At 36.2% G+C, this 114,257-nt stretch overlaps 3 protein-coding genes and 1 long non-coding RNA gene across 12 annotated transcripts; 2 read left to right on the top strand and 2 right to left on the bottom strand.

The window, feature by feature from the left end:
* Positions 1 to 3,138: 3,138 nt before the first annotated feature.
* On the bottom strand, positions 3,139 to 31,311 carry NUP37 (nucleoporin 37). Of its 3 annotated transcripts, none has more exons than XM_062616365.1 (10): positions 31,195 to 31,311; positions 29,780 to 29,906; positions 27,867 to 27,991; positions 26,904 to 26,976; positions 19,501 to 19,595; positions 7,251 to 7,341; positions 5,308 to 5,489; positions 4,732 to 4,782; positions 4,299 to 4,392; positions 3,139 to 3,489 (listed from the first exon to the last, which is right to left on the bottom strand). In XM_062616365.1, the coding sequence occupies exons 2-10, from the start codon at positions 29,840 to 29,842 to the stop codon at positions 3,376 to 3,378; spliced, it is 888 nt and encodes a 295-aa protein (XP_062472349.1). In that variant the 5' UTR covers positions 29,843 to 29,906; positions 31,195 to 31,311; the 3' UTR covers positions 3,139 to 3,375. The 3 variants fall into 3 exon arrangements, with proteins under 3 accessions (XP_062472349.1, XP_062472347.1, XP_062472348.1); XM_062616363.1 differs by having other exon boundaries at positions 29,687 to 29,906; positions 31,195 to 31,309; XM_062616364.1 differs by having other exon boundaries at positions 29,687 to 29,906; positions 31,153 to 31,276.
* LOC134162500 (uncharacterized) lies at positions 5,427 to 10,627 on the top strand. 2 transcript variants are annotated; one of them, XR_009964345.1, is made up of 3 exons: positions 5,427 to 5,579; positions 8,847 to 8,923; positions 10,563 to 10,627. It is a non-coding gene; the product is annotated as an uncharacterized LOC134162500 (long non-coding RNA). The 2 variants fall into 2 exon arrangements; XR_009964346.1 differs by having other exon boundaries at positions 10,490 to 10,578.
* On the top strand, positions 31,293 to 84,468 carry PARPBP (PARP1 binding protein). Of its 6 annotated transcripts, none has more exons than XM_062616360.1 (11): positions 31,293 to 31,380; positions 32,715 to 32,867; positions 37,166 to 37,396; positions 39,186 to 39,296; positions 40,678 to 40,848; positions 44,285 to 44,439; positions 59,280 to 59,463; positions 64,639 to 64,817; positions 68,802 to 68,883; positions 78,720 to 78,870; positions 79,512 to 84,468. In XM_062616360.1, exons 2-11 carry the CDS (start codon positions 32,718 to 32,720, stop codon positions 79,844 to 79,846), a joined length of 1,749 nt encoding a protein of 582 aa, XP_062472344.1. In that variant the 5' UTR covers positions 31,293 to 31,380; positions 32,715 to 32,717; the 3' UTR covers positions 79,847 to 84,468. The 6 variants fall into 6 exon arrangements, with proteins under 6 accessions (XP_062472344.1, XP_062472346.1, XP_062472345.1 ...); XM_062616359.1 differs by lacking the exon at positions 31,293 to 31,380 and adding an exon at positions 32,130 to 32,194 and having other exon boundaries at positions 79,515 to 84,468; XM_062616357.1 differs by lacking the exon at positions 31,293 to 31,380 and adding an exon at positions 32,135 to 32,194.
* On the bottom strand, positions 79,990 to 81,443 carry PMCH (pro-melanin concentrating hormone). Its single transcript, XM_062616371.1, has 3 exons — positions 81,198 to 81,443; positions 80,490 to 80,691; positions 79,990 to 80,257 (listed from the first exon to the last, which is right to left on the bottom strand). Exons 1-3 carry the CDS (start codon positions 81,441 to 81,443, stop codon positions 80,208 to 80,210), a joined length of 498 nt encoding a protein of 165 aa, XP_062472355.1. The 3' UTR covers positions 79,990 to 80,207.
* Positions 84,469 to 114,257: the final 29,789 nt, after the last annotated feature.

Here is a 114,257-nt window from a genome sequence, read left to right as displayed (position 1 = left end):
CACAATGTATTTATTACTAACCTGCTGTCATATGCACAACATTATTACTCTCTTGCTGAAATACTATAGCCAGGTCTTTTGCTTATACTGTTTGAATTACTGAACAACCTGTGTTTCATACTGTTTTGGAACAATAACATGTAGTTGGCCGTTTCTCACATCTCTCAAAAGATGGACAGGGGTTAGTCTACCCCTAGTTCAGTAGGTTTAACCTATCTTCTAGTAGTTGTACAAATTTTTGTTGGGCAAAGGGGGTGTTTGTTTAAATTATTTAAGTGATTTATATTGCCACCTTAATTACCTCTAAACTTCCTTCCCTAAGTTATATCCGAGAAGAATTCATCCTATTTACTGTAAAATGTCCATAATACAAGTTTTCCAGGCAACACCACAGAAATTTAATGATGTAAAGGCTTAGTCAAATCTTATCTGAATCTAGTGGTCTGTAAAGCTGGACAAGAAATCTCACAAGAGTATGCTCTTCTGTGAACTTTCTGGTACATTCTGCTTTTAATTTGGCCAAAAATACTGCATAGAAAGATGCAACACAGCACTTTTTCTCCCAGCTGGAATTAGGAAATCCAGGGCATGACAAGTGAAAAACAGAGGAAAATGATCTAAATATTTCCAAAACCCTTAAAAATGTTTTAATTGAACTGGTTAAACTAGAACTATTAATGACTTATACCCCAATGAAAGGATTTATAAAAAAAAATTATTGAGTGGTAATATCCAGATTTAGTGTGTATCATTTGAAGAAGTATTTTGTACCAGTATCCTGTATACACGTACGGGATGATAAATGTCAAAGTAAGGACATAAATACTGCAGTATGTAACTGCTGGCTGTTCAGTTGAACACTAGTATTTTGAAAATGTTAACCTTTCAGGATGCTGAGGCTAACTTGGAGTGCAAAAGCTAACTGTATTCCAGAAAACTGATCAAAGCTTTGTCTTCATCATTAGTAAGAAATATTTTGTCTTGTGATTAGTGTACACTAAAAAGTAAACCAACAGCCCAGGTTTCAAAGCACTGCAAGTGATCTACTACATATATTTTTATATTGCACAAAATCAGAGCCTCTAGTCAACTGCAAAAGAAAACTGCACAAGCCGAAATAAACCTGGCAAGTGCTACTGTAGCTTACAATGTCTGTATGCATTTTGCATGCTTATATACTGTTACAGGTCCCAAGACATAGTATTCTGTTAGAATCAGTACAGAACTCAAATAGCTATACAACTGAGAGGCAAGTTAAACAGAAACAAGAAGCTGATCCAAAAAATTTCCAGACATGGTGTCACCTGATCCTCCATAGGGGCAACAGTTGTTTTTACTAAGGTGGTCCAATGAACAGCTGAAAAGGTCAGAATGTGGATTAACATTTTTTTTGATTTCCCATGGAGTCTTCTAAATCCATGCTTGCAAAGGGTATTCTAGTAAAGCTTTCTATATGAAACTGATACTGCCTCAATGATTCTTCCCTCAACTGAATTAAAAAGTCTATCTCAGTAATCTAAGTATGTCAGAATATGTACAAATTTAGCAAACAGAAGGTTCAGAGAATTACAGTCCTTGACAGTTAAATAGACTGAGCAATAGAAATGTCAGGTGTTATGCGGGTTCTTTTAAAAAATAAAACTGAAATTAAATGATAAATGATTTGCAGTTCTCTGTAAATGGCTCTTCAAGTTTCAGTTTTCCAGGTGCTATGCTAAAGCAACATCAGAGGATTTTGTGCTGCATGGAAGGCCATGGGGAACATGCTAAAAACATCATTTTATGTTTTCTGCATTTGTTTTGTTTTGGTTTTTTTTTCCTCCTTAATACCCATTTTATATTGGAAAGAAGTAATACAAAGAACCTCGAACTTGGCAAGATCATTCCATTCTTGGTAAATAAAGTAGTCTTTAAAAACAAGAGTATTAAAAATAAGCATTCTGGCTTCTGAATTAACTACAGAACAAATGAGTTTCTGCCCTCTGCCCCCTTGGTTTTAAGCAATTCTAAATAAAAAGTCTTAGTCAGAATGTGCCTGCACGTACATAACACATACTGCCCTTGTCCATATGGGTGCTGAGTATACTATATGATATTTTGCATAGCTAGGGACTATGTACAGCTTTGCTCTGAGTGTGGACATTAAAAAATAAGTATGTTTCAGTTTCACTACACATTCAGAAGAATAGCAGTGCTCCAGTCCTTCCTGTCGGACACACAAAGATTTTTAGCTGTGTCTGTGAGCCAATTAAACTTACCATTAAAGCTGTACTATGGTCAAAATATGGACATGAGATGAACAAAGTGCTGCATCTTGAAGCATCCTCCAGTAAGTACACACCAGTCAAGACTGCAACCTATGAGGCACTTTATTCTTCTTTAAGGTAAATTTTGTGGCAGTTGGAAAGGAAAATTTCTCTAGGATATGAAATGATGAGAAATAAAATATGTCTTACTTTTTAAAAGGTGACTGTAATCTCACTTTTTGCTGTCCTAATTCTTAATTGGTCCAGCATAAATAGGGAATATTTTGAGATCTATGTACTGCTAGCTAATATCGATGGTGACAGCGGTGTAAGGAGCTGTTACACTAGCTGAACATCTCTGTATCATTTCCCTTGCAGAAGCAAGTAAAAAGGATACTGGAGACAGAAGCTGTACGTCTTTTACTCTTTCCTCTTTTACTTCATTTCTGGGTCTCGTATAGAAGGGATAAGAAAAACATGCCTCTAGAAAGCAGAATGTCTTTGATTTTCTAGTAGAAGGCTGGAAGTAAAAGACTGTAAACAGAAAAAAACCTACACACCGTTTGGGATACTTAAAAGTAAATCACTTTGTCATCTTAAGAAAAATAATACTTCTTAAAATTATCATTCTGATTATACCATTAGTTTCTTCACTAATGGTACCACGATTATTTAGCAAATACATTCACAGACAGTACATTATAGCATTTCTTTCTTATATGATAGTCATCGTTGGGCAGTTTGATACAGAGACAGGTGTTCTTCCTGTAGGTACTGTGGACAATTTAAAAGAGGTTGAGCTGTGTTACCCGATCAAAACTGCAGACTGAGATTGCTGGATACAAAATCTCTTGAAGCAAAATAGTTTTAAAAAAGTCATTTCACACCAAAAACCATGTTAAAAAAGTGTACATTTTATTTTAAGGGAAATATCAGATGTATGATAACCGATTTTACAAAAGCTCTTGTATTTGCAAGCTAAAAATCAAACACAAATGTTTCATATTTTACTTGCTCCTTTCTTGTATTCTCCAGGTGGATAAATACCAGTACAAACCGTAAATTCATTTGTTTCAGTCGAAAAGAGACATGATGCTATAAAGCTTCATACTCAAGGTAAATACTTATTTTACATTTCAGATACCCAGAACAAAATTTTGTGATCTCCTCCGACTGCACATAATGGAAGAGTTCTATGCCATGTCAAACCAGATCCTACAGCTGCAGTGCCAGTAAGAATAGGCTTTAAAAAAGAAGAAAGAGAGAAATATCAATACAGGTTACCATATAAATGATTTCTGTAGTATATAACAAGTTGCACAGACATATACAAACACCACAGATTTAGTACTCCTTAACAAATACAGTTAAAATACAGCAGAAATATAGCTGAAAAATCTGATTATTCACTAATTACTTCCATTAGCTCTTTATTTAAATAACATGCAATAAAATATTACTTGGTAAGACATTGTTTCAATTATTTCCATTAACATTATTATTATTTTAAATGCATACTTTCAAACTTAGAAATATTTTTTAGTGTAATTGCTTACTGTTATTTAAGTGTACTCACAGCTAGTATGTTTGGAGGTAATATTTTAACTGTAAGCATTACCAATGTATACTAACACCAGCAAAACCAAACTATTTCCTATGCTTTGTGTTGATTGTCTCTGGATATATTGTTATTAATGATTTGAAGTACTATTAGTTTAAAGCTGTAAAATACATAACCAGCTGGTTTCAGCCTGTTTATAATTGGCAATACAGAAAAATTTATTAAATAACAGGTTAAATCTGGTTTCCTTCCCCTCAGCACTGATGAAGCAAAGCAAAATAGAACTTACAGATCTAGCAGCTTTTAAAATAGCAGGTTAATTGTGGTATGATCTTAAACCATCCTTGGCATGGATGATAAACCAAAATGAAATAGGTAGAGAATTTCTGGATGGTTTGGGCTAGTTTTCAATTGTAGCTTTTAACAATTTATGAGCCTGTTTTGAAGAGAACAGATGCAATTCTAGTCAAAAGCTGAACTCAGAAATTTACCTGGGGATGTCCTAAATGATGAATAAGCAGTTGAGTATTTGTCTTTCCTGGATATCCAGTGGTTGCAAAGAGATTTTCATTAACTCGGGACCACCTATGAAATGAATAGACTTTTCAGATACCCTCATGGGACTATGGAAAGTGCATACAAACTGGAGTTCTCTCCCTTGTGGTTATCTGTGCGAAGCTGTCAGAAACTCCACTGACAGCAGAGAAATTCAGAGAAATGGCTTGTAAATGGTTCAGCACCCGCAGGCCTGAATGCATGTCACTGTAAAACATATACACGTTCACAAATTTCACAAAGTTTATAAACCAGGTCAGACTAAAAGTTACTTAAATGAAACACAACCTGGTTCGTAAACTCACAACTGCTTTGCGCATACATACATTTATATAGACACAAAACAGAGAGTAGAGGCAACACTTATACCTGAATAATCTGGCTCGGTCAACATGGATGGGTCTCTTATCCTGTGGATAACTAAAACAAACATTCAGGGTAAAAAACTGTTCTACAAACAACTACAGCTCATACGGTAAGTATCAAAAGCATGTATCATTTAAACAGTGAAGGAGACATTGTCTACTCTCCCTGAAGAAGCTGAGGGAAAACCAGAACATTCCTGCAGCTTATATCTCAGTTTGAAGTAGGAAAACTGAAGTAGTTATCCAGTTCATTCTGGTTCAGTAAGTATATATTTATGATTTAGATTTTAACAAACACATAAAACTTACTTTGAAAGGTAAACAGTATTGAGATGCTGTCTCAAATGGACAAAGACATACAATGGTATTTTTAACAAATAAATACTGATAGATAAAGATGAAACAAAGAAAACCAGTCAATAATCTGTACTGATTTTATAATTCCTAATGAATGCTCATTTATTTACTTAAGAGGTGATACAATACATAGTGTATTTAAGTAATGTATTAGCGAAGTAGCCACATCTCTTCATGTACTGCTTCAAAAGGAAATAAAGAAACCTCTCGTGTAGAAAAATACCTGGAGCGAGTGACATCCCAGATCAGCCAATCACTTCCAGCAACTGCTCCAATTTTAAGATTATTTTTTAAACACCAGTCTGCTGACATTAGTGGCTTTTGTTCACATTCTAGGGAGAGAATGGCCTGCTGTGTAACTAGATCATAGAATCGGATTGTTCCGTTCTTCTCTGCTACCATCAGCTGTAAAGAGAAATTAATACCACGTTGTAAACTTCGTATGTAATGAATCTTAATCTTTTCTACTCTATAGCAAACCTAGCATACTTTAAAGTAAGTACTAATAATATTAAAACAGGTACAATTTTTCACTTTGTACCAGAAAACATTCTGAACAGTCTTCCACCAATAAATAAAACCCACTTTGATCTACATGACTGTCACACTGTTATACATAATGATTACACTATTTTATCTATCTTTATATATATATATATATAATTTTGGTGCTTAGAAGCACCAGGTCTTAATAACCAATGCACTGCGCTTTCAGAATTATAAAGCAAAGTTATTCTTCTAAAAAGTTCCCAAGTACAAAGAACTGACAGACAGTGCTGTAACAAGGGAACAACTGTATTTAATCAGTGGAACTGTGGAATCTGGATTCACACTGACTGATTTCATATAACATCTCTTACTTCATCCTATAACAATCTGCAACCGATTTTAGCTAAACTTTTTTCATTAAAATAATAAGCAATTGTTTACTAAGTATTATAGAAAGAGCTTCCTGATTAAATGATGAAAGAGATTTTCTCTATGAGATGACGACAGTTCTCAGATAGTCATGAACAATAATTAAGGAAGGCAAAGAACCAGTAAAAACAACACTCTGGTAACATCAAAATTTGTTTGGAAAAAGAGAGCTGTCACCAAAACATGCTCTTCTGCAAGATAAAGGACATGGTGCAGCAAGCATTTTGAAGTGAAATAAGCTTTTCAGCGATCATCAAGTCTGTCAAGTTTTACTAGCTTTTTGAAGTTTTTTCTCTTCAAAACATCCCCCTTCCAAACCCTAGTGCCTACTCTTTGATAAAGGCCACAGAAAAGACAAGCTAATATGTAAGATCGGTGTAATTCTGCAATATTTTGAGTCAAATCTCGTAATTCTGTTGTGCTAACAAAGTTGCCCAGTAGCAAACTGTAGCAATCACATTCAACAGTCATACCAGCCAAATCAACAGTTCTCCTAGTTCTTAATAAGGACCGGGTGTTAATATTGGTGAAGTGTGATGAGAATAGAGAACTTTCTTCCCTATTGCTATATAAGTATTTTGAAACCTTATTTGACCATTTTCCTCTGGTTTAAGTGTGTGTTTTTGTGGTAATCTGAACAACTATTTCTAGCTGTTTAAGGAAGTTACCGATTGGCACAACAGGAATAATCAATCCAAGACTGCAAGGACTACACTCTTAATGAGTATTTTGGCATATATCAGCTGATTAATCCTCCCCAGTAAAATAAATAGGTAACTATAAAATCACATTTTATTGATTTGATTTTTCAGCATATACTTCATATATTCCAAGCAAGAACAACAACAAAAAAAATCCCTTGCTAACTTAAAACAGATAATTTTCAAAACTTGGCATGCTTTTTAAGATTCTGTGTTACTGATGTTACCATGACTGAGAAAAGCTTGATCTTTACTCTAGTAACTGTAAATTAATATGCAATCAGCAGAATAGTTATCTATGATTGGTGTAGGTAATCAAGGAGTATTTCTGATGGGAGGAGGAGGGACTGAGGGTAAAATGACAAGAATGGGAATAAGAATTCATTTACAGTGACTTCACATAAGCAGATCCAACCAATATCCAGTTACAATGTACAATAGCTCCCCAAACTTCAATCTTACTACAGCATCAGAGATTCATAGTTTAGGTAAGTCCACCCTCCCGTTATTTTAAAGGTGGTGAGGGTGAAAAGCTGGAAAACACAACCTTAAAAGGCTCCTCAGGATGCCAGCAAACACTCATTCCAGGAGAACGTAAAACAAAATGGGCCTTCTCATTTCCTTCCAAATCCCAGACCCTAAAGCAAAAAAAAAAAATTATTGCCATTTGTCTGCAAATACATTAACTTTCAGTGCCTCAATACATCCAAAAAGGAGGTGACCAAATGAAACAGTTTGTGTGTTACTACTTCAAGAATTCAGCAAAAGTGCTGAAGACAATATATTGTAACACTGATGAACTAAGCAGAGCCTCTGTTTAAAAGTGCAATATCCAAATAATTTGACAAGTTTAGTTGTCTAGACATGAAATCTAGATGAGACATTCCTGCTTTATTCATAAGCCCAAACTACAGCCTTTGTATAGGAAGGTCAGTGTTGGTCTAGCTGACAAGAGACCTCAAGTGAAGTACCGAACAACTGCAGTCATCCACATTACCAGGTAAAGGCTAAGACCATGCACTAACTATTTTGCTCATCTATATACAAATTTCAGGTTTTTTTTTTTTCCTGGCAAGACAAGATTGATTAATAGAAATGCAAGAAACTAAAAATGAATCTAAGGCAAACAAAAGAATCTACGACAGAGGCAACACAAACTCACAAAGGGTCTTGGCAAGCTTTCAACAAATAAATCCTATGTGCCAGTTTAATATTTTCCTTTAGAAGCACCTACAGTACACATCAAGCAGTTAAGAAAAATAAAAAAAATCAAAATATTTAGTTAATATGGATTGACAGGGAAGTGTATGTTGAAACACCAAAACTAGGTCAGGTGATGAGTGACTTTTCTTTGAATGCGTTTGATATAGAATCATAGAATGGTTAGGGTTGGAAAGGACCTTAAGGTCATGTAGTTCCAACCCCAGAGAGCCAGGAAGCTACTTCATTTACAAAATGCCACAAAACCAAAACCGAGACTATTTGACCTCACAGGCACTGCTCAACTGCCTCTTTACCTACAAAATCAGTAGCTCAGTTGTAAAACAAAGACATCACAGTTGTGAACACCAGTCTGAACCACAAGGCTGCATACTATTTGTGTGCATTTGCACACCAAAACATACACATATATCCTTCCTCCCTGAGACACAAAACCTTAGAAACAGCCAATTTTTTAAGTAGTGTTCTGCCCAGTCTTTTGAGTTAGATGAGTAGCTACGTACTATTATTGTTTATTCTAGAGGATTTTTGCTGACTTCCTCCAGACTTTTTCAGTTTATATCTCACCAGGGTGCTTAGAGCCTTATATTTAAGAGATTTCAAAAACCTCTTAAATAATACATCATAAGTCTAGACAAAATATATGGGAATAAAGGAAATGAACGATGTTGTTTTCTTATGCTAAACCACAACAGATCAAATATTTGTTTTCCCTGTAGAAAACACAGGGTCGCTAATCTTGAAGAATCAGTGGCCTTATTAAAAAAAGTCAAAACAAAAACCTGACAACTGTTTAAAAAATGAAATATCTACTTGATTAAGTAATTTAGAAACATACAATACTTTCTTCTACTGCCAAAAAATTTGCCTTGTAGATTTGTCCAAGTCAAATCAACACTTTCCATGTGTATTTACTGTGCAGGGAGAAAATTATGATACAACACAAGTCAGTGAATCGTTCTGGCCAAAGGAGCATGCCATCATGTTTCCTTCCCTGAAGTAAGTGAGGTTATTAGGTCTTGAGATAGAAATTTATGCTTTCTACCTCCCTAACTTTGTTATTTATAAAATGCCTAACTGGTATCTCTTATTTTGTAAGAATGGCAAGTTTATTAGTATCAAGCAGTATGGTGGAGTGGGGGTGGATCACAAGTCCTACTCTTATATTTTCCTTTCTCTTTATCAATAACAAAGATGGTATAATTTAGTTCTGGGGAAAAAAACAAACCCAAGCAACAAAACAGACCAGGCAATACATATCAAAATAGATCCTTGTCTGAATGCATCTAGTGCATGCTGGTATGGAAGTTTACAATTACATATGTTTTCAGTTAACTCTTTTCAATATTTGTGACTAAACCAAGTAAAAAAGATGTACAAAGACATAAAATTTAGCCAAACTGAATTTCAGTTAATTACTCCATAATCATAACCAAACCAGCTACAGATGCTGAAAGAAAACCCTCTAGTTTTGTCAACATTCCTATCATGAAAATCAATCTAAAAAGACTGAGCATTTCGTCTCCCATTCAAAGTACTTGAAACTTTACTAATATTATCATGATTTTATACCAAAGCAAACTAATATCTAGTTGTCTCCAAACATTCTTATTTTTTGTAACTCTGCAACATGTCACCATCTTACTTCTCCTCTCCTCTCCACCAACCACTGTTGCATAGACTTGTTATTTGGCTTGTGGTATTTTTCTTATATTTTTAAAAAAAGCTTCCGCAATATATTTAAAGGAGAAAAGTTTGAATAACCCCAGCTGAAACAAGGCTCAAAGTCTGAATAATGGAAAGCCTCAAAAATAATACATAATCTGCTCAGTAAATTAATTATTTTTATATAATTATTAATGAATTTAATTAATACTGCAGAGCTCTCAATTTAAACACAAAATACAGTTGCAAATGCTGCTCAAGAAAATTCTTGAGATATTAGTACATTTCTCATCACTCATATCCTGTGATTAAACAAACAAATGACAACTGTAGTTACCTGAAAGTACAAAGATATTCAAACTATGTTGAAACAACTATACTGTATGTCATATGCATAAATATGGATAATGACATGCTGCATATGTGCCGTAATTTTATCACACAATGGAATTCTATTAAAGTTGGCAAAGTATTAATCAGAACATCTGAAAACCTGTCTTGTGGTAATGGAGATTATCCTTATGTTATACCCTAACTTTATGAATAATTTTAACTAGACAGCAAAACCAAACCTTAACTGAATAAAATTGTTATTTGCAGTAGTGAAAGAACAAAACCATATTGCAGCCTTCAGGCATTTCTCAAATCCCCAGAAGACAGAAGTTAAAGGAAATTCTTTCAACATTAAGATTTCCAACAGTTTCAGTGACTGGGGTGGGGACTAGAACAAACCTTGAAATCTGATACCATTCTCAGCCACAAAGCACGAACAACTATACTTGAACGATTACTCACAAACTACTGATCTACTCTTAAAAATGCCCAACATGTTTTTTGTTTGCTTGTTAATAATATCTAGCTTAAACCCCCTTTGCTGATGGTTCTTTATACCTCCATCAGACATATTCCATGTGTGAGGAAAATCCTATCATCTCTAAAAAGCCTAAAGGACTATGGAGAATTCCTGTTATAGAGCTCAGACAACAAAGGTAAAGAGTGAAGCTGTTTCTCGCTGAGCCCAAGAAGTGAAGAAAGAAAGATCTCAGGAAAATGGAAGTGCAGAGAATAGTTAACACTGTGGAGAATACAACCACACTCGTGTTGTCTCATGTCTTCTGCCGACTGCATATGGAAGTGGTTATGAAATATCTGAGGAGGATACTAGGCAGGACATGAAAGAACAGAAAGCTGAAATGGAACTATAGAAATCTTCTCTACCTGTTCAGAAGAAAAAAAACATACTATTCAAGATAATTTCTATTAATTTATTTTATTTTTCTGAGAAAATAAAGAATTAAAGTTTTTATAAATCAGGCCATGCACTACCCATCTAAAAGTTCACTGCTACGGCATCTGTAGTGGTACTAGGCAGAACTCCCTATTCAGCCACAGAAGTGGTTACATTGGGAGAAAAGAGTAAATCTATTTGTGCTGCCCAGCACCAGTCCACCAGGCACAGCCATCTTCAACTATCTCCTGACTCAGCATACAGGTTTCTAAATTTGTACCTGTACAGCATTTTTTTCAGTTATTTCGGCTCAGATGCCTCTATACAAATGCCCGTAGCATGGGGAACAAACAAGAGGAATTAGAGATGTGTGCACGTCTATGTGGGTATGATATAATAGGCATCACAGAAACATGGTGGGATGGCTCCTATGACTGGAGTGTTGGAATGGAAGGTTACAGGCTCTTCAGGAAAGACAGGTCCAGCAGGCAGGGAGGGGGAGTTGCCCTTTATGTTAGGGATAGGCTGGAGAGTATGGAACTCTGTCTGGGGACAGGTGAGCAGTCCACAGAGAGTTTGTGGGTGAGGGTTAAAGGGAAATCAGCTATGGGAGACATTACTGTGGGGATCTGTTACAGACTGTCTGATCAAGGAGAACCTGAGGATGAAGCACTCCACAGACAGATAGGAACAGCCTCACGCTCGCAGGCCCTTGTTCTCATGGGGGGCTTCAACCACCCTGACATCTGTTGGAGCGACGGTACAGCCCAGCACAAGCAATCCAGGAGGTTCCTCAATTGTGTGGAAGAAAACTTCCTTCTGCAAGTAACAGAGGAGCCGATAAGGAGAGGTGCCATGCTTGACCTCGTGCTCACCAACAGGGAAGGGCTCGTTGGAAATGTGACGCTCCAGGGCAGCCTTGGATGCAGCGACCACGAGATGCTCGAATTCGAGACCCTCAGGACAGTGAGAAGAGCGTGCAGCAAGCTCACTGCCCTGGACTTCAAAAGAGCAGACTTTGGCCTCTTCAGGAACCTGCTTAGTAAGGTTCCATGGGATATAGCCCTAAGAGGGCAGGGGTCCCCAAGTCTCTTGGTTGATATTCAAGGATCACCTGCTACAAGCTCAGGAGTGTTGTGTCCTGACCAGAAGGAAGTGCAGCAGGAGGGCCAGGAGACCTCCTTGGATGGATAAGGAGCTGCTGAGGAAAATTCAGATGAAAAAAGAGGCTTATAAAAAGTGGAAGCAAGGACAGGCGGCCTGGGAAGAATACAGGGATGTTGTCTGGGAAGCTAGGGACCAGGTTAGGAAAGCCCAGTTAGAATTAAACTTGGCTAGGGGTATTAAGGATAACAGGAAGGGATTCTACAAGTACATAGCAAATAAAAAACAGACTAGGGAGAATGGAGGCCCCCTCAGGAAGCTCTCGGGAGAACTGGCTACTCAGGATTTGGAGAAAGCTGAGGTTCTGAATGACTTCTTTGCCTCAGTCTTCACTGCCAAAGGCTCTGACCGCACCACCCAAGTCCTGGAAGGCAGATGCAGGGACTGTGAGAATAAAGACCTTAAGCCCACTGTAGGAGAGGAACTGGTTCGAGACCATCTTAAAAATCTGAACGTGCACAAGTCCATGGGTCCTGATGAGATCCATCCGCGGGTCCTGAAGGAGCTGGCAGATGAAGTTGTGAAGCCGCTGGCCATCATATTTGAGAAATCATGGCAGTCAGGTGAAGTTCCCGACGACTGGGAAAAGGGAAATATAACCCCCATTTTCAAGAAGGGGAAAATGGATGACCCGGGGAATTAGAGTCAGTCTCACCTCTGTGCCTGGCAAAATCTTGGAGCAGATTCTCCTGGAAGGCAGGCTAAGGCACATGAAAATCAACAAGGTGCTTGGTGACAGCCAGCATGGCTTCACTAAGGGGAAATCCTGCCTGACCAACCTGGTGGCCTTCTATGATGGGGCTACAGAACTGATGGACAGGGGTAGAACAGTTGATGTCATCTACCTGGACTTGTGCAAAGCATTCGACACTGTCCCACATGGCATCCTTGTCTCTAAATTGGAGCGACATCAATTTGATGGATGGACCACTCGGTGGATAAAGAACTGGCTGGAGAGTTGTGGTCAATGGCTCAGTGTCCGGCTGGAGACCAGTAACGAGCGGTGTCCCTCAGGAATCGGTGTTGGGACCGGTCTTGTTTAACATCTTCGTCGCTGACATGGACAGTGGGATTGAGTGCGCCCTCAGCAAGTTTGCCGATGACACCAAGCTGTGTGGTTCGGTTGATACCCTGGAGGGAAGGAATGCCATCCAGAGGGACCTTGACACGCTTGTGAGGTGGGCTGATGCCAACCTCATGAAGTTTAACCATGTTAAGTGCAAGGTCCTACACCTGGGTCGGAGCAATCCCAGGCACAGCTACAGGACGGGCAGAGAAGAAATTCAGAGCAGCCCTGTGGAGAAGGACTTGGGGGTGCTGGTTGATGAGAAAATGAACATGGGCCGGCAGTGTGCGCTTGCAGCCCAGAAAGCCAACCGTATCCTGGGCTGCATCAAAAGGAGCGTGACCAGCAGGTCGAAGGAGGTGATCCTGCTCCTCTACTCTGCTCTTGTGAGACCTCACCTGGAGTATTGTGTGCAGTTCTGGTGTCCTCAACATAAAAAGGACATGGAACTGTTGGAACAAGTCCAGAGAAGGGCCACGAGGATGAGCAGGGGACTGGAGCACCTCCTGTATGAAGATAGGCTGAGGAAGTTGGGGCTGTTCAGCCTGGAGAAGAGAAGACTAAGTGGAGACCTCATAGCAGCCTTCCAGTATCTGAAGGGGGCCTATAGGGATGCTGGAGAGAGACTTTTCATTAGAGACTGTAGTGATAGGACAAGGGGTAATGGGTTCAAACTTAAACAAGGGAAGTTTAGATTGGATATAAGGAGGAAGTTCTTTCCTGTGAGGGTGGTGAGGCACTGGAATGGGTTGCCCAGGGAGGTTGTGAATGCTCCATCCCTGGTGGTGTTCAAGACCAGGTTGGACAAGGCCTTGGGTGATATGTTTTAGTGTAAGGTGTCCCTGCCCACGGCAGGGGGGTTGGAACTAGATGATCTTAAGGTCCTTTCCAACCCTAACTATTCTATGATTCTGATCCATGAAATAGCCTTTTCATACAGGAAATGTGCAAATACTTTTTTAGAAAGTTGACCCACATTCACCATTTTATTTAGGTGGTCAAAGGAAATGCCAATGTTATTAAAAAATTAGTACTGAGAATCATTCAGATTTTGGCATTAAAATCCATTTTATCCATTGCTTCTTGTAGTATCTACTTGGATATGCAAACATCGATCTTTCACTGGTAACTGTGACATGTAATACTTATTATCTCCTGCAATGTTGGTAGAAGTCAGAGAGGCAGGGGAATTGCACATCAGCAAGCACTTCCACTGAGGTTCTTCACTAATACACATTTCAGAACATGCACACTTAGAAATAAATCGAAAAAACGCACACTACTAGTACTACTACTACTGAAATTCCTTTAAAGTTATCTACAGCAAAGCTAGAGACTAAGCAGTACTTGGGGGGGAGGGAGGAAGGTGCTAGGGGGGAAGCTTCAGTTCTCTCCTTTCAGCCAAAGAAAAATTAGCTGTTAAAGAGTTATCAGCTTATTGTTTCCAACGTAGACATAAAAAATGCTTCTGTGGTACAACTGAGAAATTCAACTACAAATCTGCCAATGACTTTCAAAAATACAAGGTAACTGATAAATAGAAATCATTGCATTAGGTTTGTTTAAAACAATTTACAGGCTAGACTATATTCTAGGATTGCGTGACCCTAAATGTAAGACATAATGCTTCCCATGCGAAATTGTTACTGTTTCATCCATGCATTTTGAAGACTTCCTAACTAAAGGCTTAGTCATCCACACTTAAGACTAGACTGATAATACTGTTCCAGCCACTTGACTCAGAAAACATTTACTTTTTGTTTATTTTAAGCTGACTGGATACTCCAACAGGAGACCAGTCAGTACACTTGCACAGTGATTGTGAAGTACAGCAGAAGTTGTTGGTTAATACTTGCATAGTGGCTGTCAAGTGTTAACTGAAATTTTTTGAGACTACATTTCGGGGACACACAGGGATGCATACAAAAAATGTGCAAAGTCAAAGACTAGACTTAAAAATAATCCAAAACTCTGTGATCTTCATCAATTATAATGTATAACTAGCTTGATAATTATAACCATCATACCCCAGAAAGGACAAATATTTTGGTATGACATTTCTTATATGAAGAAACACAGGGGAATTCTATCAAACAGATTAATTTAGAACAACATGAAATACGATTTTTTTTTTTTTTACAGTTTTGGTAAAAAAATTGTAATTGCATGCACTAGGAATGGGAAGACACAAATAAAATATAATTCTGGAGGCAGGAATAATGAGAATGGCAACTTTTCAATGTAGGCGAAGACTGAAGTATTTATTGAATTAACAAGGTAAGACTCAAGTGCAACAAGTGCTGGCAACACATTAAAGAATGTAAGGAAAAAAAACCCAAACAGTAGTTACCATTTACTTTCCTTTGTATTGTCTAGAGAAAGACCTACACAAAATAACTAATACATAAGAGTACCATGGTAAATAAATACACTACAGATTAAAAAATCCTTAAAAACTGATTAAACAATACAATAAATTCTGAGACTCTTACAGTTAATTTAGTTTCCAGTAATATCAAACCTTTCCCCTGAATGTTTATCCAGCCTTCTGATGGACAGGCATTTGTGGTCCAGAAAGAAGGCAACGGAGAAAGCTGAATTCAACAGCGACTCATAAATAAATTCAGACCCTTTATGAAGCAACATGAGGCATGGCCTAACTGAACAGAACTTAGGGTAAAGAGCAAGTACCTTCACAGATACAGTGGAAGATAAATCAACCATACATTCTTTTCTGTTACACACAAAAACAAAGGAAGATGATGTAGTTGAAGCAATAATGATAATAAAAAGAGAGAGGAAGGGAGAGAGGGATGGATAAGTTCAACTTTTAAAATACAAGTCAATTCAGCGCTTGATGACCATAAGAAATTGCTGTGCTGCCATTAAGGGCCTGACACTGTCTGTGATTTTTCAGTTCAGTATGAGGATGGAGTATAAGGTGGTTATCTATCATACTAAATTGACCTTTTAACAGTCAGAGGTTAATTCTTAGCATGAGACTAGTGAGTTTTACCAGGATGGTATTTTGCCTGAAATAATTCAAGAAACATCAGACAGTCTCACCAACAGCAGAGGAGTGTCTATTAAGCTCATGCTGTTTTCCAAACATTTCCTGTGTTCTTTCTGCAGTCTTCATTAACTATCTGAACAAACCGATCTGTACGTCTCTCATACTGTCTTTGCAATTAATTAAGAAAAAGCCAGCAATAAATCTTGTTGCTTAGCTTTTGTTGTTGGGGTACTTTTGTTTGTTTGGTTGTTGTTAGGTTTTTTTGTTGCTGCTGTTGTTTATTTTAAAGAGTGGTGCCCAGGGAGTTGCATGCATACAGTTCTTGTTTAAGGAATTAAATGAAATCTTCCTTAAAGCTGTCATAAAACATTTTTTTTTTATTCATTAAGCATGCTCTTAGGATACCAAGAAATGGCAAGATTACTTTAATTACATGTAAATATCATATAGAATTTTGAAACTGACATATGAAAGGTAGGTCATGAAGGAAAGAAAAACCCTAGATTTGAAGGAAAACACTTAAATTAAATCCAAGAGGTAATTTACTTTTCTGCCATGACCAAGTTTTGCTTTCAGCAGAAATGCATAAAAATCCTAAATTTGATTTTTTAAATGTATGTACAAAATACTTTTATTTATTTTTAGTTCAATTGGACTCAATGTTAACACATATGACCTAAAAATAAAACTGAGTCTTTATTTAATATAACAGTAGTTATTTTAACTATTTCTTCTGCCAGTCTTTTACAACTCTTTAGCTTTTTCAAATTTTAAAAATATTGTTATTTTTCTAAAATTGAAAAAAAAAATTTAAACCAATTATGAAATATGTAAAAAAGTGAAATACAGCAAAATTTTAAAATTACAATATTCTGTGAAAGATATAAATTAACTATATGCTTCTGAACAGCTTCATCCATCTTGGAATATAGCCATCTTTGGGACAGAATGAAGCAAACAGTACACCATATTTAGGACCCAGGATTTGAATTTTTCCATCAACTTTGCACATGTAATTTTCAGCTACAGGAATTTTGATCTTTAATATACATAATGCAACTACAACACAGTGGGCTTTAAGAGTCTTCCAAGGTGTCTTTCAGAAAAGCAATTCTTTTTAAGGCTATATTAGTTTTGAAATTCTCAGTAGAGGGAAATGTGAGATTATTATTTACATACTTTTTTTTTACACATAACACAGATGGCTACTGGGATTACTTTTATAAATAATTCAGTTCTGCTTCACAGCTGGAAAAAAAGAAGTCTTGTGTTGTGAGACCAACAAAGAGTACGTGCACGAAGTAAGAATTCCTGAATGACATAACAGCAATTTAAATGTAAGAACTTCAAATATATCCAGTATCTGAGGGTTTTTTTTTGCTGTTCTGTATTCCAACCAAAATGACTGAACCAGCTCTGTCACTGCTGCAGCAGCTTGTGGCTAGATTGTTTAGTGCATGAAAACTGAAAATCTGAGTTCATTAGAGATCTCTACTGAGTGAAAAGCAGGGATGATCTTAACATGTTTGTATATATTCTTACATACCAAGACATTGCATTAAAACTATTAAGACTTAAAAGTGGAGCTCTAGCAGAACAATACTCAAACACTCAAAAACTCATGTTCTTGTACTAATTGTTCTAGAACTTTATTCTGAAAGTATTAACAGATGATGTATCCTGAGAACAATTTCAGGATAGAAACTCAGCACAGATAGAAGAATTATCCCTCTTCTGACATTACTGCTGAAGCAAATTACACAGTAAGTAAGGAATGATTTTGGTAAGTCCCAAGGAATGCATTTTCCATTAGTTTTTAAAGTGTAACCTTTAAATTCAATAAAAAAAGTCTTCATGCTCCACATGCATGAATGGAAAAAATAAGAAGTCAAGTAGCCAAAAAAAATCTTACTTATTTCCCATGGCTTTTAACCAAAGACTTTATGGTTTACTGCAAAATGTCTTTCAGAAGTACCAAGTTGAAATCTTGATAGTGTATATTAATTACATAATTTTGATTTCCTTTTATTTTCAATCAGTATCAATTAGACTGCTGGTTTTAAAACAGCTCTCTTTCATCTCAGGAACACTGAACATTTCATAATTTAAAAAAAGGCCACACATACAGACAGCTCTTTAAGCCCAATATTAGTTTAGATTTAATGAAGAAATCAAGAATAGGAAATAAATCAGAACAAGCTACAAATAAGTCATACATTTTTACTGTTCATTCCTAATGATTTTGTTGGGAATATGGACAGGGCGACAGGGTGTCTATGGAAAATCTGCTTGCCGGTCAAAATAGCACTTCTGAGTTCCCTAGGGGTGTTAAAACCACAGACTTTTTAGATTTTCTATTTATGTAGCAGAGTAGCTCAATCACTGAAACCGTGATTTATACTAGCGGATGATATAAACTTCACAAAATCTTATACACAGAATAATAATTTTAAGAGCTATTCTCTTTCTTAGCATGTAGAAGATGACTTATGTCAAAAATTACTTCCCCACCCCAAGTACTACCTGGTCATTTATATAGGAATTGATATGGTGGTAACTTTCAAAGAGCAAATATATAGTTTGTAGAATCAAAGAAAAAAATAAAACAGTTGCTTAATCAAGTTTTGAGTTATCACAGCTATTACAAGTAAAAGATGACACTTTCTCAAGTTTCTTGCTGCTACTGCAATGCTACTGCACTGACTTGCAAAGCCTGCACAGCTGCCCTTCTGATCTCTCCAACAGTGAGCTACACAGGAGGGATTAAGAATAGCAGCTTTAAAGATTCATGTGCACTACTAGAAAAGGAAGATGAGTGATCTGACAAGGAAAACCGCCTGTACTACAAAACCTTAAGTAGCATTTTTCAAAGTATTTAACCATGTTTCCCTTTTACTTCCAGTTACAAATAACTAATACATGGGTTTGAAGCAGCTATAATCATGGCACCATGAGCTGCCAGTACAACTGTATTAATATGGCACTGTCCTTAGGCTATAAAATACTACCTCCTAGCAAGGTTAAGAAATCAACAAGTTCACAAACATATGCTGTTTTTAAACTTGACTCATCTGATTACAGAATGGATAGACAGGGTCTGTAGAGTTCAGTGCTAAGCTGCGCATGTCTTCTCTCTTCTATTCTCATGCCTTTTATTCCTGTCCCAGCAGAGGAAATTATAACATGCATAATTTCAAGACAGAACAGTTTTCTTCACATTGTGTCTAGTTACTTCAAAATATTGCTTTGAAAAAAACCCACCAAAACCCCCAACAACCCACAAGTCACAATGAAAAGCCAGCCCGCAACCTTGTTAGTGAGCTATGAAGCTCCACTAAAAATAAACACATAAATGCTTATTTATTTAAGCAAGCATATAAAGAATACACAGAGAAAAAGCCGAACACAACTATTCCAATAATGCTTTGAAAATTGCATACCTGCAGGTGTGATCATCACTTACACTTGCAACTTCTTGACCATCTTTAGGAGCAAACACCAGATCATTTATGTAATCTGAGTGGCCATCAAATGTCTGTCAACCAGAAAAAATAAATACTTTTATCTTAGAGCAGAATGTTCCATCAGTCCACAATGTATTTAAGAAACCCACTAAAGGAAAGATGTATAAGTGTTAAGATAAAGCTACCATTTTACATAGAAGGTAAAATAAAGTACTTATCAGTAACCAGAGATCTTTAAAATACTTCATTCATGTGTAGATTCACAATGTAGGTGAAAAGAACCTCCACTAATCCTTGTAGTTACCACAGAGGTCAGCTTGGTGCTCTTGCTTGACAAAGATCAGTGAATTGCATAAGAACTTTTTATTCTCCATCACTGAATTTTGCAGGTAGAAGACAATAAATCTCAGACAGAAAAAAGAGAAAGAATGGGAAGTAAATGTATGCATGATCTACACAGAATGGTTAGGGCTGGAAAGGACCTTAAGATCACCTAGTTCCTATGCCCCTGCCATGGGCAGGGATGCCTCACACTAGACCACATCCAACCTGTCATTGAACACTGCCAGGGATGAAGCATCTACCACTTCTTTGGGCAACATGTTCCAGTGCCTCACAACCTTCACAGTAAAGCATTTTTTCCTTATGTCTAACCTTAATCTCCGCTGTTTCAGTTTAAACCCATTACCCCCTGTCCTATCACTACAGTCCCTTATGAAGAGTCCCTCTCTGGCAACCCTGTAGGCCCCCTTCAGATACTGGAAGGCTGCTATGAGGTGTCCACGCAGCCTTCTCTTCTCCAGGCTGAACAGCCCCAACTTTCTCAGCCTGTCTTCATAAGGGAGGTGCTCCAGCCCCCTGATCATCCTTGTGGCCCTCCTCTGGACTTGCTCCAACAGCTCCCTGCCCTTCTTATGTTGAGGGCACTAGAACTGCACACAGTACTCCAAGTGATGTCTCACGAGAGCAGAGGGGCAAGATCACCTCCCTTAACCTGCTGGTCACACTCATTTTGATGCAGCCCATCACAGAACTGGTTTTCTGGGCTGTGAGTGCACACTGCCGGCTCATGTTCAGTTTCTCATCAACCACATATCTTAAAAGAACTCTGATTACTGGTAAGTAACTCTCATCTCCTGAAGGAGCAATAAAGCAGCCACTTGTCCAAGCAGTCAGCACAAAATTGCATAAGAGGATAATTTCTACCTTTAGAAAAAAAACAAACAAAACAACCCAAAAAAGCAGTGAAAAAACTCTCAGTGAAAAAGATGAAACAGAAGACAATGCACACTTTGAAGAACAAAAAATGAGGAAAAATGTAAGAGCGAAACGAAGCAAGCCATACAACACCTTAGCAATTAAACATCATTTCTATTCAGCATTTGACAAGAACAGATACAGTGCCTTGTGCTCTTTGCATTATATGCTGTTGTCCTGAAGAGGAAAGAAAATGGGGTATAGTGCATATTCTTACTGTGAATTAACAGATCATCCATTTTCCAACAGCATATGAGCACTTACAGTGTGAATGTACATGTGAACTGTCACTCTAAGGGAAGCAAGCACAGTTCTATCAGAAAGTCACTCCAAATGGAACCTTGTAACTGTGTAACTGTTCTCACCTAGAGCTACTTATTCATGACATTTTTATTTCAAAGAACTGATAATAATGTGCAAGAAAAAACACTTTGCAGCATAGCTTTTCTGAATAAAAGCAAAATCCCCGTTTTAGCAGAAATTAGAAGCTGGATAATTTCTAAGTTTTTCAAAGGCTTTTCAGTTATCTTGGCCATAATAAAGACACCTTTCCTTCCCCTCTCCCCTCACAAATTTAGCTTTAAGCAAGCACGCAAAACTTTACATTTAGGGTGCAGTCAAAGTCTGAAGTACTGTCAAAGTCATTCACATAGGAGCTAGGTATGAATAAATCACCTCTGGTCTCATTAGAAAATCTGTACCTAATTAAAATCTCATTTTGCTCCATCTGAGGATTTACATGTATTTTCTGTCATTAACCACAGCTACTGTCTTTTTACAGAAATCTCACTTAAAATTTTAAGTCAGGCAAATGTCTACGTGTAGATATTGCATCTGTTACTGTTCCATCCTCTTCAGTCCCACTGATTAAGTCTTAAGACATAGCCACTCTTGTTTTGCTCAGCAAGGTATAAAAAGGAGACAGAAGTATCCTCTGGATAACAGCATGACATAGAGAGATTGCAAAGGAAAACAAGGTCGAATGGAAACAACCAGTTCCACACTCTTCTGAAAAGAAAACACACTCTCTCTTCTCTAAGTGTAGCTATTCTGAGGAACAAATGCAGAACTAATTAAAAAAAAACCTCTCAAGCACACTCAATAACTAAATCCCCCTCTCTAAAAATTTCATGAATGCCTCATCAATTCAATACAGAGACATTTTCAGCAGCCAACTTAGTTTTTTCCAATAGCTCATAATTTTATTAAAACCTAGTGGATTATACTAGAACTAATACATCCTAAGATGATGCTAAACTATTTAGACAGAAATGCCAAGTCTTTTGAAAATTTTCAGCATTCTGAATTCAAATATCCTGCCTCATTTTACTTCCACAGTCCTGATGAAATATGTTTTTTATTAAATAAAATTTGAAGGAGGAGAAGGAAGCCATGATTCATTTCCAAATGAAAACCTCAAAAGAAGAAAATGATTTCACGAAGATCCATCAGTCGTATTTTACCTTTTGTTTGTTGTTCTGGGCTTGATCCAAGCCATAAATTTTGGATTAGTCGTGTTGACAAAGTAATGGAAAACTCAGTATGCTTAAAGTTCCTTGTTGGTAATTACATCAAGACAGTTTTTGCACTGGGAAAACAGAGTATGATTACTCTGTCTATCCCTCCAGAAGCAACACATACTAATTGTTTACTATAAAATATGAAATGTTCAGCGATTACATTTTGACTGTGATCACATACTTCTTTCAGCTTTGTCTGCACATTCTGTACCCCTCCTGAAAATCCCATGTGTAAAGCATGAATCGTACAATGGATCAGAAGCTTTCATGTGTTCACAGTGAGCTCAAACACAGGTTTATGAAATAGGTTTTCTGAGGTATGAAATAACCGTTAGAAAGAAATCACTGTATCAGATTTTCTTGAAAGCCAGTTCAGCATAGCTCAACATCACAGATTTTGCAAATACTTTAAATCAGATTTAGGTGTTACTTTTTTCTTGACAAGTAGTATATAGAACTGTTTGTCCACGTATAAGAAATTACGATTACCCAGAGAAAACAATTTCCACACTTTTTGTCAAAAAACCCCCGAAACAACCAAAACCCAGAATATAGTCTCAAACACAACATTTTTACCAATATGAACACACTATTCCACATTCTTCCTTTTTACTGTTGAGTTCCCTACTATTAGGTAAAAATACGTATTTCTAGCTGTTTTCTGCTTATTTTTAACATAAACAAACCGAAAACTTTACTGTTGAATTCAAACCAACACTTCTCATTTGTATTGCATAAGCATTAAAGCATCTTCAGTCTTCAGTGGTGTCAAAAATGAAGAAGCACCCATGATATCTTCAGCTGAAAAAATAAAATCTTATGATCCTTCTACCTACATTTGACACTGGAGAAGCTTATTCATGTCAACTGGAGCTGAACAAATAAGATTGAAATTACTTGTTCCTTTTGGGGCAAAATAACTTGTATACTTCTCATACTTACAGCTGTGGCTGTTCAGCCTAAATAGCACATTCTGATGTCCAACACCTGTTGTATTAATGCTCTGTGGTCTCTATAATCACTACCTATCACAAGTAATTACTCTGATGTGTTATGCAATGAACATACTTCTGCAGTAGAAGTTTATAACTGCAAGTCAGGACATTTTGTGTAGAAAGAAGTCCTAAGGGTAGATGAATCACTTCTCCAATGAACCTTTTTGTATGAAAAATAATTGCTATGTTAATGGAAATGTAAATGTGGCATTTCAAAATTATTTCTAGGCATCCAGTCAAAGCTACTGTGTAATAAATTCCCCTAAATTAGAAGTGCATGTTTTTAAGTGCAATTTGTGTTGGCCAGATACCAGAAAAAAAAAAATCTTGTCAGAACTGGGAAAACAATAACCCATCACAGAAATTCTATTCTGAAAAAAACAGCATTTAGCAGACTGCTACCGAGTTGCCCCCTTTGTTTCCCTGCTTGTAATGTAGATGATAAATTGATAATAAGTTAGGAAAGAATGATCTCATTTTGTATATTCAAAATTGCTGTTATTTTGAAAGTGTGTTGTTTGTAATCTCATTCTAATCCAGTAATACACAGATTACCAGATTTTTTTCATTAGAATACACTTACTTGAACTTGTATGTTAAAAATTTAAGGTCAAAAAAAGTATCAAAGGTGTGTTTGTGTGAAGTTATACCCATTATTTCTCTGGAACCAATTAGTTTCTAATGAGCAAAATAGCAGATTCCAATGGTAATTCCTAGTGTTAAGTCTGGGAGGTATATTAATGGTATGACTTCCACTTAAATCAAGGGACTTCTAACTGATTTTAGCAGAGAGGCCATCAGGTCCTTTTTTAATCCAAAATGAGTTAAAAGCCTAGAATTTAGATGCTGAATTTAGCTGAACAGAGCCTGTAGTACCAGACTCATCTATATGTTTGATTATTTGCAATTGTTAACCATTCATCTACACTGTCATTAATGATGTCACCAATTCTCTTTCTTCTGTGTGCTCATGAAGTTCTGTAAAAATCTCAAACTGCAACAGACACACATAATTAATAACTTTACATTCTGTTAAAAAGTTAAAAGATTTAATTTACAACTTAACATTAAAGCCTACTGTCTGTAATATCTGGCAGATATTATGCAGATAACTTTAATTAGTGACAGACATGAACTCACAAGCAACGAGCAATAAGAACTTGTATAAATATTTTATCAGAAGTGCCACCCAAGTTGATTGTAACTATGTTAGTTATCCCCCTCTGCCTGGATGACAAAGCCATGTAAGATGACAAAACATGAAAGAAGGAAATTAATCATAGAATCATAGTCAGTTAGGTTGAAAAAGGCATTAAGATCATTAAATTCAACAGCTACACCAGGACTGCCACTAAAGCATGTCACTAAGGGCCTCATCAACAAATTTTCTGAACACTTCCAGGGACGGTGATTCCACCACTTCCCTGGGCAGCCTGTTCCAATGCCTGACTACACTTTCAGTGAAGAATTTTTCTCCTAATATCCCATCTAAACCTCCCCTAGCACATTTTGAAGCAGTTACCTCTTGTCCTATCACTTGCTACTTGGGAGAAGAGATCAGCTAGCCTCCCTGCTCCATGCTCTTTTCAGGTAGCTGTACAGAGCGGTAAGGTCCCCCTGAGCCTTCTCCAGGCTAAACACCCCCAGGTCCCTCAGGTGCTCCTCATAAGATGTGTGCTCCAGACATTTCACCAGCTTCACTGCCTTTCTCTGGACCCGGCTCCAGCAACTCAAGATCACTGTTGTAACAAGGGGCCCAGAACTGAACACAGTATTCGAGCTGCAGCCTCCCCAGTTACATGCACATATGAAGTAACATAAAAAGTACTTTCTTTAAAGAAAAGATGTTGTGTTTTATAGTAACATCCACCTTTACATCTTATGCTATGCCTTTATTCATTGCATTATCAGTATGGCCATGTTAAGTAACAGTCACTTAGTTTTTGTATGACAAATATTGTCTTACTAATACAAATTACCAAACCACAAATGAAAGTCTGTTATTTTCTCCTTTATACTCAATACACAAGTCTCACCAAAAGTGGCATTATCATATTTCATAGAATCATAGAATAGTTAGGGTTGGAAAGGACCTTAAGATCATCTAGTTCCAACCCCCCTGACATGGGCAGGGACGCCTCACACTGAACCATCTCACCCAAGGCTTCATCCAACCTGGCCTTGAACACTGCCAGGGACAGAGCATTCACAACCTCCCTGGACAACCCATTCCAGTGCCTCACCACCCTAACAGGAGAGAATTTCTTCCTTATATCCAATCTAAACTTCCCCTGTTCAAGTTTTAACCCATTACCCCTTGTCCTATCACTACAGTCCCTAACAAAGAGTCCCTCTCCAGCATCCCTATAGGCCCCCTTCAGATACTGGAAGGCTGCTATGAGGTCTCCATGCACCCTTCTCTTCTCCAGGCTGATCAGCCCCAATTTGTCAGCCTATCTTCATACAGGAGGTGCTCCAGTCCCCTGATCATCCTTGTGGTCCTCCTCTGGGCTTGTTCCAACAGTTGTATGTCCTTTTTATGTTGAGGACACCAGAACTGCACACAATACTCCAGGTGAGGTCTCACAAGAGCAGAGTAGAGGGGCAGGATCACCTCCTTCGACCTGCTGGTCACGCTCCTTTTGATGCAGCCCAGGATACAGTTGGCTTTCTGGGCTTTTTTTCCAAAGCACTAAAAAAGAAGGAACCCTCTCCCCTCAACTTTTTAGTATTAATTAACCTTGCTTATTCTTGGCTGAGACCTCAACAAAACAAACTCAAACCGGCTAGCACAAACATCTAATACTTGGACTGGGACACTGTTTTAAAGGTAGAATTTTGAAGAGTATGTACGCGTTCAAGTAACATAGGAATTGACATGTCTTGCAAACAAAAGAAGTCTCCAGAAAACCAATCTTCAAATTATAAAATGAGTCAGTATTTAGGCCTGGCTTCTTTTATATTACTAGTTTATGAACACTACCTTCTACACTCAAATAAGGGGAAGTGAAATTGTATCTGAAGTAGACATTTCCTCAGAAATAAACAAGTGACAGCCTATGGGCATGCTTAATGTACTTGTCTGCAGTAATGTACTAAATTCAGTATTCTTTCTTTAAATTTTCTGCTGTTTGAAAGACTTCAATTGAAACTTCCAGCTCCCCATGAAAGATAAATTACTAAATTTGCTTTTCTTATAGGTAAGTCCAATAACTAATGCGACATAAAATTTTATGGGTCTTTACATAAGGGAACCTTATCAAACACAGGACTTGCAATTCATGTGTAGAACGTTCTGTTTATGAGTGTATTTTAGATGATTCATAAGCCTCTACTTGCTTTGCTTTAATATGGTTACATTGTTACATAAATACTTTTAGATCAAGAGATCATACAGCTGTTCGTTAGTTATTTCCACTTTAAAGACAGAAAAGTATATTATACAATGATTTTTCCTAAAGACAAAGGATATAGGATCTGTCACAGTTTCATGCTCTATCTCATACAGTACATTAAGCAAAATGGGACAGAAGGGCAGGTAAAAGACTAGACTTCACTAAAGACTAAATATATTAAAAAAAAAAAAAATCAGTTTAGCTGCCCTTACCTTAAATTCATTCTTCTCCTGCAGGTCTGAAGTATATAGCCTTAACTTCCTATCGGAAGCCGCAGTACAAAACCTACACTCAACAGACAAAGAAAACCCCTTCGGTCAATTAATACTGCAATAATAGACTTTTGATCAGTTTCCCTTCAGTTTGCTTTGGCAACAAATAAGAGTTATAATTGCAACTTATCTATAAAAAATGTGTACAAAATGCCAGGAATACTTAAAACTTTCTACAATGTTAAAAACTTAAAACATTCTACAAAGCTAAATCTGAACCAACTATCAATTACCTGAAATATTTCTCATGACTCCCATTGAAGCTTCCCTTGGAAGATGTTAAGTGGCAGAGCACAAAAAAGTACCCTCATTATCAGTGTTTAATAGCAAAACATAAATTCATAAGCCCATTTCTAACATTTTAAACAAAAGACTGTATGAAAACCTAGCAGTAATAAACCATCAATTTTGAAGAGGCTTACAAGCTATTGAGAACATTTTAACTGCATATTTAATAGTCAACTACCTTTCTAGAGTTACACCTCAATGGGTCTCACAATAGCATCTGACCCATTCCTAAACACAGCCCTTATTATGCAGACCATTACAAACACCTTTGTAAAGCAGGCCATTACAATAGTCTCATGCTTAGAATTCCTTCTTGACAGATGTACACAGAAAGAGCTACCTACATTTTAGATCCAGTAAAATTATAAAGGAAGAAATTACTGCTAGCTTACTGGGGAGAGGGGCAAGGAACACAAGTAGAAGACTACGACCCTCCCACCCCCTCCATTAGTCAGAATTAAAACGTTGTTCTGATGAAGTAAGTATTAAGAGACTTCATCAGTGATTTCTATGGAGTTTGATTTCACCCATAAGCTTTAAACACACTCCAATACTAAGGAATTAGGGAAAATAGATTAGAGTCCTGGATTCATTGTACTCATTTATAATAAATACCTTATCCGGGGAGGTAAAGCATCAAGTCTGGTTTCTGGACTCCATGCTATGGCATCAACTCGGATTCCATGATGAAACGTTCTTAGCGTCTTATATTGCATACCTTCCACTTCTGCATCCTCCTCCTATAGAAATACTGTAATTAGCTAATCTGGAACAATATCTTGATGACTTCTAAAAATTCTGATTAATATGGAATTAAAACGCTTTAAAAAGTACATGTATCTGGGATCATTTTAGATTGTAACACTATCAAAGTGAAAACCTGGAACACAAAGTATTAACTTATGTAAGTACTCAGCAATACATTAAATGATTGCAGTCTCAAGCCACAGGCCAACACAGAACAGAAAAATCAGAACTGAGCTACAAAGATGCTGAGCATGCTTTTTGTGGAAGTAGTATCTTCACAGATGCAACTAATGCCACCTATAACAGCATGGTAAGAACTCTGAAATACTCAGTGACTCTATATGTGGAAGGGAAGGGAGGATATGAAAACTACAGCAAAATGATCTTGTACCACTGGCTATCAAAATGTTAGTTTATTTTCAAGGCCTACACCAGAAACAAGACAGAAGGCAATACCAGATGACAACAGGTTTTTGTGGTTAGCACTAAATGTTTTTCAGAAAATTTCCAACAGTAAGACTTTGGGGAATAAGAGCAGTTATACTGTTATTCATATTAGAAGTAGAAAACCAGTACTGTATAACTGAACAGTGAGTTGAAGAAAAAAAAAACCTTAAAAAAAGATTCCAAATCTAAGTTTTCTCCAGCATCTTTCGAGCATCTAGGCAAAAAAACCCCTAATTTAAAAAAATCCTAAACAGCATATACAGTGCACAGTATTTTACATTTTAAAATCTTTCAAATACGATTACTCTAAGTAAAAGGTCACAAAACATATTTGACTGTTTCTGACACTCTGTGAGGGAGATCCAATGAAAATCATTCAGAAATGAAAAAATATATTTCTAGAGTCCTTCTTTAAAAGAAGCATCTACCAAATTAACAGACGCTAGTTGTAAAGGTGAAAGTAGTTGCAACACTCACTATTTCAGAGGCTAGCTGAAAGCCTTAGAAGATAATTTAAATAGCAAATGTACATATAAGAAAATATAACTCTGCAAAGGAGCCAATTACCCTGTGATAATAAAGAAAATACCTACAGCAAATATTAAGTCAGTTATTTCCAAAGGTGCATGCTCAAGTTTTCAGACAGCAGTCACCGATATTAGCAAAAGAATATACTAAGATGGGACTATTCTGTCCGTAGAGTACTCCTTATTTCTTTGCAGTCTATTTAGGGAGTGCAGTGACAGGACAAGGGGTAATGGTTGTAAACTGAAAGAGGGTAGATTAATATCAGATATAGGGAAGAAATTCTCTACTGCGAGGGTGGTGATACACTGACACAGGCTGCCCGGAGAAGCTGGGGCTGTGCCATCCCTGAACTGTTCCAAGGCCAGGCTGGATGAGGCTTGGAGCAACCTGGTCTAGTGGAAGGTGTCCTTGACCATGGCAGGGGGTTGGAACTAGATGGTCTTTAAGGCCCAACATCCCTTCCAAACCAACCCATTCTATTCAAAAGCAACTTTATACCAGCAGTATGGTAATTCACACCAGTGGGTATTTTATATATATACTTATTTTTTTTTCAAGAACAAATATCCCAGACTTGTAATAAACAAGTAAAACCCTGCCCTGATTATGTATGGAGGAAACAGGAAACTGACCAGTGCTTTTGTGCAGTAAGAAGTGCTGGCAAAATAAGTTTCAGAAAGCAACTAATAAAATCAACAATAACACAAACTAACCTGAAATTTGCAAGTCCCAACAACTACATAATTATTGCCACCATATGCAATGAGGGAACATGCATCTCCACTCTCAAATGGACTGAATTTTACCACGTGCACATAATCTTCACAATCCACAGTGTAAGCACTGTTTCTAGTAGAATCTTGCTTCATTTTCAGTGGACTAAGTCAAGGTATCATGGAACTGATGGCTTGTCCAGGATGAAAATCCACATTCCTACAGACAAAGTTTTAAAAAGGATGCATTACTCATTTACATAAAGAAAACTTTAAGAAGTATTTGTAGCACAACAAATCAAAATATCCTGCTTAGGATATCATATTTATAAGCACTAAATCTGCACTTAAGCTCATTATTTTTAGATGTAGCATGTAGTTTCATCAATCCAAAGATTAACTATAGTAACATATATTCAAAACTGTCTGTATAGACTTTAGCAATAACTGCAGATTTTGTGCTACTGTTGGCAACCCAACACCAAGCCAAGAAATAACTGCATACCAGAAAAATCACATACAGAATTTTTAAAGTTTCAACCAAATGACAAGTGATAAATTACTACCTTCAAATTCTCTTTACTCTTGTTACCTCTTTAAAGACTCTAATTGAAAGCAGAGTAAATCAAGGCTGCGCAACTATAAATGAGAATAGTCATACATAATATTTAAACATGGCTTCATGACTTCAGCCACCCCAACTACTGACAGTGCACCTATACCTCTGGGTACCAAAGAACTTGTACTCTATTTAACCAGCTTTCAAAGATAATCAGGTTCCTATACTAGAACACAAAAGCCCGTGATACACAACTGATTTCAGAATCACTCCTTTTAGTCCCAGTACAGATTTGACACTAGTTTAAGCTTTTTGGGGAAATTCAACCTTTAATTACACACCACGTGGAAAAAAAAAAGCTTTAAATCTCAAGACCTTTGACAGATTTTGCTGTGTTTAACAATCTGAAACTCTCAACATCCAAGACTTCATATTTTTGTCAGCTACCCAGGTCTGATACAGGCATCACTAAGATGCAGAGACACTCCATAGCTGCAGTGTTTATTTTTAAACTAGCGTGATAGACCACGGCATTAACATAAATACTTTACCCACACAGCTACGTCCTAAGGCCAAATGCAAATTTCAACCCTATCCCTTAACGCTTTCCGTCAACACAGGCCACCAGACTAACTTTAAGTGAAAATACCAAGAATGCTATTAGCTTCAACTATTTAGGAAACGAAATTCAGGCAACTGAGCCGTGTGGGTGCCCCAGCCCCTTCCTCCTTTAACCTCCCAATCCCTCCTTCTCCTTCAGGTCTCAGTTCCCACTCCCAAGCGAGACCGCCAGACACTGTGGCAGTCCCCAGGCATGGCCGAGGGCGCGGGCTCTTCCGCACAGCGGCTGGGCCGGGCCAGCCCAGCTTCTAAATACAAGCAGCCGAAGCTCCGAGTTCCCCCTCACCCCGGGACGGACGAGACCTCGCTACCCCCACCTCACACGCACCTCTGCGGCCCCAAGCTAAACACTGGCGGCGACTCTGCCTCTCCCGCCAACGACCGGCAGCACCTCCCACCCCATGTGCATCAACACTGTGCTTCCGGGTCAACGGCTCCCAAACTCTAATTGGGCAGCTGCGGAGGGTTTAAATTTAAACCGCCAGGAGAGCGGCTCTGCTCTCCAGACGCGCAGGTAGCAGCGGCAGTAAAGCAGGAGTGTGTTGGTCGGATTGCGGGACTCTCGTAAGGGCTGTGTTCGTTATCTTCCTTCTCCCGGAGGGAGGGGTTGTGCCGCTGCTTCCCGTTGTGCTTTCAGTGGGGGAGCCGTGCAAGGCGAGACTGTGGTGAGGGAGGCACCCTGAGGCGGCCCCAGCCGGAGGAGAGGGACGGCGGTGGGGGTAATGGTGATGTTGGCTCCTCATGTTTAGGGTTTCGGGCTTGTTTCGTAGGGGTTTTGTCTTATTCGTGCTGTTTTTCTGTGAGTGACAGGTCGTGTTGTGTGGAAATCTCAGAGTAGAGGCAGAGAGCGAAACGCCTCAGGAGAGATTTTTACATTTCTGCCCATCTGTTTCATCCCCTTTGGCCTGCATGTTTCATTCATGTCAATATAGAATACTAAAGTAGATTGTGCCCTTCAAACATCTTGGAGAATAATTGCAGGTGCTGTTATGATCTTGCTTCATGTCTCCTGTTGTTCCTGCCTCTGTCACTTCATCATTTTTCTGGTTATACCAATCACCAAAATACCCTGGCTGTCGACTGTGCCTTAGCAAGGTGAAACGAGGAAAGGCAGGTTTTGTGCTCTGAGAGTAAAAGGTGTAGGTATTGTTCCTCTACTGTCGCTGCAGTGTTTGGGAACTCTTTCAGGAAAGAGCCAGTTTTAGAACTTTGCTTTCTTTAAGAAGCCTTGTGTGCGTGTGTCTTGACAAACGATAGGAAGTGAAAAAGACTAAAGCATGAAGAAGTCAAATTCAAAACTAATACGGAAACTCATTGCTAAAGGAAATGTCGGTGATAATGACTTACGGAATGAGAAAATAAAATAGACTATATAGGCAACAAAAGCATTTAGAAATGTCATTGTTGGTGGCTCTTAAAAATATTAAATGTCCTGCTTCTAGTTTTAAAGCTTACTGATAGATGCTACTTTTGATATGTAGTGAATAGGGAAAGTACAGCAGACATTTCACGGCATTCAGACTGGCTGCTTTCAGAGACAAGCTGCCATATTTGTGATAGTGTTTATTCGTTTATATTGGCATGATATTACAAGGAAAATAAGGAGTCTTCATGAAGAAATGTCACAGATAAGTACTTTTAACCTCTTTTCGTCATAGCTGCCCTGGCATAGTGGCGCTAGTCCCATTAGTCTTCTGGCGTGGTGGGTAGATTTTGTCCTGAGACTTTGATCTGCAAAAAGATGAAACAGGATTTGCACAGCTTATTGAAAGGTGAAGCTACACACAGGCCTCTTGCATAGTTAGATTTGGTTTTACTTCTCTTAATTATTTCTATCTTCTACTCTAGGCAATGATTACTTTCCAGCAAAAAATTTTAAACTTGATCAAGTGTTTCAGAAGACAATGGCATTTATTTTCAAACTCTGAAAGGACTACTGTATGTGGAGCAGACTGCATGATAATGGCACTACAACTGTCAATGGCTGAAGTCAATAAGCAGGTTAGTGTTCTTTCAGTATCTTCTTGGTACTTAGTACATCTTGAGCTTGGCTCACTTACTGGACTTTTTACTTAGGTGCCTACTTGAAATGGCCATTTCGGTCACTTTGCTGTTGTTTTAACTGAGGGTTACATGGAGGAAGGCACTAAAATTAAAACTAAAATATGGTTAAGCTCACTGTTGAATCAGGGCTTACAAAAAGAGCTGCAACACAGATGTGAGGATGGAAGTGTTTTAAGTGTACATTCAAGTCGTAAATTTTAATGTTAAATATTAGCATGTCAAATGTTTCTTCTGTGCTGTAGATCAGGGTGGGATAACTGGGGCATTTGGAATGCATCTTTTCCCTGAGTATTCTGAAAATGCTTGTGAGTTACATGAGAAGAATATAAAACTGATTTGGTATAAGCTACATGAGCTGTACTTACAGCAGTCCATTTTTGGCTGATGTTTTTCCTGAGGCTTATCAGATTAAGACCTATCATGTAACTTGTAGGTGTGCACCCACTACAGGTAGGAAATGTATGCCCTTCATTGCATGTGTACAAGAATAGTTTGTCAAATGATAAGTAAGAAATGTGACTCTTAATTGCTTATTTAATAGGCACTGTGGCTGTCACAGCTGGATGGCTGAGCATTAGCAATGACCTGGAACATACCAAAAACATATTGCAACTATATCTGTTGCAATATATAGTTAGGTCTTTGCGTGTCTCTCATCTAATAAGAACAATTCCAATAGTCATTTGGGTAATCTAAAGGTATCTTTCTTTTTACTTTTTTTTTTTAAGTCAGTAAGCCTGATTGATGAAAACAAATGGCTGTTGTTGGAAGACTTACCCAAATGTTGCATAGTAAATTAAACACATAGTATAAATCTTCAGTTAAAAAAGCCCAAAATGCAAATAAAACACAACCAAACACCGATAAACAACAACAAAAAACAAATAAACAGAAAACCTGTTTCCATTCCTACTCTCCCAGTTACAGTGTATTATTAAAATATTGCCATTTGTACTGGAAGAAGCTTATTTCTTTGTTGTGGTTTAAGCCCAGCCTGTCACTCAGAAACCACGCAGCTGTTTGCTCATTTCCCCCCCTTCCTCCCCCTGCTCCCGGAGGGATGGGGAGGAGAATCAAAAGAATGTAACTCCCATGGGTTGAGATAAGAACAGTCCAGTAACTAAGGTATAACACAAATCACTACTGCTACCATCAATAATAATAATGGTAAGGAAAATAACAAGGGAAGAGAATACAACCGCTCACCGCTTGCCTACTGATACCCAACCCGAGCAGTGATCTAGCCCTCCCAGGTAACTGCGCCCAGTTTATATAGTGGGCATGATATGCTGTGGTATGGAATAACTCTTTGGCTAGTTTGAGTCAGGTGTCCTGTCTCTGCTTTTTCCTGGCTTCCCCTCCTTCCTGGCAGAGCATGAGACTCAGTCCTTGGTTGAACTAAACATTGCTAAGCGGTGACTAAAAACGTTGGTGTTATCAGTGCTGTTCCCAGGCAGAAAGTCATAAATATAGCACTGCACCAGCTACTAAGAAGGAGAAAAAAAATGACTGCTGCTGCAGTCATAGCATACAAGTCATAGTACTGAATTATCATAACCTATGCACAAATTAGAAAGCAAAAAGTACTCTGAAAGTAACATGTGTGGGCACTGTTTCAGTTTCATATTCACTCCTAGTTCTTAGTCCAGGCAATATCAAAATAATTGATACCTTGATATTGGAATCATATATTTTAACCAGGTCTGCTGGGAAAGTTGTGCTATGTATGCTAGAACCTGAAGGAGGGATCTCTTGGGCTGGAACAACTCAATTGTTAGAACTGCTCCTGATCTTTTTTTGTATTTAGTTTTGTATTCAGTTGCTGATGGTGTTTGTAGGTAATTTTATCCAGAATAAAGTTGTTTAAAGTGAAAATGTAGTGAAATAACTCCTGTCTAGTTTAAAGGGTTTATCTGCCCTTACTGACATAGAAAAGCAAGGCCTGCTTAATCAGTTGCAGGGCATTTATATCATGTTACATAATGAACTGCATGACTGTAAAATATGGGGGGGGTGGTGCTGCCATGTTACTGGGGAAGGCTTTAGATACTGGTAGTATCAACTCTGTTTCTTTGGTGAAAACTGGAAAACTCGCTACAATTGCAAAATTACTTGTTGCATGTATTCTGATGTCTAACTGGGAAGGACCTCAGCTGAACAAGTTTAACAGCTTGAAGTGGGGACTAGATACTGATCAAAGAGCAGGGTGTGGACAAAAATGAGAAGCCTAGTTGTTAAAGAGAAGGTCACATCTTTCACATGAAAGAGGAAGTGATGACGGGAAGTTGGACTGGGAGGATGCAGAGTAAAGTAATATGGAGAGGTCTGCAATAAACATGGCTGTGAGAAAACAGACTGTGATGGACATTGGCTAAGAATGTCTGAAAATTTGGGAGCAAGGTGAAAATAGGCAGAGAACATAATAAGGTATGGGTGTGTAGGGAGATCAGCAACTTCTAGCTGGAATTTTGGAAAGCCAGAGAACGGTACAGAAGTCCAGGGTCAGTGGTCAAGAGATGATGAAAAACAGGTTAACAATTAGTGAATAATGAACCAAATTGTGAATTAGAGGCTAGAAATATGTATGTGAATCTGCAACTCAAACCCTGTGTTTAGTCTCTGTTACCATTAGTTCAGCCTAATTAGTAGCAGAATTCTCTGTATTTTCATTTCTATAAGTAGCATTTTAATGCAATTCCTTACTTGTATGCATAGCTTGGTTTACAGGGGTTGAAACTGATTTTCTGGCTTTCTCAGTGTTGCGGTCTTTAACCATTGTCAATACATTCGTTTCCTTTATTGGCAACCACAAGAAACAGGCTCAGATTTCTTGCAGTTCCTTATACCCCCACACTGAACTGGAACCTGAACTGGAAAACTTACTTAAAATGTCTGATGCTCAGTGAGCTAATCCACCCCCTGCTACCCCAGCTGTGAATTGCTTGGTTTAAAAAGCAATATTTTACTGAATATAAAAAAGACAATGTGAAGGATTAAACAAGTAGGATTATGTATTGTACTTAATTATTTATTTCTTAGAGTGCAGCAATAACTGCTTTCTCCTGTAGCTTCTTATTGACACAACTGGATAGTATCTACCTTGTGATCCTACTTCCTTCAGTAGCATATCACTTGGTTTGTGACTCAAATAATAAGGCTTTGTCAGTTATATGGCTTGTTTTTGAATTTCTGCAAATTTCAGCTCCGCTCTCTGTTCCTATCTGCTGTTACACTTTCACCTTTTTGTCTGTCATTTGTGCCCTGCTGCTTGCATGTGTGACCGACTATACTAGGTTTGCTGTTTTGTTTCTTTAGTTAATTCTGCTTCATAAATGAAATTACATGCAACATTATGGGTTACATAGAGTATCTGTCATTTTTAGTTTCCCATGTAGAGATAATCTTTAAAGAAAAGTTTATTTCTTTTTTTTTCTTTTAGTTTAGAACTGCACAACAAAACTACAGGCTTACTGTTTTACTATTAATTGTTTACATTTATAAGTGCGTAAGCATGATGACTTAATACACCCCTACATATGAATTCAGTAATAGCAGATGCCCCCATATTAATGTAAGTCCTTTGGAAAAAATATGTGAAACTAATATATAAATCAAACATGGTTTTAGTCATTCTTGTTGATGCATTTTCTGCTTCTGTTCACCAAAGGTCAACAGAGCGCTCCTCTCAAGGGTTAGGGGAGAAAGGGACTTCATAGAATCATATAATATTTAAGGTTGGAAAGGAACTTAAGATCATCTAGTTTGAGCCCCCTGACATGGGCAGGGGCACCTCACATTAAACCATGCCATCCAAGGCTCTGTCCAGCCTCGCCTTGAACACTGCCAGGGATGGAGCGTTCACAGCCTCCTTGGGCAACCCATTCCAGTGCCTCACCACCCTCACAGTAAGAACTTCCTCCTTATGTCCAACCTAAACTTCCCCCATTTAAGTTTTAACCTGTTACCTGTTGGCCTGTCACTACAGTCTCTAATGAGTAGTTCATCCCCAGCATCCCTGTAGCCCCCCCTTCAGATACTGGAAGGCTGCTATGAGGTCTCCATGCAGCCTTCTCTTCTCCAGGCTGAACGACTCCAACTTTCTCAGCCCATCTTCATACGGGAGGTACTCCAGTTCCCTGATCATCCTCGTTGTCCTCCTCTGGACTTGTTTCAACAGTTCCATTATTTTTAAAACTACACTGAATACAAAACATAATGTTTGCTTTTTCTATTAGCACCACGGAGATTTCACAGTCTCGCTTAGTGATTTACTGGAAACTTGGAAATACTTGTTATATGACAAACTGGGAATATCATATGAAAACATGAAAGAACCTGAAAATTATGCTGACATGAAAAAAGCTTATCATGCCTTCTTAGCAAGAAGCAGTATGCTAGATCTAATAGATATATATCAGAAGTGCTGTGGTCTTGGACTTGTATCTGAAGATGAAAACATAGCTCCTGTAAGTATTTTTGTTTATTTTATCTTATTTTTGCTGGTGTTTTTTGTTTGTTTTTGATATATTTTGATTCAAGTTATGGATTTATGACACTTTTAAATATACATAGGATCCCTGAATTATTCACAAGTTACTTTGCTCTTCTACTGCAGAAACAGATGAGTTTAAATTATCAACTCCTTTAAGGAGATCTTAAATTCACTCAAGATATTTTTCTGTTGTCCTGCTGGATAGGTGAGTCTCACAGCTCTTCTATGAGTGTATCCGCTCTTTGCCAGAAATGGAACTGAAAGATGAACTGTAGAGATTTGATAAGGCTGGACCAAAGCTTAGTGATTAACACGTCATGGAATTTTGATTGTATGTTGATAACCAATAAAAATATTTTTAATGGTTACCTTAAAATACCATGCTCTTTAAAAGCAAAAACTTCCTTATAGTACAAGTAGTTTCATGATGTATTTTTCCAGAAACCACTTCAGCCACTCAGTCAGCAGCTCTGTTGCAGGTCAGATGTTCTTATGACACTGTATGTGAGGCCATGCTAGAGAAGTTCTTGTGTGTGTTCCACTTTTATACTGTAAAAGTAGGAAAAAATAATATGATTAATCTTTTTTTTTTTGCTTCAAAATATATGTAAGTAGCAATTAATCTTGAAACACAACCATTCCACATGATTTTATTTGATTTTGTGCTCTCTAGACTTTGGAAAGGCCAAAAGACAATGAATGTTGGATTTAGATTCAGGTATTTCTAGCTTCTAATGCTAGAGAGGAGTTTCTTGTCTGCTTTTACTGTCCACTTGCAGTATTACAGACTTAACAAATTACTGTTTATTTAATCTTCTGAATTTGATGTATGTTTAATTAGATCATCATTTTTATATGAGGGAAGCTATAGCTATCAGTAAATGAATGTTAATTAAACTGAAGTAGGCTACAGACGTAACATACTACAGAATATGTAATAATATACCATGAATTACTACCTACAGCGTGATTAAAACTGTTCACTTTCTAGCCCTAGTAAGAATGAAAAGATTTCTCCATGTGGTCAAATATTGCAACAGGTTGCCCAGGGAGGATGTAGAATCTCACCTTTGGAGATATGAAAGTCTGGAATTAGTATTTCACTGAGCAACCTGATAAAACTGATCCTGCTTCAAGCATGGTTTGTGCAAGATGATCTCTATAGGACCCTTTTAACCTAAATTATTGTATGATTCTATGACAAGTATGCTTGTAACCAGCTTGTCTAGCTCCTTAAAGGTTCAGAGAACCTACACTCAAACACTGATGTGATCATCAGACACAAAAGGGATTATAAGCACAACTTCAGTAAAGGCATGGAAACTGATCTTCTTTGTTTTCGGGTTTTGCTTGTTTGTTTGCTTGGTGGTGGTGGTGAGGGGTTTTTTGTTTGTTTTTTTTTGTTGTTACTCCTATTTTCATGGGGAAATTGGAGAACTTTCATGGGTTAATGAGCTCTTCCTAAACAGGAAAAAATATAAGGAAAATAAATGCAAAACATAAGCAGTTGCTTTTAGGGCAAATGTATTGCGTAACTTAGAAAATATCTTAAACAGTTATTTTGAATCTTACATCTTTATTAAATGAATCTTATTTCTCTACTAAAACAGTTGTACTTTTTAAGACTAAACACAGAAGTACGTTCTAGGGGCTGTGTTAACTTCAAAATGACAGCAAATTGGTGGAAACATAGTTTTGCAAGGTTTTAATACTACTTTTACTTTTTAGTTATTTTCATATTTGTTCTAATTTCTTTATTAAAGGTACAACTGTTAGAATTCATTTCTGGCCTAGTGAATGTACAAGAAAACAGTGGTTCTGTTACTTTTACTCCTTCCACACCAGTCAACAGACATGGCCATGAGAATGTAAAGGTAAAAATTATTTGTGTCTCTTGTACTGTTCTGTATATATTAAAAAGACTGAAATATAACAGTTTTCTTTCTGGCATTAACGTGTATTAAAATTCTGTATTAATCGAGGATATTGTAGGTGTGTGCATGAGGCTAAGAGTGGAAATCTGTAGTTTGGAAGACAGGGTTTTTTTATGGCAGGCATTTGATGTGGATTTAATCTACCTTGAAACACAAAGGAATGAGTTCTTCTACAAGTACACCATCACTCAAACATTGTCTTGACTGAGTTAGATAATTTGCCCAATACTACAAGTTGAAGTGGTAGGTAAAGTAAACTTTTTCAATTTCATTTTATTAGTACCTACTCCCTTACATACAGAATAATTCTGAAGAGCCACTGCAGTGGTAACTATAGGAAAGCAAACATTTGTCTGTCCCACTAGGAGACTTGAGGACTTTCTGGGAATGCCAGATAATTGATTTTACCCTTTCGACCCCCAAAACTGCAATCTTTGAATACTGTTACATTGCTTTATTTACAGAAGCTTTTGTCATTTCCAAACATGCTTTCCTTGTGATGACAATTTCAATTCAATAATTAGGTACAACCCAAAATATTGCTGAACAAGAAAACATTTTCTGAACTAGGGTTCTCCCTTAGGTAGCACTTCTGCCACTTACATAATGGCTTTTTTGCTGCTCCCACTTGTATAGTAAAAATAGTCTTTTCAGACTATCACACACATTTGGTATTTTTAGTGCCTATGATTGTTGTACACATTCCATTGAATAAGAGGAAATTCCACAGTAAATATAGTTTTTTCTCATTATCTTTCCTTTTGTTAATGGCCTTTATTTGGTCTTTGCTTCCAAAAAACCAGAATTCTTCAGTCCTGGGACTGTTGTTCTTACAGGGTCCAGAATAGTGCTGCAATATAAGCAATTACAATGTTTTGGTTGTGTGGGTGGACCTGGGTCACAGTTTATGTCCAAATTCAATCAGTGGAATTTCTCTGAAATCCACTGGGAGCCAAGGGAAAAATTACTGAATTTGGTGCGGAGCTGGTAAGCTGTTTAAAATCTTAGTCTGTTGGAAGTTAATGACGAATCCTTATGTGGTTTAATAGTGCCAGTCTTTTGCCTTGGGATAGAGAAGGATTATATCTGAACAGGTTTCTAAGTAGAAATTGATAGCCAATTTTAATAGCTATAGTTTCAACCCTCAAATATTTCGTGAATATTCAAGTACAGTATAAATGATTTTAACATGTTAATCATGCTTGCTTTTCAATACTTCCAGAATCCCCATACATATCTAATTAACAAATATATATATTTATATATATGTACAAAAGGAATATAACTTAGAGACTAGTTTGTGTGTTGCTTTCTTATGCAGATGACAATCCTGGCAAAGAAGTGTGTTTGCTCATATTTAAGCCTGTTGGTGAATTCTAAGGATGATCTGGCATTGGCTCATATTCTAAATGTTCCTGACAGAGGACTTGATAGAGAAGCCTTCACTAACCTAAAACACGTCTCACAGGAGAAAAAAATGTCGATTTTCCTGGTATGTGTCATGAAACTTGCTGTAGATCAGAAGAAATTAAAAACATCTATGAATATAAATTCTTGCTTTAATCTCATGCAAGACTGATATTTGCAAGGCAAGTCAAATGCCACCATAAACATGATTTGTAGGTTCAAAAGATGCAGCAGAGATTCTATGTGAATAAATTGGGTGGTGCTTGCTTGGTCATAAGATGTAAAGATGCACAGAAGAATGATTGTGTGCATGTGTACCTCAAGCTCTAAAATGTGATATTGTGAAAATGGGCATCAAGACTTCATCGCAAGCAGTGACTGAAATCCTGAAATGTTTCCTGTCTTAAACATAAGGAATGCTTTATTATTGCTTTTAAATTTTTGAAATCTTGGTAAATAGTGTGAAGTGAGATCATGGCTACACATAACAAAGACGAAGAAAAGATGGCATTAGCCTAGATGTTGCTGCTTACCAATTAGCTATGAAAGCAGTTGTGGTGTACTAATGCTCCTCAGGTACATGTCAAAGCTATACTATCACTCCCCTCCTCAGCTGACAGGGGAAATTAAATAGAATGAAAGGCTTTTGAGTCAAGATAAGGACAGAAAGAGATCATTCAGCAATTAGTTGTGAGTAAAACAGTCTACTTGTGGAAAAGTTGATTTACCAATCAAATCACAACAGGGTAATAAGAAATAAGCCTCATTCTTAAACCACTATCCTCCTACCCCTCCCTTCTTCCCAGGCTTAACTTAACTCCAGATTTTTCTCTACCTCTTCCCTCCACAGCAGTGCAGGGTCATAGGAAAATAGGGGTTGTGGTCAGTACATCACATGTTATCACTTCCCCTCCTTGACTTCTCACACTTCCCCTGTTTCAGCATAGAGTCCCTTCCATGGGAAACAGTTCTCCTCAGACTTGAGTTGTATCCTCCCACAGGCTTCAGTTCTTCACAGGCTGCTCCAGTGTAGGTCCCTTCAGTGGAGTGCAGTCCTTCAGGAACACACTGCTCCAGCGTGGGATCCTGTGGAATCAAATCCTGCTAGCAAACTTGCTGCTCCAGTGTGGGCACCACTCTCCATGGGGCCACAGGTTCTGCCAGGAGCCTGCTCCAGTACAGACTTCCCATAGGGTCACAGCCTCCTTTACTCATCTGCCTGCTCTGGTGTGGGAACCTTCATGGGCTGCAGGTGGATATCTGCTCCATCTGGATCTCCATGGGCTGCAGGGGGACAGTCTGCCTCACTGTGGCTTGCACCACTGCCTGCAGGTGAATAGCTGCTCCAGCATCTGGAGCATCTCTTTCCCTCTTTCACTGACCTTGATGTCTGCAGAGCTGTTTCTCTTACATATTTTCCCTCCCCCTCCAGCTGCCACTGTACAGTTGTTTGGGTTTTTGTTGTGTTTTTTTTTTGTTGTTGTTGTGTTTTGTTTTTGTTTGTTTTTTCTTTTTTGTCCCCTTCTCAAATATGTTATTTCATAGGTGCTGCCACTGTCACTGATCAGCTTTGGCCAAGTGGCAGGTCCACCTTGGAGCCAGCTCATATTGGCTCTATCAGACACAGGGGAAGCTTCTACAGCTCCTTACAGAAGTCACAGCTACCAAAAGCTTTCCATGCAAACACAGTACAGCAATGAGGTTTACTAATTATTGCGAAGCAGTATTAACATTAACAAAACCAACCCACATATTACAATGCATTTCAGTTTTAAATTTCTGTAAGTATTTTGGTTATACTAGCACAGCATTTTCTGTGCATATGTTAAACTTGAGACATCTGGAGCCTAAAGTATTTCTGTGTGCAGACTGCTTTTCTTAGAGCAACCTTGTCATAAAACCCTGACTTTGACCTGGACACTAGAACAGAGGGCAAAATTTGAAAGGGCAGTGCAGTTTTTTCACCTTTGACTCAGAATTTGGAGAGGCTAATGCTTTCCAGTCATTGGTGAGTCTTGAAATACTCTTCAAGACATGATTGATATGGTGCACTCGTGATCTCAAAGGCACAGAATTGGAAAAAGCCCTCAAGACAGTGGTATACTCTTTCCTCAGCGCTCTTGTATAAGAATATAAAAAGCTACAGAATCAATGTGCAATGCTTACAGAGGCTTGTGAGGTGCATTTATATTTACATTTACAGTCTTCACAGAGCTCTCTCATAAATAGTTGGAATAAGATGAGTGAGAATTCTTTCTCCAAAGAACCACCATAGGCTCTCGTATTAAAAGTAATCGGATTTTGCATGCACAGTGGCCTCAGTGCAGACAACAGCAGACCAACGAAAAATGGTATGGGTATGTAGCAGTCACTGAAGCAGCTGCGTTCTCTGATTTTTGTGGTTGAATAAATATGGAATATTTGTGAAATCCCAGTTCCAGAATTCATTATTTTAGCTCTTAATGCTCTGTTAACATTGCATTAAAAAAAAAACAACTATGTCTTTGGACTGGATTTATTACCTCTTCCTCACAGTTGCCAGAGGGGAAACTTCTCTACCATGTAAAGAAGTCGTCTTTTCTGGCATCTGTGTATTGTAGAAATCTTGCAAAGCCAGAATATTTTCCATTGGGAAGGCAAGGTCCTATGAACTGTACTTGATCCACAGGAAATCTTTAACACAAAGGCAAGAATATTGGCAGGTTTACTTTCTTTGCTAGAGTAATTCCAGTTGTATTCTTTCCAGTCCAAAGAGCTTTATGATTTAGCTGTATAGTCTGAAATTAAAATTTATATGTAGAATTAATATTACTGCATCTGTGTCAAGCGTATTGGATTGTTATCTTTCCTTTCACCTTTCTGGAGAACTGTGAGACTTTTTATGCTGACTGTTGCCTTAAACTTTGAAGGATTATCATCTAAAGCATACTGTTTTGGGGACATTTCTTGTTTTACTGTCTTTCTAGCATATAAAAATATATAGAAAATTTCCGAACTGTGTACCTGTGATAACTCATAATTTTTCAGAAGCTTTGATTATATATTATTTCTATTTGCACCTTTGAAAATAGATGCACTACTGTGGTCACCTTTTGCGTGCATGTGTTAAAATTGTTCTTGGGTCATAGAGAGCTTTCTGAATAGGAGAATAGTTTATATGGGATCAGCATGAGCATTTCAACAGCAGCAGCAACAACAAAAAATATCTATACCATGTGTTAATAAAGTTTTTCCTAAGCTGTCAAGAAACCAATATAAATATCAGTTTAACTGGGTCATTTTTGCTTTGGCTTGTGGTTGTTTTTTTTAATACTGCTGCACTCTAAGTATTGATCTTGCAACTATTCATGGTGAGATATACAAAGCTTGCCAATAAGACATGTTCTATTAAATTCAGTTAAAATTCTTCTATCAACCAGCTGTTGTACACTATTTAAAAATCTGTAGAAGAGGCTTACTTCATCACACATACATTTTGCATATATCTACAGTTTCACATTTCTGAATATTTTTCCTAATAGATGGCAACATCTTTTATCCGAACTGTAGAAATTGGAGGAAGAGGCTATGCATCTTCGTTGTTTGATCCTTTAAAAGTCCATGTAAAGGGACTTTCTAACTTCATTAATTTTATTGATAAACTACAAGAAACTCTTGGTGAAATCTTAAATCCAAGGTAATAGAATTTTCTGTTATATTTTTGTCTTGTCAAGCACCCTTTTTTCTTGTGCACGTGTCTTGAGGAATGAAAGAAAATCTAATTGTTTACTTATTTAATAATTTAGAATAAATGTTTACAACTAGAACCTTAATAGCAAATAGAAATATTTGAAAAACAATTGTTAAGCTTATATATTTTGGAGGTTATTTGTATTACAATTTTATCAAATCAGTGTACATATGGCTATTTGGTTAGTTGCATAGTTGTTGATGAACTTCCAATGATTTCAGTCTAGTGGCTCTGGTTAAGTACATAGACTGACATGTGCTTTATTTCTTGCTAGTTACCGACTTCCTTTTTGTCATTTCATTGTATATACTGTTATATGAAGGAGTCTTTATTGCTGCTGACAAATTACTCCATTAGTTATTTATATTTAGCCATTTTTTTTTTTTTTTAGTTACGTAAGTGAAGTGCAACAATTATTTCTTGGGAAGCTTTTCGTGAAGTCACTGATTTTGAATGTTTTTAAGACCTGAAGTTAATCTTTTGGGCAGGCTTATAGCTGTGAGATTAATTAGAGAGAAGTGTAATTGTAGCACAGGAATTTGAATTGGTAAGTGCTGGCATTAGTACTTACTAGAGGGAAGAGCAATTTTCTTAAGTAATTTTTTTCATTTATCATCAGTAATTTTTCTATACAAAACTTTAGCAAATAAGCTGCTCTTGATACTTCATGATCTTAGTTTGAATCGAGTCTAATCCACACAGTTGAAAACAAACTGCTATAAGTGAGCCATAAACATTTTAATTACTGTTCAGATAGTACTGAAGCTGGAAGTGGGAAGTGTTTCTGAAGTTGTTTTGCAGGTTTTGTTTTATTTTTTGGTTCTACTTCTTTGTTCTTTTATTTCAACATCCTGGATTCCAGAGACGTGCCGTCTGTGCTGGTGATTAAAGAAAACTTTTGACTCAACATCTAATGTATGCTTTTTTTCTTTATTTAAATCTTACCTAGCACTGTACATTGATAAAAATGAGAAATAAAATAACATTTATTTGCATTAACTTTTTAGAGTGGAAAGACTGCTTTTCCAGGTATATACAGGTCAGGAAATTATAAATAAACATAATGTTACATCTTCTGCTTAAGGCATGTGAGACAGTGGGATAGTTGCTGGAAATTCAGTTTATAATTGGGATAGTTCTCTGGAGCTTGGAAATTGTTTTCAGTATTCAGGTATGTATTCTGCTGCTTTCTCTGCTGTGCTTCCTGTCCCATTTATTCTGGGATATAAATGTTGTTAATGTGAGATGCTAGCATGTTTATTAGGTTGTATACATACGTGTAGGTGGTGTCAGTTGTATCACTGACCAAGAATGGAAGCTAGCTGTATTGTGGCATTTCTAGTATCTCTTGTACTCCATATGGGCTTTATAACCTCACAATGTAGAGTACTAGTATTGTTTTTACATATGTATCTATATAGTAGCTCAGTGCTTACAGAAATATACCAGTTAGTTAGCTATCTTTGGAAGAATCTTCATGAGTATGCTGAAGTTCTCAAATGTTATAGGACTAGTATACAGCTTAGAAACTGTAAGGGTCCCAACCCTGATTAACAGAAAGGTATTAGCGTTCTTTAGGGTTTGGAAAGCTATATGAATGAGGACTGTCTATATGCCCTGCCTGTGATATGACAGTTACTATGAATTCCAGAAAATACAGTTCTACATTAGAAGGAGTTCTAAACTAGTTCTGCCACTACTGCAATCTGAAGTTTCAGTTGCTTAGTCTTTAGAAACCTGCTGAGAAATCTAAGAGCAAACTGCACAACCAGTCTGTGGTATTGCTGTTTCTCTGATGTAGAGATTAGCTGAACTGTAAAACCTAGGTCTCAGTATTTGCTATGCCACAAATGGCCAGTATTCTTGGGTTTTTACTTAATGATCAGAAGTCTTTTTTATTTCAGTTTCATTTTGTTACAGTGGGTATCTTATGAAAAATTCAGATAAGAACATGAACAGTAGATGAGATGAGGGATGGGAAGGTTGTCAGTGGGAAGTCAATTGAACTGTCATGACTTGGTTTAAATATGGCACAGATGTGGTAACAGGAGAAATGGAAAGATATGATGAACTTTGGTTTCAGTGTATTTACCAAGCAGAATAAACATTCTAATGAATCTCTGAAGTTTTGAAATAGTTCAGCTTTTCCTCTCCTCATTCTCTAAATGTCTGATTAGTTAAGAATTGGTAGCATGAACATTCCTTAAAGTTCGTGGTCTGTGAAACTTGTAACCCTAAAGCTATTTACACATTCTGTACGAGTAAGACTTGGACAATGTTTATGCAGTAAATAGCTTGAATATTCTACTTTTTGTGTCTTGTTTCTTTGACAAGAAACCTATCAATGTTGTATTTGTCAGTGAAGTGAATGATTATTATATACCTAAGGGTCTAGAAACTGTTTTCTGTTGGTATAAATGAAAAAGTGTAGCACTAATCAATCATCCTGGAAATCCTTCAATTTTAGGACAAACTATAAAACTTCCTGCATCTGGAAAAATCTTGCTTATTTCTAAAATTATTTTTTTTTCAAGTACGTAAAAGATGTGTGACTTAAAACTGAATGATGGAAAAGCAGTTTGCTTACTGCATGCTGCACTTGTTAGTCCATATAGATGTGTTTGTGTGTATACATATGTATACTTTGAAAGTCCCCACTGATTCTGTAGAGAAGAAACGGTAGATGTGTAGTAAATTCAGTTGGGCACTGACTTCGCTGTAATCACTGACCACTAGGTGACACTATTGCACAGCTCACATTAGTAGCTGTTTAAAGTTAACTATTATTTCATTCAACACATTTGAGCATGCATGATGCTTTGGAGTGGGTCTACATTTCAGGTCAGTGAGTAGTTTTCTACAGTCAGTTGTTGAAATTATACAGCTTGACTTGATCGTGTACTTGCATTAGTGCACTGAACTTTACCTTGACAGGGAAAATGCTATTTCTTAGGTGTTGCTGTGATTGCATCTGGAGGTGCAATAGTATTTTGGGAGAGAAAGCATATGCAACTTTATCTGGCTTTGTGCCAGATGTTTGAGTTAATTGAATAGTGTCCATGCAGCCCTGGAGTTGTGTTCTAGAGTTGCTGGAAAGTTGTGCAAACATGTGCAAAACATTGCCTTATATGGCTCCTTAAACATAGTTTCATGGGTTCAGATATATCAGTTACTTTTATCCTTCCTAGTAGCTGGTGGAGTGCTGTGTTTTGACTTTAGTCTAAGAACAGTGCAGATAACATACCAATGTTTTTAGTTGCAGCTAAGTAATGCTTACCCCAGTCAAGGACTTTTCAGTCTCATCCCCTGCCAGTGAGGAGGGGCACAGGAAGCCTGGAGGAAGCAGAGACAGGGCTAGCCAAAGGGGTATTCCATACCACAGCATGTCATGTCCAGGATATAAACTGGGGGGTGTCACCTGGAAGGGACAAATTGCTGCTCGGGCCAGACTGGGTATCGGTGGGTGGTGAGCAATTGTGCATCACTGCTGGTTATTGGTTTTGGGTGGTTTTTTTCTCCTTTTTAGTTTTATATTCTCTCCCCTTGTTATTTCCCTTATTATTAGTAGTAGTAGTTTTATATTATACTCCAGTTATTGGACTGTTATCTCTACCTGTGGAATTTGCATACTTTAGATTCTTTTCCCTATCCTGCCTGGAGGGAGGGGATAAGGGGTTGGGGCTGGGGGAGTGTGAGCAAATGGCTGCGTGATTCTGAGTTATCGGCTGGGCTTAAACCACGATGCTTAGGAGCACAGAGTAATTCAGGTTGGAAGGAACATAAGGATGTTTTTGGTCCAATATCCTGCTGAGAGCAGGCCCAGTTGCAGGGTCAGCTGAGGTTAATCAGGGCTTTATCCAGTCAAGCTTTGTGCAGTCTTCATCTTTGAGGTTTTCAGTCTCCCTCTTGGCAACCTGTTACACTGCTTGAGTGTCCTCATGATTAAAAGTTTTGGTGACCATGTCCATTGCTGTTGTCCCCTACCCTCTTCCCACATATTGAGTGGGACCTCTCAGTTTATGCCAGTTGTCTCTTTTCCTTTCATTAACTGCTAATGTGAGAAGCCTGGCTCCATCTTCTTGGTTACCTTTTCATAGATATTAGGAAGCTGTAAGTAGATCCCTCTGAAGTCTTCTCATCTCCAGGCTGAACAAGCTGTTCCCTTAGCTGTTTCTCACAGGGCATGACTCCCAGACCATCTTGGCAGCCTCTGCTGAGCTTGTTCCACTTTATCAGCGTCTTTTCTGGTCTGGGGGGCCCAAAACTGGATGAAGTATTTTAAGTTTGGTCCAACAAGTGCTGATTAGAGAGGGATAATCACATTCCTCAGACTACTGGCTACGCTACTGCTGAAACGGCCAAGGATACTGTTGGCTGCCTTTGTTGCCAAGGCACGCTCCTGGCTCACGGTTAGGTTGCTGAACATGCACCAGGACTCCCAGGTTCTTTTACATGGAGCTGGTCCCCAGCCTGTATCACTGCAGGGGGTTATACTTTTCCAAGACTTCATGTACCCTGCTGAATTTCATAGGGTTCCTGTCAGCCGATTACTCCTATCTCTTTAGGTAACTGTATGACAGCTCTGCCCTCAAGTATATTGACTGTTCCATCCAATTTGGTGTCATCTGCAAACTTGATGAGCATGTATTTTTATCACCACATCACTGCCAAAGATATTTAAAAGAAAAAAAAATCAGGTTTTAGGCTAGGTCCTGGTGGTACTCCCTTTGTTACTGGCCTCCAGATACAGTATAACATATTTATTATCTTCTGAGCTTGATCATCCAACCTGTTTCTACTCAGTTGTCCATCCATCCAGACTGTAATATCTAAACTTATACGTTGAGAGTATTTTCTGACAGTGTTGAAAGCCTTGCTACAATCAAGGTAAATTTTTCCCTGGTCTGCAAAACCACACTTTTTGTTATAGGAGGTAAACAGATTAGTTAGGCATAATTTACACTTAATACATTTATGCTTACACTTACCAGATGCTACCTAATCCTTCACATGCGCAGAAATGTTTTCTTACAGTGTTTTCTCAGGGAACAAAGTGAGGCAGCTGAACCTGTAGTTCCCCAAACTGTTATTTTGCATTTTGTTGTTTTGTTTTTTTCTTTTTTTTTCAAACAGTTGCTTTTCTCCATTTGTTTGGGAGCTCCCCTGATCACTATGACTTTTCAAAGATGGCATAGAGTGACCTTATGAGGACATCAGCCAATTCTGTTAGTGCTCTTGGGTGCAGGCAATTTGGTCCTATGGACTTACACTGGATCAGTTCTGTTGACTAAACTCTGACCTGATCCTTATTCGCTGCTGGCATGTCTCTGAAAACTTTCTCTAATCAGAGGCATGGATGAAGACTGAATCAAAAAAGGCATTGAGTTCCCTCAGTTTCATTTGTTCCACTGCTGCAAAATCTCCTAGCTTGCAACAAAGGTCCCTCTTTGTTCAGCCTCTTAATACAAAAGCAGCAGGTGAAGCTTCAACATTCTTTGCAAGTTTCAACTCCAGCTGAGCTTTGGCTTTCCTGACAGCATCCCTAAATCCCAGGAAATGTTTCTAGGTTATTCTTTTGTAACCTGTCCCTTCTCCATCTTGTGTAAGGGCTTTTTGCATTGAAGCTCACTTTAGTTTACTGCTTAGCCAAGCCAGTCTGCTGATATTTCTAAACGTTTTCCTGAGTATTGTGGTGGACTATTCCTCCTGTGCTTGTAATATGCTGTCTTTAACACATCAGCTTTCTTGAGCTCCTTTGCCTTTTAGGCCTTTCTCACAAGGGATTCCATGGACCTGTTCACTGAACAAGGTGAAATGTGCTCTCCTAAAGTCACAGTCTATAATCTGCTACTTGATTTCCTCACTGTCCTGGGAACTTGAACTCCATGATTGCTACAGCCAAGGCTGCTGTTGATGTTTTTTGTTTCCTTCACATCCCTGAGTAATTCTTCCTTAGTGATAGCAGACCTGGCTGTGTGTTGCCCATCCAGTATCTCTGTTACCCTCTGGAAATCTTGACTGTTTGTATCCCATTTTGATGCTCTTCCAGCAGACATTAGGGTGGTAGAATTCCCTTTAAGACCTAGAGTCTGTGATACAAGGCCTGCTGAGAGTCACTTTAAGAGTAGTTTGCCCATTTCCTCATGTGTGTTGGGCTGTCTAACAAATATTGATCCTGATTCACAAGCTCTCAACAAGCCTTTTGTCTGCTCAACAGAAGAGCTCCTCCATACCTCTGAGCTGCTTTTGCATACAGAGGGTACCCCCTGACATTGTGCCTCTTGCATTTGATTGTATTAATCCTTTGCAGTACTCCAGCTCCCAGGTTGTCCCACCATGTCTTGGTTATTCCTTCTAATTGTTTTATTGTTTTTTACTGGCTAAATCTCTTTACACTTTTTTAGAATATTTGCAGTGTACTGTTTCTCAGTAAAATACTGAGAACATAGACACACTAATCTTAGTTTCTCAAGTCATCATCACTGAAATGAAGAATATTGAACATCATTGAAGAATGTCTTGGTGCTAAATATTTACATAAATGTACTGATTATGTAGAGTGAGTCAAATTAAGACTATATTACTGTTTTACCATGTTAAATATTGTGCTTGTGTTTTAATTATAAATGTTCTTGCATTTTGAAGAAAATTAAAAGTATTGTAAAGGCTTATATAAGAAAGTAATTATAAGCGGAAAAAATAGGCTTAAACCAGACTCTTATATTTCCCTTGAAAAGGCTTGCCATTTCAAGGACTAACATGCTTTACAAAGTTTTGAAGTAAATTATCTGCTTTCCCCACACGTTCAACTTTATAATGGAAACACTGATATACCTTAATTTGATTGTCTTCATTTAAACTTCACGTTGAGACTGTTTAAAAGATATATTTAGAAATAGATAATTTTTAAAATAATTGTGGCTTAAATTGGATTTTCAGGAAAGTAATCTGGTAGAAAAAGCTGATCTTTTGAGGGTAAGTCTGACTTAAATCATCACCGTTGAAGTGTGGTATCTCAAGTGCTCCAATTGTGCAATACTGCATTTAATTAAATTGTGATTTTTGTAAGTTGCTGTCCCTTTCCTTAACTTTCTAATTTAGGTTTGTGCTGGAGAGCAGACTAACTATTGTGTCCTAAATATTCAAGTGTAGTCCCTTAATTAAAAAGACGATATGGAGGCTGGGGTTGTGTGACACTTATATCAGTGCTGGATTGAAAAATTTTACTGTTATGTGATCGTAACAGATATTGTTAGTTCTTCTGTTTCTAAGGACTCCCTTTAATCTAGATTTGAGAAGCAGTCTGGCAGCTCCCTGTCAATAATTCAAATCCTGACAATTTTCAGTAAATTGCAGGGAAGTGATTATGCCCAGAGGGAACTGTTAAATTGGAAATGTTATGGAGGAACAATGGAACTGTAGGATGGGAATGCACGTGGCTGCTCATCAAGAATCTTATTATGAGAAGTTTATTTAGTTTTATAGTAGCTACGTCACTGGACCTGAGGAGTTATTACTTGGCATGGAGAAAATCCAAAAGTAATCTTTGTGGGAGCAGACAGTGACAGAAAGCCAAATTTGTTATTTTTTGCAGTAATTTCTTGGGAAGATACCAGACCTTTTAGATGGTTGCACTTCCTGAGGAAGAGTCATTCTGCTTTCTTCCACCAAGGAAAAAATATAGACATTTTTTGGCAATAGAGCAAAAGCAGCAGCAGCAACATGGAAAAATAGCAACAGGATTCTTTTTTTGCTGCGCTTATTGTTGATTTAATAGACTGCAAAACTGTGAAGGGCCTAAAGTAGGGTCTTCACCTAATATTTAGTTCTGTATGGTTTAAAAAATTAGAGTAATAGTGCATATGTCCATTGTTTGAGGTGGAATTTTTGAGTAATAAGTGCTTTGATGTAGTTACTTTTTTATATTCAAAATTTAGATAACTTCACTGATACAATTTTGTTATAGAAAATCTGAAATTAATTAAATATGAACTATTTATTTATAAATTAAATTGCGATTCTCTTCATGTAGCTCTAAATTAAAATTATAAAGGGCAACTTTTTATCAACTTCTAAAACAACTTCCTAAGTACGTGACAAAGAAAAAGGCTGTGATCCCCTCTCACCCCATAACCACTAGGTGTGAGCAATCTGTGTCAAGACATTTGTTCCTGGTACCTAAGTAGCTAGCTATACATTTGTCATCTATTATTTTACCTCTGTTGGAAAAGTTGAAATAAGTAAAAATATTTACCTTATTATAATAGAATTTTCATATATTTTTTCTCTTCTTGGAATAGGCTTCATGAGTCTGTTCTGCTTTTTATCAGGTTTTGAACGTTGTCCATATCCTTAGCTTTTTTTTTTCTTCTGCATGTTACTTTAGTGTTTTCTACAGAAGATGTATTTCCAGAAAATACATAAAAGTACTTCTGCATCATATTAACTTTGCACACTAAGGGGCCCCAGTTCTGTAAGAAATGCTCTTGCCAATGTCATGTAGATTTTAGGTAGGCAGAGGAACTCATTTATGTGATAATCTGAATAAGAACAAAATAGGTGAGGAATTCAATCAGTTTATTATAAAGTAGTTGCCTCGACATAAGAAAAGAGGTTTGATAAGGAAAATGTGATAGAAATAGATGGGATTAGGACACAGATGATGTAAGGCAAAAAGGTTCAAATGGGCACAAGATCAGAGAATATTTTTAGTAGAAGCAACTAGTGACAGAAGATTTATACAATGCCTTGTTAACAGGTAGTTTTACACTGTGCTACTTTTTTTTTTTTTCTTAACTCCCTTTAGAAGCGCTGAAGCAAATAAGGAATTTTTAGCATATGATTCATTTTATCTTCATGTAGACATCTGTTTTTCTCTGGCTATGAGACAGGTGAGATAAATCCCACCTGAACTATCTACTCCTCTTGGTGCTGGTTCATACTGAAGATGGTAAGGCATTCCTTCTGTCAGTTGATGTAAAATGTTTGGGAACTTGTTAATTTAAAAAAAGAAAAAAATAAAATTAAATGTTAACTGAACATTGTCTGTAAAACTAAACACTTGGAGGATGCCAGTGAAGTCTTAGTTCAGTTGCCTGAGATGCATGTGTTAATGTAGTCTTTAATTGCGCCATCACATGCTTTCCCATCACCCACCCACTCTCCAGTCCTGGCTTTTGTGTATAGGAATTAAGAGTGTAAATTGAGACTGTGTAATGGTAGATGGTAATGTTTATTGGGCCCTTTCCAACTGCTGAAGCAAATGAATACTGCAGGCCATGAAAGAGAAAGGATGCTTGGTTCTAGGTCTCTTCTGCTGTGGACTTACTGTGGAATATTGGGCAGATATGCTGATGGTCACATTTGGACTTTGCAGAGTCCACTCAGTGGAGGATGGCCACTGTACTGTTACATCCAAGTTTTCATGTCTGAACATTCCCTGCTGGATAGTTTCTATAAGGTTGGGTTTTTTCGGTATTTATAATTACACTGTTTTTCCCTGGTTATTTCTGTCACAGATGAAGATAGAAGTGAGTTTTCTAGCTGAGGTTTCTTTCAGTTCATGCCTTTTAAACAAAGAAATATTGTCACACATGACTATGAGTAGAAGACCTTATTGGCAGTTTTTTTTAAAAAAGCTATTTTACGACATCTGTCACAGTGGTAACTGCTAGATGTTTATTGCTAACTAGAGTTGATGAGTTCTCCTTCAGTATAGTTTAAAAGATCATAGATGCAAGACTGAAGCACTTCATCCTAGAATGTTTCATATCAGCACCAGCCTATGATAATGAATGACACTCAGAGAAACCTTGCTAGCAGACACCCTGACTGGAAAGGGACAAGGTCTCTTCAGTTCTCTATTGAGTTAGACAAATGGTATTGCTTTGTTTAATGTATCAAGTTCATGCTTGAATTCAATTAGGTTTCTTGCTCCTTCTTCAGGGTTAAGAACTAAAACTCTTAACTTTTGCTGCTGTAAGAATTATCCAAAGACAGATAATTTTGTCCATGTAATTCCATATTCAAAACAAACCTTTGCTGCTCTTCTAGCTGTTAGTAACTCCAAAGTAGGTAATAGTTTTCAACCTTACTCTGTTCATATAAATGCGTTTTTCTAGTACAATGGCAGATACTTCAAAGTTCATTTAAGTTCAACTGAGCTTCTACATAATATAAACCTATAAAAAAGTAGTATCAGAGCAATCTGGCACAGGGTTTCCTTTTTGTAAAACAACAAACAACAAAAAAATCACAAACAAGCAAAACAAAAACAAACAGAAAACCCCCAAAAAACAAAAACAAAAGGAAACACCACCACCCCAACCCACCCCCCCAAAAAAAAAACAAAACCAGACAAACCCCCAAAACTCCAAGTTTCGTTTTTACCATACTTTTATCTTCATGCTTTTAATTAATCTTTTTAAATTTAACTTTATATGGAATGAAGTCCTACGAGTGGATCTGAAGTAACTCGGGTAACTAATTTGATTGCTTAAAATAGCATTATTATATGTTGAATTAATGTATAGTGTCATCTTCAAATTAGTTATTTCTTAAGTTGTTGTGTTTTGGGTTTTTTTTGAACCAGTGAATTATCCTTTCTGGGAAAAGGATGATACTCTTTACCACAGAAATGATTCTATAAACATGGACAGAGCCCTAGCCATCTTCATTTGTGCTTTTGATGGCACAAAGAGATGAAAAGAATGCCTCTCCTACTGAGATGGGCTTGACAGTACTTTTGAAACTTTTAGACGTGGTTAGTTAAGACTTTCTGTAGTAAGCTTTGGAATATTCATGAGATAGCACAAATTACATGGATTCAACATTTTAGAAATATATTCAAGACTAATAAAACAAACCTTACAGTGTAACTTATTTTGTTATATCATATCCTCGTGTAAAATGAAATAAGCTGTGGCACAATATTTGAGTACTAATGCACACACATTAGATCAGCATTTTATGTCTTGTCCTGTTTATATGAATTCTAGTTGAAGAATGAATAAACTTTTCCTTTTCTTTGCTCCAGTTAGTACTGTGTGTATCTGATGGGGGACTGGAACTCTTTCCTGGAAAAGAAAGAGTATGGGGAGAAAAAGAGATTAAATGAACTCTGCTTCTAATAGCAAATATCCTTAGTTGGCATTGGGTAGTAGAGGCAAAAAAATAAACATAGAAAAAGTTAATATCACAGTTTGGTTTTCTCAGTGGAAAGCTACAAGGTAATAGTCACAGAGCATAGCATTTAAATTAAGCATGTGATTATCTTAATTAATGCCCAATGGTGTATGTATAATAATACTTTTTCTTCCTGTAGACATATATGTATACATATGTAAAATGTGTGGAAATTATAGTGATGTAGGTAAGCTCAAGGCATCTGTAGACAGAAAGGACTGAACCTGGCTTTCAAAGACCAGTCAATCCCTTCATCTGCTGGTTTGCGTTGGAGTTCTAGGCTCAGCACAGTATTTATGGAACAGATACCACTCATTTAATGCAGTGCTGTTCTTGTTTGAGGGTATTATTTCAGAAAGTGTCAGTTTAGGGCTCAGGGAAATAGAGAAGTTTGGCAAGAAGCACCAGAAGTCTTGGCTATGCTTCCTATATGAATCTCTGAGACAAAACTTTTCTTCAACTGTGTTCTCTTCTTACCTCTTGATAACTTGTACTGGATAATATCCCCCTCCCAGACTTTTCATTCTCTTGTGGTTAGACTAAATTGAGGGGTTTGGAGCAGAGGTACACCAGAATGTTTTATTTATTTATTTATTTATTTATTTTAAGAGCTGAATGGTTCTTGACCTCTGTGCAGAGAGATTTCACATAGTGACTTTTCTTTTGGCTAAGTGGATACATTGTGCTTAAATTTCTGCAAAGCAGAAGTTTTTCTGTTTAACCAAGCCTGCAAATCTAATGTGAATTGAATAATATTTAATTTGTAAAAGTTAAAGCTGAGAATTGTGTGGAAATATTAGGTTTTGACCTGGAAAAAAAACAGAGGAAAAAGAAAAGTTTTAAGTTAACTTCAGGTTTTCCGAGTTATTTACAAGACTCTTATTCAGACAGAATAAGCCAAAACAGCAAGGTCTCTGGCCCAGTTCCCTCTATGTATTTTGACAAGAAACAATATTAACAAACTAGTTTTCCTGTGACTCAATTCCTATTATTAGCTAGCTTTGCCCACCTATTTTATATTTTGTGTTAATGTAGACATGCAAAGCTTCATTTGATAGATGTTCCCCCAATTAAAATTCTAAAATTCATCTTCAGAATTTAATGTCTATAAAATATACTTTTCTTTCAATTTGTAAGGTATCCTTTTAGGATAAGTAGGCAGGAGCATGGAGGAAGCATTTAGAAAGTTGAAAAATTAGTCATCATCTCACTCTTGGCTATGTCACTTGCAGTAATAAAGCCATTGCTATTGCTTTGGGGTTTTGGCCGAGGGATTTACAGCATTATAGATGTACCTAGATATTCTACCACAGGTGCCAATAGCAGCTCAAGAGTTCAGGGTGTGTGAATGAATGTAGAGTTGTTTTATACAGTCCATGTTATAGGTAAAGCTACTGGTGTCTGAGCTAAATAGAGTGATGTTAGGTTACCCTCAACATGCTATGTTTCTGCTTTGATTTGTACTATAAACCTGACTATTAGGAAAAAGAAAAAGTGAAACTTCAGTAGCTGTACTGTTGAAGGCAAGATTTAACAGGCTACATTTTTTTCTTCTTTTTTTTTTTTTTGAGTTGTCCATCCTACTCACTTTTTAGATGTTGCAGGAAAGTGGCTAGTGTTTCTTAAAGTTTGGATAAAGAAACTGTAGGTTAATTGGAAAGAGAAGATGAATTATTGCAATAGATTGCAGCCAATCTGCTTCACAAATAAAAAAATTCTTAGAGGAGGAGCTGAGAATGAATGGAATTGCTTTTGCTGCTTTTGCCTGACGTTAACTTTGGCTTTATAAAACTTAAATTAAAAAAAAAGGGGGGGGGGGGGAATATCTCCAAACAAACCAACACAAACACCAAAGCTGTCAGGAAGGCATTCTCATAACTGAATTTAGCATCGCAGCCATATCTAGCTTCATTGGAATTTTTTGTCAAAAACATTGGGACTAGAAGGCTGGGGGTTTTCTTGCTTGTTTTAATTTTTCGAGTCACTATTGTCACTGCAGAGAATCTACGTACTTTAAGTGCATGAAAGCTGATTGTTCAACTTCAGAAGAAGGGTCCATGAACCCAGGAGATTGCCTCTGACACTGGCAATAAATACATGCCTTGTAAAAATAGAGAATCTTTATGATACTTTTCCTGAGTGCTGTCTTAATCTCCAATTTCAGTTCAGGGTATTTTTGGGACAGAGTTTTAACTGTCATTCCTGGAATTGAGGGGTTTTTAACAGAATGGGTCTTTTGTGCCTCTTGTTATGATTTTATTTCTTCCTTTATTCTTACATTGTTGTTACATGTTGTTACCCTAACTATTCTATGATTAGCTGGTATTCAAAGGTGAAAAAACCTCTGTACATAAAAAAGTAAAAGGGGAGGGTATAAGTTATAAAAATTATAAATTATAACCAATTTATAATTTTTTCTAATTGTGAGCAGTGTTGTTCAGGGGAGCCCTTTCAACTCCTCCTGAGTGGAAAGATGCATTTATAAATGGCCAGTGAAATGCATTCTTGGAGTTGTAACTGCTTCTTCTCACTTACCAGGTCTGGGTAGATCAAGGTGCACTTTCAAAAGAACTTCATTTTCGGTGGCTAATTTTATTTTTTTTTTTGACACAAAATCCTTGGTTTTTCCTGTGAATCTGCAAGAATGAATTTTCTTTTTTTCCTTTTTTTTTTTTACATATTCAGAATAATGTAGTCTGCCTGGCAGCCTGCTCTATTTTGATTTTTATATAATATGTGTGGTTTGCAATTCTGAGGGAGCAAGACATGATGTAGTTTTTTCAGTACTGCCTGTTGGAGCTTTATCTGTACTATAAATGTACTGTAAATAATACTGTAAATGCTAATCACTCAAGAGTTCAAATCCAAAAGTGATCCCAAATGGAGTCTATAATACATGCAGTGTGGATGGTTCAAGGTACAGGACCATGAAATGAACAGTCTAAATGTAGTTTAGGTGCCCTCACAGATTCCTTCTTATCCTTCTGCAAGTGTTGAAATAAAGCCGCTATATCAATCAGATTCAATCACATTTTTTTATGTCAAACTGCATGGACACTTCATAATTAAATTACTAAGTTTTTTCTGTAGCCATTTTTTTTGTAGTTGATGAAAACAGTGTGTGATTTATGGCAAACAGTGATGTTCATCATGTATAATTACTATCTATTTAAATAAACTTGAAAGCAGATTGATATTTTGAAGTACTTTCATGTAGCACAAAAGACTCAAAAATGTGATAGGCTGTTAAATTGGGAGTCATGTTCTAGTGAAACTTTTTTTTTTCCCCACTTAAGAGCTTATGAGCAAAACAGTAACTGGAGGTTTAAAGAAAGTACTTGTATTTGAACTTTTATGGAGAAGTTAGTTTTGTGTTGCGGCTCGGAGTATTACTAGATGCTGAATTCATTACCTTTCCTTGTAATATTTTTAAGCAAACTATTATGTTGGACAGTACTTCTACACTGCTGTTTGATTTAAAAGATCAAAGCTGTTCTCTGAAGCATTTTGATTAACTGTGAAGACTGGCTATGTTCAACACTAATAGGTATACTAAAGTGCTGCCAAGATTAATGTGGAGATGACCCTGTGCCTATTTTCAGAATCGCAGGGGGGAGAATTCTGTCAACAGTGAAGATGCATTTGATAAAAGGCCGAAGCAGTGGGGATCCTTTCTGTCAAGCAGTAGAGGAAGTTGTACAAGATTTGGATTTGAAGATTAAAAATATTATAGATTCACAACATGAAGCCTTGACTGCCAGCACTACTGGACTTAGTCCAGCACGGGTAATGGGACTTCTTTTGTTCTTTTTACTATCTAGCTTTAGAAGAAAGCAAATGTCTTTTGCCTGCTTATTTTTATATTTTAAAAGACTTTCTATAGAGTATTAACTTTTGCTAACAGTACAGAGCAGTGTCATTTCCTCTACATTGTGGTTTTAAACTTGTTGAAAGACTTATACTTGAGGATTACAGTGTGGATTTCAAAAAGCTGATTAACTTAAACTAAACTTCTTACCTCAAAATTGTAAATAAAATATTCTTCAAAACTCAATTTGTTGTACAGATGTTATAGATGTAGATACTTATAACCATGATGTTTGCCACTAATTGCAAGCCAACAGAGTTATAGATTTCCAAATAAAAATCCTCATGAAAGTGGAATTTAGATTTCAGAACGTGTATCAGTAATTTTGATTAGAATACACAGGTTTTAATTAGCTCAGCATCAATATTTCCAAGGGTAAGGCATTCAAAACATGGTTAAATAAGAATTCCAAAACATGGGAAAATGTGGAGATGGAGGGGAGTGAAAGTAGACCCCCAACCAACCAGTGTCTTTTTCCTCTATTAGTGTTTGAAGACAGCAATGAAACTATTAATGACTTTAGTCTCATAGAAAGAATTAGGATACTTACAGTTCTTTGTCAAGTGTGGAGAACAGAATACAGACTTTCTATTTGTGGGTTTTTTTTTTTTTGTACTTGAATCTACTCAGGTTTATGTTATGATCTCTTTTGTGATGAAAACATCAACTAGCTTTAATTATTTTATTTTACATTTTTGGTATATAAACTATCCAATTCCATGTATTTTTAGCTAGGAAACTTTTTTAAAACTACAAACACGTTGAATGTACATTATTAGAATGCTTTGTTTTGAGAAATCACTGGAATTACCTCATGGTAACATGAAATTTAAACAAATTTTAATCAGGTTTCCAGTGTGCTTTTTCTTCTGAGTCTTTCATCACTGTATTTCCCTTTTTCCTTATCATATCCTTCTATTTCTTTCTCTTTCCCATCTGAAATATTGATCTTCATCATTAGTTGTGTGTATTTAGCTACTTGTATTACCAATAAAATTTAAGTTTAGATATAAGTAATGTAAAACTATTTTACTAAAACTTTGCTCTTCAGAGAAATTAATCACAAAATTACTTTTCCAAAATGTTTCATGTTTTTTGTTTTCCGTAGTTCATGTTCGTAGTCTAATGACTGTAGAAACGTTTACCACTATCCTTGTTGAGGCAGAATACAGAAAAGCTGGTTGTATCCTGATGTTGTTAGGAAATGTGGTTAAATACTTAATTCCATTGAAAGCAATGTAAAGTTAATGTTTTTTTTTCAAAATGGGCACCTGAGGGCAGCTTATGAACTTAATTGTATTACTGAAAGCCTGTGGTTCTATGTTGAAGTTTTTGCCAATTCTTGAGTTTAAGTTGATTGCTGGAACATCCCATCAACTTGTGGAAGAGCAAATTCTACTGGAACATTTCTCAGTGAGGAAATTTGAGTACACAGCAGAGGATGACAGGCTTTAAGCTAATCCTTTTCACCATACCCAGTACAACACATCCATACTTGCCAAAGTATGGATGTAACTGAGAGCCATCAGAGGTAACTGTGGTCTGGATCTGACTGATGTGCTGCTTAGTTTGACAAATCTAGTGCTGTATTGGGTTTACATGGCAAGGTTTTGGTACTGGGGGGAGAGCTGTAAGGTCTTGTGTGCAGAAATACCAGAAGCTGGCCCCATGTCAGAGAGAGCAAGCCAGCTCCAGGATGGGACCTGCTGCTCGCCAGGCCAAAACTGAGCCAGTCAGTGCTGGTTGTAGTGCCTCTGTGATAACATATAAGAAAGGGCAAAAAATGCTGCACAACAGCAGCTGGGAGAGAGGATTGAGAATACATAAGAGAAAAAACTGTAGTCACCAACCTCAGTGAAGGAGTGGGAAGAGGTGCTTCAGGCACTGGAGTAGAGATTCCTCTGCAGCCCATGCTGAAGACTGCAGATGCAGGTTGCCTCCCTACAGACCATGGAGATCCATGGTGGAGCAGATAGCCACCCTGCAGCCTATGGAGGACCCAGGCTGGAGTAGGTGGATGTACACTGAAGGAAGTTGTGATCCTGTTGAGAACCCATTCTGGAGCAGGTTTGTAGCGGAAACTATAGCCCGTGCAGAGGAGCACATGCAGCAGATTTTGTGGCAGGACCTGTGACTTCATAGGGGACCTGTGCTTGGAGCAGTCTGTTCCACCCTGTGGAAAGGACTAACCGTGTAATAGTTCTTGAAGAACTGTAGCCAGTGTGAAGGACCCACGCTGCAGAAGTTTGTGAAGGACTGTATCCTATGAGAGGCACCCCGTACAGGAGAAGAGGAAGAAGCAGCAGCAGACATGAAGTGTTAGGAACTGACTGCAACCCTTGTTCCCTGTCCCCCATGCCACTTGAGGGAAGGAAGTAGAAGAGCTGGGAGTGAAGTTGAGTCTGGAAAGAAGGGAGGGATCCTATTCTGATTCATTGGCAATTAATTACATTAATTACATCAATTTCCTTAAGTCTGTTTTGCCCTTGGTAATTGGTAAGTGAACTCCCTGTCCTCATCTTGACCCCATGAGCTTTTCGTCATATTTTCTCTCCCTGTCCTCTTCATGAGGTGGGATAGAGCAGCTTGGTGGGCACCTGACAGCTAGCCACGATCAACCCACCACAGTCCTTTGTTGTGCCCAATATGGGGCCTCTTGAATTAGAGATAAAGACATTAACTGGGAGAGGTACTGGGTAAAATGTAAACTGAACACTGTTAGAGAGCAGAGTAAAGGTGGGGAATTTTTGTTTCTGTAATTGGTGAAAGGACAAGAGGTTGAGTGTGTGTAAATTGTCCACCTTTGTCAGTGTTGTGAAGCTATTTTGATTTTGGTGTGGAGAATAATTTTTTGTTCATGTAAATGAAGCTTGTGAAGATTGTGTGCTGAATGATATTGTAATGATAATCTTAAATATGTGATTCACAGAGATGAAGGGTGGAAAAGGAAGCTTAGGCAAATGTTAAGAGATGGATATCAAATTGCATATTTTAGTGGAGCTTGGTTGGAAGAACATTTTACTAATCATATAGAGGGGTAGGTTACTAATTAAAAAATAAAGCAAACAGAACAAAGCAAAACAGATTAAAAAAAAAAAAAAAACTACCTGTAAGTTTTCCAAATGAATTTGAGGTGTATAAAAAAAAAAATTGGAGCATCTGTATTGTTCCATTAAGATCTCATGACAGCAAAGATGGATGCTCTGTGCTGAATTTCACATACAGTTTGTTTTTTTGTTTTGTTTTGTTTTGTTTTTTATTTTATAAGGAAACTTCCAAACCCTGAAGCTGTAATTTTTCAGGAAAGAAGTTCTGGTTTTGTTAGGATGTTATGTTTTTTTTTTTTCATACATAAGAGACTGAATTGAGCTCTTTGAGTGCAAATTTAAAATATGATCCTAACTACAGCACTGAATATTATGCCTCCACTATCTCCTGGGAAGGCTGCTCCCTCATAAAATGTACCTGAAAAGAGTCACTTTGTTAGAAAAATATTTGCTTTTCTCCTGGCAGTGGCACTTTTCTTCCATCATTGCTCAGTTTTCCTGCAAATACCTGTTTTATAAGAAGCCAGAACTCCAGGAAAATATATGACTTTATGCAGCAGGAAGCACTACTTTGTGTTGCAGCCTGCATGAGTGACTAATAGGAATTATGATTAATTTCTTCCTGAGAAAATTACTACTGTAAATGGAAACTGGCTGGTGTTTCTGGAACTAACCAGAATAGTCTGAAGTAGCTAATGGTCACTACCCTTGAAAGACTGATCAACTATTTCACTGAAAAAGTAATTTAAATAATGAATACAAGCTTCCTAATAAACAAGACTTTTTATGGCAGGGATTGTTGTCTTGCCTGAAGTTCTTATTGTGCCTGGGACAATAGGATTTTGTTCTATGGCTAGTACACCAAGTCACTGTTGTTGTAGTACAAGAGATTTCTGAAGGACATCTTCTGGCAGTTAGGAGGTTATATTATACTCTAAAGATTATTTTCTTCCTTTTGTGTATCATCAGTCAAGATGATGCCAGATTTGTACTTTTCTCATTAAGACAATTTTACCATGACACATATGACATTTTATAAAAATCTGTGATGTGGTGATGGAATGACTGAAGAGGTTCAGAATAAACTTTGAGGAAATTAAATAGTACTGAAATAGGCCAATTCTGTAAAGCCAAGTAACAACCATTTCTGTAATTGCTATTTCTAGCTATTGATTATAACTTATACTAACTGACTGACATGTGTTGCTATGGTTTCTTGAAATCTACATACACTAATTGATGTCATCAAATAGAGAGAGAAATAGAATTTGATCTTTTAAAGTCTGTATTTAAAAGCAGTTAGCTGATTAGATAAATGCAGTTCATTGCTTATCCTGTCCTGAACCAAGTTAGGCTATCCGATGTTCCCATGTATTAGTAAGAACGCCTGTAGTTTTTAAAATCTACTACTGTGTGTTAAGCCCTAAATTTCTTTATGGAACTCTTAATACTTTTAAGGAAAAATACAGCAAACTTGCAATTCTTGCAGTCCCATAGTGGCTATGGAGTTCTACATCTGTACTGCTGACTGTAGCATTGAGCACTTCCAGATGTGGATTGTTATTTTCTTTAAGGAATTCTTTATTCTTGAGGAAAATCGTGAGGAATCTATCCTGTTCTGAACAACAGGAGATTGTGCCAAGTACCTCTGTTGTCAAATCTTGATGAAAATCTCACTTCTAACCAACTGCTTTAGCAGATTCAGTTAGTCAGAGGAGTTGGACTTCACCGGAATGTGTTTGTGTACCCCATAGCACTCAAATTGGTTGTGAGAAAATAATCATGGTTTCATCACAGATTTGTATATTTATCTGTGTGACTTGCTCATCAGTGTATACCTCCAGCTGGCAGCGATCTAAACTTTACTAATTACTTGGGATGAGCAAGAAACTTTCCCATGGGCAGTTTCCCCATAAATGCTTACTGTGAAAGGGAAGGAGAGTATTCTCACCCCTTGTGCTGATATGGGTTGCTTTTGGAGGTGAGCTATTAGTCTGGCTTGTTGACCTTTCCTGTTGTGTGTTCGTTTTAATTTTTTGCTTTCAGCCAAAATTGCATTCTGTAAATCATGGCACTGCATATTGTGGCAGAGATACTGTAAAGGTCTTACTAGTTCTTCTGGATGAAGAAGCTGTCAATCCTCCCACCCAGAACAAAGCAGAACTATTATATGACAATGAAAACTTAAATCTGTTTGGAATCACCTCTGTTTTGACACTCTTCAGGTGAGTACTAGAAGATTTCTTTTTGTGTTGGCTTTGTTTCTTTATTTTTAAAATCTTCTACTAAGTGGCTAACAAAGCATTGGTATTACTTCTACATAGCAAATGACCAAAATGCAGGCTATTGTGAGGTTAGGTTTCCCTATTTAGGTGTAAAGGGAAAGCATTCTTAGAACAGTCTGAAGTTCTCAAAACTATTCTACTTCCCCATTGCATTTTCTGTATCTTCAGGGTACTTTTGTAATATGGACTTTTTGAGCTAGTAGATTTCTGAGCTGCACAAAACCCACTGCAACAAATTTCCAAGTACTCATCTCTTGATTTTGGACTCTTAAGTTCAAATACTGTCTGTTCAATACCTAATTAGATTACTAGTCAATTTGAAGATGCCTCCTTTGTCTAGCTATGACACCAGGGATTTATTTTTTTTTTATTATTATATCCTTTGTTTTATCTACATAGTAATTATTTTGTAGAGACAGTGTTAAATAGTTTTTTCTTATCTACCATTCAGGATAGTATTGCACAAAGGATGATGAAACAAAATTACATGCATGAAGATTTATTAATCATGTCTGTAGCTGATGTCATAAATTTGCTTTAATGGTGAAAGATACTTTTCGACAACAATAAAAAGAAGAGGGAGAATAGAGGAAGAAAAAAACCTCTTCCTGGTGCCTTGCTGAGTGAGAAGTAAAGCAGCCAGGGTTCAAAGATAAGCATCCTTTGTAGTACAGTGGTTAGTTACCCAAAAGTCCTTTTCTCAAGGTAAATATATTGTCTTCATGAGGACCTGCTGTAGCCCTTTATTGGTTGTCCCTGCTTTTGGTACTTTTAGGAGTGATTGGAGCATCTGTTCATCAGGGCAGGGGCTGTGTGGCCAGTTGCTCATCAAGCTCTGTGCTTGCACAGTTTTGGGGCTCACCAAGATAAAAGATGATTTACACTGGAAAGGGTAGGAACACTGGGGAAGATGAGGGTGTTTCTTACGCTCATGGCAGGTTTTTCCCATGACCGAGCATAACAACACTATTGGGGTGTGGAGATGTAGGGCTGTGAGGATGACAGCAAGGAAAGAGAAAAACAGTGACAGGTCCTAAAACAGAAGATGGAGGATTCTAAAAGTCAAAGAATTCAAAGGTTTCATTAGATTTATCATTCAACATATTTTATGAAAGAAAAGGAAGCATATTCTAATAGAACTTAAAATTGGCTTCCCTAGTAAGAATTCCAAATAAACCTGTAGCTTTTACTATAAATGGCTGCTTGTAACAACATGTTGTGGAATATTTCTTTCACTTCTCAAGTATCTGTGGATAGCTGTAGTTATACATTTCTGTTTCATTATCTAACAAGCATAAAATAACACTGATTTTAGTCTCTTATTTTTCTATTACTTCAGATTCAGGAAAATTGCTTCATTAATTTAATAAACCTCTCCATGGCTGTATTTTTATCAGAATAAGGAGCTTGATCAGATTTAGGTTAATGCTCTATGTGAATGGAATCGAGGCCCACCTGAATTCTTATGAATTAAACAGTGCTATTATTCAGAGCTAGAAAACTTGATTATTTTTTTTTAAGAAATTCTAATTTAAAATGGGTTTAAAACCACTTATTTTTGAATAAGAGTGCCTACTGAGTGCTCTGATTTCATTTACCTAATTTGATTTTTTAGCTGAATTAATTTTCTTGAATTGAATATTCTTGAAAGGATCAACATTTGATTTTCAGTGTAGGTGTAAGCAGCTACTGCTGCTTGGGACTCTATATTGTAATCTAGACAATTCTTGTGATTTTACTTAGTTATTCTTAGTGGTTGATTTGATTTAGATTTTATTTTCCAGTGTGTGTGTGTGTATGTATATATGTATATTTAATATTAAATGTATGCTTCCATTTAAAAAATTGATTTTGAAGTAATTTAGTCAAAGTATTGAATTTATGATCCTAAATGTTTTGGGAATAAAAAAAGAAACTTGAAAACAACACCTGTTCTCAAATCTGTGTTTTTGCATTTCTCTAACAGCTTTACTGTAAGGTTCCAATTGCTTTATGAATGCTGAACACCTTAATACTACACAAGATATTAGCTAAGGTGTCACTCTGATTTGCAGCAATGTATCTCTATGATACAGCACTTTTTTGTTAATGCTTATGTCTCAAATATTTGTCTAGAGTGTTTGCAGACCTTTTGCCAATCTATAGTTAACAGTAAATCTGGAACAGTTTACAGGATAAATGGCACTACTTTTGGCAATAAGCATCACTGCAGTTTTCAGTCTCTTAGTTAATCTGATTCTGTGTATTAGATTGTTGGTCACCTCATATGGTAGTTATTCTTTTATGGGGTTTTATCACATGGTAGTTATTCTTTTGAGGTTTTTTCACAATGCTTTTTGTTATTTCTAGAGATTTCATTCCAGGAGTATCCCAAAATATGTTTACACTTTGTGGGTAGCTTTGTCTGGGTTCTGGTCAGTTGGAGAGATCATTGTCTTCAGGTGAAATCTGAGATTAAATGAGAGTTTCTCTTTCACAAAACTTCAGCATTTCAGGAATTCACCTTGCTTTCTAGATCAGTTGGGTGTGTTTAGAAATCCTGCAAAAAGCTACTGCTGAGAAGTATCTATTGTGTTGTTCAACTTTTTGTTGGCTTTCTTTAATTAAAAATATTTTCGTTGTAATTTGTGGAATTCATGTGTATTCAGGAACTGAAAACGTGAACCCTGACTATACATCCTTAGTAAACATCCTAACCAAAATGAAGCTTTTCTTATTTAATGCGTCCTTTAGTATATCCATCAAATATTTTCCTTTTGTAAGCACCTCATTTCAGTTTTCTGGAAAATATTTTTATATAATTAATGATATTATTTATTTTTAGAGTTAAATTTTGCATGACTATGGAATGAAGTGTTTTCATAACCTTTTTCCATAAAGGTTATCTTCCTATCCTATTAAAGCTAAATCCAGTTAATTTCTTTTCTTGCTTTTTAAGTTTCCTTCTTTTTAAGGAATGCCTGTGTTGATCTGGTATGCAGACCAAAGGATCTCTCAAACCCATTTCTGTGGGCACTGAAAAGGAAACTAACCTATCCATGTGCTGGAGAAGCAGTGGAAATTTAATCAGTTGCTTATTCTGAGGAGTCATCAGTTGATAGAAAAATGGGATGCTGAGAATTTAGTCATTACAGGTTACAAAGGCGCATGAACCAGAATACCAGTGTAGACATGGTGAAGCTACATGTTTTTTTGCAATTTAAATAACAAAAACACTGCAAGGTCCTGTAGAAATTTTGCACCACAGACAAATAGAAATAAACAAAATAGAGTGGGCTAATTTTTTTTTAATAATTGAGTAGTATGAACTAAATAAATGAAATGAGTTATTTTTGAAAAGAAAAAATAATGCCCTCATATGCACAGTCTTGCCATAAGCATAAACAGAGGAAGTAATTATTTACAGATGCACAGATTTGTTCTTATTTCAACCCCAAAACTCCTTTTTACATGCATTGATAATTTTGTTGCGTTATATATATAAAAAAAAATTCATTAATGTATGTAACTATTCACATACTGAAATATAGGAGGATTGAAGCATTTTGTTTGTTTGAGCATTTCTATTGAAAAGTCTGTAAATATGAGGAAAGTTATTCTGGATGTGAACCAGATGCTGTTCAAGGGGATTTAAGTAGGATGGTGACCTGGTAACACAACACCAGCATTGCAAATGATAATGTGGTTGCGGCTCTGTAATATTGTAAACATACTGCAAAATACCAGAAATTGTAACTGTAAGTTTGATTTCATTTTGCTGTCTTTACTTGTCACAGTACATGTGGTTACCTAAGAAAACAGAAAACAAAGTAAGGCTTGGAGAGCAAAGACACTTCCAGTTCCTGAGGGACTTGGTACGGTAACTGGTTTTCTTAATAATTGCATTTATACATTCTAAATACTTCTTATCTCTTTCTAATATAGGTCTCCAGCACAATCCAATGTATCTTCTCCAAAACCCCTTAGACAGCGTATTCAGGAATCTATGGATGAAAAAAAAATGAAGGTACTGTGTAGAAATTGCTATGTGACTATAGGTGTACTGAAACAATAAGGCTAAAATGAAAACAACTACATTTTAGCGTTACATTTTAGTTGAGTATTTGAGAATTTTAACCCATAGATAAAGAAATGTGATTAAACTGTGGTAATTAGCCCAACTGCTGTATTGTGAATGGAAATATCTAAAATGTAAGAAGAGAGAGGCTTTAAACTTAAAAGTACTTCCTAATGAAAATCTTGTACTGGAGATATACTGAATTAATCTCTAGCTCTTCATTTAACCATCTATGTGTTTCAGGACTATAGCAATAAGACTGAAGCCGTGTGAAAATAGAATTATTTTTGTTTGAAACATTCTGATTCCCATAATTTCTGATTCCCATAATTCCCATAAAGCTTTTCCTATGGCTTTGAGAACAATAAAATAAAGTTGCCAATGTTTGCTATTTTGTAGATGGAATAAAATGTTGGGAGGGTTGGTGTTGTGAGTGGCACTAATCAAAAGAACAACTTCAATGTTCCTGAAAATGAAAGTCTTCCAGTGTACTGAATTTTACATAGTCTTTTTTCCTCAAAATTGTCAGACTTGAGCATTGGGACTGTGGAAAGACGCAGAGCTTGTATCATCTACAGCATTTCAACAGAGAGCTAAATAAAAGTGACCTAATATTTTTTACAACTTTAGTTAGTCCTGACAAGAGGTAAACACAAATGTAGTTAGTATATAAGGAGGAAAACAGGTGTTTTAAGCCATTAGAATCAGTTCCAGAACAACACAATGGAAAATTTCTGCCATTGGACATGAGAATTTTAGTGTATTACATGCTTGAGAAGTAGAAGGTTATTAAAGGGAGTAAAATGACAAGTGCTGTCAGTATTTTCAGCAGTGTTTTAAATATACTCTAACTTGATTCTGAATGCTTTTTTTTGGAATGGGGGTGGGGTGGATGATGGTATTTTGGATACAGACACTAATTATAATGAAACTTAGCTTAAAACTCATAGGCAAATTAGGAAAGGTTGAAGCTGATACCGATCTTCATTATATTAATTTTATGATGAACAGCATATTTAAATGGCAGCTTTAAGTCATCAAATAGCAAAAATATGATTTGCTGTTTGCATAATACATTGAAATAGTTTTCTTATCTAAATAGAGGTTTTATAATTGGATTCATGAACAGCTGCGTTCAGTACCAAATTGCAAAATTATTATTTAAAAGTAATTACCTGTCACATTTGAGACCTTCACTGCAAATCTTACAAGGTTTTTGGCAGAAACTGTCAAAAGTAGGAGTCTTGAGACTGATTAATGTTATGAAACTATTTTAACTTTTTTGGGGAAGTGCTTCTATGCTAATCAAGAATACCAGATTAGCTACTGTAATTTCTGTGCAAATAGTAGTTCTTTCAGAGGTCTCTGAATAATTGAATGAGTTCTACTTCAGGAGCAGGATATGTATGCCAGAGGCTCATCTTGACACTCTTCTGTGCTGTTTTTGTTGTGCCTGACTCTAGTAAGGGCTCTGTGACTCCTATGATCCTTGGTAGTACAAGAATCTGACTTTTCCTGTAGGATTCTTGTCCTAGTCTTGCTTCACCATGATTGACAAAGTAACATAAACCTGCAGCAAAATAGAATGAAACTTCCAATGCTTTTAACCAATATTTTTTGATAACTTTCAGTCAAATTCTAGAACTGATTTTGATGCTCATCAGGTATCTAAGCTAATTAAAAATTTAAATGACTTTTTTTTTCTTCTGAAAACCAAAATTCAAAGAGAACAAGCAGCAGGTTTTAAGTCTGTACTTCACACTTGGAAACTTTCTTTGGCATCTTGGAAGACTGCAAACTTGCTTATAGTTTTAGCTTTTTGTATACCAAATCTGTGATGGTGGACTCTCTTCCCCCACTTTAGCAATGTGGATGGTAATGTGTGATTAACTTGGTAAAATGAATGGCTGTTTGGGGCTATACAACTTCTATCTTAGAGCAGCAGTATGGCTGTTGAACTGCCTCTAGTAATCACAGTCAGTCTTCTTTGCGGCTTTCTTTCAGTGCGTCCTATTGTACCAGAAAATCAAAGTACAGGATGAAACTGAGGCCAAATATCTCAAGATGTTTTTCCATTTAAAAAAAAAACCACTTAAAATAAAAATCATGCAGTTCACGGTGTAATTTTTCATCAATTACATATCGGCATAGTCTTCTTATTCAAGATATTTGAGTATTTCACATGATGTTTGTAATTCTATTTTTCTGTCAAGATATTTGAGTATTTCACATGATGTTTGTAATTCTCTTTTTCTGTGTATCAGCCAAACAATACCATCTAAAATACACTATATTCATGTGAAATCTGTAATTATTCTTCTGGCATTCCTGTGTTCACTTTAGGCTTGTTTCTCCTTCCTTCCAGTCAACTAAAGTTGCTGGTCCCAAACAACTAATGACTTGCAACTAAAACTCGGGTAGTTCTCTGTCATTTATCCTTGATCTCCATCTTACATAAAACCCTGCTTTCTTTCTTGAAAGAGCCATCTCTAATTTTGTCTTTTTCTGTTTTTCTTTCTACCTATCAATTTCTACAGATGTTCTTTTGCATGTTTCTACTCCTTCCTTTTCTTCCTTTTTCTATGAAGATTTTATAGGGAGGGCCCTGTCTTTCAGTACATTATTTGTGGATTAATACATTTGCAAACAGAATTTAAGCTATCATCTTTGCATGAACAGTTCACAGATCTACACCTGACCTAAGCATTTCCTCTGTAAACACTGACCTCTTTTGTGACTTCTATACCATTCTGCCAATATGCAGCTGTTGATCTTGAGGTGGTAGGTCTATTTTTCCCAATATATTTAACATTGAGTATGGTATCCTACCTGTTACTTTTTTCAGTACATAGTATCTCCAGAATTTATTTTTCTCTACCCGTATGTCCACTCATCTACAACTTATGAAATGTTCATTTTATGTGTGTTGTTCTTGGACTTGATAGCTGCAACTTTGTCCTGTCTCTCTTCATTTGAGATTGCTGTAAAAAAAGTTGTCAAAGTGATTAGATACTAGATGCCATTCTTCTATTTGCATCTTAATCTGTCCCTTTACAGTGTAGTGCATATAAACTACTTGTTTTAACCTATGCTAACCCATTGGCTTTTATTGATTTGCAGTTTAGAGATATCTGTCCTTGCTTACATTCAGCCTGCAGTATCAATCTTCATTGTTCATGTCTTAATTTTCAGACTAGCTATTTCAGCTGCCTGTTTTATACTGTTTCTTCTTGCTTGAAGAGATTTGCTATAGGCATTTGCAAAACTCATTATCCTCCTTTGAAACCTTTTTCAGTACCTCTAAATCAACCTCTCCCCAAAACCTAGCAGTAATGTCTCTTGGTAGAAATAAATCTTCTGTCTTTAGTATGCAGCACATGCCACAATAAATTCCTTGTCCATGACTGTAGCTCTCAAGTGCTGGATTAATATTTATCACCTTCTTATACTAAATATTAGTCTTCATAATTATTAATACAACCATCTTACAGGTTACTTGTAAAATTCGCAGTTGTAAATTTTGTTACGCATAATGCCCTCATTTAAACAATTGACTCAGAATGGGTACTGTTGTTTTTTGTTTGTTTTTTTTTTAATAAAACAAAAAATTATGTTTCTTCTCAATGTCCCTGATTATTCTGAGAAGTTTCTTATGCAGTGTGTGTGGTGATAGCATTAGTCCTATGAAATTGTCCTAACAACCTTTTTAACATGCTGCCTCTGACAGGTGGTTAGAGGTTAGGATATAGTGCAGATTTGTGATGTCTCATTAGAACCTGTCCCATAAAAGTCTCATTTTCCATGACATTTGGCAGGGGAAGAAAAACATGGTAGTGATGATTAGTTTGTATGCTTAGTCCCATCAGATGTATGTATTAAATAAAGAAGTTTAGGAAAATCTAGAAAACAAAAGGAGAAACACTTCCCCCCCAGAAAAAGGGGGTGGGGGAGGAGGGAGGGAGGAGAGGGGAGAAAAAAATCATTATGCCTTGTCCTTCCTTAAGAGGAACTGATCTCTTAACTCCTGAAGAATTATGTGGAGGGCGCAACATCATGTGTATGTGTTTAGTATCTAAAAATATGGAGACTGGATAAAGTAAATGAGTAGCTATGAAATGAAATTGGTGTTTAAAAATAAAATTAATCTGTGGGTATTTCCATTGTGCCAAAAAAAAAAATCCTGGCAACAGTGAAAGACAAAGAAATATTTTTGTCTTTCAATCCTCATTAAATACTGGAAGAGATGCAGAAAGATCACCTAACTATAATGGCATTTGTTAGGAGGAGAAGCTGTAGCTCTTATCCCTTGAGAAGAAAGAAGTCTGGGGAGCTAGCATGTTGCATTTTTTTAATTCCCTCTAGCAGAAGCAGGTAAGAGTAATAATAAGAAAGTCAATCTTCCTTTGAGAGACAGTTTCAAGTTTGTTATCTACGGTTTAAGTGAAGTGTCTTCTGGTGAATGTTGTTTTGTGGAAGGAGTCTTTAACTCAGAAAGGTCTATAGGAAGTCTATTGAATTGTGTCTCTTGTCAGTTGCCCTTATCACTCCTTTCCGCTTTATAAAAATATAAATTTTATATATATTTATAAATACAGGAGAGGTATTTAATGAAGGTTTATCTAAACTTATGTCTGCTTCTTCAAAGCATACTTGAATTTATATGAAATTGGTAGATACCCTATTGTTTGACACCTTATGTTGTTTATTTCAGTTGGGTTATGCAAATCCTTTTTATGGGGGGGGAGAAGGGCTGGTACAATCACTTGTAATCTTGTTTAGGCTAAAGAGCAACTTAAAACAAAAATGTTGCATAAGATTTTTGTCTGTCTTCTGCATCAGAAAAGATTAATTACAATTTTAAGTTGTATGTACTGTTCCTGAACTAATGGAATTGGATGAAACTGAACTTTAGGAGTTAAGAAGGAAGCAACAAAAACTATTAGGATATGAGCATGCAATATATGAGAGAGTAACAGATATATATTTTTTTTTTTTTAATTTAGGATTATTTTGGCCTTTTGATACATTGTTTTAGAAATCATGCTGCATTGTTAACACATTTACCCTGAAACAGCTGCAAGGACTTTCAGTAGTTTGGCATGTGTTTTTCTTCATGTAACTGGAGACAACCTTTCCTATATGAGGCACTATTTCCCTCCAATTGGGAACATAACTGTAGTTTTAGTTTTAAAAAGAATTTATGCCTTAAGAACTCTAACAAATCTTGGCATGCTTGAAGTTCATTGTAATTTTACTGTGTATAGAAATCCTTCCAAGAAAAAAGCTTCACAAAGCAAAAAATCCCTTTCTGCCTTTCCCATGCGACTTGTTCATGCCTATATGAAATGACTTAATAGCTAGCTTCATGCACTGCTGTTATTTTTCATTGCTTAGTTCTCCAAATGCTGTTACTTGAGAGAATTGTTTTGCCTATTTGTGATTCCAATACAAATAAACTGTGACTTGGAAAGCTAATAACAGGAAGTTATCAAGAGGTTTCTGTATGCCCACTGTAATTGTGAACAGAAAACTCATGGTATTAGAGAAAACAATCTTTCTCAGGTGGCAGTCTCATCTATTGTAGCAAGAAATATTTATTTATAAATGGAATATGATTATGAGGAACCCTAAGCTGACTTACAGCTTCAATATGTATGGAGTATGCTAAAAATGAGTGTATGGAGGAAGGTGTAGGAGAGGAAAAAAAGGTTATGTCAGCATAAAATCTGAGGTAAGACTTCTTGTTTCAATTGATAAACAACACTTGTCTAGAAAATACCGTTTTGTTTCTGCAAGATCCCTAAAATACTTTTCTAGTATCCATAGCTGTGAGTTCTGAATACTTCTGAAACACAATAATGATGTGATTTGAGGCTAAATGTTTTCAAAACAGTTGCAGGTTAATTTGGGATAGCAAAACGCTGGTACAATGTCATGCTAAAAGAAACTGATAGTTTCAGTATAATAAAATCTTCCTATTACCTGAGCTATTCAGGACATTTTTCATGCTTGAATAACATGATGCTTTGGTTTGGCAATGATACTTACCTTTTATTCTTTCTTTTGCATTCCCTTCTTTTTTTTTCTTAATTTTCTTTCAAGTTGCCTTTTTTTTTTTTTTTTTTCATCTAAAAGGACAAGGGTAAAGAGAAGATATTTTTTCTTTTTATCTCTTTTCCCCATCCAAATAGCACTCTAATTGTTTGGCTAGAAAATAAAAACATGTGTTTGTTGTTACTGATGTAGGTTTTCAAATTCTATTATGCCATTCCAGTGTATAAAAACCAAATCTCGACATTCTTGACTAAATATTGGCAGTACTGTCTGTATGCAGATGCTGAAAGGAGATCTGGAACAGATTATCAACTAAATTTTAGAAATAAATAGAGCATGCACCATTAATATTTCACGTAAAAGTGAATGCTTATATCTTGAAAAACAGAAAAGCTTCTCTAGATATAGAAATCAAAGTGAGAGAATGTCCTGCTTCCTTTACTCATTAGGATTACTAATTGACTGCGTGCACTAAAACAGTCTTAAATTCTGCCATACTTTCTTCCTGAAGAGCAGCAGTAACAGTGAACCCCTTTTTCTGAAGTGCAGCAGGATTTCTTCTTTTGTACAGGGATAAAAGCAACATCCCGTTTGCTTGTGAAGAGGAGAGGGGATACTAAGTTTATTGCATGCCATTTGTGTGCAACTACTTGATTAGCAAACTGAGCTCCCAACGTATTTTTGCTCTCCCCAAGCTGTAGGTCATTAGGCTGGTGCCCTCAAAGCAGTGGATTTCAGGGAATTTAATGTAAAAGAACTCTGATGTCTAAGAGCTATTTTAGGTTATTTATAGGCTTCATTATGTGTGCTTCAATAATGTTTTAAACTGCTCTTTTTTTCCTTAAAAACATTCCAGTGAAGCACTACTTTTTGATTTAGCACTGGACTTGCACACTTTTGTTCTGCCTTCAGTCCATTAAAAGTTACTTATTGCTGCCTCATTCGATGTAATGCAGTTGTTTTTACTGGAGAATATCCATTCCTGGACTAGTTGGGTAGTTTGACTGCTTCAACAAATTTAATTTTGCACTCTTGATTTATATATATCCTGTAGATTCGTATTAGCATCAGCTAAAACAGTCATATTGGTAAAGCTTTGTCTACTGTTTTGCGAATGATTAAATGGTATGTGATGCAATATGGAGTGAAGTTTGGAGGCCTATTTCAAGCATCAGTGAAGTTGAAACAGATGGGTTTGTGCAGCAAGTGTTTCAGTATTTGAGCTTGACTTCTGTCCTTTTACTCCTTTTTTTTTTTTTTTTTTTAATACGTGAAAATGAATTAGTGAAGCGCTAGATGGGTGATGAAAAGAAACCCTAATGTCCCAAAAACTAACTGGATTTATTGCCGGTTATAGAAAGGTAACTGCCAGGCTTTCTTGCACAAGTTTCATGGGTTTTGTGCTGTTTGTTATAGCTTCATCAACTCAACACAAATTTTAGCTTATTTTTGTCTTGCAATATGAATGTGTTAGAACTCTGTGCAAATTATTGCATATTTTTTGGTGTGTCACATTTGCTGAACAATAAATAAAAATTGAGGGGAATTTTAAAGATTGACGTGAAGCGTTTGAGAAACATAGCAAATACAGACAAATATTTTGCATTAATGTTACAGTAACTTTAAGCTTAAAGAATATGTAAACCCTTTATATTCTGAATATTGTAATTACACAATTAGATGTTCATTAAGTTTAAACTGTATTAAGGTTTCATGTTTAATTATTCCAAATTCTTAAGTTTATTCTGGGTGTAGCTTTTCCATCCTTCAAAACACTTTCTGAAAAGATTATATAGTTAATGGCATACACTGAATGACTTGGTGAGCTAAAGCATAAACTTGAAGCACACAAAGCCTTGTAAATGTCTATGCATATTGTCTTACTTTAAGGTAAATGTTTTAAATACAGAGTAGATTAACACCTAAATACTAGAATTGTTGAGAGTCAGGTTGGCTAGTTCTCCCTGTTAAATCCACCGTTCTTTCTCAGTCTGTTATCTGGCATTGATAAATTGTAGTTTGGGAGTGATGAATAACTGGGAAAATTTGGTCTCTAACTCTTGAAGGAAATGCTGAGTTTTAAAGTAAAAATATATATGTACAGTCTTATTAAGTCAGAAAGAACTGTTTCTGTCAACTTACGGGATTCCCCCCCCCCCCCAAAGTCTAGGTGTGTTCATCTGAACAGCTGTGGTTATCACAAAGAGGTACTTGGATTGGATCTCAGTGATAAAAACCTAGAGTCTGTTAGTTTAGCTTATATGCATGAAAAGAGTATTGATGAAAGTGGCATAAATTATGACTGAATTTTGTGGATGAAGGCTGTTGTGAAAGTGTGTTTCTGGGAACATATTTTTTCTTTCTGTCTAAAACAGATTTTGTGTTGGAGGAAAAATATTTCTATAAGGGTCAAACCCAAACACTAGGATTTTAACATGCTTTTGCTAAGAAGAAAAGTAGACTTGTATAATACAAACTTTTTAATCAGAAGTGGCTTTAAGCCTCTTAATTGACAAATCATTCCCGTTATTTGTGTATGTAATATTTCTTTTGTGAAAGTGTTTCTTGCTACTTCTTTTTCCTGATGTTTGTATTGTACCACCTGTTCAACTAAAATTAATTTTAATTCACCTGTGCTGTTTTAATAGAATTATTAGCCAAAAATCCTAATATATTGTAATTATCTCCTCTGTGCTGTACTTTTCAACAGATCTTATATAATCCAGTTGACTTTCAAATGGAAGTGAGGGCAGGATTTCCTTGCAGTCTATAGGATTTGTGACAAATTGGCTAGAAATACAAAGCTTGATTGTGAAGTTTTAAGCTGATATGAAGCTGTAGCAAGTGACAACTGAGGAAGTTTGACCTGTAACAGTAAATTCCATTAAATATGGATATGTTGAATATAATGAATAATTTTATTTCATTTTTTTGTAGTTGAGCCAAATATGTTGATTTGCCTGTGCTATGAGACTAGATTTCCTGCTTCCAAAACTAGGAGGTGGAGATGAGCATGAAGAATCAGATGTGACAGTGTTCTTTAATACTGTAGGTGTATGGGAACTTGTATTAGATGGTATGTTTTAACAGACGTGGAGTTAGACATTGGTATTCAACAAAGAAATGTCTTTGTTTTGTGAGTAAATGAGAAATCCATAATTTGCCAAAGAAAGATCAGAAATAATACTTTATATTCCAGTTTTTAGGTATAAGTATATTGAAGTTTAGTTTCTATTATCTGTCATTCATTTTCAGTATTTCTGTTATGCTTTCCCCTGTTTGAACTGGTGGTGAAACTCATCCTATACTTGACATTTCTGAACTCAAAGATGATGACCTGTAGAATTATGATAATTGACTGTAGCTGTGACAGCTGTTCAAAATGGTAGTCTGCAGTCCATCAAAAGAGAGAGCTAACTAATTTTTAAAGATTCAACCTAGGTTTTTTTGTCAATGTGTAACTTTGTATAAGAGATTAAAGAAGTTTTAAAAATTATTTTAGGACTTTAATAGAATAATTTACTAGTAGTATTGAAACCCTTTGCGCTTTGTAAGCTAATACTTCACAAATATATTTGATGTGAGCATACTCATTTTTCTGGTGGTTTTTTTTTTTTACAATCTAAGAGCTTTCATGACAGAAGTATGTGGAAACATTATATTACTGTTCTTGCAGTGCCGTCTTTTACTTTCATAAATAATTAAAGCTAGTACCAAATTGCTATTTGCAGATGAAGCAATCTTCAATAAAATCTCAGTTTGCATCTACATATAAAAATGAGTTCAGTGAAATAAATGGTCAACATTTCCTCAGCAGTAGCCAAATTCCAACCTGCACAAATCCTGCACCAAAGCAACAATTAAAAGCTGGATATGTCACAGGTAAGCTGTAGCAGGACTGTATAAGTAAATATGATAGCTAATATTTTAAGTGTTACCAAACAAGGCTTTAGTACAGATCGAGCATAAATGTTTTCAAGAAAAAAGACTGGCATTACTCTGTGTATGCTATGATCCGTTAAATGTCTTTGTATTAAAATTGTAATGCTAACACTTTGAAAATATAAATCTGCTTGAAAAATATGTATTCCTATCTTGAGGTAAAAATTGATACATTTTACATACATTGTGTAATGTTTTGTCTTATTTTACAAAAGTAATATAAGTGTAATTTGTATTTTTGCCATTAAAAAGTGAAAATTTACTTTTATTCCACTATGAATCAAATCATATATATGATTTATTTCTGGGGCCTTTAAGCATCGTTTTCAGTATCTTAAAGTTATAAATCTACTTTCCTAAGTTAGTTACTGTTGCACGTTTTTGAGTAGTGTAATTTTAAATTGGCAATGCGCTCACGAACACATAGCAAATGTAACTGCAATAAGCAACATAGTTTCGTTTTACTGATAATGCACTAGTTTTGATTTAAAAAGTATGTGATAGCCCTCTAGAAAAAGGATGAATAATCCCAGGTAACTTTTTATTTCTTCACATATGTTTTTGATATTCTTACATGACAGAAGGTATGAATTCATGTCTTGATGTACCAGTGCTTGGAACTATTTCTGAAAATGTTCACCAGACTAGAAGTTATACAGAAATGGGAAAGCTCAGTTGTCAGCCAAGAAACAAGAACTCCAAGAATGAACAGATGGATTTGAATAATGACAAAGTAATCTGTGATAAGGAAAGTGAACCATCTTTGCAAAAAAATACTAAAAGATCTAAGACTTCAAACAGTCCTCAGAAGGAATTGGACAGCAAAATCCCTGGCAAAAGAAAACACAGCAAAACTGCAACCAAGAATAAGCTGATTGCTGGTCAGGCAAAATTAACTCACTTTTTTCGACTGTAAGTTTTTGCTTTCGCATACGTGGTGCATTGACTGGCTCAGAAGATGTAAAATTTTGTGAAAATTTGGTGAAATTCACTATTGCTTCCTTTCATACTCAAATAAGTGGGAAGTACCTTGTGTGCAAAATTAGACAAATACTGGTCTAGATTATACAGAATTTTTTTATTTTTTGATAACAATACATCATTAGTAATTACAACTATGTTCTTTTTTGGTAATGAATTGTTTCCCACTACAATGTGATGGTAATATATTTTTGGATGCATACATATAGCCACACTGAAACACAGTAACTTCAAATTACATTAAATTCATAATAAAACGTTTGATCTTCAAAGGAGGTGCTGTAGATCAGTAGTTTTCAGACTTGCCAACAAGGTCGATAGACTCTTCCCAGCATACACCTGAGCACTATAAGGGCGAGAAAAAAATAGCTGGCAGATTAACTCATGAAAGAACTAGAAATCTTTATGTCCCATGGAAATACTAATTCAATAAATTTAACAAATGCTTCCTCCCTTGTGTGGCAAATCAGAATAGACATGGAGTTTCTAAATGAACCTTTATCAAATTGCTATATAGACATTGCATTATACTTTACCAGAATGAAATAATTGTTGTGTAAAAATGGAAATATACTTACTGTCAAAATCTCTTCTTCCTATAGGGAATTTAGCTGAATTTTCTTCATCTGCAGTCTCTCTTTCCTGTATCGATTCGATATTTTGAATTTCAGTGTCAGCTGGAAAAGCCATGGTTCTCTTCAGTGCAAGATAAGGTAGTTGTTTTCTACCCAAGTTGATTGACAAAACACGATTTAAGAAATCATGCCTGGAACCTGTGTCCTGTTTTAAGGGAAAACAAGAGTAGCAGTTTATCTTTAAATCGGTTGTGTCCACTTCTTATATTCCAGTTTTTATACTTAGCAGTGCAAGTATTTTATCTTTCAAGTTGATATTTTAAAAGTAATGACCTGCATTGCATCTCTGGCTGAAATGGTTTTATGGTAAAGATCATGATATAATAATGAGTCTTATATTTGGTGAAGTTAAAAACTTGTTGCTGCACATAGAGTCACGCTGAATCGCGTAAGTATAGGCTTTTTTCTCCCCATATTTTGGCTACATATAGTTCTTGTAAATACAGATTTTTTTCTATTCAACTGTCCAAGTTACACATTTAAAAATCTTGGAATTAGATACTTACACTTAAAAGTTCATTCTTGATTATAGTATGCTAAACTGATATTTTTGTATATTCATCAGATTATTGCTTTAAATTTTTTTTTTAAAGGGCTATAAAGAGAACTTCAATTTTACAATTAACCCAAAACATAAAACTGAAAACTCACCAAAAACTTCATCTTTTTGTCATCCTCTTCATCTAAAATGCCTCTGTCTTCAGTCTTATAATGCTTCAGCAACGGTATAGTGCCTCTGCTCACAGTTCTATCTCCATTTCGAAGAGCTTTTTCTAGATTTAATGTGGTTAGCAACATACCTTCATCTGCTTTTTGCAGCGATTTTGAAGCTGAGAGTTGAAAACCTTGAGAAAAAAGAGAAAGACAGAGAATTAGCATGTATGATGAGATACACATTCTTAGTTACTTAACTCTTGCATAGAAGTTAAGCAGTTTCCAAATTTCAAGAAAGCTTTTCCAGTTGTAAATTTATGCTCTCCATCTATGTCCACTTTATATATTGTACAGATTGAATGGAAACTACTTCAATGGATGATGACTTCATTCTTTTAAAAAGACTCTTACTAAGGAATAACCTTTTCTATAATCCTTCTAATCCCATTTGTTGTTTAGAACTACTTAAACATTTCTTTAGCATGGATAATTTGTTTATTTGTATGTTGGAACAGCACAGATTAGTTCCTTTTGATGAATCAGTATAACAAAGTTCACTAAGTGATGTCCGTTTGTATTCTTTATAAAGCCTTACCGCCAGTTAAGGCAATTTAAGAAAAGGAACTAATCTATATAAATCAGCATGGTTGTTGTAAAGGTGTGATCTGTCATAGTTTTTGATCAAAACTGATTCACTGAAGAGTTGAAAAGCTTAACATTTAACATCAGCTTAGACTGCTATTATGTTAGAGCTGAAATCATTAACTTGTATTTTGATATCCATTACCTCAGGTTGCATTATTCAGAGCTTATGTCTTGAAATCCTTGTTAATACATAAGTGATTGTATTTGTCTGCATTTTCTTTCTGAAAATGGGCCTTTCCCAGATACAAATATAATATAGTCAGATAAGAATGCTTGCTAAGAATGTAGAAAGAAAAGTGAACTTTGTCATTTAAGAAGTCTTTGAAGTCTACCCGTTGCCGTGATGAAGAAAATGGATGAGTTTCTGCAAAATGTTTTTTGGTTGGTGGGTTTAGTGTTTGGTTGATTGTTGTTTGTTATGTTTTTTTTTTTTTCTCACCTTATCTGGAAAGTAAATAGGGCCAGCTCAAATTTAACTAATTTTTTTATCAGTGGTACAAAACACTATTTAGTTGCTGTGTGACTCTTAGCTGGTACCTGTCTCTTAAATTTCTGACAGCAGGAAGAGTACAGGTTCTCCCTTGGTTTTCTTCCTCACACTTTGTTTTATTTTTTCTGCTTTTTGTCTATAGTGCCATACACTAGCAACAAGATTGAAATTTTAATTAGCAAAAGTGATTTTTTACAGTAGCTTTTTTTTTTTGTAATGATTGTCTAATGGTTTCCACTAGTGCATACCACTGATGTGGTGTGAAGGAGAAAGTAAGATTGATATTTAATAGTCTAATCAGGTTAATAACACATCAGTGGCAGTTACAGATAGCAAGTAGACACTTTGATTTTACACCTGTTACAAGAAGTCCAAGGAAGAAATGTGAGTGCTGCTGAAAGGTGTTGCACAGTCTTAGGGAAATAGGGAAAGAACAATGGCTCCTGCTGAAAACAGGCAATGATACAACACTAATACACAAAGTGAGGATGTTATGTAGAACAACTGACCAGCATTGTTGGAACAGTTGTATTTCTAATCGCTGATGACTGTTAAACTTCCTGGAAAAGCAGACTGCCTTGCCAAAGCAACCCTTCATGGGAAAACATGCCCTGGTGTATGAAGCAGATTTTGATTAAGAGACATTCTGGGTATACCCACTTTTGCCCAAATGAGGAAAATGCATTTAATCCTTTCTGGGCAGACCATCTCTGACAAATAGAGCTATTGCTTCTCATTCCTTTCATTTCATTGCTGTAGAGCCTGTACTTGCCTCTGGGCAATTGGAGTGGTTTCTTTTCTTTTACTTTAATTACTTCACTACAAGGGAGACAAATCTAAAGTCAATTGTATATGGGTTTATACTTCTCATTCAACCTTCCTTTGTAATTTGTATTCTTCCCTCACATTCAGTATTTGTACAGTCTTGTTAATTAATAAAGCAAAAACCAAATATGCTCTGTAATGGCAGTTTTCATTTAGCTCAGTTGAGGCAAAAAAGGAGCACGTTGGAGCTACCTTTCTTTTATATGTTGGCATTTGAATTAAGAGTTGGGAAGTAAGTTATCCACTCTGTAATTGTGTATGTGGCAATAGCTTCTGCTTATCAAGCTATGGTACCCACAAGTATTCAGCATGTATTGCATATGGCTTACTTCCAAACGCTTCTCTTTCATTTATTAGAAAGCACAGTTAGAATAAGAATTGACCCGGATCAATTAGAAAGTCCATCTAAAGTGTCTGCTTAGTTGTCTACTGTCTCTATAAGCTGATGTCTACAGAGGGATATAAGATCAGGGCAAACTTATAGTACTTCCCCCAGTACACTCTAAAGCTTCTTGAACTGGCTGTTAATTTTTAAGGATTGTTGAAGATCTGAGGTAGTTCTAGTAATAATTAGTAGAAACTCCTAACTGCTAAGAAATCAATAGCATATGAATGCATAGAATATGAATAGCATTAAATTCAGTGACTTTTCTGCCTGTTTAGAGCAGCAGATAACATCTAGTACACCTGCAGGTTTGTAATGCACTGTGTATGTCTCTTCATAATGCCTTTGTGACTCCCAACACTCTGTGTGCATTCTTTCCATTTAGTTTTGAAACTTTCAGTGCAAAATTAAGAACTTTTAATATATCAGTTTCTGTTTTATCATGGTTTATCAAATTGGCTTTTAATCATAAATAATAACACTGCTTACAGAGCAGTAATAATTATTTTGAGAAATTCTTCTTCCACATTGTGTCTTGATACGATAAAATATAAATGTTTAACATCTGAAATCTGATGTGGTATATGTATGAGTAAATAAAATCTAGGTGATAATGTGCCTGCAACGTGTCTCATACTCTATTTGAATCCTTCTAGGAATGGGATACAAAACAATTGTAATAATTTTATTTGGTCTTGTAACTACTCCAAGTTGCCATGTACAAGTGTTTGAGCCTAATGCCTAGTATTGACTGAACAATTAAACCCCCATATTTTATTATGTATCTTACATAAAGCCAATTTTTCTTTTTTTTTACTATTAACAGAATTGAAAGCTTTGCAGTGCAAGAAAGCATTTAAGCAACTTTAACAAGTAATTGCAATGAATCTTAAAACAGCACAAAAATATGTGGTCAATGTTAATATGCTCAGTAGCATGCTATTTCTGATTTTAAAAGGTGGTGGTTTGTTTTTTGTTTGCTTGTTTTGGTTGTGTTTGTTTCTTTGTTTTATTGGATCTTGTAAATTTCATACAAACAGCTACTTCAGTCTTTATTTCAGTTGGAAGATATTTGTCATTTGAACCAAGAACCACGTGTACTGAGACTTTGGAAGACTGATTTAAACCAAACCCAAGCTCTTTGCAATATGCTTGTTCATTTGTGTGATCCTCTGGTAGCAGAGAATGAAATATAGGCTGTCTGTCTTAAACCTACACAGGTCTTTATGTGCATGAGACATGTATTTCCAGGGCACTTAAAACTTTTGGGTAGTTTTGAGTAACAACATAACATTTTCTTATTTTAATAAATTTTAATAAATGATGTATTAGACTCTTGTATTAGAAAAAAGAATTTTGTGGCATTGAGATCTATTTTGGCAACAGTTAACAGTGTACATTGTACATTGTGTCTGAGACTTGTATGGATCTATTTTAATTTCTGAGGCATAAATATTTTTTTCCCTGATACTTTTTCTTGTAATCTTGCACGGAGTAAAAAAAAAAAACAACAGAGTGATGGTACTGATTTGTGCATTTTTATTTTTAGCAATGATACAAATGGAAGTAAAAAAAAAAATCCAGAAAGCATTTATTTGCAGAACTGCAGTTCCTTCTTAAGCCTTGAATAGGAAACATAGATTTTCTATGCTGGCTTTAGGCTAGCCAGTTTTGCTCAAAACTAAAACGTAAACAATATCTAGCAAGCACATTTGACAAGAAGCTGGCTGTAGTCAGTCATTAGGAAGTGATGAGGCTATGAGTTGTATCTGAAATCCCACTCCCTTCTTGGGTATTAGCTGTATCGCTTATCCATACATTTGCTCATTTTGGACCCAGAGCCTCAAACTTTCCTTGAATGTGGACGCTTTCTTTCCCTGACCTTAGCACCTCATTATAGAGACTGTCTATCTGAAAAGCCTGATTGGGTTAGTTCCAAACTAATCCCACAGTCAGGTAGAGATTCACTGTGCTGTTAATGGAAAGAACTTCTGATCACCAGTTCACAGGACATAACAAAGGTAATTAGTGCACTTCATTATTGACTGTTTGAAATGAAATTAAATGTAATTGATGTTCTTGCCTATCGTTGATTCACTGTTCCTCCCTGCTGAATTGGTAGTCACCTAGAATAAAGAAGTTGAAGTACTTGCAAGGCTGCTCATAACAGGACAGCTCTGGAGTTGTTCAGGAGCACAACTTTGATTTTGAGAACTTAAAGTAATCTTTTGTTTATGTGGCAGGAGAATGTGCAAGTGGGGATGAATCCCTGCAAATAAGGTGACTTTCACTGAATTTCTATGCAAGATCCAGGATAGCCATTTCAGTCCTCTGTTGAAATGTGTATGTATTGATAAAACGCAAAGTTGCATTTGTTTGTTGCAAATAAATTTCACAGTTGGAAAAACTTTAAAATATTTTCTGCAGTTTGTTATTTTGAAAGGAATTTCAGAATTTCATTTGGCAAAGCTGCATAGAAATACATATTTCTCATGGAATTCTACAGCAGGACACCTGCATGTATAGTTCCTTCGAACAAAAGACAATGATAGGTGTCCGTTCTTTCTTAGGATTCTTCCTGCTGAATAAAATGGTCCGTTCTTGCGGGAGTAACTTGCCAATACAATATGCTTTAAATTAATTGAACTGTTCTTTTCATTGTCTGAAAGCAAAAAAAAAACCCTGACTGTCTCTCCCCTCCCAATATCTAAGATTCTTATTCCAAGATACCTTTCGCAAAACCATCTACATGAACCTCTGTTAATGGATTTCCAATTAATCAGTAAAGTAGAAAGAGGAAGGAAGATTCCGTAAGCAATATTAGCTTCTTAAGAAAAAAGCAGTGGTGATGGTGAACATGTTGTATAAAAGCTAGGCAAAAAAAAAATTATAACAATTATAAATATTAATGTATTGCTTACAGCAGATTCAAATAAAACATAGATTAAAGATAAATCTGTAAGCACAGAGGCTTATTAGTATCATAACCCAAGCAATAGCTTTGGACTTCAGAGTACAGATGAAATCCTTATGTCATTTTTTAAGATTCATTAACCTCAGTCTGCCTTTAGAAGGCTTTACTATGTCTCCAAAAATGCCTAGCCTTTGTCTATGTCATCTTAGACAATGTGGTTTCTCTTCAGTCAATTATACCTTATCTAACAAGCTGTATTTTTGTGGTGGGTTGACCCCCGCTGGACATCAGCTGCTTGCCAGAGCTGCTCTATCACCCCCTTCCTTCTCAGCTAGTAGGAAAGGGAGAGGAAATACAATGAAAAGCTCATGGGTTAATATAAGGAAAGGAGCGATCATTCAGCAATTACCATAAAGGGCAAAACATTCAAATGGGGAAAAAAATAATTTCATTTATTACCAGTAAGAGTAATGACAAATAAAACCAATTCTTAAAACACCTTCAACCTACCCTTCCCTTCTTGCTGGGCTTAACTTCACTTCTCATTTTCCCTACCTCTTTTCATGCAGTGGCACAGTGTGATGAGGAATGGGGGTTGTGGTCAGTTCATCATGTCTCTGCTCTTTCCTCTTCAGGGGAGGACTCCTCACTCTCTTCCCCTGCTCCACTGTGGGGCTTCTCCCACAGATGACAGTCCTCCATAGACTTCTCAAACATGGGCTGCAGTCCAGAAGACTGCTCCAGCATAGGTTTCCTGCCAGCAAACCTGCTCCAGCATGGGCTTCCCATGAGGTCACAGCCTCCTTTGGGCATTCCCCTGCTCTGACAGGGATCCACAGGCTGCTCTGCCATGAACCTTCCTAGGCTGCAGGGGCACAGCCTGTCTCACCATGGTCTGCATCATGGACTGCAGGGGAATTTCTGCTCTGGCGCCTGGTCTCCTTCCTTCCTCACTGACCCTTGTGTCTGCAGGGCTGTCTCTCTTCTATGTTCTCATTCCTTTCGCTGTCTGCAGTTGCTGTTGCACAGGGGATTTTGTCCCCTTCTTAAATACATTATCCCAGAGGTGCTATCACCATTATTCATGATCTCAGCCTTGGCCAGCAGTGGATCTATCTTGGAGCTGGCTGGCACTGAATCCAGACATAGGGGAAGCTTCTAGCAGCTTCTCACAGAAGCCACCCCTGTAGCCCTCTGCTAATCAAACCTTGCCACACTAATCTCATCCAATTTTATATGTCCATCTTTGCACTTACATTTGTATTTCAGGAAAAAAAAAGTTTTAATTAGTCTGCTTTTATGTAAAAAATTGCATTTCTGAGAGAAGTTCCTAGTGCACAAAATTCTTGTGGATGAGCCACAATTTTTCTGAAACCAACCAACAGCAAGGACTTCTTTATAAGAATAACAAAGAAACTAGGGAAGACCCGGTCCCCTTTCTTTGCAGGCACCTGGGACAATTTCAGCCAATAAAAAATACAGGAAAAAGCAGGAGGTGCAATTGCAATTATTAACTTTATTTGGGCACTTGATATCTGGGAGAGACCATGAGCCTGGCTATCGAGTGCAAGTCTGCTAGAACTCCTGTGATTTCTACTCTTCACAGGTGCTGAGGTGAGTAGTTTGTTTTGCATAGCTAATACTGAGGCAAGAGAATTTCTTTAGAAGTATTGTCTCTTGAAAGTGCTGGGTCAATGCTACTGGAGCCATTAGTGGATCAAGACCTCTAATGGCAGTGAATACTACTGCTGGTACACTGTGATGGTAAGACTGACTATGGCTTGCATTTCAGAGGAACAGCAGTTATATTTCCAACTTTAAATGAAAGAAGTCTGGATGAGGTAAAGGAATGTTATTACCAATATTGTCACAGGTATTATCTGTAAATTCTATTGAAGATATATTTGTCTTACACATATATGAGTACAGATTCTTTTAGTGAACTAAATCCTCAGAATCTGTTTGCATGATGAGAACTGACTTACAGCTCACATGGGGCTAAATGGTGAATGAATCCAACTCTACCACAATTCTTTTTCACAGACCACGTGTACAGTAAAAAGTCACTTTCTAAAAAACTAACCAATTGATTGATTGTTACCTGTTGCTTTTTTTTTTAATCAGTGGTGTTACATTTTATTTAGTTCTTTTTTACTTTTAATTCCCTTTTAAAAGAATTGCGTTTTCATCTGATTTTTATCTATTGATGTTTTATGTTCTTATGGTAGAGTATAAGCCTCAGATTTTAAGAATCTTATTTCCTGTGAAGCAATAACATTGCATGATGAGTTCAGAAAGTATTTTAAACTGCTTTGGGTGTGAGATACCATCTTGGGACACACTGTACTGTAAGTAATTATCAAAATGATCACAAAGGTCAGAGATGTTTCCAGGAAGCCGTGATGCCTAAAGAGAACACAGAAATGCTCTAGTATAATTTTTACATGGTAAGCTGAGTCGTATACCTAAAGTGTTGGTCTGGGTTTCTCCTCCTGGGTCCTAGCACAAGGAATCAGGTATCTTTTCATTCTGTTATTGTGAAGTGAAATTCAAAAGCTACAAAGGACCCACCTGGTATTCTCTCTTTCGTCTGCCATTAGGAGTTCCTGATACTGACTGTTCTGTTTGTTCCAGCAACACTGTTTACACTAGCAACCTGCTCTAGTGGAAGGTGTCCCTGCCCATGCCAGGGGGGGTTGGAACCAGATGATCTTTAAGGTCCCTTGCCAGCCAAACCATTCTGTGATTCTACTCCTCCCATTCGTATTGTATTATCACTATGGTGCACAGAAGCTTGCAATATATGTAATCTCCTAATTACAGTAGTAGGTCATTATTGCAATGCTTATATTTGTTATCCAAGATCTAGGAGTGACATTATGATTTAGTGACTATTGTATCCTTGCAACGCTTTTTCTTGACTATCTGTGCCAGAAATCTGGCCAAATTGTACCTGCTTCTGTTACATCAATTACAGTCAGGTCTTTTTCATCCCAAGTATGTGAACTTTGTGCATGAGTGAAACATCTGTCTGACTCTGAGGGAGAGAAGTTGTAGGCTGTTAATCATACAGTTTCTATACTGAATTACCTTTGTCTGCAGATGAGACTGTGCTACCACTGATACTCAAAAGTACAGCCAATACTTATAAATGTTTTCAAGGCTTACTGCAGAGAATGGCAGTCACACTGGAGATTCCAAAGGAAGCTGTCCAGGAGAAATCACATAAGATTCTGGACATATTATGTACCACTATGCCATCATGCCTTGTAATTCTCATAAATGAGGGCCTGTTGGAGTCAGCCAAATTACTCTGGCAGATATCTGCTTCTTAAGCGTTGATAATCCAGATGAGTGGATTGTTGTTACCCAGCGCTTTCGGCAAGTTTTGAACAAGTTTATAAACACTAGCCCTGTGATTGTTAACTGTGGCAGCAGTCCACTGAACACATAAGCATCAAGGTCTACAAAGATCAATGACACAGGGAATTACAGAAAACTGTAGTTAATTAGAAGCAACACCAACCTGCTTTTAAATGATCTCATTCTAGTTATGAACTAATGCTATTTTAATCTGCGGTATCTTTCATAGAGCATAGCACTGTTACTGAAATATCAATGATTATTTGCCTTGACATAGAATTGTGAAAGTTTTGCCTTAGCCAGAGTTATATTTTGTCGAACTCAGTTAATTTTGCAGAAAAGGTATTAAAATGGTTAGCCTGGTATATCCTTGTGTTTAACACTTGTTTGACGTACCTCATATTTTGAGTGTGAAGGGTCATTTTGCCCAAAGAAAAGCAACATCAGCTATCTTCTTTGAGAAATGTACTGCTGCAGTGACTTATGTCAAACATTATGACTTCAACCTAGTCATTCATTTAGATGCCAATTTTTGGAAAAAAATACTGTTTGCAGCTGAAATTACTTTGTCTCACCTCTTTAGAGTGCTGTCTGCCATTCATAGTTGTATCCACATTGATTCACAATGAAAGAATATTTGTAATATTATTTTTATTATTATTGAAAATATCAATTTGCTGACATTATGTCTGATTCTCTAAGATATTATCAACTCTGCTTTCATTTTTTGGCCCTGTCTGCTATGGATGTTGACTTGTGACTTTTATGGAAGCAAGCGATCCCTACCCTTTATGCTATACATGTGCCTATGAGGCAGCTGAGTACATAGGATATTTATAAAGGAGATCTTCGTTTTTTAAATGGAAGTGGTACGTACACACAAAGAATAGAACTAATTTAGATTACAGCTTCAGCTGGATGACTCACTGCTACTTTGCATGGATTCTTTTTGGATATATAGTGATATGCCAATGCTGTTCTGTTTAGGATCTGAACAATCAGGTTTTAAGATCAGATTTTGTCATAAAATCTATAAATTCCTGCTCGGTTGAAGGGCAACACAGCAGGTCACAAGCAGTCCAGGAGATATCTGTAGTGTACTGATGATGATTTCTTGACACAAGTTGACTGATGAGATTAAGCACTCTGATGGCGCTGGTACCAATAATTAGGAGCTGGATGTGAAGATTTGTGCTGTCTTGGCTGCAGTGACCATGAAATGGCGGAGTTCAGGATCCTGGGATAAGGGCTAAATTAGAAATAGTCAAACTCTAAATTTGGTAAGTATGGTCATTAACTTTACATATTTTTCTGAGAGCTGTAGTGCTTAATGAAAAATTGGTTTTATTATCAAGAGAAGCTTTATAACATTTACTTTCAGTTTTACATAGCATTTCCTTTCAATTTTACACAATAACTTGTTACCTCTTGTAATCATTTAGAGATGAAGCTTGTCAAATCATTAAGGATTTTATCAACCAAAAGAGATCACTGAAGTTAAACTTACAATTAGACTTAGACATATACCTGTTTTAGGAAATTGCTGAATTTGACCATTAGGTAATGAAGGAGAATAGTGGAGATGTAGTGAAATAGAAAGCAGGTTGTTTTATATATTAAAAAAAAATTTGTTAGTTATAGTTATATGTTGATGATGTATTCTATTTTTCATTAGGGAAAGTATGATATACGTTGAATTAAGCCTGCCTGAGAAAATGCTGTCTTCTGTTACTTGTGTGTACGTGGGTAGATTTACAATCATTTGAAAACACACAGAAATTTTGTGTGTGGGAGGCTGAGGCTTTTTGCTCTCACGAATGTCAAATCCATGACATCTTTAGGTAGTGTCATAGAATACTTTCTGTATATACCATCTGCTATAGAACAATTGTTTAAAGAAATAAGAAGTCTCAGTGCAACTTTCTTGCACTCCTTGATCAAAACAAGCCAGAATATTTAGTTGCCCTTATTCCAAAAGAGCACATAGGTAGAGTAGAATGAATATAAATGCAAAATATTTCTGGTATTGACCAGCAATAGCTTTTCATTAAGGTAAAACTATCTGTGTAAATGTATACATAGATGAAAACATAGAAAAGTTAGTTATCTTTGAGTATTCTGGGACTCAGAAACAGGTCTCATTGTGATTTTTGCCTTGACTTGACATTCCTAGCTTAGCCAGGCAATGAAATATCTGATCTTGCATGTTAAAATGTCATATGCGTAAAAAACCCCTATGTTGTTGACATATGACTGAAAAGAACTCGGCCTACAGCCAGAGTATTTGGTATTTGTTGCAAAATTCACATGGAGAAGTGTAAATGTTTCTCTGACAAGTTATTATTAATACTAATAACAGCAGTTACTAGTATTAGTTATTAGCTTATTGGAATGCCCAAGTGCTAGGCATGTTAGTCTTGGCAAAGGGTGACAAAAGGCAGGTAATGCAGTCAAAGGTCAGTAATAAATTTTGTAATATTACATCACCTTTAAGTGTCTAGCATACTGGATCTTGGAGACAGCTGGCTTTTATAAAAGAAGAGTAAGAAATTAGATATGTATGCAAATATTAATTCTAAGTGTGATCCTAGTTTGCAGAAAACAAAAGCTCACTACTCTGGGTAGAAGAACATGTGTCCTTGGAGGCTTCCAAAGTGAAAGCCTAGAAGATCACTACTGCCAGCTGGTGAAGATGGAAAGCATTAAGTCAATAGACTGTAAGACTGGTTTGTGATTTAGAGATGCATATAAGTCTTGCTGGTAAAGACAGGTTATGCTGTGAACTAAATGTAACATTTTTTCTTTTCAAACTGATCATATGCTATGTCCTGTTTGGAGAACAGTGATAATATGTTTTACTTGCTTGAGTAAGAGTAGTTCCTTTAATTACTAAATTTTAATGTTGACTTGTGGCTCTGAATCCTTTTTCGATGTGACCCCCGCATACTGAACAAATGTAAGCTCTCTCTGCTTATTGATAGTACCTTTTACCTGCATGCCTAACGTCATTTTTGCAGCTTAAAATGAAACCATGACTCCTTCCAAAAATTACCATCCTCCTTCATTTTAGCGTAATATTTTCTCAATAAACATAGCTTGGTTTTAAATTGTGTGTTCTTTCCTAAGATTCATAGTTAGTCTGTAAATTAAAATGAAGTATGTTTATTAGCTCTAGTTTCAATGGAAATGTATCTTGTTTGATGATATTCTGTTTGCAGAACCTATGAAAAGGAATGCACTTTTTGAACCAAGTCAAAAATGCAAGAAAATGGAAGTTCTTGGATGATGTCTCCATGCTGTTAGAAACTGGTGAGAAATCGGTTCTTTCTTTGATAGATATGTCTCAGTTATATATATACCTATGAACTTTATGTCCCTTTAAGTTTTTTGATCAGGGTAAGCACTGCTTAGTTACAACTAAAACATCAGCATTGTTCTCAGAATGAAGCCAAAACACAGCACTGTTGGGAAGAAAATTAACTCTATCCCAGCTGAAACCAGGACAGTATGTACACTGCATCTGTTTTTAAGTTAGAAGAAACAAAGTTTTATGACATTAATATAATTTTAAAAGAATAAATTAAGATAAGATAAAAAGGGAGGATAATTTTGACAAAAAAAAACCTAGGAAATTGCAAATACATTTTATTCGTCATTAATTTTTTGTTTACCACATAACTTTTTTGCAGTCTTTGAAAATATTCTGTGTTTGTAACATGATGGAGAATTTGTCCTCCTAAAATAATAAGGAAATGAGTAGTAATCTAACTGTAGGATTTTACCCTATAAATGGAAAAGGTTAAAAGAACTGTTGGAGATGTAGTTAGCTAAGACAATCTTTTAGCTAAATGCTATTACTCCATCGTTTTAATAATACACATAATATGTATGGTGACTTGGGATCTGGGTGAGATAAATGACATAGTTAGGTTTTGTGTGCTTTATTCATAGGGTTCATTTGCTGCTTCCATAAGTGAAATGTGTTAGTTAAGCACTTAAGACAGTCAAAATTGGGCCTGACTGAAATATTCACAGATATACTATTATCGCAGTTTAACTAGAACACTTGTTATAGTGTGACCTTTCATGTAAAATACATATACACAGCCATAAAAATACTTTTTGTTAAGAATTTATTCTGCGGAAGTATATTTGTACAAAGTGCCTATGAAAGTGAGAAACTACTGTAGCAGGAACACTATTTGTGGAAGGGTGACAACTGCTGCAAATAAGATGGTAAATAATTGCATTTGCTTCATCATGTTTACAGAATAAAAAGAAAAGTGGATTTATATCAACAAAGTACATAACCCCACTTCTAACTTATGCATGTCAATAGTATAATCAGCCGTTAACTTGGGCAACTCTTGCATTTTGCAGCACTGGTCTTGTGTTACTGCCCTGTCTATTGCTATCAAAGTTCCTAAAATGGTTTTTAATGTCATTGTATATCTGTTCAACTGCTGTTGCTTAACTGGGATAGCTATGTGTATGTGTGTGTGTGTGTGTGTGTGTGTATATATATATATATGTAACATAACAACTCTTTCCCAGTTCCAGTTTGGTGACTCCATGTTAAATTAGGAAAATTTAGTACAGTGATGGTGAATATTAGTTCTTGTCACTGGCATTTAATTTTACTCTCAAATGATAAAAACTACATTACTGTAATTCAACCATAATACAACCCTACACTGATTTGAAAAAAATATTCCTTAGCATAACGCTGGGGAACAAATACTTCTCTCTGACATACACCATCCCACTGAGATCTTAAGTTTTGTATCTGTCTGGTTCCAGAAACTGAAATAAGATCATTTGCACTGCATAATTCACATAGATCTAGGTAATTTATTCACCTGTAGATTATTCACTGAGAAATGTACTTGTGGTTTAACATTGTATCTGATTAGAAGCTGAATTTATCAACTAACGTTTCCTGATCTGAAAATAGGAGGAAAATTTAACAAAATTATCATGATGCTATCCTCCTTCTACCCATTGCCTGGTGGTCAGGCAATTTGTACACTGTTTTTGATGGAATATCTTTTACTTTTCACTGAGTGAAAACAGTACAGCTGATTATGGCTTCTGTGAGCATTCTTTCCTATTCTCCCCTTAAGATCATCATTCAACGCTGAGATTAACAAAGAAACCCCAATAAACTTGGGGTTGATTGAGCACAAGAAGTTCAATGTTCTATAACAGAAGAAGGAATGTTAAAAATTCTGACATATACCAGGTGATTTTTAGCCTGACTCCTTAAAGAAATGAGATTTAGGCCATCACACTGTGTGTAGATTTTGGATTATATTGTCAGATTCTATCTCTGCCAATTTCAATCAAATTTATTTGGAGGGTGCAGGAAAGGCATTTATCTTGAAGATATTAAATAACTTCCGATCAGTCTAATGAAAATAAGTGGATAGAAGAAGAGAAACCCACTAAGTTTCCCAACTGAAAGGCAAACTTCTGTCTGGGTCCATGTTTTCTTAAACTCTGAGGAATGAATGTAGATGAGAGTTACAACTGCAGCAAAAGTGTCAATTGAAACTCATGAGTTTGAAGCAAACTAAGCTTCATTAGTTTCAGTACCCATAGAAGTGTTTAGGTTGAAACTGAGTACCCCTAGGTCCTTTGCTGCCAAGCTGCTTTCCAGACACTTGAACCACAGTGAGGAGTGTATTGCTTCCCAGGTATAGGACTTCGCACTTCACTTTGTTGAGCTCCATTAGATTCTGTTTGGCTCATTTCTGCAGCCTACCGAGGTCCCTTTGAATGGCAGCACAGCCTTCTGGTTGTGTTAGACATTCCTATCACGAGCAGACTTGCTGAGGATATACTCTGCCCCATCATCCAGATCATTAACGAAGATGTTAACAGGATTTTACCTAGTACTGAACCTGCTTTACACCCTGGAGTTCATGGTTGTTACTAGCCTTTAACTCGACTTTGTACCACTGATTACCGCTCTCTGGGCCTTCCCATTCATCCAGTTTTCAATCCACCTTACTGTCTGCTCATCTAGCCCATATTTAATCATCTTCTCTATGAGGATCTTACAGGAGACAGTAATGAAGGCCTTACTAAAGTCTAAGTACACATTATGCCCTCATCTACTAAGCCAGTTGTTTCATCATAGAATGTTATCAGGTTGGTCAAATGTGTGTTCCCTTTTGTGAATCCATAGTGAATATTCCTGATGACTTATCCTTCATGTGCCTGGAAATGATTTCCAGGATTAGTTTCATCGCCTTCCCAGGGACAGAGGCAAGGTTGACCAGCCGGTAGCTCCCTGGGTCCTACTTCTTGCCATTTTTGAAGACAGGAATGACATTTGATTTCCTACAGTCCTCAGCCACTTCCCCCATTTGCCATGATAATTCAAAAAATATTGAGTGGCTGCAAAATGTTGTGAGGCCACTCCCTCAGCACTATGGTACATACCCATACAGGGGCTTTCATATGTAGCACTTACATAAGTATTACCTAAAGCTACTGTAGTTCCATACATAACCTCACGGATAGAACTTCACTTACTGATTTATATGCCAGACACGTCTGTAAACAACCTTGTGAAAGTCCTTAAATATCGCCTGTGTCCTTGTTTGAAGATTTAAATTAAAGGAGAAGCCATACTCTGGCTCCTTACTTCTCATATGTATGTATTTAATTTCTGATCATTAGTTTCAATGTCTTTCTTGAGTAGCTAGCCAGGAAAAAAGTCCTACTATTAAAACCTTTATCTTGCTATACCAGAAAATAACTAAGTCACCTATTAAGTTTTGTTAGACTGTATGGCTTGGGTTTCTACAGTTCAGTGTCTAATGTAACATCTTGATTTAACTGTGAAACAGCAGTTGAACTTCTTTGCTCTAAGTAGTGAAGTTTAAACTTCAAAACCTCACACAAAAATACATATTGAAATTATGAACTCCAAGAATTCTTATAATGGTATAATTCATTGTTATTCTGTTATTATGATTTAATAGCATGCATAGGCTTAATACACCTGATGTTTTGAACCTGAAAAGTGAAATATTGTTCTTGCTGTTGCTCTCAATAAGGCAAATATTTTAAAACAGTTGAGCCATGAAAATAGAAAATGTATTAAAAAGCGGGAAAGCATTGGTTTTGTTTGTTTATACCTGTTAAAATATATAAAAGGTATGTTAACTCTGTGAAGCAGTGTACTTTATGCAAGAATGCCACTGTTTTCCAAATATTACATCATATCTATTCAGTATGACAGTGGATTTAAGTATGAAATAAAACTTTGATTGCCATTATTTTGAACTTATTTGGAAAGATGTTTATGGTACTGCTGGAAATACTACATTGAACTGCTCTTATTTCCTAGATTTATATTGGGCTGAAAGAAGTCATTAGCAACTTGCATTTTGAGAGCATTGTTGGTACAATATGGTGGTGTGAGTCACCAAAAGCTTAGTGACATAAAGAATTACAGCCTGAAGGAAAAAAAGAAACAGTTTGCCCAAAGTGCAGCATCTGCTTTAGTATATTATGATCAGAGATTTGAATTGCCTTTTTATATCTTGTTTTTCAAAATATGAATTTAGTACTGGTAACAGGTACTGACTCAGATTTCTCTGTGTCCTTGAACAGACATATCACAGGCAGCAGAATTGCGATTTTTTTTTTTTTTTTTTTTTCCCCACACAATTCAACTATATGCCTTGAATATGACTTTAGAGCAGTGATGGCAAGCTTCTGGATGGCATGTCAAAATTGCCAGGTGTTTCCATTGTCAACAGAACACAGAGGTGCCTTTATTCCTTCTGTGCCAGAGTTCACTTTTCCATTGTCTGTTGCTTTAATGGACTAGGAATTGCATGAAATGGACTGGCATGATGACAATGGCAATATTAGCAAGTGATTAAAAACCAGTCAGTCATCATTTAACCCTTAGTTTCTGTAAGACGCAACGTAACCCTTTAGGGAGACTGGGCATATCTCCGTTTCTGCCTTACTGTTTTCTCCTTAGGGAGCCTTAACTGGGAATATAAGAAGTGTAACTTCCAATGCTTTCTGAAATACACTGTTCTTTCTTCAGAATTCACTATGTATATTGAATATTTGAAAGGAAAAAAGTAGGACTTTTAAAATAGACCATCATAAGCAAAAATCTATCTTTGATAGTTTTCGGTTTAGGGTTACTGTGTAGAACTTTGTCAGGATCCTAAGTAGTTCTTTTCTTTATTGCTGTTGAGAATCACCTAGGTTCTGCCCTGTGATCTGGTTTTGACTGGCAGCACGGCGACTAGGGTTTGCAGGTGGAGGATGAGTTCTGCACTCATACTATATTTGAGAAAGAATCCCATGGAAAAGTTAATTAATATCAGAAAACAGGTAAAGGGTTTAAAAACCAGGGTTCATTTTTTAATCAGCTGTTTTACTTTTAGAATTTAGGAAGTAGCCCACCTGTGAAGAAGGGAAGTCAGCAAGGTGGAGCTTGTGCTTTGAAATCCTTCAGCTGGTGATTCAGCTGGAATTTTCCTGGGTCACTGAAGTTTTATTGCATCTCTTAAATTATCAGCAGATGGAAGAAAGACTGTCAGGAAAAGAGGAACATAAGGTCAAGTGAGCCGTATCAAAGAGCATCTAGGGCAATATGATGGCCAAGGTTAGTCTTTACAACTCAGAGGTAGAATGAAGTTGTAAGACCTTAAAGCAAGGCTCAGCTTCTGCTTGCACCTGTATATGTAAGGCTTTGTATAAAGTCTGGCAGTACCTTTGGCTTCAGTAACAGTGGAAAGAGACCTTCAGATTCACTAAAACTGATCTTATTTTGGGAGGCTCATATATAATATAACCAGGCACAGATAACGCAGAGAGGTGATAGATGTCTCTGTAGTTGCCTCTCATTTCAGCACAGAGGGTCTCTGACACCTTTACCTGTTGTGAATTAAGTGTTAAAAGATTGAAACTGCAGGAGCAGTGAGGTAGTCCAGTGACAACAAAGTTGAAAGAGTCTTTTCTTGATCTGGCATTCAACTACTAATGAGAACTGTATCTCAGACTCTAACAAGCTTTACAGGCTATCTGTTTCCGGGTTTCTCAGTACTCTCAAAGCTGGTTTTTGGCAGAAACTGTTGCTCTTCCTTTTTTACCTGCTTGTTTCTCCTTAAAAAGTTTAGAATCAGTGATGATATTGCTCAGCCGTGCAGTTCGTCCCATGAGTTTTGAGTAATATAAACTTGGTTAAACATACATTCAGGAATTCTAATCGTAGTTTATATCAGAATTCTAAGAGCCTAGGTGATAAGCAGATAAATTATTTACATGCCTTTTGGTGACATGATTTTGTTCTTGATCATTCAACTTTGTCTTAAATATATGTTCATTTATTTCTACTTTTTACCCTCCCTTATTGTTATTAAATGTGTTTCTCTCCAGTTTAGCCAATAGTCCTTGACGATTCAAATAGAGGTGATCCAAACTCTCTCACCGAGGAATGTGAACTTCTTTTCTCTAACACTATTTACAAAACGATGTACCTACCCAGTGATTTGCTTCTGAAACTTTTTCTTTCTATAGAATATAAGATCTATGGTGGGAAACATTTCATCATTCCCAGTTTATAAGTTATAGATTTATTCAGAGAACTGTCACATAAAGCAGCAGTTGTAATAACTGCACATCTACATTCCTTGTATGAACGTGATAAATTTTGAGAGACTCCACAAAGGATTTTAGTTCAGTATAATGGATGTTTTTCTTAAAAGAAGGTGTTACTATCAATGTCAGTATTTGCATATGCATAAAATTTGTCAATGAGATTCAATTACTTCTTTCTTCTAAGATGTCTCAGCATCCTATATTTCCTCCAAGGTAAGTATGATTTCATTCTGTACCATGTCAAATTATGTTTCTAATCTAGGCCAACAAACTGTGTAAGAATACCTTTTTTCCTCTAATGGAGAAATGAAATCTTTACTAATTCTTGACTAGAAATTATTTTGCTTTTACTTGAATTTTTTAGTTGGTTGTTTTTTTGTTTGTTTTTAGTGTTGACATTTTCTGTGCAGCAGGAAATCTCCAGTTCTCAATCAAACATACTTGCATGCTCTAACAGCAATTGGTAGCTCTTTCAGAACTAAGGAAGTTAGCTTTGTTTAAAAGCAAGATCTGTAGCTGTCAGTGGAAATTATTCTCCAGCAGCAGAAGTTAAGGAAAATGAAATAACTGTAGTAAATTAACTTAAATTTAAGAAATGTGTACTTGGATGTTGTCTGATTGCAATTCCTATTTCCTACGAGCTAACTGAAATCTTTATGTAATTGCCACTAACACAGGAGTCTCAACTCATATTGTTTGGCCCTTAGTTGCATGTCTTCTAATTTCTTTTCAATTCTAGTCAGAAACCCTGTTGGCATTTTAAGAGATTTGCAGCCTCTAGCAGTCATATTATACAGAACAAGAGGAAGAGTCTGTGCTTGGTCTTCTGTTTAACAGGAAGGCTGTCTTCAACAGAAGTGCTCCACTGCTATTGCTTTGGCAACATATCATTACAATCAGTATCATTTGTTCCATGCTTTTTCAGCATCTGTGAAGCAGCAGCTGGTTACTGCTTTCTTCATCATCAAAGTGCTTTCAAGGACATTGGACTAGAAACTTCTAGGAGAATTTTATTAATTTACAAACACAAGAATATCAGTATTTTAATGTTGGTTTCAAGTGTAGGTCAAGTAAAATATTAAGAAATATTGGGAAAGGCTCATCCCCCATGGAAATGTATGTGTTGATCAAATTTGAAAAGTCTTTTTGGAAGAAACAGTGCTTTCTTCCTAGAATTTTGATGACTTTTTTTTTTTTTTCCCTAGGGATAAATAACTATAAATAAAATTGGTCCCTTTAAATCTTCATGTTGACAAAAATGTCTGCATTTAATAGACTTCGCTCCTGGGATTGACACAGCTTTAACACAGATAAATTTCCTTCAAACAGAAATCTAGGCACATTCTGGCCACCTCTAATCCTTCTGCGGCATTAAACATCTGTAAGTTCCACTTAACTGATAGTCACTAGCCTACATTTCACTTCAGTGAAGTCTGGCAATAGAAGCAAACAGATTTGGGCATCTTGATTTAGAAGACACCATCCTATTGGCATGTCCCTTGCTTATTTGGTCATACATGTAAGTGGGATTGCATTTTTATGTTAAATTTATGAATAAATGCTTCATGAAGGGACAGTTGTCTTACTAATCAGTAAATTCTTTTCAGTAATAATTCAACATAAACCTGGGGCAAAGAAGATCCAGAATGATCAATACTTAAATGTTTTAAATAGGTAAGAAATGGTGGTAAAGGCCCCATGGCACATAAGAATATTATATCATCTCTGTGCTCTGTCATATTCTTCAGTTGCTTAAGATCAACTCATTGTGGATGTTAACAGTAGCAAGGTCTAATACAATCAAATATACAGCTAAAAGAACTTGATAATATCTTAAGATGAGATCTGTGTGCTATTTGTTATAATTACATATGCAAATTAATTTTTGCTTTCCAGGTTCTTTTAGAATGGGTGAGACTGGTGATTTTGGAGAAAGACATAGCAAACTTTGTGTTCGTATTTTTCCATCCACATACTGTTGAAGTATCTGTAATTCCATTACACTTCCTTTGGTAAATATAAATCCAAGGAAGTACTTTAATTAGCTACTGTAATTTCCCCCCTAGAACCTCATTTATTCTCTTCTGTTATTGAAAAATCATAGAATGGTTATGGCGGGAAGGGATCAACCTCCGTTCACAAAGCAGGGTTACCTACAGCACAGTGTTCAAGACCATTCCTAGTTGTGTTTGAATATCTTGAACTTGTTCTGGTGTTTGACTACTCTCACAATAAAAATGTGGGGTTTTTTCCTTATAATTGAGTATAATTTCCTTAATTTTACATTCCGTTGACTCTTTTCCCTTCACTGGTTGTCACTGAAAATAGTCTGGCTCTTTCTTCAATACTGCCTCGCATCTGATATTTATACACACTCATGAGATCTCACCTGAACCTTTCTTCTCCTGGTTAATAGTCCCAGATCTCTCACCTTCATCTCTTATGTCAGAAATTGGAAATATTTTTGGATAGGTGAGAAAACCATCTTTTATATCTTTGTAATAAAATTCTAAAGTTTATTCAACTCCCTTATTAGGATCCAACTCTCTTATTGTTAGGATCAGCATTTACACCACTGCTGATCCTAACAACATGACATTCTTCTCCCCCTCCTCACCTATTAAAATATCTCCTGTGTCCTCTGCATGTTTCTTAGTGTGTAATGTGAAAGGATATGTCTAATCATCAACTACTGCTCATTATAGATAGAAAATGTAAAAAATTACAGTAAGTTTAAGGTGTAGTGATTGGAACTAATACTGTGGAATACTAAGGTACGTTTATTTAGTAGGTCTATTCCGCTTTTGATTTCAGCCACTAGGAGGTGAAAGTGGTCCTTTCACATAATCAGTGCTAAGAATAGGTCTTGCTCAGTGCCTTTTTTATCCTTCCACCATTTGGTAGAATAGCAATAGATTGTGTTTGGTTTCTCTTTTATAAGTCTTCCTTAGTGTTTGTGGCTCACCGTACTCACACAATAATTTCCTCTTGGTTGATAATCTGTTCTTCTCTCCCTCAAAATGGTCTAAAACATTTCCTCCCTTTGCCTTTTCCAGTATTTCTGCCTGACTTTAAAAAAAAAATATCTCCAAGCTGGCCTTTCCAAATTGGCAGCCTGGTCACTGTAGCCCTGAAATCCATTGAAGCCAAATGCTTTAGGGCCACTTGAATTCAGGGAATTGAAATTGCCTGGTAAATGCCAAGATCAAAGGTTATTCAACAGATGTTGTGAGGACATCACCTCTGATTTTTGGCTCTTCAAATTTTTCACTGTTTTTTAATACTTATGAAATTGATCTTTAATTTAAGTGAATTAAAATTCCAGCAAAACTACTGACAGAAGCTATCCATGTTTTTTCCTAATTTTTTTCAGCAATACTATCAGATTTCTAAGTAGCTTTCCTTCTTCAAAATTTCTCTACCCTGAATTATTTGTAACTTCCTATGATAAATATTCCTCAATTGCAGTGCTAAACGATGCAAGTTTGCACTCCTGTCTTCTCTCTGCTCTGTCGTCCAACAGATAAATATCAGTGACGGTCAAGAAATGTGATCTCAACTGAAAAAGACCAGAGAAAAGGAATTTCATCAGGCTTGAATGCAGTAGTAAGTGCTAAATGATAAGATTTTTACTCTAATTCAGGTGCTTACTTGGAGATGTCTCATTCTGGTCAAGCTACGTAGAATCTCAATCTGCAGAAATGTATAAGAGGCTTTCAGTCTCTTTCTTGCAAGTTTTTACACCCGCAAATGGAAACATAAAAAAATCAACATCAGAACCATTTACTTTTTCATTGAAATATGCCTTAAAAAGAACCATTCTTTAATGCAAGATAGAAATAAATAATAAAATACAAGATTATGACATAAATCAAGGTATTGTGGTTTCATAAGGACTGAGGATTAGGGATACTGCATCTTCATTTTTTTCCCCCATTGATTTGAAAATGAAGATATATGAACTCCATATCTTTTTACTGTTGATACATTCCTTCACATTCTGATAGTAACTGAAATGAGGTTACTTAACCATATCCCTGCCATATGTTTTCAGGGAACATGGCAAGGACAAAATAATATACTAAGAACTTTCTGTTTCTTATTCTTGAAGTGTAAAATATGTAGCAGATTATTAGAATTTATCTTTATGTTCCTCTTTTTTTTTTTTTCCATAGTGATTCCACTTTTCCTTTTGCTGAAGTGAAGGAAGTACATGCTGTAAGCAGACCAAAACATTTTTTTTTTTTTTTTCCCCAAATCTTTTTAAGTCCATAGTGTCTCCCCACTCCCATGGTGTACTTTCCTATCCTTACTTTTTTAAATCATAGTTTTATGATTTCATTAAGGTTCTTAATTAATCAAATTTAGCTATGGAGATAAAGGGCTTTTTTTCTAACTTCTTGGTTCTTGCCATGTGCTGTGCTTTATGTTAACTTTCAGGTAGCATTTTAATTTATTGGAATCAATTATTTGGAAACCCACATAACTTAACAGTTATATTCCTTCCCCCCTCCCCCCCCCCCCTTCCCTTTTCCCATTGCCTATGTGTTTATGAGCTTTGTTATTGTAGGAAATGTTATTATGATATTATCCGTATAAAATTTTTCAGTAACTGAATGATACTTCAGATCTGTCTTGCATCAATCTTATTGAGCCAAGATCTATGATTTCTAATCAGTAAAGTTCTTGACTATCGTGGGAGTTTTGCTCAATTTAAGACCTGCAGTATTTGGCCTGTAATTTTTCCTGTACTAAAAGAACTTGATCATGTTTTCATGTAGTACTCTTTTCTATTGGTTTTCCTTTCCAGGATCTCATTTCCTCAAAGACATCTGGCATGTAAAATTGGCTGACAGGACTCTTGCCTGGTGCATGAGCCTTGAAGTATTAGCACTGTAAAGCTCAGTGCCATATCATGAGTATGTTTTTCATTATGTTGGGAAGGATGAATTTCCAGTTTATTCTTGTGCACAGTCTCAAAATGTTTCTTACAGCAGTGCCTGGACAGTTGAGTTGTTATATGTAGGAGCTGAACCTCTAGCTGGTAATGTACAGAGAGCAATAACCTGTTCAAGTGACCAGTCTCAAGACACAAAACTGAAAGGCTTGATTTTTCTCTCAGAATTGAATGACATGAGTGAATTCAGAATAATTGTAGATCATTGTCCCCCCACTTGTGATTTTACTTCTCTGTAACCAGGTTGATGCACTTTAAAAATACTTGTTTTGCAGAATAGTCACACTTTATATCTTTTTAGCAAAACAAACCCAAGCTCAAGTAAACCTAAAATAGTTCTCTAGTTCCGTTAATATGAAAGGAGAGGTTTCCATTGATCATACTTAATTTTTGATAAGGTTCTTAGGCAAGCTTATAGCTGAACTATTTTTAGTTTTCTAATATAAGGAATGTATAATTGAAATGTTCCAAGCTGCTGTCACCTAGTGCACGTAGCATATATGTGAGTGGTATTATTCCGTTAGTCAGACTTGCATCACATTTGAGCTGTCATAGGTTCAGCTATACTGAAGTCAGGGAGCTGCAGCTTCTCTCAAAACCCTGTAAAGGTTGTGTGTCTGTCATATTAGACAGTCAGGTGAGTGCCAAATTCACTGAAGCTCACTGAACTGAATATATTGAGGCCACAATTGCTGCAACAAGTTAGAGAAATGAAGCTATAGAGCAAGTGGGGGTGAGGTGGAAGAGAATGCACAAAATGAGAAGCAAGCAAGAAAAAAGGATTTATTACAAGTAGTAAGGAGAGGAACCAAATCTGCAACAGCTTAAGCTTCCTCAGAGATACTCTGGTCAGTCACTCCTGGTATAATTTCCCTATGCATCAGTTTCTTGCGCTGTTTAATTCTTGATCTCATGGTTCCTTTTTCTTCCTTGTAGCAGCCTGGTACTTTCTAATATGTAGGTTCCCACGCAACTGGCATACTTGACTTTCCTTTCCTGTCTGGTTGTCCTTAATTCTGCATCATACACAAAATTTGGGTTTTGGCTGCTTCACATCTCTGAAATTGTAAGGGGAGAAACCAGAACATTTCTTTCTAATCAACACAAATGTAACAGTGAAGTGTCTCAGTGGCTCTGAATATCTTCACATTGGCGCTGTAATAAGTGTGTTTAGACTTCTAGGATTCACATTGCTATGAAGGTAGAGAGGTTGCCTTGATTTCTGTGTTTTTGAAAGATAGCAACTCATCAAAACTGTGCATTTAAAAAAAACCCAACACTTTATTTTAGAAAGCAGAACATATTCCATGCTGAGCATAGCCTTGAGTGTCTGCTAAGAATCTGAAACAGAGGCAGAACCTAAAATAATATACCCATAGAAAGGATGCCGAATTAATTTGAAATCTGTGCCTGTTTCAATTTCAGTTATTGGTTTTTCACAAAGGAAATAGTTTCGCATTTTTCCAATGTAAAATAAGGCTTACTGTGTTACATATACGTCCAGTTTAGTGGAACTTCATTAAACCTTTTCAGGTAGTTTACAATTTTCAGAAAATTAGGTAGTTTTGTCAGAATGTCATATGTGTAATGAATTTTAAAATTTACAGTAAAAAACAGATTTCAACATCTCCTATGTAGAAGTGTGCAAAAAAGAAATGTGCAAAACAGAAAGAGGAAGAAGTTTTCTGTCTTTTCTCTACTGAGTTAAGCAGATGTGAAGGTAAACTTAGAAGTTGAAGTTAGCAGAAATTAATTGTAATACAAAAATCAGAAATTGCTCGTTCCATGTGTCATGATGTCTAAATATCTACACTGAGGTAGGTGTGTGTTTGTTAATATGGATGACTAAAATTAGTACTTTAACCCCAAAGTTATAACTTGACATTTAGATATGTCCCTGGGTTGGCTGTACTACTCTTCAAGTTTCTACTGTGAATTAGCTCCTCTGCATGCCCTAGAATGTCAAAATGAGAATTTTGAAACAAATATTTTCACCTGAAATCTGCTTTGTCAATACATAGATTACACACACAGTCTTTATATTTAAATGATTTTTTTAAATGACAAGTTTAAATTCTTGAAATGCCCCATAGTACATTACCCAACTGAGTTAGTCAGTCTGAGTCAGTCATCTGACTTGGTTTAAAGTAGGAAAATATGCACCATAATTTCTTATTTATGAATCTGATCTTCTTCAGATCCTGCATTTAAGGTGAGATGAATGCTGTCTTCAATCAATAATAAGATGCTTACATTCTTTCACTCCTTTCTTCTTGACACAAGTTGCAAACACAGATTGTCATTACCGGGCCTTTAAAATAAGCAAAATCTCAGTCATCTTTTGAGCAAAGTGCATGGCAAATAACTGGCACATGAATTTGGTGTATTGTCTTGTCCATATTCAAAACCTGTCAAAATCTTATTTGATTAAGCATAAAATCCCTCTCTGAATGCCATTGGGAGTATTGATGAATATTCAGTTTTTCATTGTCTCCATTTTTTTTAATAAGCCATTGTTAAATTGCATGTTAGTTTTTCCTTTTATATGAATACAGTTTTAATCTCCAGAGACTGAAGGAATTGTTTTCACAGCAAGATTTTGTTTTAAGCACTTCCTTTTTCAATTAAAGTTGGAAACTGGTAAAATTAGTGTGTACTTATTACAGTATGTTTGTCTGATGCTCTTGTTTCTCTCATAAATATATTACAAAACTCTTAAATCTTGCCATCCATGCTGTGATTAGAAGAGAGGTCTCAGTTACTAGTGACTCAGAAAGCATTGGTTTATTATCTTCTTGAAATGGTTCAATTTTCCTTTTTTTCTGTTTTGAAGCTTTTGGCCTTTTGACAGAGGGTAATGGCTGTTGTGCAGCCCTACTGACAGAAAGTGTTGAGAAATATGTAGCAATTGCTAATTTCTCCTAATTCAGTTATCACTTGTCTGCTTACATGATGTAAATTCTTGGTTTGGTCCCATATAGGCATCGATGTCTCAAGAGATTGTTAGAGAGAGATAAAAACCCCTCTTTTGGCAGCTGAGTTTCTGCGTATGTTTTTCCAGGAGACCAATGAGGCTACGTTTTGGCAGAAGTATAATAAAAATAAACCCGTTAGGAGTACATATATGTTTTAGATTGTAATAGAAACTGCTACACATAAGTGTTTACAATGTTCTTAGAAATCTATATGTAGTTTTGTTTGTAGGCCTTTTTAGAAGTCTCTGGTATCTGAGGACTGTACTACGTTGTGTTTTCAATGAGAATTCTGTGTTGATGTCAGGATACTGGCTTACTGTCTTTCACTTTCTGAATTTGCAGCCTGGTAGGTTCTGATATTTGATACTTCCATACTTTAAGGATGATATGTTGAGAGTGAGATAAATATATTCCCTGTGTATACATCTGATATGTTTATCTAATGCTACATTCAAATGAATGTAATAGCTTAATTTTTCTTTGAAGTTACTCTGAAAATTCTGGATTGACCTTACATATTCGTTTTAGTACACAGGTTAAATTCTTCATCCACAAATACAGAATTTGAAACAATGACTAGGAACAATTAAAAGGCAAAGAAATAGGCAGCAAACTTAAATGTATGAAGTATCATGGTCCTGTGACATATAAAAATAGATAATCTCTTTGTAACTGGAAAAGGATGTCATAAACATTTTAAAGGCCTTGACAGTACTTCTCATTGTTTTCAGTAGCTTTCTCATCAGATCTATCCTACAGTTGGTGCTTAATTTCCCAAATCTGGAACAATACATCTGTAGAAGATGCTTGTTTTTAAAAGCACATGGAAAAACAGAGTTGGAATTACTGAGTGCTGCTCTTGGTTCTGTTATGGACTATCTGCACGTATTTTTAGCAAGTTAGCTAGAATTTGGTCTTTCATTTCTGTCTGATGCAAAATTAAGATAATTCTGCTTCATTTTTTCCTGAAAAACACTGAGGTGTTCCGTAAGTAGAAAGAATTATTCATTCATGAACTCATAATGTAATTATCTGTACTAGTTACTGTCATTTTTTTATGTTATGCTCAAATTATATGGCACAGCACCTTGATAATGTGTTCAGGCTCCAGTAATCTGAGGCACCACATGACACATATCTAAACTGAGTTTTGGAGGGGCCTTCATCATAGAGTATTATATAATTACTGTTATGCTTCAGCTTTTACATTTTTCCATTTGGCCTTGCAGCTTCCTGAAACTTTTGATGTTAAAATTTTGCAGATTTGCTGTTTTCCTGGGTAGTATCTCAGCAATTGCATATACACTCTGAAATAGGGCAAGTAATAGACATTTCTATGTAGGCAGGCAAACTGGGTAGTAAAGAATCCACTGTATTGTTATAAATTACTGAATGTTGAATATTGAAAGGATTTTTTTTAGAATGGGAGAGACATTCCAAAGTAAAGTTGAGTTTGTGTGTTCCATTGTTTGTCTTGATAGATTTATGAACCTTTCAAAATTTTATATTGCACATTAAATCAGCTTTTTGTGCAGCTGGAAAATCCCACATCAATTCAGGCTTATGCTGCATACATCCATGTACTTCTAATGGTTCTAACCCTTTCTGGTGCTTGAAAGAATTTAAGAAGTTAAGGTAATAGGTCAGGAAGAAATCACAAGATGCTGGAGAAGCACACTGGTGTCATTGGTTAAACTGATTTTTCAAGGTGCTGGGGACAATTTACCTGTACCTAACACTAGTGTGCTACGTGATATTGGAGAAGTTATTCTGTCCAAGCCATAATAAAATTAAAACATTTCCATTCCTTTCCCACTTTTGAGGATGTGAGAGCCATAATGGGGGAGTGTGTGGGGGGTGTTATTATATTCTTAGGAAATTTTCAGCATTAAGCAAATAAATTACTATGTTTATCTGCTGCTGGGAAGCTTGAAGGTATAGTGAGCACTGCAAAGTGGAGGACAAGGTATCTTCCTCTTGGCCTAGACATACTCTCATACAGAAGCCAGATCGCATAGAATATGCTTCCTGAAAGATTCTCTGGATGTAAAATTGCTAGAACATGAGGGATTGAGAGAGAATGATAGAATGGTTTGAGTCAGAAGGGATCTTAAAGATCACCTAGTTCCCACCCCCCTGCCATGGGCAGGTACACCTTCCAGCATACAAAAATACTTGTGCACACACAAAACAAAAAAGAAACAGAGAAAGAAGGTGCTTACAGTACTAGTGAACGCTTAAGATATGCCAGAAAGGATAGTTTTAGAACCATGTATGTAATAAAAGGTATTTTCTGAAGTAGTAATTTGTCAATACATGGGAAAAATACTTTCAGATGTAAATTTAAACACATATTTACAAAGTATTCTTATCTTGGGTACATTGTGTTAGCTAAATGTGATTATACGGATACATTCTAGGAAGCTAACCTTAGTAATGGTGATTGTAGCTCCTTAATTAACACTGTTACATGAAAAGCAAATATCCAGCTGCATAAGAAGACCAGAGAGTCTGAGGAAATTTAGAATCTATTGTTAGGAGACAGTGAAGAGTCTTACTCTTCTCAAACATCAGTGAGAGAATGTATTCAGTTTTGCATTAAATAAGGGAATAGAAAAAAGAAAGAAATAAATGAAGAGAGAAAATAAATAAGCCAGCATATGTGAAAAGGTCACTAATAGAATAAGATCAAATCAAGGAATTTGTACTATGACCCGGAAAAGAATCAGTACCTCATGAAATATAGGAAGCCTGAAGTTTATACCTGGCAATTTCTTTGAAAGTCATATAGTAATTTTAAATCCTTAAATAAAATGAAATTTAGATAGACCTCTTATAAAATATTATTAAAAAATATCAGTGAAGGAAATAAAAAGGGTATCCAGAGAAATAAATTGAAAAAGACTAAAACTCATTGTATAGCTTTCTGTTGAAGTAGTAAAAGGCATATCATGAGTTAAAGAAAATTTTAATAGTACATCTATATTAATAAACTTATGTGGAAAAATAATTATGGACATAGAATTATAACAATATGCAGATGAAGATCTGCAGGAAAGGCAATGAAACAAATTATTTTCAGAGAAACAAGGATTTGAAGAATGAGAAATGAAGAAAACTATACCCCTCGCACAGTATGATTAGAGACTTTGGTAGGGATTCTGCAGTCAATTGTTTCAATAAAATACGTATGAATCCACATAATATATTTGAAAGAATTAAATAAAATTATATCTGAAATACCTAATAACAAAACTAAACAAGAATTAGCAGCTTCTCTATGACCTGTTAGAGGTGGAAATATTTTATTTTCCCTGGTCTATCTTCTTTTAAATCTAAAAGATCTTAAGGTGATTAGAATTCTATGGTTTAGTATGCCCAGAGCTGCTCCACTGTGCAGCAAGAATAGGTGATACATGGAACAGAAGGAAAAAAGCAAACAAAAAGAGTCAAAACATTACTTAGTGTAGAGAGCACATGCTGAGCAGGGGAGTCCTGGAGGGCTTGGAGTCTGGTCCGAAGGCAGTACATTTTAATTTAAGTGATTGCTGCATTAAAGGTTATGTCCAAGCACTCCTCAAACAAACAAAACCAACCCAGTGGTAATCTGGAAATCCTGCTTTAATCTTTGTTTTATCTCAGCTTGACTAACACTTTTCTTCCTGTTCAATTTCTTCTCAATGTTTGGGTTGTCAAAATACAGAGATGACAAATTACCTCTTTTCAGAAAGCCAGCAGAAAATCTATGTACCACTGATGCATAGTGTAACATAAGCAAACTCTTATGAATGTTAATAGCTCTGTCACGCTCTCAGTTGGTAAAACATACTTTTCAGAGGCCAGCCCTTTTTGCAGAGATGCAAGATTGGCTTAGAATCACCACTAATCTATCTGAAAAGTACGCACAAGAGAGAATCAGTTAAAATATATGGTCAAAACCAAAAATAAGGCGATAATGTGTGAATAAAGTTTTTTTTTTAGCCAAATATAAAGCAGTATGAAAATACAGGACAAAATCACATTTGGCTGAATGAAGTTGTCTAAATTTTAAAAAAAGGAAAAGATCTCCACACCCAATGTAAACTTCATACTAGTAAGATTTTTTTCCATGACATTTTTAACAGTTGCTGTAGATAGTCCTAATTTTTCCTGCTTTATGTTTTCTGCTTTTTAATCAGTGGTGTGTGCACATGAAGAACTTTCCACTCATTCCATGACTGTTTAGTGTTTTGGGGGACTTTGGATGAGGGACCTAATTTACAAGAATTTTGGGAATCTGAGGTTACCCTGATCTTCCTTGACTGCATACTTGTTCTTTTTTTCCTGAGAAATCCCAACAGATTTCTGAGGCTTGGCTTCACAAGTACCATCTTCATCTACCTACGTGATACCATATTTATCAAATAATATTTATTCATGTACTCACAGATTCTGTTCTTGAGAACAATGTAAGTGATAGAAATAGAAGGCATAGTAATGTAGTTCCTTAAATGACCCCTTAATAACTTTGGAAGAGTCAGTACAAATTAGCTACTACCTAGTTCTTTTGTAGCAAAGACCTCTTGAGTGAGTTGCTGTATCAGAGTGAGTTCAGGTATCCTCATCTGTAGGTGAATACCATTTTTTCCTTCTCATTACTATTAATTTTATCTATAGGTTCCATAATTCCTTCTGCTGACAACTTTATCAAGGTTCTTGAACCACAGGTTGGATTGCCATGTCAGTCCTATCTTAGGAGTGAAGCCTGCTCATCCTTTCAAGTATGTGTATGTCCTGATTTTGGTGTATTCTGAGAATTTAAATGTGTATGCCACAGAAGAGAAAGGAAAAATGCAATTTACTGCAGAATCTATATGGATGAGGAATTTTCAACACATTTTTTATTAACCATAATCCTTTATTAGACCTCACAGAGGTGTAAACTATACATACAAATACATTAGAAAGATACCCTCTTAACAGTAATGCTTCACATTTTGGACCTGATACCAAGAGGGTTGCAAACATTTCAATACATTCTACAAACCAAAGGGTGCATTAGCCTTTATGAATACAGAGTGACAAAGCCCTTTACTGAAATCAAAGTAGATAAAAGTGAAAATCAGTCAACTACTTCTTCCAACCTTTACCTACCATAAATGCATATAAAAGCCTTTAAAAGCATGAATACACTATTATTTATGGAGCAAAGTTTACTGTTCTAGACAGCTCATATAGAAAGGGGAAGAGAATGGTCAAGATGGCATTACATGAACTGCAAACTAGCAAAAATTCTTGTTTTTTTTTAATATTTGTACATATTCAGAGCTCCATTATTGATTTATTGGTTGTTACTAGAAAAGCTTATAAGTGCTAAATGGGGAGAATAGCGCAACAAAGACATTGTTGAGGTATTTGGGGGATTCTGCAACACAATGATGTTACATACACAGTATGAAATATTATTTGTCATCAAGTAGTGACATTGTATTATGAGTAAGCACAAGAAAATAAAAAGAAAGAATAAATCCAGTTAGAACTTTAATAGAGAGTTTAAATGTTTTTTAGTGAATGAACATTTAACACTTGTCACTGTTTGATTATAACAGCTTGAAATGTTAATAGTAGCATTATTCAGTAGTGAAATCATGAAATCAGAAATTCATGTATCCACATTCATGCTTGCATCACGGGAACCCCAGTTTTAGTCACGATACCAATTGAAGTTGAACAGTGAAGAAGGAGAGGACAGTTAATGTTGGAAAAGCCATCCTCCTGAAAGCCAAGTGCTATTGATCTCTTCAAGTAGCATTTTTGGGTCGCTTTGCAGATAATTTGGGAAGAGAGACATCTCATATATGATTTGATTATCAGCAGCAGGTGGTGCTGCTTCTTCTATTTTGTTTCCTAAAATCCTGAGTCTTGATAAACATGTTCAATATTCAACAAAAGACTCCAAGGATTAAGAAACTGTAAAACAGAACCATCACATTCTGATAAAAGCAACATGAAGTATCAGATTACAGGTGAAGCTGTTCAGGACATTATGAAGTACCTGTATGCTTTCAGTGGTGCATTTCATGACACATTTTGATGAGACTTAGTTTAATCAGGCAACTATTATCATTATATGCTTTTTACAATTTTTTTTTTCATCTTGCACAGGATTTCTATAGAATTCAGTTGAACTAATTCCTTAGAAATGATAAGAAGTGAAAAGGTACAATTTACATACTGTATCATGCAGTATAACTTGCATGTGCTTTATTACATTCAAACTTGTCACTAAGTGGAAACCATGAAGAGTATTATAGTTATTAGCAGTATTGATATAATTTTGATGTAAAATTCTTATCTAATCTAAAAAAAAAAGACAAAAGTTAGAATTCATCTCTGTGCACAAAATAAGGACATTGTGCCACTTTCATTGGTAGCACTTTAGTCTATTAGTCTTGGATCCTTTGTTATTGATCATTGTTAATGTGTGTTTTTCTTTCGTATCAAAAGCCAGGTTAATGCTAGCAAAAAAGGAAGAGTGGAACATTCATTTGATTTTAAAATTAGAAAGCTAAATATTTCACTACAAATTATGAATTTCATTAAATCTGTTGTAAATACAGTTATCTGGTTAAACCTTTTTCTTTAATGCTTGTAAGCGTAGCATGATCCTATTTATTGTTACAGTCTTTTTTGTTTTGCAGGTATTTTATTGTTGCTTTAGATGAATGAGATGGTACTAATGAACATAAAACACAGTAAGATGGAATGTCTTTAATTTAGTTAAAAAAAGGGTAAAGATGGTTCACACCTTTAGAATATGAAAAAAAATCCCCAATGGTATTTGTGCTGTTAAGAACTTCAAACAAGTGTGAATATGTAATATTG

The sequence above is a fragment of the Pezoporus occidentalis genome, unplaced genomic scaffold (genome assembly GCF_034315485.1).
Source record: "Pezoporus occidentalis ecotype Australia unplaced genomic scaffold, CSIRO_AGI_Poc_V1 ctg19, whole genome shotgun sequence".
Taxonomy (NCBI): domain Eukaryota; kingdom Metazoa; phylum Chordata; class Aves; order Psittaciformes; family Psittacidae; genus Pezoporus; species Pezoporus occidentalis.
Note: the sequence above shows the minus strand (reverse complement) of the source record. Positions and strands in the feature narration are given on the sequence as shown.

Excerpts from the sequence above, each read along its gene's own strand:
- NUP37 (XM_062616363.1), bottom strand. The coding sequence starts at position 29,842 with ATGAAGCAAGATTCTACTAGAAACAGTGCTTACACTGTGGATTGTGAA. Across the intron at positions 26,977-27,866 it reads GCTTTACCTCCCCGGATAAG|GTTTTGTACTGCGGCTTCCG; the intron begins GTATTTATTATA and ends TGTTGAGTGTAG. Across the intron at positions 5,490-7,250 it reads ATCCTGAGGAGCCTTTTAAG|CTGATGGTAGCAGAGAAGAA; the intron begins GTTGTGTTTTCC and ends TTCTCTTTACAG.
- PARPBP (XM_062616357.1), top strand. The coding sequence starts at position 32,144 with ATGAAGAAGTCAAATTCAAAACTAATACGGAAACTCATTGCTAAAGGA. Across the intron at positions 37,397-39,185 it reads AAGATGAAAACATAGCTCCT|GTACAACTGTTAGAATTCAT; the intron begins GTAAGTATTTTT and ends TCTTTATTAAAG. Across the intron at positions 64,818-68,801 it reads TCTGTTTTGACACTCTTCAG|GTCTCCAGCACAATCCAATG; the intron begins GTGAGTACTAGA and ends TTTCTAATATAG.
- PMCH (XM_062616371.1), bottom strand. The coding sequence starts at position 81,443 with ATGTGTATCTCATCATACATGCTAATTCTCTGTCTTTCTCTTTTTTCT. Across the intron at positions 80,692-81,197 it reads ACAAAAAGATGAAGTTTTTG|GACACAGGTTCCAGGCATGA; the intron begins GTGAGTTTTCAG and ends CCCTTAAAACAG. Across the intron at positions 80,258-80,489 it reads AGGAAGAAGAGATTTTGACA|TGCTCAGGTGTATGCTGGGA; the intron begins GTAAGTATATTT and ends TCGCCCTTATAG.